Raw genomic sequence first — 127699 nt, forward strand, 5'->3', positions numbered from 1 at the left:
TAAATGACTAATGATGATAAATAGAATCCACCTGTGTGCAATCAAGTCTCTGTATAAATGCACCTGCACTGTGATAGTCTCAGAGGTCCGTTTAAAGAATCATGAAGAACAAGGAACACACCAGGCAGATCCTAGATACTGTTGTGGAGAAGTTTAAAGCTGGAAGTCCTTGCAGCAAACAGTATGTGGGCAGAACTATTCCCCCATTTACTGTAAGGATTAATGAACACATAGCTAATATTAAAAAATATTCGACCAATCACAGTGTACCCAAACATTACCGTAAATATCATAACCGTGATCTGAGTGGTACAGAATTTATCATTATTGACAAATATGTTCCTCCTTAGGCTGCATTCACATGTCAGCGTATTGATCGCGGGCAGAATCGCCGCGATTCCGCCCGCGATCCGGAAATCATTGCAAATCGCAGGACGCCTGTGCGTTGCCCGTGATTTGCAATAGCACCCCAAACGCTGTGTGATGTTGCCGTGATTTCCGCCTGCCGAATCGCGGTAACATCGCGCAAAAAAAATCGCGGGACGCATTACGCTCCAAAGAAGCTCTTTTTTGGGCGTAATGCGTCCCGCGATTTTTTTTGCGCGATGTTACCGCGATTCGGCAGGTGGAAATCGCGGCAACATCACACAGCGTTTGGGGTGCTATTGCAAATCACGGGCAACGCACAGGCGTCCCGCGATTTGCAGTGATTTCCAGATCGCGGGCGGATGAATACGCTGACATGTGAATGCAGCCTTAGAGGGGTGGAGCGAACATTAGGGATGTCTCACCCCTTGAGACATTTTGGATTTATGAGATACTTTCTTACTCTCCTTTCAGTATGAACGTTGAGTGGGATAATAGTGCTTTTAATAGTAATAAAGCTTAGTTCTCCTTATATAAAATAAGTTTTAATATTATTTATATATATATATATATATATATATATATATATATATATATATAAATAATATTAAAACTTATTTTATATATATTTTTTTCCTTTTTTTGTCTTAGAATATTTTTTTCTATTATGGATTCACCAGTATGTGACCTCAGCCGGACAGATCACCTGAGGCATAACCGCTTGCCATGGATGACCCTCCTTTCTGTTTGGTTTTATTTTTTATTCATTTATTTTTAATTCTACTCAGTTAACATACAAGTTTGTTTAAATCTATTTCTCTGTCATTTTTCATTTTAGTCTATTTGGCGCTTGGGCAATCAATAATTTCCCTTGTAACCATAAGGAGGCTTGAAAGAGGAAGCAAGGAAGTATGCAAGCGCCTCATAGTCTGTAGAGAGGCTTGACACACTGTTCCTTCTGCTCCAGATAGAGGCTTAAGTAGTTGGAGTTCTGTTCTTAGACACCGGAAGTTCAGTGGTAATGTTGGTATTTGCCAATGCGCGTTTCACATCGAAAGCGAGGCTTGGCACACACGCACTAACATCATTTTGTTGATGTTTGCCATGCGCATTTCCCATAGAAAGTGAGGCTTGGCACTCACGCATTGACGCCATTTTGTTTGTTTGACACACGGGAGACATGGTTTACACTTATGTCTGCAGTGCTACAGGTAATCTGTCCTAATTGGGGTCACATTTTTTATATAAATGCAATGACAAGTATGGTCTTACACCCCAGATGATATCTTGTTAGATGAAATGCATCGGGTCCAGCTCCGTTTGTGCCATTGCATTCCATGCTGTCTACAGAATACTAAATTGAAAGCACTTTGTTTTATCTACCTAATTGTAAGTGTTCTTAACCTTTAATAAACCCCTTTATTGTATGGTTTTACACTATATGGAGGTTTTTTGTCTTTTTCTCTGGATAATTCATTAGTTGAGCTTAAATGGAGAAAATTCTATCCATGCCTAACTGTGATTCGGTGGCTCCCTTACTGAACTGTTTCAATTGAGGGTGGATGTGGAGCATTCTGGTGTGCAGAGAGCAGAGTGGAAAGTAGTAGGAGAGATTTCAACTATCTTCTCTTCTTCCCTACCAGGTGTATATACACCACTGCTTGACCCATAATGCGTAAGTTAAACTGGGTCCGCTTGTTCTGGTAAGCCTCCTTGATATTGTTGGTGGTTGATCTATTCACAGTGTTATTCAGCTATCACTTTTATCACTATGACTTGTATCACATATTCACGTTTATACACGGGTTTAGATGTTTTGATTCATGGACTTTCTATCACGTATTTTAAAATAGTGTCATGGTACACTCCATATGTCCTATTGTACTATTATGTAGATCATATGCACTATGTTTTATTACTTACAGTATCTCACAAAAGTGAGTACACCCCTCATATTTGTGTAAATATTTTATTGCATCTTTTCATGTGACAACACTGAAGAAATTACACCTTGCTATAATGTAAAGTAGTGAGTGTACAGCTTGTATAACAGTGTAAATTTGCTGTCCCCTCAAAATAACTCAACACACAGCAATTAATGTCTAAACCGCTGGCAACAAAAGTGGTTACACCCCTAATTGAAAATGTCTAAATTGGGCCCAAAGTGTCAAAATTTTGTGTGGCCACCATTATTTTCCAGCACTGCCTTAACCCTCAGATATGAAGTTCAACAGAGCTTCACAGGTTGCCACTGGGGTCCTCTTCCACTCAGTGGTGTATGTAGGTTTTGTGCTGCCCTAGGCCTTACTAAACGTGTGCACCCCTGAATTTCAATATGACCCACCCCTTCCTTTAAAGGTCACACCGCTTCCTGTTTATGACCCGCCCTGTCATCTGTAAACCACAGACCACAACCACCGTCTATCAGTGCCCTTTAGCGTAGCCTCATCTGTTCCCATAAGTTCCGCCTCATCAGTGCAGCCTCATCAGTACAGCCCCATCAATGGCCACCAGTGCAGCCTATCAGTGCATCACATCAGTGCAGCTCAGCGCAGCCTCATCAGTGGCCATCAGCGCAGCCTCATCAGTGGCCACCAGTGCAGAATATCAGTGCTGCCGTATTTTTTTCATGCGGGAGCCGAGAGAAGGCTGTTTTTTTTTCATGCGGGAGCAGCTTTTTTGCTGCTCCCCCTTGCAAAGTGCCACCCTAGGCCTGGGCCTTGTCGGCCTAGGCCAAGATAAAGCACTGCTTCCACTCCTCCATGATGACATCACAGAGCTGGTGTATGTTAGAGACCTTGCACTCCTCCATCTTCCGTTTGAGGGTGCCTCACAGATGCTCAATAGGGTTTAGGTCTAGAGACGTGCTGGGCTAGTCCATCACCTTTACCCTCAGCTTCATTAGCAAGGAAATGGTCATCTTGGAGGTGTGTTTGGGTCATTATCATGTTGGAATAGGGCCCTGCGGCCCAATCTTCGAAGGGAGGGATTGTGCTCTCCTTCAGTATGTCACAGTACATGTTGGCATTCATGGTTCCCTCAATGAAATGTAGCTCCCCTGTGGCGGCAGCACTAATGCAGCCCCCGACCATGACACTCTCACCACCATGCTTGGCTGTAGGCAAAACACACTTGTGTTTGTACTCCTCACCTGGTTGGGGGCCACACATTCTTGACACCAACTGAACCAAATACGTTTATCTTGGTCTCCTCAGACCACAGAACATGGTTCCAGTAATCCATGTCCTTAGTCTGCTTGTCTTCAGCAAACTGTTTGCGGGCTTTCTTGTACATCGTCTTTAAAAGAGACTTCCTTCTGGGACGACAGTCACACAGACCAATTTGATGCAGTGTGAGCTGTATGGTCTGAGCACTGACAGGCTGACCCCCGCCCCTTCAACCACTGCAGCAATGCTGGCAGCACTCATACATCTATTTCCCAAAGACAACCTCTAGATATGACGCTAAGCACGTGCACTCAACTTATTTGGCCGACCATGGAGAGGCCTGTTCTGAGTAGAACCTGTCCTGTTAAACTACTTTATGGTCTTGGCCACCATGCTGGAGCTCAGTTTCAGGGTCTTGGCAATCTTCTTATTGCCTAAGCCATCTTTATGTAGAGAAACAATTCTTATTTTAAGAGTTCTTTAGGTGCCATGAGGTGCCATGTTGAACTTCCAGTGACGGTATAAGAGAGTGAGAGCGATAACACCAAATTTAACACAGCTGCTCCCCATTCACACCTGAAGCCTTGTAACACTAACGAGTCACATGACACCAGGGAGGGGAAATGGCTAATTGAGCCCAATTTGGACATTTTTACCAGTATAGATTTCTTTAGCATAGATTTCAATGTCAATTAACATAGGTACTACTATGTAGACATAAAAAAATTATTCATTTAAAATTTTGTAGCATCAACAATAACTTTTTGATTTATGCCAAATTGGGTTCTTGCTTAAAGTGATTGTAAAGTCTCACTTTTATTTTTTTGGTTAAAAATAACAAGCATGTTATACTTACGTGCTCTGTGCAATTGGTTTAGCTCAAAGCAGCCAAGATCCTCCTCTTCTCAGGTCCTCTTCGGCCCTCCTGGCCCCTCCCTTGCGTTGAGTGCCCCCACAGCAAGCAGCTTGCTATGGAGTCACCCAAGCCGAGCTGCAGCTCCCTGTGTCCATTCAGGCGTGGAGTCATGACTCGTCTCAGCCCCCTCTCTCTCCTCATTGGCTCACTTAATTTGATTGACAGTAGTGGGAGCCAATGGCACCATGCTGCCGTCTCAGCCAAAGAGGAGGAAGAGTCTCAGGCAGCGGAGACACTCCTGCAATATCGCTGGATAGAGATGGGGCTCAGGTAAGTATTATGGGGGCTGCTGCACACAGAAGGCTTTTTATCTTTATGCATAGAATGGGGCTCTTGCTGTAGACTCACCATTGCAACTTTGCTCTTGCTAGGGACTTGCCATACAAATTTGCTACAAATTGGAAAAGTGTCAACTAGAACTTGAGCTTCAAGTGCTCTGCAAGTGTACAACTTGCCAGTAAAAATGTGCAGCTAAATACCAGACTTACAATTCAACACTGCCACAAATTTGTGGCAAATTATCCTTGCTGCCTGGACAATAATGATGAAGATATCTGAGCAGTAAGAAGAAGGAAGAGCAGAAGAAGAGATAGATTAATTGTAGTAGGTCTAAGGGTCCTAGAGATCACTAGACAAAGAATAAAATGTATAGCATGGAATAAGCTAGACAAGCAGAGAAGTCAGGGCTGTAGTGCACAGGAGTTACAAAAGGGAGAGAGTGCATGTGAAAGAGAGAAAAGAGAGAGAGGGTAGGAAGATTGGTGGTAGGTTTATTGTCTTTTTGTACAAGGACAATACGCTTTGTATTAGGTTTTTAAACAAGACCAGTACTGTTCAGATTATAAGAAAAAGGACACATTATGCACCTGCTTACCAATGGACCTGCATGTCAGCAGCAAATATTAAAGAACTGGTTCAAAATGTTCAAGTGTACCTGTTTATTAACACCTATGGCCTGAGCTCCAAGCTATTCATTGCTCCTTTTTGTAGTTCTTGCATTGTATAACTGACTTTGATTGACAGCCGCAGTAGCCAATGGCAGCATGACTCTGTTTCAGCTAATCAGGAGGGAGAGTTCTGGATAGCCGAGGGACTCAGGAACATTGCTGGGCAGAGATGGGGATCAGGTAAGTATTGGGGGGTGCTGGGGCAGCTGCTACACATCGAAGGTTTTTTATCCTAATGCATAGAATGCATTAAGATAAAAAAACCTTCTAACATTACAACTCCTTTATTTCACTTGTACTTAAAGTTTTGGATTTTCTTTTGGAAATAGTAGAGAACGATTAGAATCCCTGTCAGTTTTTCATATTGCTGTAGGATAGATTCTACTGCTTTATTTGTCTAAGAGGGGAATTCCCTCACTTTGAAGAGGTTTTTCTATGACTTCCATCTCCTCAATGGGACACAAAAATAAAAACATAAAAACACGCACACAAAAAAACAACTGACAGGAGTTTTAACCATTCTTTGTTAGCTTCTGTACTGAAGGCCTTATTCAGTTTAGTTTTAGTAGACGTTAGAAATAAACAATGCATAGAAAAAAATATTTAAAAGTGTTAAAATAAGTCACACATCTTTATAATTATTTATAATCCTGCAAATCCCTCCAGCTCATATGCCTGGGAATTTAAGCGTAATGTCATACAGGTTTTGGGAGTATCCTTTTCCACAAACCATAGTGACTGTCTTGTCATCAGGCCATATAAAAGCTTGAGGATTCCAGCAGACGGGACATCAAAGCTTTCAGAAATCCTCCTGACATTAACAGCTTTAGCTGTACGGTTATTCCATTAAAGATGGCATCTGAACGTCTCTTGTGCAAAGTCGGTCTCTGGGCGCTTGCAGCCTGCATGGTTCTGAGTCTACAGGGTGCAGGTGAGTGACAAATTTATACATATAATTTATTTTTTGATGAATAGAATATTTCATAACACAAAAAATAGAGTACATATAAAGCTAATAATTGGACATTTTATGCATAACATCCAGTATGCATTTTTATGAATTACTTTGCAAAAAAATGCAATGTGGAAAAGATATATAGAAAACTATGAATATAAAATCTAAGAAATATAATACTGTCATATACTTATATATATATATATATATATATATATATATATATATATATATATATATATATATATCTCCAATTTTCAATTTTCAATGCTGTTTACCTCAAAGTAGAATCTTCATACAAAGTTACAACCAACACAGCGATTGCAGTTTCAAGCATCACTGCTCTTCATCAAGCTGCATGTATATTTATATATATTCATATAGAATAAAATAGGTTTCTCAGTTTTAGTTTTCACAGGCTTTACAAATATCCTTACAAAACAATAGTGATTCAACCTCTTCCCACTCTATACAAAACAAAAATGTAAACTTTAGCTTCACATACTTTATATACTTACATTTATATGTGAAAGTAGTGGTTAAATAATACTTGTAATACTAAAACACTACCCTTACAGGCAGCTAAAAAGACCATATCATGCTTGTTCTGTCAAATGGCATTGGAGTTAGGATTATGAAGATGGAAGGTTAATTAGCCACAGCTCAAGGAACCCCATAGAAACCTCTGGAGTAACCCTGGTTAGGAATGGCTGACTTGAGCTATTTGAAAAACTATTGTATTTAACTATAAACATTGGTCTTCCAAGAATTTATATATTTAAATTTTAATGACAGTAACCCAACATTTTTATGTAGACCTGAACTAAAAGAAAACATTAAGGGGTTGATCTACTAAAACTGGAGATTGAAAAATCTGGTGCAGCTGTGCATGGTAGCTAATCAATTTCTAATTTCAGCTTGTTCAATTAAGCTTTCACAAAAAAAAAAAAAAAAAAAAAAAAAAGGAAGCTGGTTTCTATGCAGAACTGCCCAAGATTTTGCACTCTCCAGTTTAAGTAAATCAATACCTAAGGAATTTTTGCCATTCTAAGTTATGAATATTTGTTGTCATTTGAGTAAAGATTAGTATGGGTGTCATCTGCCCACTCTAACTTAAGATACCTACACTCATTTCTTGCACATCTAAATATGTGACTCTCAACCAAATCCATAAATGGTTTAATAGGTAAAGAAACTTTCAAATAACATTTCTTTACCTTTTTGCCCCACTCCTCTATGCTGACATAGCCCATTTCTTACTACCAAGGCCCACTGTAATGTTTACAGGTTTCTTCACCCAATATTCCATGCATGGGCAGTAGAACCCAAAGCTTTCTATAATGCTGGGATGGTTTTGAGCCATTTGGAAGAGCCAACCTAAAACTAGCTAATAAAACAAATTACAGAAGTTACAGGAAGTGTTTAAAGCTTACAGAGCCTTATGGGCAAGTAAGAGATATGGTACAGCTAAATTTTGGCTGATAATCAGCTTGTAGGAATCAGGAGATTTTTGGTGACTGGTTGTTTGGTGTTGCTTGATTTTTGAATACTAAGTCCTGTTTTTGGCAAAAGGAAGTGTGCAGGGTGCAGTAAACCATATGAACCAATCAGAATTTAGTTAACATCGTTCTTATTGCTGTAGAGGAATAAAACATGGAATCTAATAGGGCATTATGAGTTCCTGACCAGCCTATCTGCCACCCTTCTGTAAATGTATGCCTTCATTCTGCTCTTACTTTAATTCAAATCTTGTTTTTTTTCCTATTCCCACAGAGGCTCAGACAAACTCTACTAACACTGGTAAGTATGTGAATCAATGAATAGTGTGTTCTAAGGTGCAGCAACTTTTATGTACTGATGCAGTTTTTATTAGGTTACTGCATGTTAAGCTTGTATTTTGGTGACCAAACATTGGCCATGGCTGCAGTTTGGACTCTTCAACTAAGGATTGGCTATGCTAACTCTGTTCCGGACAATCATTTCCTAAAAATATTACATTTACAAACATGAATATTGCTTAGGTTTGTTTTAGGATTACAATTCTTAGCTTTTTCCTTGAGATGAACAACTGATAAAAGCTTAGACAGCTTAGCTTAGAATGTTTTCCAGGAAACTCCATGAGACTTTTTTGGTACCAGTTTTCTTGACTTCAACCACACCACTTAAACTCAGGAGCTTATATTACCATGTATATGTAAAGCGCTGCGTAAATTGACAGCGCTATATAAGTACCTGAAATAATAATAATAATAATATTGCTATTGTATTACTTCTGTATTGTGGTAATACGGCATTACACATTCCTAATTCCTATGCTCTATATGAGTTTGGGATGTAGTTTGAGATAGAGATTAGCATAGAGATTTGTAGATTAGTTACTAGAGGCAATTGAATTACTACAGTCAGGGCCTGTGTCAGCAGCCTATGGTCTTGAGTTGATGGCATCAGTTTGAGACATTTCTGAGATCATTCAGAATTATCTGATGGATGCATTTGACCTGCTATTGACCCTCTTCTGACCTGCATTTGACTTGCTTCATGCTCATTTTGCATTCCTATATCAGTTTAAAGCATACAAATGCCTGTGGGAAAAGGTCCTTTCTCTGCTTAATAGTTAAATAACTGAAGATAAGGCATCAGCCACACAGGGAATGCATTGCTTTCAATTGGAATTTCAACTGCATAAGAAGGAGCAGTAAAGAAGTAGTGGAATCCTGAAAAACCAACCAAAGGTTGCATATATAATGAGAACATATATGGTCCCTATGCACATAAGGAACTTCATACATACAAAGAAAATAAGCTTTTAAACACATAAATACACATTGATAAGACTATTTATATCAAACCCATCTGCTTTAAGTGTTTTAAGAAAAGACATTCCCTTTAATAAGATTTATGAATCTGCCAATCAATGTGCTCTTTATCAATACATATAAAGTGGAAGCACCTTAACTATTGGTTTTACTTTAACTGCTTGTTATTTCAAAAAAAAGTCTACTTTTTAACCTCTTTCTCTCGTATGTGAGCTGATGTGATTTATTTCTTTCCACAGGAGTGCCTGGATGGGGTGTAGCTTTGCTGGTGTTAACATCTCTGATCCTGGCCTCAATGCTGTGCAGTCTGTGCTGTCTGGTGAGTCTATAATCATGAAAAACTACTTACTGGTCTAATTGTAAAAAAACAATTATTATCAAGTTATTATCTTATCAAATACATCCATGGTGGATGCATGTTTTAAATTCAAATTTTAACTATTTTTTTAATGTAAGTTTATAATAAAGTTACAATTTTACATGCAAATCCAACACAATTTAAAGTATTTAAATAAGTGGCTTAATAAACGAAAACATAATTTTAGGTAGACAGCTAAATACACAGTGGAAATGCATATCTGTGAACTGTGTTACCTGCCAAAAGTCTTTTATTTGAAACAGATGCCCTTGGCAGATGTTACAGCCAGGTCCTGGCCCTCTCTGCAGACTACAAAGCCATTTTGCAATACAGTTTGTAATATTCCAAAATATTAGTAAATAAGTATTAGTACAGTATTAGTAAATACGGTAAGTCCAAAACAAGTTTAGCCCAATAATAGATTGTTTGCAAAGCCAGCGTTTTTTTGGGGGTCATTTCTCTATCTTTTACAAAGAGAATTTTACCATATAAAATTGAAACGATGATACAGTAGATATGGATTCACTGACCACTATGTAGTTGGATGTGGTTGGAGTGTTATTAGTTAGCAGAGCATCTGTTAGCAGATGGTTTAAGTAGCATCATGGCAGCTTGGCTTTGCAAACAATCTTTCATTAGAATTAACTTGTATTTGGACTTGGATATTATGGTGTGGAGCTTCATTTTTAAATTCACTCTTTCCTATCACAACCCAAAGTGATCGTGGAAGCCCTTCCGTGAGCAGAAGCTGCTAGTCCAATATTTATATTGTCTACATTTACACCATTTATGTCTTATTGGATGACATCAATAAAGTATAAATAACATATAAAGAAATTATAGGGTTCCAGCGCCTCCTATACATTTTCTCAGTCAATGGGGGTGATATACCAAGGGATATACCAAGGGAGTAGACACAGATAATCAATCCAATAAAATGAACTTAGTCATAGGGTGATATTGTGTTCAATTAACCAATCCTATAGTAGTGCATTGTGATATTTCTCACACATGACTAGGAATTTAAAGCGAGTACAGGTTCACCTTATCTACTAACATTCACTTTGCAAATTTACAATAATTTTGATAAGGGATCAGCCTCTACTTCTAATCTCTGTACAATCTCCTTCAGATCTACAAATAAACTACATGAATTTGCTTTATAGCCAATACACAGTCCTTGGCAAATCTTGAGAAGATATTACAAATAACAAGTATTTAACAAGTATCATGACTGAACACCTTTATACTTAGGACACTATGCAAAGTAGCAGAGCTCTGATTGGCTCCTAGTGCTCTTCTTACCTGGCAAAATCAGAGTGCTGCTGAACAGGGAATGCAGGAAGCTGATATCAAGATAGATGTTGGTACTAATATTAATTCTATGCACAAAAAGTTATAATTCCTTTATGAGCAAATAACTAGATATGTTGCTGCCTTATATTTTCTTTGAGGACAGCTTTTTTCTAAAAAACATTAAAATGTTAACAATTGAATATTAATAATAATATTAAATAACAATAATAATAATAATAATAATAAAAAAAATCGATAAAAATAATAACAATGTCAGTTACCTAATTATATGTGTATAATTACGTATTTTTCTTTTCCAGTATAGTGATATGCTTTTCACAATTTTTTCCCTTCCTTGCAGCCTTTGCTATGTAAGAGCGGTGGGGACAGTCATTGTGGATTTTCTCTGAGTAAATAGTAGTAGAAAGGACGGCAAGGACAACATTCTGCTCTGTTTCATTCTGGTTCTGTTACACACAAATTTTCATGTTTACATGTGTCCTATGTTTTTGCCTGTCTCGTCCTGGATACTCCCTCTGTGAATTCAGAAGGTCTTTACCACACACAGTCTGTGAAGAATTCCATTTCCTTTTTAATCTACCTCCAAACATGGAATACATCCTCCTTTCTCTATATTTAATTTCTACTCTAAAAGTTTTTTTTAACCTAATTAAAATATAATTCCTGGCATATGTACCATTGAGTTGAAGGTGAATGCTATGGATTTTGTATTTTATTATCTTCTAGAATGTGTTAATATAAATAATCTTCAAATAAAAAAATGTTTCAGATCTGATCCATTAGCCTGTGTTGCTACTGAGTTTCTTTCTTAAATGCTACATTTCAATTATAATGGTGTTTTCACTTTTGCCTTATAAATTCCGACTTTTGCGTAACTTGGAGCCCCTCCCTTTTATTCAATGGTTCAAAATTTGAGTTTCAGTGGCCTGCATGCTTTGCTCTCTTTTTGGCAATTTTGAAAAATCTGTCATGTCCACTATTAACCTATAAAGGAGGTAATTACCCTTGTTCCGACTTTATCCCAAATATGGCTTATAGAGAGTAAACTGACAGTTTGCACTTTTACTACAGAGCTCTATAACTCACAGGTGGGTCATGCATGAATAGTAGTAGAGGGCACTACATGTCAATACATGATGAGAAATAATTCTGTTGTCGTATACTAAAGCTAGTTAGTTTTACTATACATGGGACTATAGTCCTCTCACTGCAGTGCATGCTTATGTTAAAGTTGACCGTCCCACCACTGCCACACAGGTACAACAGAGGACAGTCCAATGTGCTGCTTAGCACGCCTATCTTTGGTGATTGACAGCTTTTCTCTGCCCTAGTGCTGTTAAGGATGGCCTGGAAGTACAGAGAAGAATCTGGTAGTTTGCAGCTCAGTATTACTGCCAATTGCCAACTTTTAGACTCAGCTGTACTGGAAGTTCAACCTAAAGTGAAATCCTTCTAAAATAATAAACAGGTGCACTGAGTCTGATATTCTGATTGAGCCCTTGGCTCTCTCTATCTCTGGTTACTGCCCAAGCAGGTGATCAAAATAAACTGGGCATCCCTGATTGCTCAATCCAAAGGTAGGTGTATTCTACAATGAACCGCAAAACCATACATGTTGCTATACCATAAGATAAGCTCCCAATACAGTCTGTGCTCATGATTTAAGGACTTTAGAGGATTAAAAATTATACTTGCATGCACCACAAGGTCTGCTCTCTGGCCATATTACTAACCTGGATGAATAAATGTATCTGAAATGTTCACTGGGTTATAAAGTTAAATACTCTGTTTGTAATTTTAACAATCATGAGCTCTCTCAAATGAAGGACATGTGAGAGATTTAGTTTCCTATCATATCCGCTGATCACCCCGCACTACTGGCATGCAGTAGTCAGGTTGTTCCTAATCTACTATCTAGGTAACAAGGTCCTCAATTGCAGTCAGTATGGTCACCTTAAAAAGGTAAGCTGTGCCATCAACGTTCCCCTGTGACCACCTGGTTTTCCAGATAGTTGGGTCAGTTTTTCCTGCTTGCTATTCTATCAGTGTAGAGGCAGTTAGCAAAGGGAGTGGTAAGTATGCAACAGAAAAGGGCGAGTGCTAGGGGTTGTATTGGTGTGTTATGGGCCATACACACTATAAGATTTTCTGAAGACTTTTTCCTTTAGACTTACCAAAACCATGTAATATGAGGTTAAACCTAAACACTTTCAATTTGTATGCAATCTGGCAGGTCCTTGCACTACATAGAAAAGGTAAATCTGAAGTAAATCTAACCACAAAAGTTGGATAGTGTGTATCCAGCTTTAGTCTCACTTAAGGGTTAGGTTAAGCATTACAATTAGGGGTAACTGTTAAGGCTGTTAAGGCCACGCTTTAATGTTAAGTGTTGGGGGGAGGTTAGAATTAAAGTTACAATTTAGGGATAGGTTAAGTGCTCAAGTAGGAAAAGGTTTATCGTCAGGAGGAAGCTTACTGTAGGAGACACTTTTAATGTTTTATACTATGCATACTAGCTGACCCCACACCAAACATTACCTGTGTCAGACCAGACTCCTGGAACAAATACTGCATATTGACTTGACTGTGCACATGAAAGACTAAGAAAATCCTGAGCAGGCGTCAAATTGTATTCCAATCCTGGTCTAGCAGAGAACAAAGTGCCTTGGTTGCAGGACACTGCTTGAGGGCAGATGATATTGCAAGCCTAGTTGATGTAATCTGTATCAAAATATGACCAATGTAAGCTTAACCACTTAAGCCCCGGAAGATTTTACCCCCTTCCTGACCAGACCCCTTTTTTCAACTTGCCACTTCGTGACTTTAACTGACAATTGTGCAGTCATGCAATGCTGTACCCAAACAAAATTTATGTCCTTTTTTTCCCCACAAACAGAGCTTTCTTTTGGTGGTATTTGATCACCTCTTCGCTTTTTATTTTTTGCGATATTAATAAAAAAAGTGCAAAAATTTTGAGAAAAAATGACATTTTCAACTTTGTCTTTTAAAAAATATCCAATATACTCAATTTATATAATATTTTTTGGCCAAAATGTATTAAGCTACATGTCTTTGACAAAAAAAATTAAATGAGCGTATTTTTATTGGTTTGCACAAAAGTTATAGCGTCTACAAACTATGGTGTAAATACTGAAATTTACGCAGCTTTAATTTCTGACTGCCTATCTAATTTCATGAAGTGCTAAAATGGCAGGGCGGGCAGTACAAAACCCCCCAAACTACCACTTTTTGGAAAGTAGACATCCTAAGGAATGTCCTGAGAGGCATGTTGAGCTCATTGAATATTTCATTTTTTTTGTCACAGGTGTTTGAAAAAAAAAAAAAATGTTTTTTTTTTACACAAAGTTGTCATTGAAATGATATATTGCTCACACATGCCATGGGTATATGTGTCATTAAAACCCAAAATATATTCTTCTGCTTCTCCTGAGTACAGGGATACCACATATGTGAGACTTTTTTGGAGCCTAGCAGTATACCGGAGCCCGAAAACAAATCACCACCATCAGAATTTCAAAGGGAGTACATTTTTCATTGCATTTTCTCACCACCTATAACGGTTTAGGAGGCCCTGAAATGTCAAGATACCACAAAACTCCCCCAAATGACCCCATTTTGGAAAGTAGACACCCCAAGCTGTTTGCTGAGAGGCATGGTGAGTCCATGGAATATTTTATATTTTGCCACAAGTTTTGGGAAAATTACAATTTTTTAAACATTTTTTTTAACACAACATTGTCACTAAATGATACCCCATGTGTGAGACTTTTTGGGAGCCTAGCTGTGTACTGGACCCCGAAAATCAATCACCATCTTCAGGTTTTCTAATGGCGTAAATTTTTGATTTTACTCCTGATTACCCATCACAGTTTCGGAGGCCCTGAAATTTCAAGACAGCACAAAACCCCCCCAAATGACCCCATTTTGCAAAGTAGACACTCTAAGCTATTTGCTGAGAGGCATGGTGAGTCCATGGAATATTTTATATTTTGCCACAAGTTTCGGGAAAATTTAATTTTTGTATTTTATTTTATTTTTTTAACACAAAGTTGTCACTAAATGATAAATTGCTCACACATGCCATGGGTATATGTGGAATGACACCCCAAAATACATTCTACTGCTTCCCCTGAGTACAGGGATACCCCATGTTTGAGACATTTTGGGAGCCTAGCTGTGTACAGGACCGCGAAAACCAATCAACACTCTCAGGTTTTCTAATGGCGTAAATTGTGCATGTTACCTCTGCACTACCTGTCACAGTTTCGGAGGCCCTAAAATTCCAAGATAGCACAACCCCCCACCCCCCCAATGACCCCATTTTGGAAAGTAGACACCCCAAGCTATTTTCTGAGAGGCATGGTGAGTCCATGGAATATTTTATATTTTGCCACAAGTTCCGGGAAATATATATATATATATATTTTTTTTTACACAAAGTTGTCAGTAAATGATATATTGCTCACACATGCCATGGGTATATGTGAAATGACACCCCAAAATACATTCTGCTGCTTCTCCTGAGTACAGGGATACCCCATGTGTGAGACTTTTTTGCAGTCTAGCCGAGTACAGGACCCTGAAATCCAATCCCCACTTTCAGGCTTTCCAAGGGCATAAATTGTTGAGTTTAGTGGCTGCGGGCCACTACTCGTGCTAGCCACCGTACCAGCTTCAACTGCACTTATGGGACTCGCCACGTCACCAAGTGTTACTGCAGTGCTGGTTGTACTAGGTCCAGGGTTTACTAGGCCGCTGGTGCTTGCCAGGTCACCAGGATGAGCGGCCGTGGTACCGACACTCTGCTCCATACGAGCACCCTGCAATTCCTGCATCTCAACAACTCCAGAATGGGGTCGGGTACACCTGGGTCTAACAGTGACCCATCTGTCGTTGGAGCTATCTGTCAGGGAGCCGCTGCCGTCATCAGGTTCGTATACTGACCCTGATTCTGCCAGTGAGGCTTCCCCATCGCTCTCATCTGACATGGCCAGTATACTATAAGCCTCTTCACCACTGTACAAACGTTTGGTCATTTTGGTAACTAAATTTACTGGTACAGTAGTGTTGACTCACAGGTAATAAAAGCACCTGGTTGTCAAGGACTATTTCAAGCGCTACCAAAAAAAACTGCTAATGCTAGCAGGGATCAGGCCTGACTCTGTTAACACAGCGGTTTTGTGTGTTGTGTTTTTTTGTAAGTGACAGTAATCTATTGATTACTACACTTACCTGGGTGGGGTGGGCTGGGCAGAGGGGTTAAACGCAGGTGCTGGCCGGAATCAGTGCTGATCGTGCAAACACAGCGTTTTGGGAACCCTAAACTATGGGAACGCTAGTATAGTTCTGATCAGATCAGATATTGATCTGTTCAAACACTATACTAGTAATGGAAGTGTATGTGCGTGTGTGTGTGTGGTAATCAAGGGGTTATTTCTAACTATGCGCCGGGGATCTGCGCTATTTTAGACTGACACTAACACTAGCTAATGTCACCTGTGTCACTAATAATAGTGATCAGAAATAAAACTGTACACTATAAAAGTGACACTGTGACAGGGCACGGAAGGGGTTAACTGGGGGTGATCAGGGGGGATCAGGGGGTTAAATCTTTATTGGGGGGGGGTGGCGGGGACCCTAAACCTCCTTTGGGATAGAAACGAACTCGCAAACTCAAGTCACAATCGCACTAATACAAAATACAGTAAAACACTATATTACGTGTGTATTAGTGTGCAATGTGACAGGGGGGAAGGGGCTAACTGGATGTGATCAGGGGGGATCAGGGGGTTAAATATTTATTGGGAGGGGGTGGCGGGTATCCTAAGGATAAAAGGAACGACCGCAAGAGCTAAACCTGGTCACAAGTCACACTTATACGGATATATAGAAAATGCTATATACTGTATAGAGTGTGTGTTGTGACAGGGGGTGTAGGGGTGATCAGCGGGGATCAGGGGTGAAATCTTTATGGGGGGGGGGTGGCAGGGACCCTAAACCTCCTTGGGACAGAAACTAACTTGCTAGAGCTAATTCAGGATACAAACACACTAATACAAAATACAGAAAAACAGTATATTACGTTTGTATTAGTGTGCAATGTGACAGGGGGGGAGGGATTAACTGGGGGTGATCAGGGGGGGATCAGAGGGAATCAGGGGGTTAAATCTTTATTGGGGGGGTGGCGGGTATTTTAAGTGAAAAAGGGGGGGTCGCAAGGGCTACACCTGGTCACAAATCACACTTATACAGGTATATAGGAAAATGCTATATGCTGTATACAGTGTGTATTGTGACAGGGGGTGTAGGGGTTAACTGGGGGGGGGGCGATCGGGGGTTAAATGTGCCTATCTAAGTGTAAAGGTATGTGCTTGATGCAGTACTTACAGTTACATGTGCTCTCCTCTCACGCTGGATCCAAAAAGGATCATGGGAGAGGAGGGCACATCTTTTCTGAGCCTGTGTTTACATTACACAGGCTCAGCACAGAATCTGATTGGGCAGAACCGATCAACGGGTCCAGGCCAAAAATCATTGGCCTGGACCTGATGACTGATCGGTTCTGAACCTAATCAAGCCATCGGCGGCGGCGGGGGGGGGCGCGGTAGCGCACACCGGACCGGCAGGAAGTGCAGACGTAGATCTACGTCACTTTGCCTGGCCGGGGCTGACTGCCGACGTAGATAGTCGTGCGGCGGTCGGCAAGTGGTTAAAGAAAAAAAGGCTATATGGCAGTGTGCAGGTTGGGAATAACTGAGTCCTAGAGGACAGATTTGAGTAGTTTGTGGATTATGCAGCGATAAGTTGTTTATTAGTAGTTCCTTTAAACATTGGCTAAGGAAAAGGATTGTTTCGGTTGGTAATAAACTATTGCACAGGTTGCCACTGTGCTATAGAAAGATTTTCACTACATAGTATACACAATTCTATTTCACTCTTTCCTGCACTAAATGCTATGCTACAAGACCAGACAATGGATGATTCGCCCTGAGTAATAAAGCCTGTGGCAGATTTGCAGCTTACCCGTTGCAAACCGCAAAAATCGCCAGTAAAAAACTTCCTACACGTGAACATTTTAGAAGACTATCTGTGAAGGTTTTTAGTGAACTGTATCATAGGATAAAAAAAACGTTTTTATTTTTTAGTAAATGCTGGTAAGTTAAACCATTATTTTGGTTTGTAATTGGCTTGCAATTATATCAATCAATCAAAAAAAGTTATTGTGAGGCGATGAGTGCCCTATTAGGTTTCCCAGTCTGGATTGAATAGGTCAGCAAGGAGGCAAGCACCTCTCATTGGTATGTGGGTGGGGGATTTGTAGAGCTGCAGGTCTGTGATTATGGGGTCTTGAAGGAAGTTGGATCCTAGAGGTGGCTCAGCTGCATTTTATGTTTACTAATGTCACCTTTAGATGGATTAAACTTCAAGCCAGAATCAGAGGATATTGTTGATTATTCTTGAAAACATTCCTGTGCTTTTGTGAGTGGCTCTTTCAGTTCTATCAGTGATAGAAAATGTTAAGAAATTCTCTACCATTGATTGAACTAAAGAAGTCACTCAAATGAGTGATAAAATGTTTTCAAGAATAACAAACAAACCCAGCCGATGTGGTATTACTGTCAAACAATATCACAGAAGAGTTTTATGATTTATTGGTTCTCAAACAATGAATATTGAGCAAACTACAAAAGTCATTAGCTGTCATTGTAATCTGTTGGAAATACTTTTTGGAAATTCTGAAACAAAATAATACTTCGGAAAGCCTCTGGTTTGTAGCAGAAATGTATTTTTGGAAATGCTGAAACAAAATAATGTCTCCTAGTCTTCTGACCGGTGAGATACACTTTATCCAAAACTTTTATTTTCAGTTAGATCCAGTAAGGAAGGGTTAAATTTTCAGCCATAGTTTTACGTCTGTCCGTGTCCCTTTCTTGGCTTTATAGGCTTAATAGTTTCAAGCAATGCTCTAAATCTAAAGCACTACTTTTAATTACAAGGCAGTCTGTGGTCAACCTTGCATTGTGTGTACACAGCATAAACAAACAGTAAAGGCCCGTACACACGTACCGATCGTCGGCATACAAACGTCGGCGGACGAAAGATCTGCCAATTGTACGCGTGTTAGTATGGTGCCTCCGACAGATGTCTGCGCACAATCCGCGGACAAAAGTCTTTCGTGCAAACATGAAAATTTTTGTATGCCGACACCAGAACGGACGATTGTTCGCCTGTCAGTACAGAATTCGGCCGACAGACCGCAGATTTGCAAGACTGGGCATGCTCAGAAAATTAAAAACACAGGGAAAGTTAACCATTACATGACATCACTTCTGCAGTCAGCTGAAGTCTGCAGACAAAATTCTTGTGCTGTCCTTGTGCTGTCTTTGCACTTTTCAACAGACACCGACATCCCGGGGAGAAAAGAGGAACATTTGTATGCCGACCATCGGTACGTGTGTACGGGCCTTTATGGTTAAAGCTGGCAATACACCAGTAGAATTTGGATCAAAGATTTTCCTTTTAAGAACGTTTGTTCGATTTTCTATTCTTTAGTGGGGTCAAATCAATGTTTGTTTTTGATCACAGTGACAAGCGGCTTCTTGGCCTTTTGGCTAAGATCAAGTGTAGTATCTGTTCTCATCAGTTGGTATGGAACCTGATGGTTAGTATCGGTGGGGGCCGAAATGAACCGGGGCGCTCTGGAACTATCGGAGGACCGGGAAGTAAGCCACACCAGAGAAAGCCGGATGGTTCCATTGCCTTCCTGATTTGAATGGGTCCGCCCCTACCAGTTTGAAGGGAGCGAGAAAACTGGATTGGTTCCGTGGCCAGTTAGTACTGCTCCAGGATGTGATTGGTAAGGAACGGCGGATGGCGGTGGGAGAGCCTTTCCTCCTGGGTTGAATCTGGCCTTGCAAAAGGCTTGTCCCCAGTTGAAGGTAGGTTCACCCTAAGCTGTCTAAAGTTCTGATGCCTCCTGGTGGGATAGGGCTACACTGGGTCTGGCCTTTGGGCCGAGATAGAAAAAGCCCGTAGTGTATGTGCCCCTGGGGTGGCAGCCCAGGGGTGCCTTAATTCTCACTGGTGAGGGGCAGCTTGCCTTGAGTTTTTCGGCACCATGGTCGCTGCACCTACACACTTTTTCAGCACCTGCCTCTTGGGCAAGGCCTTTTGGCTTCGACCAGAGGAATTTCTTATTCTGGCCGGAAGGCCTGCCTTTGTATTCTACACAAGGGCACTAATTCACCTCTCCACTTCCCCTTCCCCACCATTTTTGTTTGTGTGTGCTTTTTCTTTGTAGTGTTTGTCACTTCACTATCACCTTTTTTTCCTGCACGATGAGTACGGTGTGGGTCTCTGGGCCTACCTTGAAAGTCTTGGGAGGGGGTGGACATGGCCTTCTGGCTTAGTTCGCCCTCTCTCATGGGGTCTCCCTTCGGGGGAGCCTCACCCAGTACTTGGGGTGGGCTGTTTCAGCAGTCCCCCTGGAGAACGGGGTTTGCCAGGTCTCGGCCAGGCAAACCATAGGAAGTACCTCAGTCCCTGTCAGGAGTCTTGCGCCCCGGGGGATCAAGGTATAGGTCCAACCTCTTCGGAGGCCAGACCATTTTCGCACACCCTGTGCAGTTTTTGTGTTTCTCACGTTTGTGTGTGTGTGCACTTTTTTGCACCGGGTGAAGTCTTTTGAGTGTGTTTCACACGCTACGGGCTTTAAAAAAAAAAAAAAACTATGAATTAGTGATTGGCCAAACACCCCCTGTACGGTTTGCACCAGAACATCTTGAACAGGAAAAACGTTCTAGCGAACATGCAAATTCTATTATAGTTTATGGGACACGAACATGAAAAATCTAAAGTTCTAATTTTAAAGGCTTAGATGCAAGTTATTGCCATAAAGTGTATGGGGACCCGGGTACTGCCCTGGGGGACATGTATCAATGCAAAAAAATGTAAAACAATTGTTTTTACAGGAGCAATAATATTAATGATGCTTAAAGTGAAACAATAAAAATGAAAAATTCCTTTAAATATCGTGTCTGGGGGGTCTTCTTAACCACTTTACCACCGGAGGATTTTGCTGTCTTACGTCCAGGCCACTTTTTGCGATTCGGCGCTGTGCGACTTTAACTGACAATTGCACGGTCGTGCGACGCCGTACCCAAACGAAATTTACGTACTTTTTCCCACAAACAGAGCTTTCTTTTGGTGGTATTTGATCACCTGTGCGATTTTTACTTTTTGCGCTATAAACAAAAAAAGAGCGTTTATTTCGAAAAAATAACAATATTTTTAAAATTTTTTTATATGAAATTCCCCCCCAAAAAAATGTAAAAATCAAATTTTTTTTAAATTTTTAGCCAATTTGTTTTCTGCTACCTATGTTTGGTAAAAAAAATCACAATAAGCGTATTTTGATTGGTTTGCGCAAAAGTTATTGCGTTTACTAACTAAGGGAAAGATTTCTGTCATTTTTGGTGTTTTTTTTTTTAACGAGTAATGGCGGCGATCTGAGATTTTTTTTGCGGGACTGCGACATTTCGCGGCAGACAGATCGGACCCTTGACTGACATTTTTGACACTTTTGGGGGTACCAGTGACATTACTGCAGTAATCAGTGCTATATATATGCACTGTTACTGTAAAAATGACACTGGCAGGGAAGGGGTTAATTTTATTGGAGAGGGAGGGGTTATTGTATGCCTGGTGCTTACTAACGTGTGTGGGGGGAGGTGACTGAGTGAGTCAGGGACAGATCGCATGTTCAGCTATGCTGAACCATGCTATCTGTCCCTGCCTGTCACTTAGGAGATCCGCCCGCTCTGTTTACACAAGCGGGTGGATCTCCACACTCGATTCCCTGACGATCGGGGAAGAGCAGCACCGCCGCTCCTCTCCTGGCCTGACTCCCGCTGTGACTGAAAAGCAGCAATGTGAGCAGAGGTCAAGTGGTTAATGTGCCTGTAAAGTAGCGCATCTGTACGATTTATGTAGCCAGCTGCAGAAATACTGACATTTCTAAAGGAAAAAATGTCATTTAAACTTCCTCACGGCTGTAATGTATTGTCGGCTCCTGGCAATACAGATAAAAATACATGAAAAAAACGGCGTTGTGTCCTCCCCCCAGTCCATACCAGGCCCATCGGGGCTGTTATGGATTTTTAATGCCAACATTTAAAAAAAAAAAACGGTGTTGTGCCCCCCCCCAAAGCACCTTGACCATGTTGATGGGGACAAGGGCCTCTGCCCGAAAACCCTGGGCTGTGGTTGTGGGGGTCTGCGGGTGGGGGGTTATCAGGATCTGGAAGCCCCCCTTTAACAAGCAGGCCCCCAGATCCCGCCCCCCTATGTGAGCAGGTATCGGGTACATTATACCCCTATCCATTCACCAAAAAAGTGTAAAAAAGGAAAAAACACAGAACACAGTTTTTGACAAGTCCTTTATTAAAAAGAAAAAAAAAAGTAGTGTCCCTCGATGTAAATCTATTATCAATCACGACGACCGCCATTCTTCAGCTCTGACAGCTGTTTTATAGGCAAGGGGCAGGGCCACCGGGTTACGTCACCTGGTGGCAACGCCCCCCTCTGACATCACGCGAAGAACGGCATACGGCGGGATGCCTCAAAAGATGCGAAGCGTTTTTTACATTTTTTTCTGTTTTTCAGGTCGGCGGGCATCTTTACATCGAGGGACACTATTTTTTTTTTCTTTTTAATAAAGGACTTGTCAAAAGCTGTGTTCTGTGGTTTTTCCTATTTTTACACTTTTTTGGTGAATGGGTAGGAGTATGATGTACCTGATACCCATTCACATAATTTAATACCAAAGGGCCTGGTATGGATTTTGGGGGAGACCCCATGCCATTTAAAAAAAAAAAATTCCCTTAAAATCTATACCAGACCAAAAGGGCCTGGTAAAGATTTTGGGGGGGGGGGGGGCATGTCGTTTTTTTTTTCTTTTTTAATTCTGTCATAGGGTTTCCCTTAACCACTTAAATACAGGGCACTTTAACCCCCTTCCTGCCCAGACCAATTTTCATCTTTCAGTGCTCATTGGGATCTGTGGGAAATATTGGTTAGCTTGGCATGGCACTGCTCCCTGTCAATGACGTCTATGGGAAATATTGGACAGCTTGACATGGCATTGCTCCCTGTCTTTAACATTGGCGTCTATGGGAAATCTTGGTCAGCTTGGCATGGCACTGCTCACGAACTATAAGTGACAGGGACACAAACCTTGGAGAGCACCGAGAGGGGACCCAGGCCTACAACATATCTATACATTTTAAAAGTGGGGTATGCCTGTACACTACACTGACTTCACTAAACTAACTCAACACACTATCCACTAACTACCTGCCTAATCTCTATTATAACACACTATACATGGCTGGGGTGTAAGCAGCAGCCTTATATAGTGTGGGGAGTGGACTTAGCCCCTGAGCCATGATTGGCTAAAGGCACCCTGCCTTTTTCCAATCATGGCTCTGGCAGGACATTGTGCTGTGATTGGCCAAAGGATACAGTTCAGGTGCAAGCTTTGGCCAATCATCAGCAATCAATGCACTACAACAGCGCAGTGCATTATGGGGCGCTCATTGGCAGGCGAACTAACTGCTGAGTGCCCCATTTGTTCATGTGTTCAGAAAACACACGAACAGCTGATGTTCGAGCCAAACTTATGTTTGACTCGAATATAAAGCTCATCCCTAGCATGAATTATTGCATATAGATATTTCACATTTTTCAGCTTGCAGCCAGTAGGTGGTAAACTCTGTGCAAAGTCTATGCTCAGTGAATTTTCTTCCTCATAGGAAACCATTTGTATTTAAAATAGAGCCAAATGACTTTGGGGAAGGAAGTACACCCATTCTACCTTCTAAGGCAGTAATAGGTAAGATAGGCATCTTACCTATTAGATTAACAAAATCCATAAACTGTATCATCTAGTGCCTTATGCTGTTATACTGAATTCTTGTTTAAGTGCCTGTGCTCAGTGTCTTTTGTTTGTGTCAAAAAACTGCTTCTCTTTGCATATAAATATTGGGAATACAAAAGCAGCATTATACTGGTTGATGCAATTTTAAAAGAGTACATATGCATGTCAGAGGTACTCTAAACGGTCTAAAAAGCATCTCAAACTGATTCCAACTGCAAGCTGAGTCCCCCTTGAAACACACTACAATTGTTCAAACTAAGCGTCCCTGATTGCTCAATCCGAAGGCAGGTATATTCTACTATGAATCTGGAAAGCCATGCATGTTGCCATATCGTAAGAAGGGGCCCCAACACAGCCTGTGCTCAAGATTTAAAGACTTCCTGAGCACACATAATTTATTTAGAATACCACCAATGATACTTGCAGGCACCACAAGGTCTGCTCTCTGGCAATATTACTAACCTGGACAAACAAATTTACTGAGAAGGTTCACTATGTTATAAAAAGGAATACTTACGGTACTTGCGTATTTTTGTAATTTAACCAATCAATTAAGCATGTCCTTGGTTAGTAAGACAGAACTCTCTTAAATGAATGACATGTAAGGGGTTTACTTTCCTATCATGTCAGCTTATCACCCCACACTATTGGCATTCAGTAGTCAAGTTGTTCTTAAGTTCCTTTCAAGGTAACACCTTCTTCTCAATTGGAGTGAGCATGGTCACCTTAAAAATGCAAGCTGTGCCATCACCTTCCCTCTTTGACCGCCTGGTGTTCCAGATAGGTGGGTCAGGTTTTGCTGCTTGCTATCAGTGTAGAGGCAGTTAGCATAGGGTGAGGTGAGTATGCAGCAGAAAAGGGCGAGTGCTAGGGGTTGTATTAGTGTGCTAGTCTTACTTAAGGGTTAGGTTAAGTATTCAAATTAGGGTTTAACTGTTAAGGCCTCACTTTAGGTGTTAGGTGTTGGGGAGAGGGTTAGAGTTAAAGTTACACTTTAGTGGTCAGTTAAGTGCTTAAGTAGGAAAGGTTTTAAGATTAGGAGGAAGCTTAATGACACTTTTTACATTTTATACTATGCACACAAGTTCTCCATGCTAGCTGCCACCAGCCCAAACATTACTAGTGTCAGACCAGACTTCTGGAACAAATATATCGACTTGAAAGCATACGTGCACATAAAAGGCTAAGCAGATCCTGAGTAGAGTTTATATTAACTGAATATGCAGCGGTAAGTTGTTAATTAGCGGTTCCATTAAGCAAGGAAGTGGTTTCTTTTGGCTGGTAATAAACTATTGCACACATTGTCATTGTGCTATTCAAAGATGTTCACTGTATGATATGCACAATTCTATTTCACTCTTCCCTACATCGAATGGTATGTGTGTTTACAAGACCAGACAATGTATGATTCACCCTGATCAGAAGTGGCTGAGTCATGATGCCTGTGGCAGATTTACAGATTTACAGCTTACCTGTTGCCAACAATCCCAATAAAACACTTCCTACATGTGAACATTTTAGAAGATTATCTGTGAAGGTTTTCAGTGATCTCTGTCAAAGAATAAACAGATGATTTCGTTTTTGCTAGATGCTTGTGAGTTAAACCACTATCCATAGTAAAGAATTGGGGGGGGGGGGGGTAGGGTACCCACACGCTATCACACTTTACAGAGTAATCTCAGGGGAACAGCTGCAAACACCAAAAATGACAAATCCCTAATGCCACATGGGGCAGACAAATAAAGAAAAAGTGGTGTTGCGCTATTCAAAAAAATTAAAAGATAATATTCAGCATGTATAGTGGATGAAGTAATAAAATGCAGTGCACTAGTGATAAATACTACGTGTATGAAGGTGAAAGAAATAGGGTTAAATATATATAAAGTGCCAGAAGTACACAGTTAACAGGATACAGGAGAATAAATAATTATGTCCAAAATCTCATGAACACAGCTGAGCAACTAGAGCAACTAAAGCACAATAAATGCGATAAAGGAGGTGGTAAATGAAAAAATCTTCAATCTCGTGAGTGCAAATGAAAAGAATATTAAAGTGCTAGATTGCAAGCATAAAAACTAAATAAAAATATTTTTAAAATCCATCTTGTGAGCCATCTCTCACTCATGAGTCTGTGGCCAACCTTTCACTGTACATGTAGGCAGATTGGAAATGTATGTGTAGTTAGTTTTCCAGCAGCCGGCCCAGGCTGGGATAAGGGTTAAACATGTTTGGCTCAGTTCCCAGGCTTTTGGTTTTGGCAGGCAAATCTGTTATATAAGTAAGGGGGGCAGCCAAAATCGCAGGGCGGCTAGATCAGAGAACTTAACGTGGGGATAGGTGGACTGCAGAGCATAAAACAGGGGATCATGGACAGCACCCAAGCCATGGACATTATGAATTCTCACCTCACGGAGGTATGCCTAGGCCACTATGTTGTCTTAGTTAGGAATAGGGAAAGGACATTATTTGTTATGTACTGTCATGCTGCATTTTAACAGTAAAGTTGCAATAACCGCCTAAACTTGATCTAAAGTTATTCAGAGGGGTGTGTGTATTCCAAAGAACTTGGGTCTGTATTTGCATTATAGGGTATGGAGTAACACTCCTAAAGAGGGTTAACTTGGCAAGGACAAGAGGAGGAGTTTAGTTACAATGGATAACCAAGTGAAGGAACATGTTACAAGCATGGCGTGGTACCTGATAAAATGAACCCGCGTTACGGAGATCTATAGCATGGTCATGCGGTACGGGAAGGAAAAATTTAAGTGAGTGCATGCATGAGGTCCGCGCTAGGTGCTCAGCGGGATCCCATTTCTGTTACTAGGAGTGAGGTAACAGAAGTACTCTGGACTGGTGGAGTAAGCGCAGGCTCAGCATGTCCCTCCTAATGCAAACACATACAGTAAGGGTGCAGTGACATGGGACAAGTTGCTTTTCAGAGGAACGCTGCACTTTCTTACTGCACACAGTGGAAGTTCTAAGTCAGGGAACTGCCTTAAGTCTCATGGCTCTCAGCTAACAAGTCACAGTTGCATCTTCTGCACCTCTCGTAATTACAAACTCTCATCAAGTTGGATTAACAACCAGCAGAGTACCCTAAAAGGAAATCTCTATTACTTTTTTTTATCTATTGTGTACAGAATAAATGTTTTAAAATGTATTTTTATCAGGTAAATATGAAATGTTGCATATAGATATTTACCATTTTCAGCTTGCAGCCAGTAGGTGGTGAGCTCTATGCAAAGTCTATGCTTTGCAAAGTCTATGCTCAGTGAATTTTGTTCCTCGTAGAAAACGTTTGTCTTTAGGATAGAACCAAATGACTTTGGGGAAGGAAATGCATGCATCCTACCTTCTACTAGCAAAGGCAGCAGCAACTTACCTATTAGATAAAAATCCATCAATGGTATCATTTAGTGACCTATACTGTTAGACTTTGCATTGTTTCTATTATTACATTGTAATATAAAATGAAATAGTTCTACTCACCATAATGCAGAATCAGTGGGAGCCCTGAGTGTGTCACTTGCCACCATCGCTTGCCACCAGATGCAGCTTGTCACTTGCCACTTCCCCTGTCACCAGATGCAGCTTGTCACCCACCACGTTGCCTTCCACCAGATGAAGCTTGTCACTTGCCAAAGTCGCCTGTCACCAGATGCAGCTTGTCACTTGCCACGTTGCCTTCCATCAGATGCAGCTTTTCACTTGCCACGTCACCTGTCACCAAATGCGGCTTGTCACTTACCACCGTCACCTGTCACCAGATGCAGCTTGTCCCCTGCCACCAGATGCAGCTTGTCACTTGCCGTGTCACCTGCCACCAGATGCAGCTTGCCACATACCACTAGATGCAGCTTGTAGCTTGCCACGTCACCTGTGACCAGATGCAGCTTGTCACTTACCACCGTCACCTGTCACCAGATGCAGCTTGTCACCTGCCACCAGATGCAGCTTCTCACTTGCCGTGTCACCTGCCACCAGATGCAGCTTGCCACATACCACTAGATGCAGCTTGTCGCTTGCCATGTCACCTGTGACCAGATGCAGCTTGTCATTTGGCATGTCACCTGCCACCAGATGCAGCCTGCCACCTTCCACCAGGTGTAGCTTTTCACTTGCCATGTCGCCTGCCACCAGATGCAACTTGTCACTTGCTACCAGATGCAGCTCGTCACTTGCCATGTCGCCTGCCACTGGATGCAACTTGTCACTTGCCAGGTCACCTGCCACCAAATGCAGCGTGTCACTTGCCACCAGATGCAACATGTCACTTGCCACTAGATGCAGCTTGTCATTTGCCTCCAGATGCAGCTGTCCCTTGCCACCAAATGCAACTTGCCACTTGCCTGAAAGACTCTTCTCTCAGCCTCATTCCAGTGCTATGGTACCCTGAGGGCGGAACAGGGACAGGAAGGAGCGATGATGTAATCTCTCTGCTCGTTTGCCACACCCCTGATAGAGCAGCCTTTTTGGCCCGGCTGTGAAGGCGAATCAGCGGTGATGCACGGCGGGTGAGAAAAGATGATGTCATCTCTCTGCTCGCCCTCTGCACCTCTTACAGTGCAGCCTTGCAAAGAGGCCATGGACCAGCACTGGTCTGCGTCCTGGGCGTTGGGGACCCCAGGTCTAAAAAGCACCTCAAACTGATTCCAAATGCATGCTGAGTCCTCCTTGAAGCGCACTACAATTGCTCCAAATAAACTAAGCATCCCTGATTGCCCAATCCAAAGGCAGGTATGTTCTACTATGAAAACGAAAAGCCATGCATGTTGCCATATCATAAGATAAGACCCCAACACAGCCTGTGTTAAAGATTCAAAGACTTCCAAACACACGTCATTTATTTAGAGAACCATCAATGATACTTTCAGGCACCACAAGGTCTGCTCTCTGGCAATGTTACTAACTAAGACCTGGAATTAATGTACTTAGAAGGTTCACTGTGTTATAAAGATGAATACCTACTTGCATCTGTAATTTTACCAATCAGTTAAGCATGTCCTTGGTTAGTAAGACAGAGCTCTCTTAAATGAAGGACATGTGAGGGGTTTACTTTCCTATCATGTCGGCTTGTCATCCTACACTATTAGCATTCAATACTCAAGTTGTTTCTAAGTTCCTTTCTAGGTAACAGCCTCTCCCAAATTGGGGTCAGCTTGGTCATCTTAAAAAAGGTAAGCTGTGCCATCACCGTCTGTCTGTGACCACCTGGTGTTCAAAATCGGTGGGTCAGTTCTCCCTGCTTGCTATCAGTTTAGAGACAGTTAGCATAAGGTGAGATGAGGTGACTTTACAGCAGATGAAGGCTAGTGCTCCATTTATGAATTATATTAGTGTGTTAGTCTAACTTAAAAGTTAGGTTAAGCATTAGAATTAGGGGTTACCGGTTAAGGCCTCTCTTCAGGTGTTAAGTGATGGGGAAAGGTTTAGAGTTAAAATTACAATTTAGGGGTCGGTTAAGGGTTTAAGTAGGAAAGGGTTTAAGGTTATGAGGTAATTTAATGTAGGAGACACTTTTACGTATTATACTATGCACACAAATTCTCAGCACTAGTTGCCCGCACAACAAACATTACCAGTGTCAGATCAGACTTCTGGAATAAATATATTGACTGGACTGCAGATGCACATGAAAGACCAAGCTGGGCAGGTGACAAATTGTGAAGGGTTTTAGTCCTGGTCTAGCAGGGAACCAAGTGCCTAGGGCTCTCTGAGGTATCCCAGAGGTACTCAAAATAGTGTAAGAAGCATCTCAAACTGATTCCAAATGCAGGCTCCTCTGTGAAGCACACTACAATTGCCCATTAACCTAAGCCCAAAGCCTACCAACACAAGCCCTTAGTTTGAGGTGGGTATGGACTGTTGAGCTGCCCTTGAAAAGTTGTTTCAATATATTCATTATAACACAGTTTATTGAAATTTAGAGCCGGTTCACATTAGCGCGGATGCGCTGATCGCATGTCATTCGGAGCGCACTGCTCCTTCAGTACATGCGATCTCATGTGCGGACGCGAGTTCAGCCATACACTTTGTATGGCTGAATTTGCAGCGCATCCGCACCAAACACGCACATGAGGCATTTTTTGAGCCGCCTCAGAATCGGATCGCACAGTGGTTCACACTTGTGCGATCCGATTCTGTGCGTACTGTCAGATCGCACTGCGATATGCGATCAAACTGGGGGTGTCGTTAACATTTAATTGACACCCCCTGCGTATCGCATATGGCAGTGTGAACTGCCAGAGGTGCGGATGCGATGCGGGAACAGGCTGCATATTCGCAGCGTTCCCGCATCGCACAAGTGTGAACCGGCACTTAGAATACTAGTGAAGGGCTTTTCCATTAGAAAGCCCTCATGCATTTCAAACAAATTACCCAGTAATATTTTTGTAAAATAAATAAATAAATAAACAACTATTTCCTGCAAATAAAACATGATGCCAAGAATAAATTCTTTAACTTCTACACTTTAAAAAAAATATATGTAAAATAAAACGAATTAAAAACCATTATAGTGTCCCTTTAGGGTATTATTTCCATGGACCCTATGTCCTATGTCATCCTACAAATAACAGGTAGAAAACATAGCTCAGCCTTACCAACATTTTCACTCTACCTACCTCAAAACATGCTTTGACAAGAATTCAGGATTATCAATCAACATAGTTACATAGTCAGGTTGAAAAAAGACACAAGTCCATCTGGTTCAACCAATAAAAAAACAAAAAACAGTAAAGAAAACCCAACCATACAATCCCATATATACACAATCCTATACCCGCAGTCGATCCAGAGGAAGGTGAAAGACTCCAGCAAAGCATGATCCAGTTTGCTACAGCAGGGGAAATAAATTCCTTCCTGATCCCCCGAAAGGAAATCAGATATTCCCTGAATCAACGTTACCTATAAATATTAGTACCCATTTATATTATGTCCACATAGGAAGGAATCCAGGCCTTTTTTAACCACTTTAGCCCCGCTTACATTGCTGCTACTGCGGCAATGTGGCTCGTTCCCGTCCAGCGACGTAGACCTGTTTTCAGACACAGCGGGAGTCGGGCCAGGGGAGGTCGTCGGGGAATCGAGTCTGGAGATCCGCCCGCTTGTGTAAACAAAGCGGGCGGATCTCATAAGTGACAGACAGGGTCAGATTGCAGGGTTCAGCATAGCTGAACCTGCGATCTGTCCCTGTGTCACACAGTCCCCTCCCCCCACACATGTCAGTAAGTACCAGGCATACATTAACCCCTCCCTCTCCAATAAAATTAACCCCTTCCCTGCCAATGTCATTTTTACAGTAACAGTGCATATTTATAGCACTGATTACTGTAGTAATGTTACTGGTACCCCCAAAAGTGTCAAAAATGTCATTCAAGGGTTCAATCTGTCCACCGCAATGTCGCAGTCCCGCAAAAAAAATCGCAGATCACCGCCATTACCAAAAAACACCAAAAATGACAGAAATCTTTCCCTTAGTTAGTAAACGCAATAACTTTTGCGCAAACCAATCAAAATACGCTTATTGCGATTTTTTTACCAAAAATATGTAGCAGAAAACAAATTGGCGAAAAATTATAAAAATTTTGATTTTTACATTTTTTGGGGGGGAATTTCATATAAAAAAATGTGAAAAATATTGTTATTTTTTCAAAATTTTCCTATTTTTTTGTTTATAGCGCAAAAAGTAAAAATCGCGATCAAATACCACCAAAAGAAAGCTCTGTTTGTGGGGAAAAAAGGACATACATTTTGTTTGGGTACAGTGTCGCATGACCGCGCAATTGTCAGTTAAAGTCGCACAGTGCTGAATCGCAAAAAGTGGCCTGGATGTAAGACAGCAAAATCCTCCGGTGGTAAAGTGGTTAAAGCAAACTAGTGAGCTAGCCAGAACCACCTCTGGAGGGAGTCTATTCTAAATTTTCACAGCTCTTACGGTGAAGAAACCTTTCCGTATTTCGAGATGAAATCTGTTTTCCTCTAGATGTAAAGAGTGCCCCCTTGTCCTCTGTGTTGACCTTAAAGTGAATAACTCAACACCAAGTTCACTATATGGACCCCTTATGTATTTATACATGTTGTTCATATCCCCCCTTAATCTCCTCTTCTCAAGAGAGAAAACATTCAGTTCCTATTATCAGTTTGGTTGCCCTTCTCTGCACTTTCTCTAGTTCCCCAATATCCTTTTTGAGAACTGGTGCCCAAAACTGAACTGCATATTCCAGATGAGGTCTTACCAATGATTTGTACAGGGGCAAAATTATATCTCTCTCTCTGGAGTCCATGCCTCTGTTAATACAAGAAAGGACTTTGCTTGCTTTGGAAACCGCAGCTTGGTATTGCATGCTATTATTAAGCTTAGGATCTACCAGAGCACCCAGATCCTTCTCCGCTATGGATTTCCCCAGTTCTACTCCCCCTAGTATGTATAATGTATGCATATTCTTAGCCATCAAGTGCATAACTTTACATTTATCAACATTAAACCTCATTTGCTACATAGTTGCCCAATGAAACATTGTGCATTGAGATCGGCTTGTAAGATGGAGACTCATTGGAGAATTATTAACCTCTACTCTCTGAATTCTATCTTTTAGCCAATTTTATTTCCATTTACAAACTGATCTTTCCAAGCCTGTAGACTTTACCTTACACATTTGCCATGAGTGGGGAACTTTGTCAAACGCTTTTGCAAAATCCAAGTATTCTACATATACAGCCACCCCTTTGTCCATCAGGTTTGTTTGACAACTTCTGCCTTTCATGAATCCATGCTGTCTGTTTCTTAAAATATTTCTTTCCAGTAAGGACTCATCTATGTGGTCTTTTATTAAACTCACCAGTAACTTCCCAACTATAGAAGTTAAAGAGGAAGTAAACCCTCCATGTACCGTTTAGGAGATATTTACCTTAGATGCAGCCAGTGACATCACTGGCGCATGCGCTCTGAAGGAACGGTCGCTGGTGCAGTTCCTTCAGAGCCCCGTGCCGTGACCGTCGGCTCCCGCGCGCCTGCACGGGAGTGACGTAATCGCGGGTCCGGCCAATCAGATGGCCGGATGCCGCGATCCCGGAAGACGGGCTACTGAACATGTCGCCCGTCATACAGGTAAGCGGGCGGCACGGCGGGGGCTCGTTCTAAGGTAAGTATTTCATAATGAGCTAGTATGCGATGCATACTAGCTCATTATGTGTTTCTCTTTCAGGTTGGAAAAAAAAAAAAAAGTTTAATGAGTTTACAACCTCTTTAAACGAACAGGTCTATAGTTACTTGGCAAAGACTTTGATTCCTTTTTAAATATAGGCACCACATTGGCCCTACGCCAATCCAGTGGTACTATTCCAGTCCTTAACGAGTTCCTAAAAATTAGAAACAAAGACTTTGAAATTACAGCACTCAATTCTTTTAGGATGTGTGGGTGGATGCCATCTGGTCCAGGTGCTTTATCCACCTTTATTCTGTCTAAATATTTCTGGACCATATCACCTTTGAGCCATTGTGGATCATTTGGGGCTGTGTCAATACCACCCCCATTATGGTCATGAGCTCCCCCATGCTCCTTTGTATACACAGAGCTGAAGAAAGTATTTAATAAATTTAGAAGGGGGTTGTACTGCGCTTCAGGGATTGCTTAACCAGAAACTCAAATGATCAATCGGCTTTATATTCACTCTTATCTGGTCACAAATATTGATCTTGTTTGTGAAAATTCTTCCTCCGTTACTAACCAATAAAAAAGCATAGATACACTTCAAAGCACGGTAATAGCCCTCTTCACGGTTTATGTGTGTAAATGGTCACATCAGCACCTTAAGATATATAAAGATTACTTGATTGATTCTACTACTTACTGTGTTTAAATTATAAAAGGACTGTTTTATTGGTTAGTAACGGAGGAAGTATTTTCACACACAAGATCAATATTTGTGACCAGATAAGAGTGAATATATAGCAAATTGATCATTTGAGGTTCTGGTTAAGCAATCCCTGAAGCGCAGTACAACCCCCTTCTAGATTAGATTACATTGAAACTGTTTTATTTGGTATCAGTTAATGTATATGCAGCATTAGGGTGATAAGCTGACCCTTCCAGGATAGTGCAGGAACCACACTCTAGAAATATTTAATAAATTTGCCTTCTACTTGTCCCCAGTCACCGACTCCAGATTATTTTTTAAAGGGCCTACATGCTCAGACCTGACCTTTTTACTTTTAATATATTTGAAGAATTGTTTGGGGTTTGTCCTGCTGTCTTTTGCAATCTGTCGTTCGTTTTGAATTTTTCTGTCCTTGATCTCCTTTTTACATATTCAGTTTTATTCTTTATAACAATTAAAAAAAAGATAGTGTTCCTTCATTTTTATATTTTTCCAAAGTTCTTTTCTTATCTTATCTTTTCTTATATTATTTATAGCTTTTTTAACTTTTTCCGTGAGCCACATAGGTTTATTTTTTAGCCTTTTAAACGTATTGCCCATGGGAATATACTTTGCAGTGAGTTTGAATACAGTCTTTTTGAAAAATTCCAATTTCTGTTCTGTGTTCATCGATGCCAATATTCCTTTCCAGTCTAAGTCCTGGAGAGCAGCCCTCATCCTTGGAAAATTTGCTCTCTTAAAGTTAAGTGTTTTTATATTTCCTGTATGCGTTGTTACTTACAGCTAACATTAAATTAAATCATATTATGGTCACTGCTACCCAGATGTTCTTTTATATAAACATTATTAATAAGCTCTGCAGGGTTTGAGATTATCAGGTCCAACAGAGCATCGTTTCTAGTCGGGGCCTCATAAACTGTACCATAAAATTGTATTGTAATAGGTTTTTTATAAATTGTTGCCCTTTAACTGTTCCAGCAGTGCCATTACTCCAGTCAATGTCTAGGTACTGTATATGCCGGCGTATAAGACGACTTTTCAACCTTAAAAACATCCCCCAAAAATAGGGGGGTCATCTTATATGCGGAGTACAAAATGTGAGGACTACTTTACATGGCCTAAAATGAACGTCCCTATTAATCTCTCAACCCGCTGGATGTGAGGTAATAATGTATGTACCGTAGCGGAGTAAAAAATGTGAGGACTACAGAACTTTACATGGCCTAAAAGGAACGTCCCTATTATTCTCTCAACATGCTGGGTGTGCGGTAATACTGTATGTACCATAGCTTCGGCTAAATACAGTATACCGCACTGAGCTAATCACGGTGAGTGATGTATTCTATTATTAAATACAAAGCCAGCTCGGATTGGCTGAGTCAGAGAGAGTAACATCATCAGCCCGCCTCTCTGACTCTGCTAGTCTAAGCAGGCTTTGTATTCAATAATAGAATACATTGCTCACCATGATTGGCTCAGTGCGGTATACTGTATGTAGCCGAAGCTACAGTACATACAGTATTACCTCACATCCAGCCCGTTGAGAGATTAATAGGGACGTTCTTTTTGGGGCATGTAAAGTACAGTAGTCCTCACATATTTTACTCCGCTACGGTACATACATTATTGCTGCACATCCAGCAGGTTGAAAGAGTAGTAGGGACATAAATTTTGAGCCATATAAAGTAGTCCTCACATTTTATACTCCGCTACGGTAAATACATTATTACTGCACATCCAGCGGGTTGAGAGATCATTAGGGATGTTAGTTTTGGGCCATGTAAAGTAGTCCAAGCATTTTATATTCCGCTACGGTATATACATTATTACCGCACATCCAGCGGGTTGAGAGATTATTAGGGATGTTAGTTTTGGACCACGATAAGTAGTCCTCACATTTTATACTCTGTTACGGTACATACTTTTTATTTGGGCTGCCTCAGAAGGGGGGTAGTCTTATAGCCCAAAACCTATGTCTTCTTAGGGGGTCGCCTTATACACCCTGTCGTATTATACGCTGGCAAATACAGTAGTTAAAATCCCCCATTATTACCACTGTCCCAGCCCCTGCAGCCCTTTCTATCTGTGCAAAGAGCTGAGTCTCCACCTCCTCATTAATACTGGGAGGTCTATACAAAACTCCAGTGATAATCTTTGTATTACACACACCCATGTACATTTCCATCCATACTGCTTCAGACTCATCACACTCTCCATCAACTAGGTCCTCTTTCACACTCACTTTGAGACCACTTCTCACATAGAGACAGACACCACCACCCCTCTGTTTAATTATGTCTTTCCAAAAGAGATTTTAGCCAGGAATATTAATAGCCCAGTCATGTGAAGAATAAAGCCAAGATGCAGCAATACCAATTTAATCATAAGGCCTTTGACACCGTTCCCCACAAACGCTTACTGTACAAACTAAGGAAGGTAGGTATGGACCATAGGGTGAGTACCTGGATAGAGAACTGGCTCCAGGGGAGAGTCCAGAGGGTGGTGATTATTGGGGAGTACTTGGATTGGGCGGGTGTGGAAAGTGGGGTCCCCCAAGGTTCTGTCCTGGGGCCAATCCTGTTTAATTTATTCATAAATGATCTAGAGGAGGGGATATCGAGTACAATCTCAGTATTTGCGGATGATACTAAACTAAGCATGCCAATATCTTCTAAACCTTACAAGCGGATCTGAACAAAATAATGGGGTGGGCAACTACAGGGCAGATGAGGTTTAATGTTGAAAAATGTAAAGTAATGCACTTGGGCGTCAGAAACACGAAAGCAAGCTACTCACTGGGGGGGGGGGGGGGGGAACCTCTGGGTGAGTCTAGTATGGAAAAGGACCTGGGGGTACTGGTAGACAACAGGCTTGGCAGTGGCATGCAATGCCAAGCCGCTGCAAGCAAAGCCAACAGAATACTAGCATGTATAAAAAAGGGGATTCATTCCAGAAATAAAGAGATTATTCCCCCACTCTACAAGACTCTGGTCCGGCCACATCTGGAGTATGCTGTCCAGTTCTGGGCACCGGTCCTCAGGAAGGATGTGCTGGAACTGGAGAGAGTCCAGAGAGGGGCAACAAAAATAATTAGGGGAATGAAGGGCATCTGCTATGAGGAAAGACTACAAGCACTGAACCTATTCTCTCTGGAGAAGAGACGATTGAAGGGGGATATGATATCAATGTACAAATACTGTACTGGCGACCCTAGCATAAGGAACAAACTTTTCAGAGAAAGGGAATACAATAAGACACGTGGCCACTCATTAAAACTAGAGGAAAAACGGTTTAAACTTAAAATACATAAGGGGTTATTCACTGTCAGAGCACTAAGGATGTGGAATTCTCTTCCACAAGCAGTCGTATTAGCAGGGAGCATCAATAGTTTAAAAAAACGATTAGATGGGCACCTTAAAGACCACAACATACAGGGGTATACAATGTGCGGTTAACAGCAAACACAAACACATCATAGGTTGAACTGGATGGACTGATGTCTTTTTTCAGCCTCACAAACTATGTAACTATAGTTCTCCTTGTGCACCAGAGCTTCTAACTCACCTATTTTGCTTGGCAGACTTTTGGCATTGGTGAACAAACACTTTAATAAATTTGTCACATTTTGCACACTTATTTTGCATATTTTTTATTTTGGTACAATAGTAACAACCTTCTTCTGCGCACGGTGAAGATTTTGAAAATGTTTTTAAAAGAAAAGATTTACACAGTAAAATTACAATATAGAACGTAGAGAAATGTACATGTATAGAGATCCGTTAGACATGGAGGGTGAACCAAGGATTTGACCTCTAAATCAAAACCGGAGGCTTTTAAGCTCCAATCCTGGACAGTTACCATGTAGAACCCTCCCAAACATAATAAATTAAATCCTTACCTAAGAATTTACACATTCAAATCCTTAATTACAAAATACATTTGTTTTTTCTAGCTTGGAACACCTTAACAGCTTGACTGACCTTCACACTCCCAATTATCTCACTGTAGTTACCTGTTCTCTTGTTGTACAACAAGGCAGTCAAAGAATCCCAAGAGCAGCCATCTGCTTTAACAACATTTTCATGTAGTCATTCTAGCAAGAGAACCTGTTATTATATAAAGCACATAAGCACTTAATATTGATATTTAATAATTACTAAAACGTATAATAATTATGCTTGTTTATCGGTTCCTTCCAGTTTTTTTTTTTTAATGCTTTTACATCTCAAAAACCAGACCCTGCACTTCTATGACCCCAGAATCTGCATTCAAGGGACAGAGAAACTAAAGCTGGCTCTACTGATGAAGTATTCATTTGCTTAGTGGGTGGTCCTGTTGGCCACCTTCCTCCCAATATCCTTTATATTTCTATATGAAGGAAGCAGGGCGAAAATTGAAATTGATCTGATCCAATCAGATGCATCTGTCATTTGGGTAATTAGATAGCTGGTAGGGACAGCTGTCAAAATACTTAAGCCATGGTGATAGATTCATCCATTCGTGCTGTATAGTGTGGATGGAGGAATTGGTTAAGTTTTTTTGGTTCACTCCAAAGACTGTAGAACCATAAATGTCCATACAAACAATATAAAAAAATTGTGCTACTATTAGCTACAACTGTTCAAAGGCTAGTTTTTAACTGACTAGACACCTCCAATATGTACAGAACGTACAGACGTATCATTGGGACAAAAAACCAATGTGATCATGTAATCATGTGTAGATTTTGTACTGAGTAAGTCAGATTGAGGACCTATGGTCAACCTAAAGAAGAATAATTGCAAATCAATGGTAAATTATTGAGTATATATGTATACCAGAACATATGTGTCAATCATATCATGAGAAGGGATGAGCTCCTGGTTTAGTCCAAGTTAGGGTGAAATTATGCTTGGTTGGGTGTTAGTTTGAATGCCAGGCGGCTTTTAGCTCATTTGGTAGGAGCCAAACTTCTTTTATAGAAGAGTTTGTTCCTGGTACTATATATGACAGCTTCCCTTTTCCACTCTCAGTGGTTTTTAAGAAATCTGCAGTTGCTTTCCTTAGCAACCAGTGACATCTTCCAATTCATGTGCTTGCTGGTTATCCCAATCATGTAAAAAAATGTTCAAGGTTTTCCTACAATTCATACCAGGCCCTTCAGGGTCCTCCTGTGTACAGAATGCAGCAGGGCAGCCCCTCAGCAAAGAACCTGGAAGCAGGGAGAGATCACTGGAGTAGTGGTGTCTACTTCACTGATTTCTAGCTTCCAGGGGCATTGGTCAGGTATGGTATATCCATAGCTACATTGGTCCAAGCTGGACCTATGTTACTATGTCAAATTGTACCATACCTGATGTGACGGTAATCACCCTCCCTGGGAATAAAAGACAGCCACAATATGTGGGTCCCCAGGTTCCTTTTGTATTTTGGTCACCTTGTGCCCATTATTGGTGCAGGGTATGTTGAATGTTTTGCTTATCTGTGCCTCTCCCTCTCCCCCTTTTTCCTGTCCTATTGTTTCCACAGCAGTGCGTTGTCCCCGGACACTGCCAGACCAGTTTAAACTAGCTGCTTTGTCTCTCCTCAGTCTCCCATCAGCCCTTGCTATTTTCTGACCCCACCCTTTGTTATACTATAGTACTCTATGCACCATTGTATGTAGATGGGGCTTAAAATGTGTGTGCTATGTCTAGTAAAGGGAGTTGATGTGTTAACCTTCACCATGTGTCATCTGGTGTTTGGGGAAAGGGATATAATCTGCTGATGGAAAGGGTGTCCAGGGCTGTAAGCACATTAGCCTGGTCCAGGGTGGAAAAGGCCCTCAGTGATCCCGGGCAAGTCTCAGTGACTGGATATGAAGTGTTCCACGGTCCCTGATAACTAAGAGGTAGCAGACTTGGTGGAGGTACTTGGTTGGAGTACTGGAGCTCTGTTACATTTGGTGGCAAGTGACGGGATCTAATGTTGCAATGGACCTCCCAAATTAGGAAAGGTGTTGAATGGCCCAGCTATATGAAAGGCTTAAGCGAACAACACTGTAGGATCTGCTGGAAGCTTGGGGTCGGTCAGCAAGTAACAAAAACTGAACTTATGAAGGGCAACCAAGCCAGCGATGCAGTGGTATTAAGCAGGGAAGAAGCAGAGTTCCAGGGAAACGTGAGATGGCGGCTCAGTATGTTGGAACCAAACCCCTCACAGGAGCTGATTGTCCAGATCATGGAACAAGTCACAGCAACACAGACGGCACAGCAGTCCAGAATGGACATGTATCTAGGAGATACAGCATCGCTACAGGGATCCAGTAATGAAGGGCAGCGAAAGAAGGTAAACTATGCTGCATTTCAAGACTTTATAGATGGGGAGATGTACAGTGGGTACGGAAAGTATTCAGACCCCCTTAAATTTTTCACTCTTTGTTATACTGCAGCCATTTGCTAAAATCATTTAAGTTCATTCTTCTTTCTCATGAATGTACACATAGCACCCCATACTGACAGAAAAACACAGAATTGTTGACATTGTTGCAGATTTATTAAAAAAGAAAAACTGAAATATCACATGGTCCTAAGTATTCAGACCCTTTGCTCAGTATTTAGTAGAAGCCCCCTTTTGATCTAATACAGCCAGGAGTCTTTTTGGGAAAGATGCAAAAAGTCTTTCACACCTGGATTTGGGGATCCTCTGCCATTCCTCCTTGCAGATCCTCTCCAGTTCTGTCAGGTTGGATGGTAAACGTTGGTGGACAGCCATTTTTAGGTCTCTCCAGAGATGCTCAATTGGGTTTAAGTCAGGGCTCTGGCTGGGCCATTCAAGAACAGTCGCGGAGTTGTTGTGAAGCCACTCCTTCGTTATTTTAGCTGTGTGCTTAGGGTCATTGTCTTGTTGGAAGGTAAACCTTTGGCCCAGTCTGAGGTCCAGAGCACTCTGGAGAAGGTTTTTGTCCAGGATATCCCTGTACTTGGCCACATTCATCTTTCCCTCAATTGCAACCAGTCGTCCTGTCCCTGCAGCTGAAAAACACCCCCACAGCACGATGCTGCCACCACCATGCTTCACTGTTGGGACTGTATTGGACAGGTGATGAGCAGTGCCTGGTTTTCTCCACACATACCGCTTAGAATTAAGGCCAAAAAGTTCTATTTTGGTCTCATCAGACCAGAGAATCTTATTTCTCACCATCTTGGAGTCCTTCAGGTGTTTTTTAGCAAACTCCATGCAGGCTTTAATGTGTCTTACACTGAGGAGAGGCTTCCGTCGGGCCACTCTGCCATAAAGCCCCGACTGGTGGAGGGCTGCAGTGATGGTTGACTTTCTACAACTTTCTCCCATCTTCTGACTGCATCTCTGGAGCTCAGCCACAGTGATCTTTGGGTTCTTCTTTACCTCTCTCACCAAGGCTCTTCTCCCCCGATAGCTCAGTTTGGCCGGACGGCCAGCTCTAGGAAGGGTTCTGGTCGTCCCAAACGTCTTCCATTTGAGGATTATGGAGGCCACTGTGCTCTTAGGAACCTTAAGTGCAGCAGAAATCTTTTTGTAACCTTGGCTAGATCTGTGCCTTGCCACAATTCTGTCTCTGAGCTCTTCAGGCAGTTCCTTTGACCTCATGATTCTCATTTGCTCTGACATGCATTGTGATCTGGAAGGTCTTATATAGACAGGTGTGTGGCTTTCCTAATCAAGTCCAATCAGTATAATCAAACACAGCTGGACTCAAATGAAGGTGTAGAACCATCTCAAGGATAATCAGAAGAAATGGAAAGCACCTGAGTTAAATATATGAGTGTCACAGCAAAGGGTCTGAATACTTAGGGCCATGTGATATTTCAGTTTTTCTTTTTTAATAAATCTGTGAACAATTCTGTGTTTTTCTGTCAGTATGGGGTGCTATGTGTACATTCATGAGGAAGAAGAATGAACTTAAATGATTTTAGCAAATGGCTGCAATATAACAAAGAGTGAAAAATTTAAGGGGGTCTGAATACTTTCCGTACCCACTGTATATAGATGCCTACCTAGAGGACTTTGAAAGGCAATGTGCTCTGGAAGAACTGGGCACAGACAAGTGGGCAGCCATTCTGAGCAGCAAATTGTCAGGCAGAGCAGCTGAGGCTTACAGGGCAGTACCCGACTCAGATATACATCACCATGAGCGGGTAAAGGATATTTTATTGGCAAGGTATGCTGTGGCACCAGAGGCCTACCGGAGGAAGTTGTGGGGGCTCAGGAAGAACCATAAAGACTCTTTTTCTGAGTGGGCTTTCCAAATGCAGCAGGCCATCAAGAATTGGATGCAGGGCTGCCAGGCAACCTCTCTGGATGATGCTCTGCAACTGCTACTGCTAGAGCAGTTCTTTGATTATACACTAACAGAGATCAGGGACTGGGTGAGAGACCGTAAGCCTGGAAACGGGGAGGAAGCAGCCAGATTGGCTGATGAGTACCAGGATGGTAAGAGAATGGAGTCCAGCGGACGGCGACCCATCTTCAGGCCATCCTTATCCGGCGCAAAGTGCATTACCCCCTCCAGGACCAGAAGCACCAACTCGAAGCCCAGATACCTGCAATGCCCCACCACCATGCTTCCAAGAGCAAAGCCAGGGTACAGTGCCAGATATCCCATCCCGCAGTGGAGTACAGTGCCACAGTTGCAAGCAGTTTGGGCACTATCAATGAGACTGTACCAAGAGCAGGAACCAAGCTGATCCAACTAGGGTCACCCCCTCCAGCACAGACAATAGTCCCCTACTATCAGGCAGAGGTTCCCCCAGTCATACTCAAGTTCAAACTAACAGAGGAGCAATTGGGTACCCTTCATGAAGCTGACCCGTTGCAAGCCGCTACGGAGAAATGTCGGCACCATCGCCAATCCATCCAGTTAAATGGAAAGTCAGCTCCGAGACATGGGAGCCGCTCTCACCTTGGTCAAACAACATCTGGTCCCAGATGCCGCCTGAACCGGAGGTTCAGTAGTTGTACAGGTAGCAGGGGGAACAGTACTCCGGCTACCCACTTTGAGGGTCCAATTGAATTGGGGTGCCGGGTCAGGTATGATCGATGTGGGGTTGATACAGGAGCTCTCCGCCGACATCTTACTGGTGAAGGACCTAGTCCATTTGACCTCAGCATTCTTGCCATTCCAGATCACAGAGACCTACTTGCATTCTGAGTTCCAGCCGCTTGAATGTTTGAATGGAGTTCTGTCATATGGGGAGAAGTTTGAGTTTGGTAGGGGGCCATAGCAGATTTACTGGGGACTCCCTTTCTCCACTTCCAAGTCCCCTTTTATGGCTAAGTCACCCTGTGCTTATTAGGGGCACAGGGTGACCGAGAAACCCAGTCTGGCCTGCCCAAACCAGACTTCCACAGACTGATCGGCTATGAGAGCTCCATGCGCCCTACCTGGACAAACTATGTGGAACTTTGTCGAGGAGGCTGCCAGAATGGATTGACTCTTTGGGACTTTTTACCCAACTAATTCAGACACAGACTGATTGGAGGTCTCGTACCTGGTTAGTCTACCTTTGGGGGTGAAGATATGTGATGGTAGTCACCGTCACTGGGAATGAAAGATAGACACTATATGTGGGTCCCCAGATTCCTTTTGTATTTTGGTCACCCTGTGCCCATTATTGGTGCAGGGTATGTTGAATGTATTACTTGTCTGTGCCTCTCCCCCTCCCCCTCCCTCTTTTTCCTGTCCTATTGTTTCCTTAGCAGGGCATGGTCCCAGGAACACTGGCAGACCAGTTTAAACTAGCAGCTTTGTCCCTCCTCAATCTCCCATCAGCCCTTGCTGAGAGTCTGACCCCACCCTTCCTTATACTATAGAACTCTATGCACCATTGTATGTAAATTAGGCTGTTGGGGGTCTAAAATGTGTGCTATGTCTAGTAAAGGGAGTTGCTGTTTTAACCTTCCCCATGTGTTGTGTTTGGAGAAAGGGATATAATCTGCTGATGGAAAGGATTTCCAGGGCTGTAAACACATTAGCCTGGTCCAGGGTGGAAAAGGCCCTCAGTGATCCCAGGCAAGTTTCGGTGACTGCATATGAAGTGCCCCAAGGTCCCTGATAACTAAGAAGTAGCGGACTTGGCAGAGGTACTTGGTTGGAGTACTGGATCTCCATTACACCTGATATTTGTCTTTAGGCACAGCTACCCATGGAAATAAAAGGGAGCTATTTTAAGGTGCTCCAACCACGCAAGGAGTATATGTTATCCAGAAGAACGAGGGATCTGTTGGACCAACAGGAACTAAGGGTTTTGAAAGTTACTTTGAGATACCATGAAATCTATCAGCCTTTGTCATTCTAACAAGCAAACCTGTTATTATTTAGAAAACCTAGCATTAGCATATGAGCACATAATATTGTAATTTAATAAATAATCAAATATATAAGAATTAATTGCATCACATGTGAAAATAACGTTGCTGAAAAGAAAGACATATCCCTTGAATGCTGTCTCATCATGGCTTTACGCAGACTAATGACAGTACACATTTTGGCTATATTGTTTCTTTGTGACTTTTTTTAGTTATTTTTGCATGACATGGTGCTAACAAAATATTTAGGGAGTTATTTATGAATTTTTAAAATGGTACAACTAAGGTTCTCTGGCTCAGCAAAAGAAGAAACCTGAAGAAGCCACGTGACGCGGAAGTGGCGTAACGCGTAGGGACGTTCGGACCGGAAGTGACGCACATTGCGGAAGTGAGGACTGCGATCCCACTCTGATGCTAACCTTTGCGCTTTCTTTACTCAACAGATGTGAGTGGTTTTAACTTTATTTTAATAAAGCACCCGTTATCCATACATACTTGCACTATCTTGAGTATTTTGCTTTGAGATCCACTGTGACCGCTGGGAATCTGGAGAGGGAGCCAAGTCACCCACAGCAGCCCAGATATCTGACCCCAGTGGAGCACGTTATAGGATTGGAGAGGAACCCCCTGGATTATTGATAAGGCTTTTACCCTTAGTCTTTAAGGTGAGCGGCTAGAACACTTAGAGGGGATAAGGAGAAGCACCCCACTACGTTTAGCACGGTGTTTGGTGAAGGAGTAGCATCTGTGGATAATTTCACCCACCTGAACACTTACCTCAATTATTTGGACTTTATCTCACCCAGACCGTTGTATTTTTGTGAAGCACAGAGGACACTTTGATTTATTTATTTGTATGCACTTGAGCACTTTATTTGTCACTAAAGCATTATCAGCACATTAAGTGGATTTTATATATTTTTAGAGAGTCGCATCAATATTTTAGAATTGTGATTTTTTACTATGAGCATGGATTTATTTTATATATTTCACCCGCACATGGTTTAGTTCCCTTCTTTTATTGTGACAGGCACATACACTAAGCACAGTTTATTTATTATCAACCCAGAAGCGCAGTACCCCCCACCTGTTTATGAAAAAGAAGAAAATTGTAGTAAATCATGCTAATTTTAAACATTTTAAGATATTATTATTATTTACCTGCATTTATAACAAATTAGAGCCAAATGTCACATAAAAATATCTATCTATCTATCTATCTATCTATCTATCTATCTATCTATCTATCTATCTATCTATCTATCTATCTATCTATCTATCTATCTATCTATCTATCTATCTATCTATCTATCTATCTATCTATCTATCTATCTATCTATCTATCTATCTATCTATCTATCTATCTATCTATCTATCTATCTATCTATCTATCTATCTATCTATCTATCTATCTATCTATCTATCTTTAAAGCTGAAGTTTAGGTATGGCAGCTTTTACAAACAAGTTAGTTACATTGGACAAAGTGTGTATGTGGCATACCTGGCCGATCCCCGTGGTAGCTGGAAATCACTGTAGTAGGCTCCACTACTCTAGTGATTGCTGCAAGCTTCCAAGTCACTTGCCTATCATAGAGAAAATTGGCGTTAATCGCCAATAATACCTGTGCAAATGGAAAGAAGTGTAATTGATACTCAAAGTGTGTTAAATAAATCCATAAAGTGCAATATAAAGGTGCATATGTGGCACAATTTATATGTTGGTAAAATAGCAAAAGAAGGGGGCTGCAACAAAATCGTGAAAACGTATAAGTGATATAAACTACACCTAAAGTGTACAAAGCTGCGCTCACCTAAAGGGCACTATATAAAAGGTTAATATAATATGAATCCAAAATAAAGTAAAAATACAAAGTGCATCAACGGATAATATAAAGTGCATCAACAGATATTATAGAAGTGGATGATAAGTAAATAAAGTCCCATACACCAACAAAAACTAAAATGGTGCAGTCTCTAAACTTGCGGGGATCCTCAAAGCACGGCCCTCCAGCTGTTGTGGAACTACACATCCCATGAGGCATTTTAAAACTCTGAGATTCCCAGACATGACTAGGCATGATGGGAATTGTAGTTCCTGAACAACTGGAGGGCCATAGTTTGAAGACCCCAGCTCTAAAGGATGATTTTTCTACATAAGAAATCTTCACTCCCTTCACCAAATTGACACCCAGTGTGTGGGAATGCTTACCAGAAGGCACCGACCCCTTGATTATTGGGGGTCAATGCAAGCAGAATGGTAACACAATGTTCAGAATCCAGAGTGTGTTTGAGCCCTCCTGAAGGATCCACCTTACAATCGCCTGTTTAGCAAGTATGCTCCGCAATCCTCTACCAGCCCCACGCTCCTCAGAGGTGAAATGAATAAAGGAAGGCCAAAATAGTGAAGTACGTTCAGGCAGTTTAATAAGATAAGGTAAATGCACTTACATTCAATGCAATATAAAAGGCATTCAATCAGACAAGGTCCGGAGATAACACAAACAAGTGCCACTTCCGCGTTGCTCTATGCGTGTCATCTGATCCCGGAAATGGCGTAACAGCGTGATTGCGTTCCAGAAGTCCCGACCGGTTTTGTCACCACACAGGCCGTCGTTGTCAAGGGTCATATGATCGCAATCACTCTATTGGCAGTTTATATATATTTCAACCCCCTCCTTCAGCCAATCAGCCCAAGCCAGGTCTATTACATACGCCCACTGTGAGGCATCTAAAAACAAGCAACACGACCACACTCTCACGGAAGAAGGGCAACCACCTATGACAGAGAAACATATTCCGCCCTTACTACAAACTTCCGAGTGACCGCCAGCTGACAATGTATGTCAGCAAAATCGAGCTATTAACTCTTACTTTCCGGAAAAATGGGCAAAAGTAACCAATGATCACAATATGCCCAGAAATGTCTATTTGACCATCGACTAATAATAAAAACGTATTTATTTATTAATTGTTTATTAAAAATTTATTTTGTAAAAGGCTACTGGCAAAAATATGGGCGATTGGTAGCAAAGGGACTTACACAACCAAAAAAATTTTCATAAATACATAAATATCTAAAATCAATCAATATTTAATTAAAGCCTGTTGGCCCAGATAGCAATTATTCATTATTAAAACAACAACATTCATACTAAAATTCATACTAAAATATCTGGACCTATAAACTCAATGGTCTAATTGAGAATTCAAATTATAGTTAAATAAGATTTAATAGAATTAAAATGAAAAAAAATATATTATGACATATTATTAAAGATGTTATTTTAGATGAGCGGGATATAAAATATAATTACCGTATATACTCGAGTATAAGTCGAGTTTTTCAGCATGTTTTTTCATGCTGAAAAAGCCCCCCTTGGCTTATACTCGAGTCACTGTCTTTTTAAAAATGGCGCCGCCCGGCGCCGACATGTCACCACGCATGCGCCACATGCCCGGGAATAGCCGAACATGTACGGGCTTTCCCGAGCATCGGCGGCGCATTCGCAGTGACGTATTGGCGCCAGGCGGCACAATTTTTAAATCGAAGGCGCCTTGCCGACAGGTAAGTGAGACTCCTCCGCAACCCCTGCATTTCCTCAGGCAGTGCTGAGGGCATGGTACAGGACATTCTCCTGTACCATGCCCTCAGCACTGCATCTCCTGTGCCATGCCTGTACATACTGTGCCATGCCTATACCTACTGTGCCATGCCTATACCTACTGTGCCATGCCTGTACATACTGTGTCATGCCTATACCTACTGTGCCATGCCTGTACATACTGTGCCATGCCTATACCTACTGTGCCATGCCTGTACATACTATGCCATGCCTGTACCATCACCTGTTCTATGCCTATACCATCACCTGTGCCATGCCTATTCAATCTCCTGTGCCATGCTTGTATAATGACCTGTGCCATGCCTATACCATCACCTGTGCCATGCCTGTACCATGCCTGTACCATGACCTGTGCCATGCCTGTACCATGACCTCTGCCATGCCCTTACCATGACCTGTGCCATGCCTATACCATGACCTGCGCCATCTCCTGTACCATGCCCGCAGCCCCTGTTTTGTGTCTCGTGGTGGTCCAGATGGGTCTTATATTCGGGTCGACTTATACTCAAGTTTATACAGTATTTAGATATAATTAAATATTATTTTTAAATATTATTTTAGATAGGCGGGATGTGCAATAAGATGATATTTATAAAAAACGGAGTGACTATAGGAAATATGTGTTAATATATATTACCGAAAAACCGGATATAGATCTATAAATATTAAAATTTATAAAATTTGTAAAAATTTATAAAAATTTATAAAATAGTCTGTACAAATATTCCTCCTCCCCCATGCTTATAAAATCAGTAATTAGAGATTTAGCAATTTAGGTCAATGTCTATGTTGTGGCCTAGAGGTTGTAAGGTATTTAACCGATATATCCATTCGGTTTCGTTCATAGAAAAACGTTGGGTCAGATTACCCCCCTCCAATGGGGCTCTATTCTATCAATGGCACAAATAGATAAACATCTCGGGTCACGATTGTGGTGAGTTCGAATAAGCCCTATTATAAGTGGGATTGGTTCCATTTTCTCCAGAATTTGGGAATATGTGGACCATTTCCTGCAGCCTTTGGTGCCCACCTATCCCTGACATTTAAAAGATACCAAACATTTGATTAATATTTTAGAAAACCTCCCAGTAAATAGTGACACACTGATGGTCACCATAGACATAGAGTCCCTTTATACAAGCCTGAAGCGACAAGATGTGCTTTCTACTACCATGGTTGCCCTTAATCGGAAAACCAATATGATAAATGACCAGAAGAAATTTATTTACGATTCACTGAATTTAGCGATGAGTAATCATTTCTTCTGGCATCAGGGTTCTTGTTACAACCAGATTAAAGGGGTAGCCATGGGTGCTAAGTACGCACCAAGTGTGGCCAACATTTTGTTGGGAGAGTGGGAGGATAAGACCATTTTTTCTAGACCAGAGCCCTCCCTGAGGTTATACAGGAGATATATTGATGATCTCCTGGTTCTCTGGGATGGTTCTGAGGACTCCTTGCGGAAATTCATTGAGGCACTCAATGGTAATGAATACGGTTTGATTTTCACTGCCACCTGGAGCAAGGAGGAGGTACACTTTTTAGACCTGACTCTAGAAAAATATGGCAACACTATTAACACCAAAACCTATTTTAAGGACACAGACAAAAACAATTACATCCCTGTTACAATCTGTCACCATCCGCAGTGGTTGGGAGCAATCCCGAAGGGGCAGTTTATGCGGATTAGATGCAACTGCAAAAGGGTGATGACTATGTAACTCAGTCTGATTTACTTATTAACAGGTTCATAGAAAAAGGTTATAACTGAAACGAAATACAGAAAGTGAGAGATAAAGTTAAAAAAATCCCAAGAAAAGATTTATTAGGGGATAAACCCAAAAAGGCCAACAATAAAGGAGAATTAGCCATACTCACCAGTTTTAACCTTAATTATAAACAAGTGGAGGCCATTATATGCAAACACTGGCCCATCCTCCAGAAGGATAGAACTTTGAAAGGTTTACTTCCAGACAAACCCCAGTTTTTATACCAAAAGGTTCCAAATTTGAGACATAACCTAGCACCCAATGTTGCTGACCCCTCAAAAAAACTGGTTACCTTTTTAGATCAGAAAGGTTTTTGCCCTTGCAAGAGATGTAAAGTGTGTACAACCACTAAGAATTTTAAGAAGATCACACAATTCAAATCCCATACCACTGGGCATACATACAACATTAAACAATTCATATCCTGTTACTGCACACATGTAACATACCTGTTAACTTGTCCGTGTGGTCTCCAGTACATTGGGAGAACCACCCGCCAATTAAAAACTAGAGTCAATGAACATCTCAACAACATTTTAAAGGGATTTCCCAAGCACAGCCTGTCTAGGCACTTTTGAACTCACCACAATCGTGACCCGAGATGTTTATCTGTTTGTGCCATTGATAGAATAGAGCCCCATTGGAGGGGGGGGGTAATCCGACCCAACGTATTTCCATGAACAAAACGGAATGGATATATCGGTTAAATACCTTACAACTTCTAGGCCACAACAAAGACATTGACCTAAATTGCTACATCTCTAATTACTGATTTTATAAGCATGGGGGAGGAGGAATATTTGTACAGACTATTTTATAAATTTTTACAAATTTTATAAATTTTAATATTTATAGATCTCTATCCGGTTTTTCGGTAATATATATTAACACATATTTCCTATAGTCACTCCGTTTTTTATAAATATCATCTTATTGCACATCCCGCCTATCTAAAATAATATTTAAAAATAATATTTAATTATATCTAAATAATTATATTTTATATCCCGCTCATCTAAAATAACATCTTTAATAATATGTCATAATATATTGTTTTTAATTTTAATTCTATTAAATCTTATTTAACTATAATTTGAATTCTCAATTAGACCATTGATATGTATATATATGATATGATATATGTCCAGATATTTTAGTATGAATTTTAGTATGAATGTTGTTGTTTTAATAATTAATAATTGATATCTGGGCCAACAGGCTTTCATTAAATATTGATTGATTTTAGATATTTATGTATTTATGAAAATTTTTTTGGTTGTGTAAGTCCCTTTGCTACCAATCGCCCATATTTTTGCCAGTAGCCTTTTACAAAATAAATTTTTAATAAACAATTAATAAATAAATGTGTTTTTATTATTAGCCGATGGTCAAATAGACATTTCTGGGCATATTGTGATCATTGGTTACTTTTATAAATACATTGTCAGCTGGCGGTCACCCGGAAGTTTGTAGTAAGGGCGGAATATGTTTCTCTGTCATAGGTGATTGCCCTTCTTCCGGGAGAGTGTGATCGTGTTGCTTGTTTTTAGATGCCTCACTTCCGGTGGGCGTATGTAATAGACCTGGCTCGGGCTGATTGGCTGAAGGAGGGGGTTGAAATATATATAAACTGCCAATAGAGCGATTGCGACCATATGATCCTTGACAAAGACGGCCTGCGTGCTGACGAAACTGGTCGGGACTTCTGGAATGCAATCACGCTGTTACGCCATTTCCGGGATCAGATGACACGCATAGAGCAACGCGGAAGCGCCACTTGTTTGTGTTATCTCCGGACCTTGTCTGATTGAATGCCCGTTATATTGCATTGAATGTAAGTGCATTTACCTTATGTTATTAAACTGCCTGAACGTACTTCACTATTTTGGCCTTCCTTTATTCATTTCACCTCTGAGGAGCGTGGGGCTGGTAGAGGAGTGTGGAGCATACTTACTAAACAGGCGATTGTAAGGTGGATCCTTCAGGAGGGCTCAAACACACTCTGGATTCTGAACATTGTGTTACCATTCTGCTTGCATTGACCCCCCTATAATCAAGGGGTCGGTGCTTTCTGGTATGCATTCCCACACACTGGGTGTCCATATGGTGAAGGGAGTGAAGATTTCTTATGTGGAAGAATCATCCTTTAGAGACTGCACCATTTTAGTTTTTGTTGGTGTATGGGACTTTATTTACTTATCATCCACTTCTATAATATCTGTTGATGCACTTTATATTATCTGTTGATGCACTTTGTATTTTTACTTTATTTTGGATTTATATTATATTAACCTTTTATATAGTGCACTTTAGGTGAGCGCAGCTTTGTACACTTTAGGTGTAGTTTATATCACTTGCCTATCATAGGCTGCCCTGCTACTTATTGAGCATGAGAGGTTGCCTGCTCAGCATAGGTGCCATCCAGAGAACACTTTGCATCTGCTTAATGAATGCAAAGTGTTCTCTGATTGGATGAGCTGGATATTGTGACATCACTGCCTCACTTCTCCAACTTGTCCAATCAAAGGAGTCTTTGCATTCACTGAAAATTTTAAAATGTTCGTTGAATGGCCCCTTTGCCAAGTGAATGACCTCCTGTGTTCACAATGCAGCAGGGCAGCTACTCAGCACAGGACCTGTAAGCCAATGGAGATTACAAGAGTATAGTACTTACTTTGGTCCAAGCTGTAAAAATTGTCACACACAAACTTCAGTTTTAAAGATGGGTCTAAAAAACAGGAAAAACTGATACTATATAAATTGAAAAAAAAAGCAGGAAAGGAGGATTGCTAGAAGAAAAAGAGGGTGCACAAGAAGAAGGAGGGAAGGGGCAGGAGGTTGCTAGAAGAAGGATGGGGGTTGCAGCTAGCAGAAGAATAAGGGGGGTGATAAAAGAAGGAGGGGGCTGCTAGACAAAAAAAATAAATAAAAAAAAGGAACTGCTAATAGAAGAAGAGAGGGGATAAAAGAAAGGGGACTACTAGATGAAGGTGAGGGACATTGGTAGAAGAAGGAAAAAAAGTTACAAGAAGAAGTAGAGGGGAACTTCTACAAGAGTGAGAAGGGGACTACTTGAGGAATGAGTGGTACTACTACAAAAATGAGAGGGCTACTGAAAGAAGTAGAGGAGGAAAGCTAGAAGAAAGGAAGGGGGGGCTGCTAGAAGAAGGAAATGGTAGACACTAGATGTGGAGGGAGACAAATGGAAGAATAAGGGGTGGGTGGGCTATCTGAAGAAGGAGAGGGGCCCACTATTTGACAGAGACAGGGGCTCCTAGCAGAAGAGTAGGAGCTAAAAGAACGAGTAGGGAACTTTTAAGAGGAAAGGGGAGCTACTAAAAAGGAGTAGAGGGGGTTGCTAGAAAGAGAAGAGGGGTTTGCTGGGAGAGGAAAATATTCTGCAAAGCAGTTGGAAAGGGACAGGAGCCTTAATTTTATTGAGTAATAGCTATAACACTAGAAGCAGTTGAACAGAGCACTACACTTACTATTTCGCAAAAAAAAAAAAATCTCTATCGGTTTTGGCTTTTCCCTTGAAAGCACATTGACATGTTCAGTTACTAAAAGTTTCAAATGTTTTTCCATATTTTGTGCCAAGTTTCCCCTCTAGCAAATCCTCCTTATGTTAAAAAAAAAACATAAAAACAATGTTACACTAGCCAGTTTTTCCATATGCAATCTCCAGCTACCAATGTAAACAATTTAAATTGTATGTCATTATGGATTACCATAAAAAAGAAATATGCAGGTGCCACTATATCACTGCACTATGCACGTGTTTGGTTATTATATCAAAGTATTGAAAATGCTCACAAGCTAGAAGAAAGAAAATTGCTGACCTAATTTTCATTGCATCTTCCAGGAGAATGACATGTTTTATGCAATAAAAAATTAAAAAGTACCAATTGGGTGAGCTCTATAATTATTCAGTATTCATCCAACTACTCATACCTTTGGGAATGTCTTCAATGTACTGATGATTATGTTGAGTTATGGTTCAGTACCAGAACACTATATAAAGTGGAGGTTTTAGGACAAGGGACATCACAAGCTTGGGAATTGTCATCCAAGTAAAGAGAAGTTCCAGAGGGATTGTAAAACAACATGGCAGCTACACGGTTCTTGAACAAAGCCACACTTCTGGCTCTCTCTGTTATCGCTATTCTTAGCTTGCATGGAGCAGGTGAGTTGAGGTTTGGTGATACAAACAGCTGTGGATAGAAAGGGCTGTTTCTTTTTCTTTCTTTCAAGCACTTACTTGTTGAAGAGAGCAAAATTATTTTAATTTAAATTTTTTTTATTGAGCCACATGCATTAAATAGGTAAACATAAACAGTTTATTTCTGATCTATGGTTTACTTAATGTGCTGTGAAGACAATGCAGGCAAATTTTATTTGAAATTAGAATGGAAAATTGAACATTTTAGAAGAAGTCAAAAATGCATATTAGCCTATTATTAGTAGAATTAATATTATTATTCGTAGGTTGTATTCTTATTTGTATATTATACCTTATATCTTTTTTATATTTATAAATAGCTAAAAATGTGACCATCAAATATAACTTTTTATATAGAGCGCTACATTAAAAAACCCCTGTTGGTCTGGAAAAAAAAAATTGTAGCCCCTCAAAAAAAAAAAAAAAAAAAATGAATGCATTTCCAAAAGCTTACCGTTTTTATGATAAAAATATCCTAGCTAAAACGTACTTTTTGATTAATGAACAGACCTAGATCTTAACATGCAGAACTTACTGTTGCATCCTAGTGGACATGTCTACTTTGGATATGCTAGCCCTCCAATTTACAGGGAAAACGTAAAACAAAGTTTCCCTTTATTGTGACCACAACAATTAGATGTAGCAGCATAGGGTGGGAGAGAAATTTTTAAATGCGCTCATTTGCCTGTGCCAAAATGCATGGAACTGACAGCTGTCTCAGCCTCTCAGTGAGGCGCTGAGAGCCTGAGCCAGCCGCTCCCGCCCCCTCCACAGCCCAGCTCTCCAGTAAGTGCTGGAGGGGCAGAACAGAGAGACGATGACTGACAGTCACCAGCTCTCTGCAAGCTGAGAACCTAGAGCTGAGCGTTCAGCGGTGTTTGTTCGCTCAGTCCTTGGTCTTAGAGGCAGCGGGGGGAAAGCTGCAGCTGGGATTGGTGCTGCAGCCTTCTAGGTGAGTATGATTTTCATTTTTTTTTTTTTACAAAGCGATACTTCTCTTTTAAATATTATGTCCTGTGTCTTTCATCTCCATGTTTCATTTGGGATTCCTGACCTTAATGAATTGGCACCATTCCTCAGTATTATTGCAGACAGAAATGTTTACTAGTCAAGCTTACATCTATGACATAATTACAGAAGAGGAGTCATCATTTACATTCAGAACATTCTTACAATGGACTAATCAACACTAGTCTGCTCATTTTGCTTACTATTTATGATCTGAGGTTTATACCTAATTATTTCTATTTTTATTTCATTGCAGAGGCTCAAAATTGTACCTGCGACAGCCATTGTAAGTACATCATTCTACATCACATAACAACATCACATTTCACTATGCAAATAGCTGTGTAATATTTCATGGGGGCAGTCTATGGGTAATCCATTTAGCGTTTATTTTCAGAAAAGATCACATTATTTCCTGGAAAATAAAACTATATACTGTACTAGCAGGAAGGATATAGCATAGCTCCTACCTATTGCACAACTCTAGCTCTGACCACTGCAGAGAGACCGATGCTTACGCACAAATGACATTAATCCCCTCCAGCAGAATGCTGGGAGGGGACAGATTGCCCTTTGAGTGATGTTTATTCTTTTTTTTTTCTCTTTTTTTTCTACAGACGTACCTGGCTGGGGAATTGCAATTGTTGTGCTAGTGAGCATACTTCTGCTTTTAGCCTTGCTCAGCTCCTGCTTGTTGGTAAGATTTCTTAACACATTGGCTGTTGCAAACCTGAATCAGCATGAATAATGGAAGGTCCCAAATGTCTTCTCACTTTAGCATATTGTTTAGATTCATGAAATCAATGAAAGAGTTGTTACTTTTATCTATAATGTTGGTGTCAAGCAGTTGAAAGATAACTCTACTTTCATAGGGGAAAAACAGCAATATATATATATATATATATATATATATATATAATTGCCCCACAAGCCGTAATGTAATTCAATTTTATTAAAAATCACGGTTCCATTTCAATCTGCAGCCATGCAATTTTCTGTAAAATTCAATGCAATATGCAAACTGGAGGAAGTCAGATCACTCATGCGCTACCCAACATTCAACAAATGTTATAATACCATTGTAACTGATATTGTTGCCAACACCTGTAGTGTCTCTACATACACAATGCAATGCTAAAACAAATGATATAGTGTGGCGTTAAATCCCAATATCATATAAATAAAATGTCAAATTGATAATCATTAGGTATATAAACTAATCAAAACATTTGTGACATAACAATTGAAATTAAAATTATCAATAAAACTGATAATGTACTAGATTATTCATTAAAAAAGTCATCCCTCTAAATAATATATGCATTTAACACATTATTTAGTGGTATCACATTTTATTGATTATTCTAGCATTTCATTTCAATTGTTAGCACCACACTATATCATTTGTTTTAGTAATGTAACCTGGAGGCCTTATGTACGCAGTTGGTGTAGGGAACGCCCCTCAGAAATGTCATTTTCTGCTTGTGTTATTGGCACACTGATTTTCCCAGAAGTCTGCACTAAGATAGAAGTCAGAGATTTGGTATCCTCTGCAAGAAAAATTCAATTTTTGGCGAGCTACTCCCAAAGGGTTAATTACTTCTAAAAGGATGCAGACCCTGACACGTTTTATTAGAATACTGCAAGTGCATCAGTTATTTAATAATGAAAAAGTCACTTCCATTTAGATTCACTGTGCACATTGACATAGACAAACAAGCAGCTTTTTCTTCAGAGCAGAAACAAGAAGGAATCTACAGCAAAGTTTATTAAAATCCTTGCAATGTACATTGATCACTGATGGTACTGTTTTTTTTCTCAACAAACGTGGACTTACTCTTTAAGTTAAGTAAATAAGTGTTTGCTTGTATATAAAGTAAAATCAAAGAAGCAATGGGTCATGCTTTTGTAATCATTGGAGAACACTCATAGCAGACAAAAAGTTAAAGTATATGTATAGAAAAAACTATTTTTATTAGTTTTGAATAGAGTACAGAGGGGTTAAAACCAGTACCAGTTTAGTTTTTTCTGCTTTTGTACCATTGGGGATCTTCCCATTGAACATGATTGATTAATTGATGAGAACACAGCTAAACTGAGTGGATGTTCACTTTCCCCACTGCTTTAGTAAATTGAGCTCAAGGGTTTCATTGTTGCTGCTGTGTTATGAATAACTCAATTTTTGCAGGTAGCCATAAATATTCTTTATCTTTCGCACAATCTTTCAGTTGAATTTTTAGATCGTCTTATTTTCTAACACAAACTACATTTTTTGTCAATTTGTTTTAGCCTCTTCTATGCAAAGGGAGAGATTGCTCATATTCAAAGTGATGCCAATGAAGTTACCATTCTGCGTTTCCAAAAAGGAATTGCCTCTTCAAAAAACTGCAATGCATTCAAGTCCTAGCACTGAGATATTTTGCACAAGTGCCCCTCTTGTTTAGGTTAAAGCTGAAAATATAAGTATGTACATAGAACAATTACCTATTTGAAGATGCACATTATCTAATTTTAACTTTGTTATATTGATTATGGCTATATTATATTTGTTTGAGTTGAACATGTCTGTTTGGAGAATGTGTATCATATAATAAAATGGAATGTGCATATGAAGAATAAATTATGCTTTGAAAACAACTGTGCTTTGTAATAACTTTTCTTAAAAATAATATGTCATTGAAATTATTATGTTTGTTTTGCCTATATTGTATTAATGTGTTTAGAAGAGTTCATTTTATTATTACTTTTTACAGGTTTTAACCGAGGGTTAAAAAAAACATTTATAATGGACCAACCAAAACACGGGGCACATCCAAATATTTCCCAGAATAAAACTAAAAAGCATGATATGCTTCTATATAACAACCCCAAAAGGAGACAATTTGCTCAAGTTTTTTCTTCACTGAACCCAGGAAACCTTTTTTCTTAAAACTTAGATTTATATAATTTTTTTTTTTTTTGTTCCCTTGCATATGTTTGGGTATTTGGGATTTTTAAAACACTTAGATTTTTTTTAGCAGACTAAACGAAAAAAAAAAAAAAACTAATTTAGTAAATCCATAACTAGCTATACTGTATATATTTCGACCAGAGTGATAATGTTATTATTATAAAGTAGTAAATGAATAGCATTACTGCTGAGCAAATGTACAGTTCTGTAAAAAAAAAGTATACACCTCCTTCCTGATTTTTGCATATTTGTCACACTTAAATGATTCAGATCATCAAACACATTTTAATATTATACAAAGATAACCCAAGTAAATACAAAATGCAGTTTCTAAATCATAATTTAATTTATCAAGGGGAAAAAGCTGTCCAAACCTACCTGGCCCTATGGTAAATATAAATTGTCCCTTAAACCTAATAACTAGTTGTACCACCCTTGGCAGCAACAACTACAATCAAGCATTTGAGATAACTGGCAACGAGTCTATCACATTGATGTGGAGATATGTTGGCCCGCTCTTCTTTGCAGAATTCTTTTAATTCAGCCACTCTGGAGGGTTTTCGAACATGAACGGCATTGAACATGAACGGAGTTAACACATATATGCAGCCTCACGGAAGTGGGCTTTTTTCCTGAGGGGCCGCATATACACGTATCTCCCTTTGTGATGGGAGCACACTGCACAGCGTGCTCCCAGCACAGAGACCGAGGTCTCCCTGAAAGCCCCAGGCCCCGTTCTAATGACCGGGACCCAGAACTCCTGATTTGGGTTCACATGATCGCTGTGATAGCCTCTGATTGGCTAACATAATGATCAGTCACTGTAAAGCCCGCTCTTGTATTTCTCTCTCTGTGAATGGTGGAGAGAGGTACATTGAGAGGGGAAAAAAATGTGTAAAAATAAATAAATAAATAAATAACACAAAAAAAAACAACAACAACAAAAAAAACCCTAGATCAAGATTTGATCTTAATCAGTGCCAGGGTTAGTGGTTGAGTCAAAAAAAGGGTCAAAAGTCAAGCTCATGGTCAAAGGTTAGTGTCAGTATATTTTGGGCAGGATTTTTTATTTTTTTAAATTAGTATCGGTTTCAGTTACTGTCAGTGTCAGTGTTATTTAGGTAGGAAAAAGCAAAAAAGCAAAATGCGCACTATTGTTTCTGGGCTGTACTACGGGTACAAACAACAAATAATATACACATATGTCATATCACTGCGATCTTAAGGAGCAGGAGACTTGATTTTGGGTTGTTCTTTGGTGGTAGGCTATGGTAGTAACAAGAAAAATAAAGATAAATTTAAAAATTATGTTTTCCTTGGATAATGAAAAAAAATAAATCAGGAGATATCCAGAATACCTTTTACACCATATGAAAGCCCAATTTGTCCTTGAAAAAACCAAGGCATAATCCACCTAGATGCACAAAGTAGTTGTGATAATATGTACGGTATTAGTAACACGTGAAAATTGCTAAATAGTGCTTAGGCATTACGATTTGTTTTACCCTTAGGCACGAAGGGGTTAAAGTCATGCCACAGCATCTCAATTGTATTTAAGTAATTCAGAGGTGGACTTGCTGATGTGTTTTGGATCATTGTTCTGCTGCATAACTCAAGTGTGCTTAAGCTTGAGATCACAAATTGAAGCTGCAAAGCAACCCTAGACTATCACACTACCATTACTATGCATGACTGTTGGTATGATGTTCTTTTTATGAAATTTTAGTTTTATGCCAGATGTAACACTTAGTTAAACTTCTGTCTCATCAGTCCACAGAATATTTGCCCAAAGTCGGGGTAATCAAGATTTTTTTTGGCAAATGCGAGACAAGCCTTTGTGTTCTTTTTGGTCAGATGTGGCTTGGAACTCTCCCATGGATGCCTTTTTTGTCCAGTCTCTTTCTTATTGTTGAATTATGAACACTGACCTTAAAGAGGTTGTAAACCCATTTAAATTTTTTTTGACAGGCGGATCTGATCGAACCGCCCGTGTGAAAGAGCCCTAACCCTTTCCAGACTGATACATGTTAAATTACCTTGTTTCTCATTTGTTCTTGAATTTCTTTAAGAGAAATTTGCAGCATGATGTTTTGTTTTTTTAGACCTTTTAGTGTGCTTCACTTTTTCAGACAGCTTCTATTTAAGTGATTTCTTGATTCAACAGGTCTGGCAGTAATCAGGCCTGGGTGTGGAAAGTGAAATGAGTGTGGTTAATCACAATTTATTCATGATTCAGCAAAGTGGGGGGGGGGGGCAATTACTTTTTCTAATAGGGACAGGTAGACTTGGACTGCATCTTTGTGTAATATTAAAATTTGTTTATAGATCTGAATCATGTGAGTGTGACAAATATGCCAAAAAATCAGGAAGGGGGCAAATACTTCTTCACAGCACTGTAGAGATGCTAGGTATATCTAGGAACCAGGGTTTGATTTTATGATATTGATATATAATATGATTCACTTATATTTGTGTATTCGCAAACACTATTTATAAAGGACACTAGGGAAGAAGGTTTCAGACTTTATTTGCACTTGCGCTTGGTAATATTATGGACTCACTTGTGAATTGCATATACATTTGCACTTTTAGGGACTTTTTCAATTTATGCAATTATATTGGGATATTGGGATTTTGCGATCATGCCATTTAGTTGTGATGTTTTTTTTCATAGTACATATTGTGTTTCACATTTATAATCACTCGATTAGAGTCTATCTAGGAACCAGTGTTTGATTTTATGATATTGATATTTATATATGATCCACTATTTGTGTTACCAATACTATTTACCAAGGACACTAAGGAGGAAGGTTTTAGACTTTGTTTGAACTTTATAACTAAACACGATTCTTTTACTGACACTGCTAGGGGCACTAGGAGCAACAACATACACTGTCATGGTCTGGGCTTGCCGACATACCACCCCAGAGTATGGACATGCGCTTCCATGGTTTGAGGTCACAGGCCACATCAGAGGGCTGTGCGGGATACGTGGCCAGTGAACCACGGGTTGATTTCTACATTAAGTTTGTGATGATAAAACTTTTATTGCCCTCAATGTCATCCATCAATACTCGTTTCCTTCTATGAGAAAGATAATAACATAAATTGGGAGAGTATAACTGGTTATTGCCAGTGGAGTTGATTTGTAAAATTTTGCTCCTTTCAACTCATGATTTCTTGTCGCTGCTTCCAGATATTTGCTACATAAAGGTTTTCAGTTAGAATGATTAATTGCTGAAACTACTGTGACTTTAAAACATAATAATATTATTGGCTGAATGATGTGTACTATGGTGACTACATTATCATTCTAAACTCCTTTTTTTGTGTTGACAAACTGCATACATGTTAAGATGCAGTTATTTGGCAGAAGAATTGAGCACCAAATTTCAAAGGTAATTTCATGACTCTGGGGTTGATTTACTAAAACTGGAGAGCTCTATGCAGAGCTGTACCAGATTGTGCACTCTCTAGTTTTAGTAGATCAACCCCTTTGGACCTATTTTTGCTTTCTCTGTCAAGCATAAATATGCGAACATTTAGGCTCATGAGTTGCAAATATCTAAATATAGTTTTTCTTTAAATGAATCAATAAATTTTATGGAAAGCACTCTGAATAACGGGCCTAGGATGAATGGAGCACTAATTCCCACCCCTAATACAGTCCAATTTCACAGCCTCATTGGCCATAATAAAACTGATCATTATAGTTAACCTTTAAAGCTGAACTGCCGCCTTAGCTTTAATTATCACCATTTGTACACTCTTCTTTGCTGAGAAAAATCCTACAATTCCCAATTCACTGCACACTGTGAATCTCTCATAGTGTGCATTAAAAGTTGCTTTATCCCCAATAGCTCTTATCTGACTTCCTGCATCATCCAGCCCCTTACAACCCAGCCTGTGGCCTAATTCTTGCAATTGATTTGACTGCAGTAGTCTTAAGCCCCGTAAATTCGGCCGGGAATTTTCGTCCGACCTGCCGATTTTCGGCTTGTTAGTATGATGCTTCCGACAACCGACTCCGACTTTTCGGCCGAAAAAAGTCTGGTGTGCAGGCACATTCCAACCAACAAAACACAACTCTGGACAAAAGACGGAATTCGTTGCATGTGTACGGGGCTTAAGTCATGGCAATCTCCATACAAATGCAGTACACATTTGAATATCCACCACTTTTGACTAGCACCTCTAGCCTGTAACTCTTTTTAGGAGCCAGCTCACTCTGTGTATCAGGGCTGAGGGTTCTTGAGAGATGTTCTGGGTGCTGGAAGTTATGTGCCTCTACCACCAGCATCCACTGGTTCCAGTGATGATGTCACTGGGTCTTAAAAAAGATATTTATAAAACATGGAAGGTTGTAGGCTCAAAATTATTTTGGTAGGTTACTTGGGCCTGTACAGAGATTCTCCATTATTGGTATATGAACCCCAAAGGTACTTCTGGCTGGTTCAGGATTTCTACTTCATATGCCATTTCTTGTAATACTCTACTTTTTGTAGTATTATTTACAAGCTTGTTTGGGCAAGCCTTTCTTATCCCAGTCATGGGACTAAATAAAATCAGTATAGAAAAAAATCCATGCCCTCTGAGGAAGTCAATGAGTAAAACATGTTAGGGAGGTCTTGTGAGGCAATCAGCGTGCCTGTTACTTCTCCAGTGCACAAGGGACCTTACCAACTATTGTGGTTGCTTGATTTTTATAGGCACTCTGACCATTTGATGCCTGATGTGTGGTATATGGGTCAGATGAATCTGACTTGATAAAATCAGTTTGTACTGACAAATACATTTTATATCAACATGCTTCCAGATCAGCATACACTACTGCCCTTTGCTACTGCTTATGTTGGTATGAATGGAACATTCAGCTTTGCACTGTGGATCTCTAATTCCTGTGTAGCACCCTTCCTAGGTAGGTGCTAGAGAGAGAGTATAGTTTTGGATCTTTTCTTCTTACCAGAAGGAATGCCAGGTAAATCTATATTGCTCTCTGCCTACCAGAAAGCAGTATCTGTTAGTGAGATCTGCCCAATGTGCTCAGCTGCAGCTCAGTTGGTCTGAAGTGTTTCACACTGGTCCAATAGGGAGGCATATTAGACAGTGGGAGGAAACCTGACAAATAAGTGAACAGGCATTTAGTACAGCCATGGTTATTGGCAAAGGAAAGTGCCTCAGTGCATGCTGGGATACTGTATAAATGCCAAGAGCACATATACTTGGGGTCTTTCAGCTTGAGAGCGGAGTCCCAGAGGGAGGCTGCCTCTTCCGCTGTAGAATTTGTCATGCGGCCTCAGGTGGTCGACCTAATGGACTAAAAGCTAGAGAGGTACTGAACCCGGAGGTCCTGAAAAGCTGACTGGAAGGGAGGCACTGGAAGGATCTGATTCTTTATACAGCGAGTACAGATCTGTGTCAAGGGGCTTGTCCTGAGGGGGGCCATCCCTTCAGCTAGAAGAGTCAGTGGATGGGTGTCAGTAAAGGTGATGCTAGAGAGTGTCTCCTGAAGATAATGTAGTTCACCAAGTCTGTTGCTGGAGAGAGAGCATGAAGAATTAACCCTTTCCATATATACGTGGCAGTATGGTTAAAGCAGTGTGGCTGCTTCCATAAGTAACCTAGTGAGGTCAAGTGAGAGTTGTCCTTATCAACTGCAAATAGTTCAAGTTGGAGTAACCCACTATTCCCTTCTCCCATCCAAGTTCCACAAAAAATACAAAAACCAAAACTGTTTATTGACTAACAAGCCATTGGGAGTAAGGGATGAATGTGTGAACTGTCCCTAAGTGACAGTCTGCATGTAATCAGAGGAGGCCCAACAAGTCATCACACAGCAAGCCCTGCGGAGACAGTGCTACATTTGGGGGCTCGTCGAGTTACAGCAGTGATTGCTACCGGCAACGGCCGAGTACTTGCCCAAATAACACTATGTCATCTTAAGCAAAGTACTGGAGTGTCAGTGGAGAAAGTAATGTCTGCTTTACAGTGATCAGTGCAAGTGTGCTTCCAAGTCCTGGTCACAGCAGTGTTTGCTATCGGCAACGACTGGAGATTCACCCAAGAAACATTATGTCTTCTCAAGTAAAGTGCTAGAGTGTCGGTGGAGAAAGGATGGACTGTATTGTAGGAGAAATCGTTTCCGCTTTACAGTAATCAGTGCACATGTGCTTTCAAGATATGGTTAAGAAAGCAGTGACCAGGGAATCGGCGCGTCAAGGGTTGTGTCAGAACATGTGCTGTGGAAGGAAATGTCTGCTGTGCAGCCGGTAACAGCCAGACAATTTCTAATAGCAGTAAGGAAGTTTGGTTGGCTTGTGAATGGAGAAGTGCAACTTGAGGTCAAGTACAGACAGAAGAGGCAGATGTATGTGTATCTGTGGCAGGGAACGCAATCTGCAATGCAGTACCATTCTTGCAGGCTGGGCAGCGTTATGGCAGCAGTGAAGGGGTTACTGCACCACGCGGGAGAGGGTGTGCCAAAGAGATCTGCCTTGCAGGAGGAGCCACCGTTGGAGAGTCAGCTAGGCTGAGGCCGTGGACAGAGTCACCGTCCACGGGCAGCCAATCCGAATGGTGGAAGGAAGCTCAGACCTCACTTCTGCCATCGGGTGTAGCTGAGGACCAGACACGTGTGTGGAGGAGCAAGATGGGGGATGCCAGAGCGAGCCGGAGAGCAGGGGCTATCCCATGTGTTGGCGGAGAACTTGCAGAGCGGACTGAATTACAGAATTCGATCCTGTTAGACACAGGGGTCCGATTGATGCCCAAGGGAAGTTTGCAGCGGAGGGGCCATGGAGCATCTTGGACTGGTATGTAGCAGATGCCTGAATGTGTCCATGCGGCTGCGAGCCTGGGGCTTGTGTGGGTACTTATTAGTTGTTGTAATATGATGAAAAGAGATTAATGTTATTTACACTGGAATTCTGTTATATTGCTAATTGTTTTTACTTCAGCAATATTTTTATATTGTGGTTTTTGGCATGTTTTTATGTTACCTAGGGTGTTATTGTAAGTGCATCACTAAGTTTTATTAGTTTGATTCACACTAGGGCTTTGTTATAAGATGTAGCACCTAAGTGTGATGAGTTTTAGATGTTAATTTAATTTACAGATGGTAGTAATTGTGTGGAGTAGGAAGAGAAATACTTTAAATAATTTATTTATACGTATCTAATTTTTTTGAAGATTTAGTAAATGTCTCATATATTTGTACAACACAGTGTGTGGCTTTAGACATTTCAAACCTATTTAATGAGAATAGTTCAAAATTAGATTTTTTTCTAACCTGATTATTCCTTGCTTGCTTTACTTTTTTGTACTGGGTCACTATCTCTTTTTCTATACTGATTTTTAGTACATCAAATAGCCTCAAGATAGGTGACATTCTATTTATCACACTATTTTACAGTCATGGCAGTACATGTACTATGCATATAATTAAATAAAGAATATGTAAATCCAACATTTTATGTTCCTGATATGTGCCTGTTGTTCCATGTACTTGAATGAAAAAGTATTCGGTTGTCTTTTTTTTTGTACCTTTGCGTGAAATCCCTAGTGTTCCTGCCAGTCCCTCTGCTTTCCTAATGAAAACTGACCACACTAAGAAGGAGGTGTTGATTTACTAAAACGGGAGAGTGCAAAATTTGGTGCAGCTGTGCATGGTAGCCAATCAGCTTCTATCTTCAGCTTGTTCAATTAAGCTTTGACCAAAAAAATCTGGAAGCTGAATGGTTTCTATGCAGAGCTGCACCATATATTGCAGTTTTTAGTTTTAGTAAATCAGCCTCACTATGGTCAGTTCCCTAGCTATGCTGGGAAATCAGCCTGCTCTGTCTTGTCCTGACACCCCCCCTGCACAACCCTTCATGAGGAAGCTCAGTTTGGTGCTGTTTCTCCTCCCCCAGCTCTTATGCAGCTGAGAACAGAGGTATTTAGATATTTTGTAATATCTATACAAAAATGTTTGCCTTTCATTTCATTTTTAAAAATGTACCCTTACATTGCTGGACTTCAAGTGGTTATACCAGGATGATATCTGCAGCCACAGGCATCACACTTTTTAGAGGCGGCGGTAGGGTCTCTGGTTAAAGCAATCCTAGCTGCTAACTAGAGGTTGGATTGCTTTTACAAGCAGTGGGAGGAGATGTTCCCCCTCCCGCTGCCTCCCGCAGCTTTCTTGGGCTCTCCTGTTCCACTGGAAGGCCCAAGCAACCAGCCTGTGCTTCCACCAGCTGATCAGAGAGCCCCACAAAGCTCAGATTGGCTTTGATTGACTCTCGGCTATGGTAACCCAGAAGCGATGACCTGCCATCACTTCCAGTTTACCTGCAAGTCAAGGACGCCATTTTATAGACCCCCAGGACTCACCGTAAAGAGTACCTGTCACATGCCTATTGCTGTCACAATGATGTTTACATTCCCTCTAACAGCAATAAAAGTGCTAAAAAAAAATGAAAGCAACTGGTTAAAAAAAAAAGTAAAGTACCTCCACCCCCTGTACTCGTGCGCAAAGGTAAGTGCGAGCGTCGGTCCCACACAAACGCAAACAGCGATCGGCCCACACATGTGAGGTGTCACCCCGAAAGTCAGATTGTCGAACGTCAGTAATTCTAGCGCTAGACCTCCTCTGTAAAGTGCTAACCTGTAAAGGCTTTTAAAGCGTCACCTATGGATAGTAAAATTTATATTGTCTGTTGCCATTGCACAGGTATGCGCAATTTTAAAGCATGACATGTTTGGTATCTATATACTCGGCGTAACATTCTCTTTTATATTTTACAAAAAAATTGGGGTACTGTATGTATTGTCTTTTTTTTTTTTGCATTAAATTTCAAAAAACTGTAACATAAAAAAAATTGCAGAACCCACCAATTTATTCTCTAAGGCCTCTGCTTTAAAAAAATATATAATGATTGAGAGTTCTAAGTCATTTTCTAGAAAAAAAAACACTGATTGTTACATGTAAACAAAAAGTGCCAGAAAATAGGTTGTTTTACAAGGTGAGGATTTGCAATCAATTTAGGCTTAAAGGAGAAGCATGGGAAAAGTAAAAAAGAAATTCATATCCCCCTCCCTGCTGCAATATTGATCGCGGCCTCTAAGCCTGAGAACTGAGCGATCACATGATCATTGATTCTGGGTCACCAGAGAGCACAAGTAAGTGCACTTCTGTGATCCAGAAGAGAAGTAAGGTCAACAAGCTTTGGCCCTACTTCTTTTTCAAAAGGTCGCTATTACAGCCCTTTTACAAATCAATGGTTCCACGTCCCTTATAAGAATATTTTTCTTCAATGGCCTGTGTAAGAACCTACCTTGTGAAATAGCAGTCTAGTTTTTGCAGGGGCCCTGAGAGCCACACAATGTGTCACTAAATGTTTTTTGTTTTTATAAATCGCTACATAGTATCAATGTTGAAAAATGTTTGTGAAGAGTATCAGGCAGATCCTGGTGATAGAAATATGGTATTTATTGGCTTATTTTATAGGGTTGTAATTATTACTGGAACAAATTTAAAATAACTCTGCTGAGTTATAGACCTGAGCTAGGATCCAAGAATCTTCATGCCGCTTAAGGAATGTGACAGTAAAATGAATCATAGATCATTGCTGAAATGACATCTTGTTCCATGCCTGTAGCCCAGATCTCTTACCACACCAAAATACAGATTTTGCTATCATTTTTCAAAAGTATAGATTAATTTTGCTCACTGTACAGTGACTTACACTTGGCTTAAAACATCTACTCTTCTGGTTTTCTTTATTTAGAGGTTTTTTTTTTTTTTTGGTTAATGTATTTGTATTTTTTCGGGAGTTTTGTTTTTTTCAGTTCTTTGTATTTGGTTTCTTTTTTTAAATCCTTTTTTGTGTGCGCTTATCATTATTATTTTTGCACTGTCAATGTAATCTATTTTAATTTAAAAATTGCCCACTTTTTTTGTGAAATAAATTATAAAAATGTTAAAGATGAATAAGGGCTGTTTTTTGGCACAAGAACAAGTCCAGGATAGGAGCCAGTCTATTGTACCTGTAAAGAGAAACTCCACCCTTACTATCACAAATAAAATGTTTAAATCTTAAAAAATGTTCGTTGAAGATCCATTTCAACATATACTGGAGCTTTAGTGAGGAGACATTTGTAATAAAGTTTTTGTAAATAGCAGAGATAAGGCCCTTCCCTATAGGATTGTTCAAACAGATATGTTCGAAAAGGCTCAAGGAATTGAGACAAGGGAAGGGGTAATGAGTGTCAAAGTGTGTTTTGATTTTCTCGTAATTAGATAACTCCGAGTCAGGAATGTTGTGGGTTTCTTTTAGTTTATTGAAGGAGAGGAATGTTCCGCCATCGTAAAGGTCTTTCAATCTGTGCAAACAATTAGTGTTCCACCAGAGAAACTGATCTGGATTCAGAAATGCCTCGCCAAATCTGGGATCGCCTAGGAAGGAGGTTGCCAAAGGTGGATTAGAGGATAAGTTTTTGAAGCCCCCTACCTTAGTTAGCCCAGACCTTTAGGGTATCGGATACAATTTTATTACGTGTTAAGATCTGTCTAATAGGGATTGTACTGTGCCAGAGAATACTAGACAACCGGTAGGGTTTAATGGCATTTGTTTCAAACTTAACCCAAGGAGGAGAATCTTTTATTATATGCCATTGTGTTATCTGAGAGAGTCTACAGCTAACATAATAGGACCAAATATTGGGGGCACCCATCCCTCCTGAGGATCGAGGATAGTATAAAATGTTTTGAGCGAATCTGGGTCTTTTGTTATTCCATATAAACTTGTTTATTGAAGATTGTATTTTGGAGATATATGTTTTAGTGATGGAGATAGGGAGAGCTCTAAACAAGTACATTCATTTGGGGAGAATGTTCATTTTAATTGCCGTTATTTTCCCGAGGAATGATAGAGGATAGGAAGACCAAGTTTTGAGGGTATTACGAATACTAGCAAATAATGGGGGTATGTTACATTCAAATAAGTTATTATATTCTTTAGTTAGTTTTATACCAAGATATGGGAGTTTTTCTGTGGACCAAGAAAAAGGATAATTTATTTTAAGTTGTAGGAGTTCTGGTTCTGTAAAATTGATAGGGAGCGCTACTGTTTTGGAAACGTTTATACCTAGACCTGAGAGGGATGCAAAATTTTCTAAGGTTTGTAGGAGAATTGGTAATGAGGAGTGGGGGTCCGTTAAAAATAAGAGAGCATCGTCTGCATATAGACTTAATTTATAGTTATCGTCTCCTTTCTTGAATCCAATTATTTCAGGGTGATTTTGTATAGCCAAGGAAAGGGGTTCAAGAGCAAGTGCAAATAAGAGGGGGGACAGAGGGCAACCCTGTCTTGTGCCCCTGCCCAGGGGGAAGAATGGGGAATTACATCCTGGTATTTTTATTCTGGTTTTGGGGCGGTCATATAACGCTGAAAAGCCATTAAGGAATTCTTTTTCAAATCCAAATGAGGGCAAAAGTTTTTGTAAGTATGTCCAAGACACACTGTCGAATGCTTTATGGATGTCCAATACGAGCAGCAGTAATTTTTTGTTGTATAAACCCGCATCCTGTATTATGTTACATGCCATTCTGATGTTGTCTGTAATTTGGCGGTTCGATATGAATCCAGTTTGAGCAGGAGAGATCAATTTATGGATGATTAAGGATAATCTGGATGCTAATATCTTACTGAAGATTTTTAAGTCGTTGTTAATGATCGAAATAGGTCTATAATTTCGGGGATGGGAGAGGTCTTTGTTAGGCTTAGGCAAGAGTATCATGTTAGCCAGTAACATTTCCTCAGGAAATTTTTTACCCTGAAAGATGTCATTAAACAGGGAAGAAAGCCTGGGGGCCAGTATTGTGGAGAATTTTTTGTAATATATGGCCGTGTAGCCATCTGGGCCAGGAGCAGAAGAGTTTCTTAGGTCACGGATGGTTTGAGATATTTCTAGCTCTGTGATAGGGGAATTTAAAGTAGCCACATCTGAGGGAGAGATTTTCGGTAGAGGGATAATATTAAACCAGTTTATGGTGTCTTGTGTGGTATCAATCACCTGGGGGGATAGTAGTTTGGAATAGAAATACGTAAATCCACTAAGTCCTTAAATATCAGAGAAACAGCACTGAAAGTTTTCACCCGCTAGTATTACACCCCAGAACAACTTAATAAATACTTTCCAGATACTCCATCAGTCTGTTTCAGGGGATGTGGTGAAATAGGTACCCTCAAACATATTTTCTGGGATTGTAATAAACTTGCTAATTGCTGGTCCCAGATTTTCTCATTAATAGAGAAATTAACAGACAAGAAAATCACTTTTCTACCACATCAATGTTTGCTGTTTCACAACATTCCAGAGATATTCCCACATCTCACAAAGCTAATCCACACCATATGTGTTGCAATGTTGTGGTCAATAGCATATCATTGGAAAGACACCGAGGTCCCATACTCCCAAGTGTTGAATAGAGTGGAAGAGATCAGGTCCATGGAGAATCTTCATCATACAATAACCAACTCTAAAAAACATTCGACCTGAAATGGAACCCATGGTTTCTTTATAAAAGCTCCTTAGTCTCATAAATCGTACTTAAATCACCATTCGTGTATACTCCATATACTAACCTTTTAACATATTTCAACCATCTACACAAAGATATACTTGATAGACCTCTAACATCGACTCCCCCCATCATTGGGAGACAGAAACCCGAATTTTTCTAATATGTACATACTTAGGTCTATTTACGGCTTTGAAGTTCTATGCATTGGTACCATCTGTAATACCCTTTTAAAAATTTTATATTTTTCTGATACCTTTATTTTTTCTATTTAAAAAAAAAAAAAAACATTTTCCAGATATATTGCCTATATTGTTAAAAAATTGTTCTACGGTCATGTAAATGCACTTGTTCACTATACTGTGAAATTCTAATGCTAACTATTGTGTCACTAATGTTGTATTTAAAAACCTTTCAATAAACGTTTTTAAACAAAAAAAAAAAATCTTAAAAAATGTTCCTGTGTAAAAGTTAAAAAAAACCATAACTTACTAGTCAATGAAGTCCAGTGTTGTTTTGCTTGTATGGAACGTTTTCCCTACACTGCTCCTCTCTGGCACCACCATGTTGAATTCATTTCCGATGCATGTGCAGACATGCCACAGGTCTACCAGACCCAGAAGATCCTTGCAGTGTGTCTGCACATGCACCGGATCCCTAGTACATGCAAAGACACACAACGGATCCCTTATTGTAATTTGACAGACATCCATGCTATTTCTGTGGATATGCACTGGCTCTTATTGAGCTCCTAATGTTCGGTTGGTATCGGGATCCATTTCTATAGCTATGATCACATAGCAGAGTGGTACCCATGCCACACCGGACCGGAAAAAAAAGGACGCAAAGCAGGGATGGCCTGTAATGTTTCTTGTTGGCACTGAACCCTGCACAGTTGTGTGATCATGGTGTTTCTGGTAGGGTGCTATACAGGTCCAGGGCAATGAACCCCAGTTGGGGGATTGAGTCCCTAAAGGCCCTTTGAGTCACAACCTGCCATAATGGGCAAATACTTGATCCCTGTTGAAAGGAGTGCATCCTGTGGTGAGAATGGTAAATATCCCTGGAAGCCTGCTGGTACCTTGGGAAGGCAATGTCCCCTCCCCCTCTCCCCCCTTGGGGCAAAAGTCAAGTGCTGCTTGACATTCCCCTGATCTGTCTACTTCAAATTACAATAAGAAAATCTGCAGAACTGTGTAACTGCTATGATGGTATACTGCTATGCTCTGTCCCTCTGATCTGCTACTCCAGCAATCTGGGCTGTGTGCCCTCTGTTAAGATGCTGCTATGCTCTGGGATGGCGCTTGCTGTACTGTATGAATGAGTAGGTGGGAGCTGAAAGTAGCTATTGATTGCTTAGGGAATACAGGGCAGGCTCACCAGCTTCTGGGATCATTGCTTGGTCACATAACCACACCTCTTGGGAGGGGGGGGGGGGTTATGGCAACTAAAAATTCATTTCCGGGAATAACTAGCACACTGTTGCTATTGCACAGTGTCCTCTCAAGCTGAATGGAATAGCTTAGCAAGTCCCATTGTTGTAGGGTCAACAGGCCATATGTCTGTTAGATGGTGGGGAGGTGGGAACATGGGGTGAAGGTTAACAAATACCCCTGTCAGGTCAAAAAGATGCTAGAAACAGGAGCAGTTTCCCTTGGAGATTTGGGGGTTTGGCAACAAAGAGTATGAACAGACCTCAAAGCCCATACCTCTAATAAGTAAAAAACAAAAACTATCATACACTTTTGGACCCCAAAGCAGAAACCTACTACTAAAAACTACTTCTACTAACTCTACTGTCTACTCTACTGTCTACCTTATAGGGCTACCACGGGAGTTCAAATATATGAAAAAGAGACAAAACAACACAGATTAAAGTCAAGGTAATCCTACAATTAAAAACAAAATATCCCCAAATTGATCCTTTAAATCAGGGGTGGGGAACCTTTTTTCTGCCAGGGGCCATTTGGGTTTTTATAAAATAATTCGGGGGGCCGTACAAAATTATCAACTTAAAAATGTGCCTATTATATTTGGTCAAGCATTTAATTAACTCACCCCTAATGTGATGGCTGCAACTGCTTCTCTTTGGTGAGGTGTGTGATGTTAGCTGGTATTGATGATGTTGCTACTCGCAACTGGTTTTCCAGGTTTGTGTCGGTCAGTCTGGAGCTTAGTCGACTCTTTGTGGTGGTAAGTTTTGAAAAGAACTGCTGGCGGGTAATGCTGGTGGGTATAGCTGGCTGGTACTGCTGGTGGGTACAGCTGGCTGGTACTGCGGGCTCAGGCTGGTACTGCTGGCTTGTACTGTGCTGTGGGTACTGCTGGCTCCGGCTGGTACTGCTGTGGGTACTGCTGATTCAGGCTGGTATTGTGCTGTAGGTACTGCTGGCTGGTACTGCCTTGAGTACTGCTGGCTCAGGCTGGTACTGTGCTGTGGGTACTGCTGGCTGTTACTGCTGGCTCAGGCTGGTACTACCAGCTAGTACTGCTGGCTGGCACTGCTGTGGGTACTGCTGGCTGGTATTGCTGTGGGTACTGCTGGCTCAGGCTGGTACTGCTGGCTGGTACTGTGCTGTAGGTACTGCTGGCTGGTACTGTTGTGGGTACTGCTGACTCTGGCTGGTACTGCTGTAGGTACTACTGGCTCTGGCTGGTACTGTTGTGGGTACTGCTGGTTCTGTTGTGGGTACTACTGGCTCTGGCTGGTACTGTTGTGGGTACTGCTGGTTCTGGCTGGTACTGCTGTGGGTGCTGCTGGCTCTGGCTGTTAATGCTGTGAGTACTGCTGGCTCTGGCTGTTACTGCTGTGCGTGCTGCTGGCTCTGGCTGGTACTGCTGTGTGTGCTGCCGGTGGGAAATACTGGCTAGCAGCGGCGCCGCGCTGGAGGAAGAGGCGATGTTTCCTGTATTGGTCACAGGCGGAGTGCATTTGATATCACTCTCCGCCTGTGACTCACTCAGACTGTCAGAACGGAGCTGGAACAACACAGGAAGCATTGGCTCCATTCTGACAGATCAGCTGAGAGACATAGACTCAGCTGCATGGGGGGCTGGACCAAATGACTTTGAGGGCCGCATACGGCCCCCGGGCCTTAGGTTCCCCACCCCTGCTTTAAATGGAGAAATGTATGAATACATCCTAAAGTATGAATATGTATGTAAACTTTCTTAAGAGAAGCATATTAAACACGTTAAAAAGAAACAATAAGGATGTAATAGCAATATAGGAATAGTGGTGGTTAAAAAAAAAAAAAAAAAAACGTAATTTACAAAAGTGAAATGTGTATTCTTGAGAGAGTAAAACAACTGCAGAACATTCAATCAAGGGTATACTGGATCATTTGCTTCATCCACAAGGACAATATATAAAACCTCCAAACCAAGTTATGGAGTACCAAGATCACACAAGGGTTCTTTACTATCATAATATTTCAAGCATGACAATTGCATTCATGAGCTGAAATCAGCAAGTTGGGATGATATAGTAAATCTGTAGTTGCTGTATGGATGTTATCCAATACATTTACACATTCCAGGTGTAAAGAAAATCTCAAGGAGAATTTAGCCTGTAATCTGTGAAGAAAGGAAATGTTCACACATATGCTTCCACAGAGACCACTGAGACTGCATATATGTGACAGAGAGCAATTGATTTACTAAAACTGGAGCACTCAGAATCTGGTACAGCTGTGCATAGAAACTAATCAGATTCTAACTTTAGCTTGTTCAATTAAGCTTTGACAATAAAACCTGGAAGGTGATTGTTTTCTGTGAAGATTTTGCACTCCCCAGCTTTATTAATAACCCCCAGTGTGTCCTTAGGTCTCCAGGTGGATTTAGCCTGTGAAAGAGGATTAGAGGATGTTGAGATAGCCATATAGTGGTTTTTACAGGGACCACCGAGACAGCACATATATAGATGTCATCAGCGTCTCACGATGCCCCCAAAGTAATGGGAAACTGGGAGCCCGTTTGATAGCTGTGTCATGACATGCTTCGGAATGATTGCAACCATACTTGTAACAGACTTAAAAGCAGATAATTACAGTGCGCATGCGTGCAGCGCCAGGGACAGTCATGTACTGACTGAGCTCCGCACGCCTTCGGCCCAATAAGCCTTAAAAAAAGGCTGTAGGGGTGCCCAGACTGGCATTCAAGCAACCATCCCAGACTTGGGAATGGATGATGCAGCGGAGGACCCCCCCCCCAGCCGCCACAGAAGTCTCAATCGGCACGGCCTTATTAGCCTCAGCTGCAGTCTTCTCCAGCCAAGATGACACCAGGACAGGGAGAATCCGTCCCAGAAGCCAACCTCACCTCATCTGGCTGGGGCTTCACAGGACAGCGCTGGGAGAGATCCCTTCTCTTCCCAATCCAAGGAGGAGCAGCCAACCATCCCGCGAGGTGAGCACCCACAGCCTTCTCCCTCATCCATCTCCCCAGAGAGGGTGTTAGACTATGCAGAATCTCCTGCCTCAGACAGGCATATGGCTGAACTTGCTGAGCCGGCCCTGAGCCAAAATAGCTCTATACAGTCCCAGCCACTTATTCAAACAACCACATATTCTGGAGACACAGTGCTTCTGGCTAGATTTTCTGTCCTTCTGCAACAAGAAGTGTCTAAGGCCTGCACTATCATTACTACTGACCTGAAGGATGATTTTCAAAGTATTGGTGAATGGCTGGACAACAATAAGTCTAAAATGGACGGAATGTTGAAGAGGGTAAATTAGAATTTAAAAAATGATATCATACCTGCAAGAGCAACTGGATCACGCCAAGATAGAAGATCTGGAAAACAGATCTAGGAGGTATAACTTTCATGTTAGGGGCCCTCAGAATCTGTGGTGGACCTAGTGGACACTATATAATCCCTGATGAAAAATCTGATAACAGATATCTTCCCTCATCAGCTAGAAATTTACAGAGTACACCACGCCCTGATGGCCCCAATACCAGATGGCTTACCAAGGAATGTGATAGTTAAACCCTGATTCTACAAGATCAAGGAGAAGATCATGATGGAGGCCAGAACCGAAGGTGACTTAACCCTCCTAGGACACACGGTCCAGATCTATGTAGATATCTCCCAAGTAACAATCCAGAAGAGGAGATCGTTGAAACCTTTACTAACTCACCTGGTCAACTGCCAAATAAAATACTGTTTGTAATTTTCCTTCTGTTTATCTTTTTCATATAAGGGCAAGTTATATCCCTTTACTAATTTTCAATAATTTCATTTTTATACTTCATAAAATACTTTATACTTTATAAAATATTTTTTTAAATACTTTAAGCTGAAATAAGTTTTTTCTATTGCCTGTCAAATGCTCTCTGAAGAGCGATCTGAATGCAGATTACTCTTCAGAAAGCACCACTAGCGTAAATGAGCCCTATAATGCTGATCTATCATGCTGCAGGTGTGTTCATTGCATGTGGCAGTGGCGTGGCCTCATTGAACTCAATTGGCCAGTTTGACAAGTGGTGCAATTATTACGTTTTTTTTTTTCTAGTAGGAATAACACTCATCTTCTCTAGAAGTTAACATGCAAATCTAATTAGAATAAAAGATGAACACTAGAAAATATGAAGTGTGAAGTTTTTCTGTTTACCTTTCACTGCCTAGCTTACTCCTGCAGAGGGCGCAATTACCCACTCGTGAAGGTATACCGAACAGGCTGCGACTGTCAGAGGACGTAAGAGAAATATGTATTTTCAATCGAAGTGTCTGAGATAAACATATTAGTCAAAACTCATGGAAATCAATTTAGGACTGCTAGTTGTAAGGGCTGTCAATAAATATTCTGACCACACAATGGAAGAGCAATTATTGGATGGAACTCTAATGCATGGACATTAATAAAGAATAATTTTGAACCTTGATTCCTAAGGAGCCGAAGTCCACAAGGCCATGAAGAGTTGACTAAAACTGGTGATTGTGAAATCATTAAACTCAACAAAATAACGAGTATACCATAATTAACATAGCATCATGAATCCAGCAACGAACAGTAACCTTCACAGTCAAATTAGCATTCATCATGATATTTAAACTATACTATGTAATTGCTACTTTAACTCACGTGTGCTCAATAAAAGCTTATAATTGAGAATTGCACTGACCTGTGTTTTAAAATTATATCTTTTTAAAGAACGATGGCATCTCAGCAATAAAATACAAAATAAATTGCCAGCCTTTTGAAATATGTAATTATTCAATGGTGTTTCTAACACTAAGCCACTGAGGAATGTATTGGGTACATACATAGCAGAGGTAGGTCATTACTCAGCATGGAGTATAAAACAGTAGATGGTCAGAGACATAGGGCATCTGAACTTTGTGGACTACACTGAGAGCAACTATAGTCACTGAAGGAAACTTGGTTTTCACAGTCAACATGGCAGCTGTACGTACCTTGGGAAGAGCTGGATTACTGGCTCTTGTTATAATTGCAACTCTGAGTCTTCAAGAAGCAGGTGAGATATTCAGGTTTATATATTATGTCAGCACAAAGAGCAAAGAGGCAACATGCATCAACTAATCAGATATGACAGCCAACATTTTAAAATCATTTTAGGAGACATCCTCCACCTGAGTTGGTAAAATAATAATATGGTTGTAGAGTATTATGCAGCAAAAATAAATCCAATGGGTCAGAGATAGAGCAGAGACACATCTAGGGACAATTCATTTATTATAAGATTGATATATTTGGTGCACACAAGCATGTTTTTATTCAGTTACTGTTGGCTGACTCACTACCTCAGCTGGATGTCTGTTTCAAATGTCAACTATTCTTTTGAAAAAAATATTGTCTAAGGTTAGTTTTAAACTTTCCTTTTGCTAGTTTGAGGTCATGCTCCCATGTTCTAGATTTTAGGTTGCTATTAAATATCAAAGAACACATTGGTGCAAAAAAGCTGGCAATATGAGGGAGATTTACTAAAACTGGTGCACACAAAATCTAGAGCAGTGGTGCATAGTAACCAATCAGTTTCTAGGTTTTATTGTCAAAGCCTAATTTAATAAGCTAAAGTTAAAAGCTGATTGGTTACTATGCACGGCTGCACCAAGTTCTATATGCACCAGTTTTAGTAAACCTCCCCTTAGGTAACATATATTTGATTTGATGCAACATTTTTGGGAAGAAAGACAATGCTATTGATGTTAGGGTGGCCATGACTATTATAAGGCTATTGCAAAAGTATGTTTAGGCATTAAAGGATAGAGTTAGGGGTTGGGGTTAGGTGGTTTAGGTTAAAGGTTGAGGTATGGGATAAGGGGTAAGGTTTGTGGTTACAAATTAGGGGTAGAGTAAGAGTTTGTGTTGGCGCTGCCTGGGGTTTGTGTGAGAAATAGGGTTAGGGTTAGAAGTTAGGTATTGTTTTGAGGTATGGCACTAGGGGTAAATGGAAAACAATGCGTTGAAGTTCAAGGTAGGAGTCAATTTCTTAATTTGAAGTTTCTTGAATGTAGAGGAACAGTTCACAGCTATTGCCAGATGACACCTTTTACATTTTAGAACACTGTACTAAGTAACATTGTTTCTGTATAGTTACTTTGTTACTTATGTACATATCATAAATTTTGTTCACACTGTAGCTTGTTATATATAATACTCTACGAAAAATAGGAAAATGTCACTTTGACATGTAATGGATTATGTAAGGCATACATTTGTTTGGTAAATTACAGCATAATTCCAGCATAAATAAACAGCGGGATTAAGAATATTTTATTTATGAATCTTTCAGCTATCAACACCTCTTAAAAATGTTTGTAGAACGTGGATGTGTTTTTCTAGTTTGCATTAGTAAGTCCAATGTTCATATTATTATATAAATGTTACACAGCTTAGTAATAAAATAAAAAAATATCAACTACTTAACAATAGTGCTGAGGCAGATTCAATAATCACCACCCACTGTATATGCTATTAATATATGAGCTGGGTGTACCAATGCAAGCACGAAAACAGCCTAATCATGCATGCTATGACAAAATGAACTTGTCCTTAATTGGATCAGCAAATTAGATAACATTAGGTAAAGTAGCTTAACCATGAATGTTATGACTGATGTTTCTTAGTAGTTATAGAACTAGATGAACTAGTTATGTATAATGTATACACATAATTTGTGTCAAAAATTTGTTACAACAAAATTAACGTGACTCCTTAATTGGATTAGCATATCAGATAACAATAGACCAAGTAGCAGAGGGCCTCAGGAGCCTCCAAAACCGGACGTATGTTCTGAAGTTCTGATTTTCTCTAAGGCAGAGATAAAGTAAGAAATACCACAATTCACAAATCATTGGCCAGGTTTCCTCCTCAGTTTTACAAATCAACAATGCCTGCAAATGAGAGAAAAGATGGCAAGGTTGCCTCTATTTAGTCTTAGATACAGCTGACATTTGTGTACCTTAATCAAACCAGGTTCAGGTGTTTAATGAGTACATAACAAAGAAAGCATATAAAAGTTGCTTATAGTCTTTGATATCTCATATTAGTGCTGGTCCACCTAAGGTTTGCTAAACATATTTGCTTTAAATAAAATTATATAGATACAATTTGAACCAAATTTCCTGCCTCCCTAGTCCCACTGCCCCTCCTATCCTAATCCACTGGCTAATCACACTAACAAGATCTGATTATATAAATCCACAAAGAATAGGTCAACTGAAAGAGAACACTCAGCATCAGTATTTGCTCAACTAATGACTAAAAGGCTAGTGCTACTTTTTTACCTATTTTAGTTGGTGTATGAACTTTTCCACCAATAAAATGCACCAGCTGTGCAGTGACTGTAAGAAGGAGGAATACACCAATTGGTTCTTTTAAGAAAGCTGTCATTCAGGAACCTTTTGTTATTATATACATAATGGGTATAAGTCTGTGTGCTGCCTCTGACAGTTTTACCCCTCCAGCCCTAGACCTTGGTTGGCTATGCAGAAATCTGGCATGGCATGGACTATTCAGACAAAACTAACACATTTAAATAGATTTTGTTTATCGTTGTGGTACCCAGACTGTATGATAAAACTATTTTAACAGTTTTCCTGTATACTGTAAAGAATATATAAAAAGTCATTTCTATGGATCGGTCCCTAGAGAAGAAGAAATGTTTCCTTAGGGAAGATACTGTTCCAGGCTCCTTTCAGTGCGGGCAATGCATCTGAAGGTCTGAGCAAATAGCCACAAAGTCTCTTCTAAAATGGAAGATCTGCTAATCTGAACTCTGATCCCATTAACCGGTTGCTGCCTGGCCTATGGCAGAATGACGCTGGGGCCAGCCTCTCATCCTTTGGGGTGGACGTCATTTGGGGCCATGCTGCGGCGCTGCAGCCGATGACTGATCACTGTAATGGATCAATAAGACCAATCACAGCAGGTCATATGACAGTTGTGAACAGTGGATGGATTTCTTTCCAGCCATTCAGTACAATTGTGTTTCTAGTTGTGATTGGTCACAGTGATTACATGGTAATGACTGGGCCAATCACAGCCCATCTGTAAACTGAATGAATCAATTTCATCAAGTAAAATGCTTGCATATAGCAATGAAATTCATTGCTATAGGCAAACATAATATATAAAAAATAAAAACAAAACAAAAAATACTAATCATTTCTCCAGAGTAGCACAATGTTTCTATGGTAACATTATATTGCTCTGGTCAAAGTGTGTTAAAAAAAAAAAAAAAAAGTAAAAAACAAAATTGCAAAAAAAAAAAAAAAATATTAATATTATTATTTTTTTTGCACTGACAGTATGTTAAAAAAAAAGGTCTTTTTATGTTTATTTAGCAAAAAAAATAGAAAACCTAGTGGTGATTAAATATCACCAAAAGAAAGCTCTGTTTGTTTGAACAAAATGGTAAAATTTTCATTTTGGTACAGTATTGCATGACCATGAAATTTTCATTCAAAGTGTGACAGTATCGAAAGCTGAAAATTGTCAGGAAGGGGGTTAAAGTGCACGGTATTGAAGTGGTTTATGGAGATCACACGACTAAACGCCTAGGCCTGAAAGTACATTTTTTGTGGCCAGCACTGAAAGGCTTAGTTATTATTTATAAAGAGACACTGTCACCTTGCCTATTTTTATTAGTATTAATAATAATAATTAAAAGCACGCGATTGACCAAGTATGAAAAAATATGATATAAACTATTTTGACTATTTTTGTTTTTTTTTTATTGTTTCCAGTGTGAGGAATATATGATGATATGTATTACTGTGTACAATTGTTTCCTAAGAGTTTATTTATTATATTAATTTATCAATACTCTGTTCATTTACTTTGTATTTTGCAATTCATTTTTCTTACAGAGGCCCAGAATAATGGTACTTATACAGGTATGTATTCATATTTTCTTTACAAATGTGATTTACACTAAATTTTGCTAGGTGCAGAGCACATTGATGTGGCTTCTCCCTTTGCATGTGCTTCACTTTATGCCACACACTAAACATAATTAAAGTGGAAGTAAACTCTCCTATCGTTTTCAGCCATGGAAACTGCCATCTTGGCCTCTGTTTAATCTTCAACTGCCACAATGCCGCACAAGTGATCAGTTATGACTCCAGCCATTGGATGGTTTGACAGTTTGTTTGAGAGCACAACCAATGTCACAGTTACCTTTCCGGCACGTACCAGGAATGTAGCTGTTTTTTAAACTGTTAACTCGATGGGTTTACTTCCTCTTTAAGAAAGAGAGATAAAATGTCCTTGTTTTGGTTTTGCATACAACTGTCCTTGCTGGAGATTTTTAAGTGAAACCAAACCCATTAAATGAATTGCTTTCCAAAATAGTTACATTCAAGGTATGCAGGTGCCTTTAGCCAATCATGGCTCAGGGGCGGCTGCCGTGCACTGTGTGTAGGATGAGATAGAATTTAGTTAGTTCGGCAGGGAGAGTGTGGTCAGCTTAAGCAGGTGGCGTAGGTGGTAGAATACCAGGCTTGCAATTGAGAGGTTGGTGGGTTCAAATCCCTTGGCCAGCGGGTGATTTATAAGTGGAATTCCTTCAGGAAGAGTGTAGTGAGTTCAACCACTTGCCGACTGCCGCACGAATATATACTGCAGCAGTCAGCCCCTCACAGGCAAAGTGACGTATGGGTACACGTCACTAGCCTGTGAGGCTCTAGGGAGCGAGCGCACGCCGCCGGAGGTGCGCTCCCGCTTGCTCACGGACCCCCCGTGCGAGTGAGCGGCGGACCCGATGTCCGCCGCTCATTCGTGATCGTCGGTTACTAGTGTAAACAAAGCCGCCTGTCATTCTCCCCTGTGTAACAGCAGAGATCATACGGTCCTGCTATGTAGGACCGTAGATCTCTGCTGTTACATGTAAAGCCACATCCAATCACAGTTAGAAGCACGCCCCTAGGGACACTTAACCCCTCCCTCTCAAATAAAGTTAACCCCTTCCCTGCCAGTGTCATTTTTACAGTAACAGTGCATATGTATAGCACTGATTACTGTAGTAATGTCACTGGTACCCCCAAAAGTGTCAAAAATGTCAGTCAAGGGTCTGATCTGTCCGCCGCAATGTTGCAGTCCTGCAAAAAAAAAAACGCAGATCGCCGCCATTACTCGTTAAAAAAAAAAAAACAATAAAAATGACAAAAATCTTTCCCTTAGTTAATAAACGCAATAACTTTTGTGCAAACCAATCAAAATACGCTTTTTGCGATTTTTTTTTACCAAACATATGTAGCAGAAAACAAATTGGCCTAAAATATTAAAAAAGTTTGATTTTTACATTTTTTTGGGGGGAATTTCATATAAAAAAATGTGAAAAATATTATTATTTTTGCAAAATTGTCGCTCTTTTTTTGTTTATAGCGCATGATCAAAAAATCGCACAGGTGATCAAATACCACCAAAAGAAAGCTCTGTTTGTGGGAAAAAAGGACGTCAATTTCATTTGGGTACAGCGTCGCACGGCTGAGCAATTGTCCGTTAAAATCACGCAGTGCCGAATCGCAAAATAGGCCCTGGTCAGGAAGGGGGTAAAATCTTCCGGGGCTTAAGTGGTTAACAGAGCAGTGTAGTATAGTTAAAAATACATTGTGGACAGGGAGAAAGATTTTTTCTTTTTATAGTTTGTCAAGATCAGATGCAGTGCAGTGTATACCACAAAGTTATTTTTATATATATATATATATATATATATATATATATATATATACACTTCAGTTTATGTCAGTATTGCTGAAATAAACAGTGTGGGGTCCCCCCCAGTCCATACCAGGCTCCTCAGGTCTGGTATGGATTTTAAGGGAAACCCTGCGCCAAAATACAAAATAAAATGGCATGGGGTTCCCCCTAAAATCCATACCAGACCCTAATCCAAGAACACATCCTGGCTGGCCAGCATGGGGGTGGGGGCAAGTGAGCGCCCCCCCTCTCCTGAACCATACCAGGCCACATGCCCTCAACATTGGGGGGGGTGGGTGCTTTGGGGCAGTCAGTAATTTATTCACTGCACCTGAGCAGTGCATTATGGGGCGCTCGTGACGTCAGATCCCTATAAAAGAGCTGTTAAACTCAAACAGCTCATTAGTGCGGGAGGCGTCTTGAGAAGCAGGAGCTTCTTTTTTTTTTTTCTATTTTCCAGTTGCGGGCGGGCGGGCGAAGTGATCATTGAAGGACACTATTTTTTAATTTTTTAATAAAGGACTTGAACAAAACCGGCTTTTGTCTTTATTTTTTTGTACATTTTTTTGGTGAATGTATCGATGTACCCGATATCCATTCACATAGGGGGGGGCAGGATCTTAGGGCCCACTTGTTAGAGGGGGCCTCCAGATTCCGATAAGCCTCCCCCCCACAGACACCCACAACCACAGCCCACGGTTGTCTGGAAGAGGCCCCTGTCCCTATTAACATGGGGGCAAGGTGCTTTGGGGTGGTGGGGCCAGCCAGGTTGTGTGCTCGGATAAGGATCTGAAATGGATTTTATGGCTGTGTGCTGAGTTATTTTAAGGGGACAGCAAATTTACACTGTTATACAAGCTGTACAACTGTTATACAAGCTGTAGCAAAGTGTCACTTCTTCAGTGTTGTCACATGAAAAGATAAAATAAAATATTTACAAAAATGTGAGGGGTGTACTCACTTTTGTCAGATACTGTATATATAGATAGCGTACTCAAAGCTATAGTATTGCCATATCGAGAGGGAGAGGAAAGAACACTCTCATGGTGCAGTATTTCAAATTATTTATTTGGTGTTTGAGATACGTCATTTCCGGTCAGCTGGAACGCAGATGGAGTGCAAACCAGTGATTCCTATACAATACATGCTGATCCCTGTCTTCTTTGATGTAAGTGCAATACAACCTTCTTTTTTGAATACGCTATCTATATATATATATTGAATGGATGACAGCAGTGGTTTGAATTCATTCCTGTGCCCTCACGTATGACATCTTGGATTTTCCCATATGGAAAAATATGACGCCTGTAATAGGGGTCAAATAAGTGCATTTTGTGTCTGCATGCTGGTGGAGAGGAATCTTTCCTACACTCACTAAGGACGTTATTTACATTTGGGATTTATACATGGACTTCACAACTTTTATTTACTTTGTTTAATTTAAATGAAGATGTATTTTCTTGTTTTATTCACTATGGTGATGTGTAATTTATGATATATGAGCGCCGTTCCTTTGTTTCTTTTAACAAGTTTTAATGTAGATGGGGTAATGGTAATCAACTGCTTTCTTTTGTTCAGCCCCATGAAAAATCTAAAGTTAGTCATAGATGGTTGAGCAGGGACCAGCTAAATTTTGATCAGTGTGATCAGCTATTCCTGCTCGAAAGAAGTCGACCGGTTGATCAACTTCTGTCAAAGGCACAAGGCGGATTACTGTTGTTGTTTAGTGGCTGCTGCCAATCAGCCACTAATCAGGGCCATCTTACCAAATGGGCATGCTGGGCAGTTGCCCAGGGGCCTCACTTGCCCGGGGGCCCCCACCTGCCCAGCGACCCAGCCAAGCATTAGTCCCGATTCTGGTGTGCATCCTGCTGCCGAACTTAGCAGGTGGCAAGCGCCTGCTGGCCCTGTGCTGCTGTCAGACCACTTGGGCCATGGAGGGGGAGCCCACAACTGCAGGAATGCCTGTCCACCTCCACGGGAACAGGCACACACAGGACAGTCGAGTCTGACTCCCGCCTGTGTGTGTGTTCACCGGACCCAGCCACCAAACTTGGAAGCTGTCATTAGCCTGGCTCTGCTGTAATATAACCTTATCGATAATCTGCATTTTTATTCTCATAAGTGATTTTGTAGGCAGGGCCCCAATGCACTGCATTGCCCAGGGGCCCTTTAATGCTTAAGATGGCACTGCCACTAATCAATGTATTCTGACAGTGGGGGGTCAGTGTATCTGTAGCTGATCAGACTCCTGAACTTCTAAGGCTTTTCCAGAACTGCATCGGCCTCTTATTTGTACTATATATGTGATATTTGAGTATTATTTTAATATTTATAATAATTTCTACTGTTAAATAAAAAAATATTTATCAATACAGAAAATTCTGTAAATATACTTATTGTTGCACATTTCACCTTTTCTAGGTACACCCAGGTGGGCTGTTGCTGTCATTGTAATGTTAGGCATAATCTTGGGCTTGTATTTGCTCAGCTGCTGCTTAGTGGTAAGTTGTAATACTTATTGTGTATATCAGAACAAAAAAAAAAAAAAAACATGCAGTACATTTCTGCAATACATATACATTTCCCCATGGCTTATCCTTTTAAAGACCCTTCAAGTACTGAATAATGCCTGTTATCTACCAGAAATGCAACTAATTTCCTTTTGTGGGCTTACAACACACAAAGTTTTGTGGGCTGAAATCTCAGCCTTGCCCATTTTTTATTTTTTTTTGCTAAACTACTGAATTCCTCTTCTTGTTTTTTTTTTTTTTTCATTTCCACAACATATAGTTGATGTGATCTGTAGTCCAAGATAAGAAATAGGAGATAACATAGGAAGTATGTCTAAGCCATGAGACAGAAAGGGGGAGGGGTTTAGGGGTAATTTAGTGTGCCCACTCCCTTGCCCTACATTAGCAAAGCACAGGTTCATCCTAAAATACTACTAGCTTAAGGATGGTGACAATAATGTTTTTTATTTTATTTGGTGTGTATTGAGGAGAGCAGAGAATGGGAACTCTTTGATAAAATAACATGTGAACAGAAAATAATGTTTTCAAAAAGTAAAGATAACTTCAGTAAGATATAAATTATTGTAGCTAGTATTCATAAATGCATAAAGTGGTTCTAAAGGCAGAAGTTTTTTTTTTTTTTTGCATTCTATGCATTAGGATAAAAAAAAAAAAAAAAAAACCTTCTGTGTGCAGCAGCCCCCCTCAACCCCCCTAATACCAGTTGTCCATCAAAGTCAGTGAGTCAATAAGGAGAGAGAGGGGTGCACTCAGCAGGAGGGAGGGACCAGGTATGCTGGCGAAGGACCCAATAAGAGGTAGATCTGGGCTGTTCTGTGCAAAACCACTTGACAGAGAAGGTAAGCATAACATGTTTGTTGTTTTAACCAGAAAAAACAAGATTTTAGTATCCCTTAAAAAATATTTCTTAAAACAAACAGTGAATTGAAGTTAGTATAAGGCCCCGTTCACATCGGGGCGACGCTACTTAACATAACATTGAAGTCTATGGCGATCGCCTCCTGGTCGCCCCAAAGAAGCTCCGGACCCTTTTTCTAAGTCGGAGCGACTTGTGTCGCTCCTATTAGAACGGGTCCGCAGCTTCCCTATGGGAGGCGACCTGCGGCGACCTGTGAGGCGACCAGGTCGCCTAACAGGTCGCCTCAGTGTGAACCGGGGCTTAACCTCCTGCAGTATCTATAGAGCAGAGCTCAAAAGGCACAAGCCAATGCTGATAAGGAAAGAGGAGGGTTAAAAAATGAGGTCATAAGTGTGCCATTTCTCCTTTCACTGTCCATTCTAAGGGTGGGGGTTCAGAGAGTCCTGTAAGTGAAAGTGAAACTGCAGGGCAGAAAGATTAGGTCTCTTCCTCTGCTAGGCAGAAGTGTACTGTATGACAAAACTCTGTAAAGCTTACGCCTGGATATACAGAAATACATATAATTTTGGCAGGTAAAACAGCTCTTATATATTTATTTCAACTATGTATTTAGCAATTTGCCATGGAATTTAGCTTTTATGCCCCCTTTGTCCAAAATGATTCCATACAGAAGATAATCATGAGATTAAACAATGAAAAAAAAAACAAAAAAAACTTGTCTAGCTAAATTAATTGGGTCCGTTTAATTATCTCATAATAGGTGTGATCATATGACCATTATTTGTTTTGTTATTTTTCAGCCCGTAATCATGTGTCTATGCAAGAAAGGTGGTGGTGACGGATGCCAGAGTGGATTCTCGTATGGAAAATAAAGTTCAAGAACTTTGACTTGTGATGGCGAAACATCTTATTCCACCCTTGTATGGGAAACGATCTAAAATATCTGCAACTATATCATATAAGTCCTTACTTTGAAAAAAATGCTGAAATATAGACCTAACAGGTTTTGTAGACGAATGAGAAGTTATTTATGTGCATAATTCTGCATGACTCCTGAACAACCGATACATAAATAAACAATGAAATAATATTTCGTTAGTGATTTTTTTTTTTCATTTTTCTCTGTTGTCATTTATTTCTATTTTGGAGGAGAAAGACATTAGACTGGAAACTGTTTTGAACTTTATATAGTAAGGAAAAGCAATATTTTACAGCGATAGGAAAAATGAACTGAGCATTATGGGTTATTGTAGATTCTACTTAGCTTTGCCCTGCCCTAGTGGAAAAACTCAGAACATTTTACAAAAAATCAATGTTTCTAAAGTGTAATTTAGCTATTATTTACTGGTACATCACTGATTGTGTTGTATATTTTCCACTTTACAAATACAAGAGGTACCGGTAATTTATTCCTTACTGCAGTTTAGGTGCTGTGACAGTGCTGTGCCATGCTACTGTGCCAGAAGGGTTGAATGTTACACAGGGTTCGCTTTCTTTCAAGTTAAAGGGCTCCAGATTGTCAGTTCTGAGTGAAGGTTTTGCAGTTTTTATTTAGGAATTGTATTTCTCTCATACACTCAATGTACATCATATTCCTTTTTTTTTTTTTTTTTTTTAATAAACATAATTTATTTATTTAGCAGGGGTTTCCCCCAGACCTGCATATCAAAAAAACGAAAAAATAAATAAAAAATGTATGAGGCTCACAAATAATAATATAAGACCAACTAACTTTTTCCGTGGTGTCAAGGTAACCAACAAGGAATATAGAGAAAAAAAGAGATCCCCCCACTCAAGTTGAGCAGGGTAAATAGCATTACATAAATGACAACCGTTGCTTAATCGCTATAAAAATATAATTTATTTGGTGGAATTAGGGTACTGGATACATCTATATTACATTTTTTGCAATTATATGTATGCCCTTTTTGACTTTTTCTAAACTTTTTTTAAACTATTAAAATAAATGCTATTTTTTTAGTGATCAAGCCACAATTGTCATTTATGTAACCACTATTTACCCTGCTCAATGTAAGCGTGGAACTCTTTTTTTTCTCTATATGTTCTCTGGGACCTGTAATGTTTTTCAAGGGCTCATCCATGGTAAAAAAAATTAACAAATGCTAAACTGAAGTGTATTTCCTTATTCTTACACCTGTAGATCTGATTAGGTTACACCATTGTTTAGGATGAAAAAATGGCAAAAGTCCACCAAGTTCCTTCTCTAAGCGTTGGCCAGAAGAAAAGCAGAAAAATAAAAAAAAAAAACGTGGCCCAAAGGACCCTTTTATAAGTGCATTCCTAGGATATCAATGTATCCATTTACATTTTCATCTACAATATTTATGTGCTAAACTGAAATATTTGTCTGGAGTGCTATCTCAGCTGAAATACTACATATTAAAAACTGCAACAGAAACAAAGAGTGTCATGCAAGTATAAATTCCTCAGTAATCCCTGTAAACCTTACAAGTGTCAAGTGTAAATCCTCCCACAAACAATTATTAGTGACTGCTATGTGAGTATAAACTATAAAACCAAAGTTATTCAATTACCTGTGGTGCAGTCGGAGATCATTGAGTGTAACTGTCCATTGATTGTTAATGATATCAACATGACTGCAAACGTTTCGTTTGGTAAAGCTGGAATTTGGATTTTTTCTCTTATCCTCAGTCTCGGCCTCCATGAAACAGGTCAGATATCAATGTATTTACACATATATATGGTCCACTGTATTTTAGGTGTTTGTGTCATGCTGTCAATATATTGTATCTAGGTTTATATTACCAACTGGATTATCTGAATCTATAGTTGATTATGCCATGCTTGATTTGCTCCAACTGGAGAGGTCTGTTTGGCAGTCTATGCCTGATTCCTGCAAGGTTCCTTTGGGTGTGATAACAGGCACTTCATCAGATTTTCTTACTAGTTGAAAAAAAGTTTTTTGTTCCTATTCTAGCTTTGTTGAGAGAACTGAAGGAAGTGTCTAGCTACTCTTCTTCAGCTATTGGTTGAGATGTAACATACAGAGACAAGGTTCCCAAAGGTTTTAGGCTGGGTTCACACTGCTGCGTGGAGCAGCCTACAGCAGGGGTCCGTTGCGTCCCTATCCTCCATTTCAGGGACGGATATTTTTTGGCTTGATTTGGACCTGAAATGGACCAGAAGATGCACAGAACTATTCTACAAACGGCTCCGCAGCTGTCCTGGAGCTGTGTGAGCCAGCTCCATTGAGAGCGGGACACAGTCTCCTGACATGCAAATTGAATGTGCAGCAACCCAACCTTAAGGATATCCAAAAGTCTCACCACTCAACATTGTTGGTGTGTCCATACATGCTTTGATTTTCTGATTCGATTGATGCGCAACATTATCAAAATTATGTAATCCGCAAACAATCGAATAGCCACAACTTTACTTATGATCGATTTAGACTCAATTTTGATCGGAGGTGATCTATCGTGCAATGAGATAACATGGTGTAAACAGAAATGCAATTGATAATTTACAGTTGTAACTTACAACCATATCTTAACAGTCTATCAAAATCCATGTAGATTATTATTCCTATCAAAGGAGATCAACCAGAAAAGAAAATGATCAATTATCAAAGTGTGTATGGCCACCATTGGGGAGGCATCAACCTGTGGCCATTTTTATCCTCCCCCTTCATCCCTGACCATGTTACCAAGTGGTTAGGTTATCATTAGAAATGTGGCCAGTACTGGAGAGAAAGTGGAGCCAACGTTTATTGTGGAAAGCATTGTGACCCTTATATTACTCCAATCTCATGCTTTTAATTATTATAGAACTGGTATAATAGGGAAAGGTTATGTGTAGAGTACCTGCTGTCGTTTTTTTTTCCCACTAACTGCGATGTACTGAAATGTCATTGACTGTCACATGTTACTTCATTTTGTCACCTTGCCATTGTCCCTTGCATACCCGCTAAATAAAAACAGACCTAAACTCACATGCTGACCATTAACATATAATTAGCAGAGCCAACTCAACAAAATGAACAATATTGTTAAATATGAAGCATGAGTGTGAGGCTAATAGCAATACATGAAAACCTCAGCAATGCCTTATTAACAGCTGATTAAGTAAAACTATTGCATAATAATTATACAGATTTTTTCTTTCTCACAGAGGCTCAATCTAATACAACAGCTACAGGTATGTTTTTAGATCTTGGTATGCTTATCTACATAAAGTATTGTAACTCATAAATGCTAAACTATTATAAAACAAATGCATGTGTTACCCACTAGCCAATAATCTAACTCTCTAACAAATTATTTCAGACATCACCAACTTCTTTACCTTTCCTTTCCTAAAACTTTGATCTAGATTTGATCTGGAGAATATGCAAATTCTGTAAAGAAACCAGTAATAATGGGCCAAACACTCTGGTTAATAGCACACACGCAACCAGAGTTCTGTTTACTGGGATTCGAAACTGGATATACACTTTGCTATTAAAAAGGCTATTTGAAGGGTGCACTCAAACCAAAAGTGACATTTTAATTAACGGATGATCTTGGTGAGCAGAGTGACACCCTAGGTTCTTATACAGTATGTCCATGAATGCTCCTACAGCACATTCTCTGCATAATTCCTGACTGCTTTCCACCTGGGAATTCTGGGTATACCTATGCACCTTTGTATTTTACAGCTTTTCCTGTTCATCCCCATAATATGAAATAACTAAAAAAATCAGCAGGGAGCATGGGAGCCTGGAAACTGAATCCTGTAAATGGTCCTACAGCACAATCTCTGCATAATTCCTGACTGCTCTCCACCTGGGAATTCTGGGTGTACCTACTCACCTTTGTATTTTCCAGATGTTCCTGTCCATCCCCATAATATAGAATAACTAAAAACAATTAGCAGGGAGCATGGGAGCCTTGGAACTGAGTCAATAAAGTCCTAGAGAATAATAAGGACTTATTGGTTAGTTCTAATATCCCCAAATATTCGTTTTTGGTTGGCTGGCCCTTAAAGTTAACCTGTTTCCAAGCTAAAAACTTTCAAATATTTACATATTTGTAGCAAGTAGTAAATGTGTTTTAAATTAAGCCCTCACTGATCTCTTTAGCTGCAAGCACAGTGGAACAATTAATTCTCAAATCTCACAGCAGAAGCACTGAATTTGTTTAGGTTCTCAGTGTCATTCGAAGGTTGCTAAGTCATTGGAGGGGGGAGCAGGGCAAGTGGAGCTGCTGAGTCACTGCTAGAAGGAGGGTACAGGGGGAGCATAGCTGCTGAGGCACTACTGGTAGAGGAGGGAGCAAAGATGGCTGAGCAGCTGCGACAACGACTTGGACTTTAGTGCTTCTGCTGTAAACCTTGAGGATTAATTGTTCCACTATGCCTGCAGCTTCAGAGGTCAGTGAGGGATTATATTAAAACTCATTTAAAGCCCTTTAAGTATATTAAATGCCCAACTTAAACTTATAAACATAGAAATAAAATATTATAATATAAGTGTTTCTAAGATAAAATTAATTACCACATTATATAGTTGTTTTTAGTCTACTCCTATTCATTTGAACAATCTTGAAGTTTGACAACTTACGTTTTTAAGAATCCCACAAGTTTACTTCCTTGAATTTTCATTCGTCATGCCCCGTGTTACAGATTTCAAAGAGCCTGCTTTTGAACTACATGAAGGACAGTCAGCATGGGATACACAACCCAACATATAGGTTCAATAGTCCTTAGAAGCGAAAGTAAACCAAAGAAATAAACAGAGGGGAAGTCGCAAAAATGCAGGAAATCCAGGAAGTTGTTGAGAGAAATGACGGGTAGATAAGCTCACAAGAAATATAACTTTTTAAATAAACCTTTATTGGATTGTCAAAAATAACTAGTTTGTATTTTTATTACAATGATGATTTTTTTTTAAATAAAGATCTATGCTGTTAGTTTAGAACTCCTTTAAAACTTGATGGACCCAAAATGCATTAGGCCAGATTTTCATGTTTGCGCTACAATTGAATGGCATCTTAATGTACATGCCCAATGCACCACAATGGACCTGAGTTTTAACGCACCAAAGTGTAGGATTGTGAACCATCTGCGCATTGTGTTATACTTAAAAAAGCTACTTTGTGTGTTGTCAATGCATGTTAATGCACTGAATAATGCACCAGAAATATGTGAATCTGTCTTTTTAGTTTTCTTTTACTGGGAGAGAAATATGTAGGCTGTCGGTAAAGGCCTACTTTCCTGGTTGGCTTCAATTTTCTGGGTCATTGACTTGAAACAAGAATGTAGCAATTGGCATCAGAGCAAGCAGAACTCCTTTTCCAGGTCAGGGACTCATAATATTGAAAACAGGAGGTCAGCATGTCAACTGGACAACAGTTTACGCTCACAGTAACTGCAAAATATATTGTAACATTCAGTGCCTGATTTAAACCTTGGGGGGCCCAGGGCATTTCAAGTTCAGGGGCCCCTCAACATAGTAATTAAATTATATGACAAATAGTCATATAGTAAGTGAACTGAAATTAATGATAAACTGCATTTATCCAAAAAAAATAAAAAAAAGTTAGATTCAGAAGAAGTCTGAGGTTTTTTTCAATTTTTTTGACTGTAAGAATACGCATTACACAGATAATTGGAACCGGCAGGTCATACATCACAGTTATGCATTACACTGCAATATTTGCAAAAATATTTCTTCCTGCATTTAGCATCAGCAAAATCATTAACTAAAGCCTTGTACACACGTACCGATCATCGGCCAACCGATCGGCCGTCTTTTGTCCCCGGGCTGTCGCGTCCGCTGAAAACTGCTAAAGACACAAAATTTGGCCGCCGACTACAGCCGACTGCAGAAGTGATGTCATGTGATGGTTAACTTTCCCTGTGTTTTTTCTTTTCTGAGCATGCCCAGTCTTGCAAATCTGCTGTCTGTCGGCCGAAATCTGTATTGACTGGCGAACAATCGGCCGCTCTGGTGTCGGCATACAAAAAATACAAAAACACTGTTACTGTAAAAATGACACTGGCAGGGAAGGGGTTAATTTTTATTGGTGATCAAGGTTAATGTATGCCTGGTGCTTACTGACGTGTGTGGGGGGAGGGGACTGTGTGACACAGGCACAGATCGCAGGTTCAGCTATGCTGAATCCTGCAATCTGACCCTGTCTGTCACTTAGGAGATCCGCCCGCTTTGTTTACACAAGCAGGTGGATCTCCACACTCGATCCCCGACGATCGGGGAAGAGCGGCGGTGATCACCGCCGCTCCTCCCCGGCCCGACTCCCGCTGTAACTGAATACAGTGGGAGCGAGCCTCCAGCAGCGCGTGCGTGCCGCCCACAAGGGGAGGAGTACAGCGACGTAGGTCTACGTCGCTGAACAATAACGAGCCACATTGCTGCAGTAGCAGTGGTTAAAGGGGCTTTTATTCAGAGTTAGCTTTGCTTTGTTTTGGAGGTATGAGATATCCCAGGATGCACTGGGGCACCGGAAAGTGAAGCAGAAGATGACATTTGTAGTCACTTCCAGTTCATGTGTATATATTCTGAGAGTGTCTGTGCAGACATCACATCTGGTGTGCAGCATGGAGCAGTGAAAGGTAAACAGGGTCCAAACCGGAGCAAAGTAATCCGATGGCATAGATCTAGGGCCCCCTCTGGAAGGGGGGCCCTGAGCAATTGCTCCTTTAGCCTCCTTATACATCTGGTTCTGGTAACATTGAGTAACAAAAAGTATTTCTCATCTGAAGGTGTCCCCGGATGGGGTATTGCACTGCTGGTGTTAACGTCACTGGTGCTGGCATGTATCCTGTGCAGTCTTGTCTGCTTGGTAAGTTCATACTCTTCATGAAAGCTATTTATCATATTTTCTGTCTTTTTTGTTCAGATTCTAGTATGCAGGGTTCTGAGATGTTGGTCTTCTGTTCTTTATGTTACTTTATTGGGTGACTGCTAAAGTTTTTTTTACAGAAGTAGTCGGCTACACGCTTTATTACAAGCTGTGCTTTGCGCATAGCCAAGTGCACAGTGTGCCACAACACCAGCACTGGTGTCTGTTATAGAGGCTTCTTCGATGTGGCAAGGAGAGCAAGTACAGGACCTACTGTACTTTCCTGGAATAGCTAAATACAGCTTTTTTGGGAAAATTTTAATCAACTAAGTACACAGTTAGAGCCTTATGTGTAGAAGTTGAAAAAACATTTAGCATCCAAAAGTATAAACATGAAGGTGCCCAGAGCTAGGCTTTAACCACTTCTGGACCGGAAGAATTTGCCCCCTTAATGACCAGGCCATATTTTGCAATTACAATTGCGCGGTCGTGCGACGCTGTACCTAAATAAAATCAATGTCCTTTTTTTCCCACAAATAGAGCTTTCTTTTGGTGTTATTTGTTCACCTGTGCGATTTATATTTTTTTGCGCTATAAACAAAAAAAGAGCAACAATTGTGAAAAAAACAATATTTTTCACATTCTGGCTATATAACATTCCAAAAAAAAATCTAAAAATCAAAATTTTTTAATATATTAGGCCAATTTGTTTTCTGCTAGATATTTTTGGTAAAAAAATTGCAATAAGCGTATTTTGATTGATTTGCGCAAAAGTTATTGCGTCTACTAACTACGGGAAAGATTTATGTCATTTTTATTGTTTTTATTTTTACTAGTAATGGTGGTGATCTGCGATTTTTTGTGGGACTGCGACATTGCGGCGGACAGATCGGACCCCTGACTGACATTTTTGATACTTTTGGGGGACCATTGACATTACTACAGTAATCAGTGCTAAAAATATGCGCTGTTACTGTAATAATGACACTGGCAGGGAAGGGGTTAACAGTGTGGGTGATCAAGGGATTAAATGTGAGCCTAGGGGAGTGATTCTAACTGTGGGGGGCGTGGCTTGTGAAATGACCATAGAGACATGTGATCCTATATAGAAGGATCACAGGGGTTCTATGATCAGTCCATGGAGAAGAACGGTCAGCTGTGTTTACAACAGCTGACTGTTCTTCTCTCTCAGCGGGGAACGATCACAGGTGTCAGGCGCCAATCAGAACAGCCTGCCCGCTGCATCGGCTTCCCCACTGATGATCGGGGGCGGGATTGTGCTGCTGGCGCCGTGCGCTCGCCCCCTAGTCCCCTGCACGCGACCGACGGTTTGCCCAGGAGCAGCTGCCTGCCGCAGTATAACTGCGGCGGGCAGTCGTAAAGCAGTTAATAATATTTGTTAATAGCTGATTGCTAAATTGGTAATTGCCAAAGATTTCTAAACACTATTATTGTCTCTTCTAGCCTCTTGTCTGGAAATACATCGGTCAAGATTCCCATCGAAAGTAACATGGAGTATACCAATAGAAATATGTGTATTCTTTCTTCTTTGCAATAGATTATATTTACAAATAAGTAATAAAGAATACCTGTGAAATATTTAACTGAATAGACTGGCATAAATGTGCTGTTTTTTTGGGATTAATACAGGCATTGAGGAGGTAACATATCGTCTCCTTGCTCCCTGTTAACTATCCTCTGAAAAATAAATCCACCACAGATCCTTTTTCAGATGGGCAGCAAGGGTTGCCATTAGTGCAAATGATCCCTAACTGGTATTAAGTTCAAATACTCATAATTTACATTAAACACTTAACGACCACCCTATAACAGATATACAGTACTGCTACAGGGCTTGCGTTATGCACAGGATCAAGTATACATACGTGATTCTGCATGTCCGTCTAGGGGGCATGCATGCATGCACAGCAGAAGCCGATCAGTAATTGCCAGCCAATGGATGTTTGTGGGCACCCACCGATCGTCATGAAGACACATGGGAAAGAGCTCTGCTGCTTCTTTTGGGGAGAAAGATGGCCACCAAGTTGGAGGAGCTTTTAAACTAGGAGACGGGGGGGAGGGCTCAGAAGTGGAGTCAGTTAGGAGGGAACAAAGGACTGAAGACAGTTGTAGGGTCAGCAGCGACAGTAGGTCCACAACCTCAATCGGTAGGTCTGTGCGGGAGAACCGCAGACCAAACAGGAATAAACATAACCACCAATCACGTTTAACTTCCGTAAAACTAAGAGGGGTATATGCTAATGCCAGGAGCCTAGCTAATAAAATGGATGAGTTGGAAATGTTAGTACATGAGGATGACATAGACCTAGTGGGAATAACGGAGACTTGGTTCGACCCCTCACATGACTGGCTGGCAAATATCCAAGGGTATTCAGTGTACCGGAAGGACAGGGTAGGAAAAAGAGGGGGAGGGGTATGTCTCTACGTCAAGAATAATGTAAAGGTGATTGAGAGGAGTGACATTACGGAAGGGATGAGTATGGAGTTAGAATCCGTATGGGTAGAACTCCATAGGGAAGAAGAAAAGGGAAAAGTAATTGTGGGGATTTTCTATAGGCCACCTAAACAAGGGGAGGAGGTAGAGCAGGAATTTTTAGCACTTTTGGGTAAAGTGGCAAAGCTAGGATCAGTCATCATATTGGGGGACTTCAATTATCCCGACATTGACTGGGGAGAGGGGACTACACACTCACATAAGGGCCGTCTATTCACGGAAACCTTACAGGATAATTACATGTCACAGTTGGTGGATTCTCCTACTAGAGAAAACGCAATCCTGGATCTATTGATCACTAATGACCCAGATCTAATCTCGGAGGTAGGTGTCCAGGACAACCTGGGCTCTAGCGATCACAGGATGATCACATTTAGCGTAAATAACAATATAGCAAGGCAAGTGGGGAACATAAGAACCCTTAACTTCAGAAGGGCAGACTTTCCAAAATTGTACTCGTTGATGGAAAGGGTAAAGTGGGACCGAACCCTGGGATCCCTGACCACAGAGGAAAAATGGGAATGCTTTAGGAACATATTAACCTTCCTAGCGGTATTCCCGAGTGTGACTCGGGGTAAGATTTTAGTGCCAAAAGCGGTAACCCCGAGTCACACTCGGGGTAGCGCTAAGAAGATCGCTGGATGCTGGAGGAGGTTTTACTTACTTTTTCTCCGGGATCCAGCGAAGACTGCGAGCGGTGTGTGGCGGCGGAGCTTCCTCCCGATCGTCTGCGAGCCCCGGCTTCCGTCTCCGGCGACGTGACGTCCGCCGGGGGGTGGAACCGGCGGCAAATTCGAATGTAAAATGCACCAAACACACTGATATCGTTCAAAATAAAATAAAATCACATTACATTACCCCCCAGTGCCCTTTCCTGCAGTTTTACTGTACTTTTTATGTAAATATATGTATATATATATATATGTATATATATATACACATATACATATATATATATATACACACACATATTATATATATATATATATATATATATATATATATATATATATACACGTGTATATATATATATATATATATATATACACACGTAATTCTTGTGAATGAGCAGCCCAAACCAACTGTATACATTATATATATATATATATATATATATATATATATATTTACGTATATATATATATATATATATATACGTATATATATATATATATATATATATATATATATATATATATATATATATATATATATATATATATATATATATATATATATATATATAATATGTATACATAATATATGTATACATAAATATATATATATATATATATATAATATGTATAATAAATGTATACAGTTGGTTTGGGCTGCTCATTCACAAGAATTACATGCTTTCAGCACCTAAAATAATGGTACCGCTTTCAGCACCTAAAATCCAAAAGAATCATACCGCCAGGGAGGTTAAGCAAAGGCATCTTGCAGTGCATTCCTATGGGAAATAAATTTAGAAGAGACAAAGCCAAACCTGGCTGGCTAAACCGTAGCATTAAAAAACTTATTAGGGGAAAAAAATTGGCCTTCAGGAAATATAAATAAAGAAGGCACAGTATTGGCTTTCGACCAATACAAGGAGGCAAATAGGAAGTGTAAACACGAAATCAAGATGGCTAAAATAGACTTTGAGAGACAAATAGCGGAGGATAGTAAAAAAAACCCAAAGAAATTCTTTAAGTATATCAACAGCAAAAAAACTAGGGCAGAGCATATTGCACACATAATTAACGATGATGGGAGGATGGTTACAGAGGACACTGAAAAAGCAACCGTGCTGAATGCTTTTTTCTCATCAGTCTTTACACAAGAAACGGAGGGGTACACTGACCATGACTGTATGGTTAGTAGTAATACACAGGACTTGCCACTGTGGCTAACAGAGGATGAAATCAGGGAAAGGCTGGATAAACTTAACACAAACAAATCACCAGGGCCGGATGGCGTACATCCGAGAGTACTCAAGGAACTCAGTAAGGTTATATCCAGACCACTGTTCCTGATCTTTGCGGACAGTATTAGGACAGGAGATGTACCAGGGGAGTGGAGGAAAGCAAACGTGATTCCGATATTCAAAAAGGGTCAGAGGCATATACCGGGAAATTATAGGCCTGTCAGTCTGACATCAGTAGTATGTAAACTTCTGGAGGGGATGATAAGGGACTATATCGTAGAGTTTGCTAAGGACAACAGCATCATCAGTAGTAACCAGCACGGGTTTACAAATGGGCGTTCTTGTCAAACCAATCTCTTAACATTCTACGAGGAGGTGAGCTGTGAGCTAGATAGGGGCAGACCAGTGGATGTGGTGTACCTAGATTTTGCTAAGGCGTTTGATACAGTTCCCCATAAGCGCTTAATTTATAAAATAAGGTATGCAGGTATCGACAGCAGGGTTTGCTCTTGGATACGGAACTGGCTAAAAGGGCGGGTGGTAATAAACAGCGCATACTCAGACTGGTCTGAGGTAGTAAGCGGGGTCCCCCAAGGCTCAGTCCTAGGACCAACCTTGTTCAATTTATTCATAAACAGCATTGAGGACGGGATCAGTAGTTCAATATCAGTTTTTGCAGATGACACAAAATTAGGCAGGGTAATAACAGCACAGCATGAAGCAGATATCCTACAGAATGACCTGGACAAAATAACGGAGTGGGCAACGACTTGGCAAATGAGGTTTAACGTGGAGAAGTGTAAGGTTTTGCACTTGGGGACTAGAAACATAAAAGCACAATATACGTTAGGAGGGGAACCCCTGGGAGAATCAAAAATGGAGAAGGATCTGGGAGTCTTGGTTGATGATAGACTAGGCAACAGCATGCAATGTCAAGCGGCAGCTGCCAAGGCTAGCAGAATATTAGCATGCATAAAGAAAGGGATGTATTCTAGAGATAAGACTATAATCCTTCCACTTTATAAAACTCTGGTCCGACCGCATCTGGAGTATTCTGTCCAGTTCTGGTCACCAATCCTCAGAAGGGATGTGTTGGAGCTGGAGAGGGTCCAGAGAAGGGCAACTAAACTAATTAGGGGATTGGAGGACCTTGATTATGAGGAGCGTCTGCAATCGCTCGATTTATTCTCCCTGGAGAAGAGACGCCTGAGGGGGGACATGATAGCAATTTTTAAATATCTCAATGGGGATCTAGGCTTAGAAAAAAAGCTGTTCAGTCGAAGGGATTGCATGAGGACTCGGGGGCATACAATGCGATTAGAGGAGAAGCGTTTTAACCTCAGGCAACGTGGGGGGTTCTTTACTGTTAGGGCTACAAGATTGTGGAATTCTCTACCACAAGAGGTGGTTTCTGCAGGTAGTATGGTGGCTTTCAAAAGACTACTAGACGTACATCTCAAGGATCAGAACATTCAGGGGTATGCGAGATGATTACAGCCACACACACCTACACAGGTTGAACTGGATGGACTATTGTCTTTATTCAACCTCACCTACTATGTAACTATGTAACTATGTAAACGAGGTAGAGTTCAGTTCTGACAGTGGGATGTAATTGATTTTTTCCCCTGCAAAGCAGAGAAAAAAATCCATCTCTTCCCTTAGTAAAAGCACCTGACAAAGTACACCAAAACACTGGCTAGGCACACATTTAACTCTTTGATCGCCCCTGATGTTTAACCCCTTTCCAGCCAGTGTCATTAGTACAGTGACAGTGTATATGTTTAGCACTGATTAGTGTATTAGTGCCACTGGTTCCCACAAAGTGTCAGGCATGTTACTTATGTGTCTGATTGTCCATCACAATATCGCAGTCCTGCTGAAAGTCGCTGATTACCACCATCACAAGGATAAAAAAAAATTCCAGTATATATCCTATAGTTTGTAGGCGCTATAACTTTTCCGCAAAACGATCAATATACTCTTACTGGGATTTTTTTTTTACCAAAAATACATTGCAAAATACATATTGGCCTAAATTTATGAACACGTTTAATTTTTAAAAATTTTCTTATTGTATATGTTTTATAGGAGAAAGTAAAAAAATATGCAGTGGTGATCAAATACCACCAAAAGAAAACTCTATTTTTGGGAAACAAATTACATAAACTTTATTTGGGTACAATGTTGCATGACCACACAATTGTTAGTTGAGTTAACGCAGTGCGTATCGTAAAAAATGGCCTGGTCATAAAGGGGGGTAAATCTTCTGGAGGTCAAGTGGTTAAAGTATAATGTTAGTTTAACAAAGGAAATTTGGTAGCAGGAAGCCTTTTATTTATTTGTTGTGTGCTTAAAGCAATGTACATGACCTCAACTAATGTGCACTACTCATTTCAAACAAACAGAAGTAAGGGGGGAAAGCAGAGGTCTGGGAACTCATGGAGGACTTTGCAAGGAGGCAGAAAAACACAGTAAGAAACAATTGTATGAAAAGTAGATTACTAATTACTAAATAAATGATGTGTAAGGATTATTTTGGAGAATAAGGATGTCGCTTTAGGTCATTCCTGTGAAAGATATACAATTGCAGAGTTTTGTCCATTGGGACTTTAGATGAAGCGCAACACAACAAGTAATAAAGCCAGTACAAGTTTATTGAGTATATGGGAAAATTGATTGAGTATAACTGTGAAAAGGTGTCATAATGCCAAACAGTTGGCCGAAGTATACACATCCATTACAATGGTAAATACAGTAATCAAATAGTGCATAGTAAATGTGTCATGGCATCTGTAGTGACCGACGCGTTTCATGAGTTCAATCTCACTCTACAGGGGTTGATGCATAGACATAATCTATAAAGTAAAATGTTTAAAAAAAATATAACATAGTAAAGAGCATGGAAATGTATCAAGCAGATTGGAATGTGGGAATCAGACTAAGGGAACCATACTCACAAAAATGCAGGATGCTGCATGCCAAAATTGCACCGGCAGCCACCGGAGACGTCTAGCTGTGGGTAAAGGTTCCAAAATGGGCCGGCAGCGTAAAACAGGACAGATGGAAAAAGGGGCAAACAGAATCATGTAACATAACCTGCCAGGATGGTGGCTAGAAAAAAAAAGTGTGAATGGGTGGTAATGTGCACAATTAAAAATAAATAAAATGAAAAATGATGGAAAGCTAGGTAGAGATATCACTTGTGTGTGAGGTCTGAGTGAAGGGATAGAATGCACATTACAGTACACTTATAATGGACCTCTAAAAAAAAGTATTAGACCACACAAACAGCTGGCTTTACTGGTTAATCAGCAGGTGACCCAGCTAAGCCACCCCTCTCATTGGTGCAGAGTCATACAAAATATCTTTAATTAAATGTTTCACTGCTGCTACAATATAAAGCCAAATATAGACAACTGAGCATTATACCCTTATGTTTATTGGAAATTCTATTTTAAAACTATGGGCATTAATGTGGAATTAGCCCACCTTTGAGACTACAACAACCTCCGAACTTCTGGCTGGGAACTCTTTTCATAAGATGTTGGAATTTGTGGGAAATTTCACATCCATTCAGCCAAAAAGAGCATTGAAAAGCATTTGTGAAGTCAGGTATTCATGTTGAATGGGAAGACCCAGCTCATAATTTCCTTTCCATTCATCCCAAAGGTGTTCAGGATGGTTGAGATCAAGGCTTTTTGCAGACCTCTCGGGTCTCTCCACAAACACTCATAATGGAGCTGGCTTTGTACACAGGAGGGGGGGGGGGGGGTGCAGTCATGCCGGAAAAGAAAAGGTCCTTTTCCCAAACTGTCTCTGCACGATTGGAAGATTACAATTGCATGCTGTAGCAATAAGTGCACCTTAACCTATTTGGACATGCTTTATAATCTAAGCAGGGTATGCTATAATTAAACTGATAATACCTATATAGCTGTATGAAAGTCATTATCCATATCTTATTTTCCTGTCTCCTTTGGTCCATCATTAGGGATGATCGAACGGTTCGGGTCGACCATCGGTTCGACCCGAACATTGGCTGTTCGAGGTTCGGCCGAATTTAGAACTTTTTGCTGAAAAAGTTCAGAATTCGGCAACCAGAACCGACCAAAATGCAATGGGTCAGGAAGTGGGCTTTAAAAGCCCGTGATTGGACCAGAACCATTAGTAAAAGCCAATTGAGGGGGCAGGAGAATGCTAGGAATGTGATTGGAGTGACTAGGGGGTCCCTAGGCCAATCATTAGTGAATACGCCCCCCAGTATATAAGATAGCCCCGGCAAATTCCTAGCATTGTAATACAGGGACATGGAAGAGAGTGGAAGCAGTTCTGTTAATTTTGCTTCAAAAGTGTCATTTAGCATTTATTAGTGTGAGGAAAGGGATATCTAGTGTAGTTAGGGTGCTCTTTTACACTTTAGTTAGATGCAAAAAATTAGTTTCTGTAGGGAAAGTGTTAAGTGCCAGGGTGACCATAATGTATTGTAGGGTGAACTGACTCTGACTGCTATGGCAGGGTGACCAAACCCTTCCATATCAGGGTGACCGCTATAGAGAAAAGATCGTTTCTCTTATGTCACATTCAGAGCACTGATATGGCTTCTCGCCGGTCAGCTTGCTTTTTGGCTGCAGGCGTTTATAGGGATTTTTTGAGGACATGTTTGGAGTCAGGCATGACATCTGAACATGTGTATAGGGGGTATATATACACACCCATGTATGTATATATACACCTGCACATATATAGGTGTGAAAGGAGCAGAACACTATACTTGCGCTAATTAAATAATTAACACCAATATTGCTCCGCTCCTATAAAACCTATATATGTGTAAGTGTAAAATACATATAAGTGTGTGTGTACATATATACCCCTATACAGAAGTTCAGATGTTTTGCCTGCCTCCAAAGAACCCAAAAAAATGGCCAAAAAAAAAAAACCGCCAGCGCCAAAAAACCAGGTGTGTTTTTGCAGCTGGCGTTTTTTTTGGCATTTTTTGGGGTTCTTTGGAGGCAGGCAAAACATCTGAACTTCTGTATAGGGGTATATATGTACACACACACTTATATGTATTTTACACTTACACATATATAGGTGTGATAGGAGCGGAGCCATATTGGTGTTAATTATTTCATTAGCGCAAGTATAGTGTTCTGCTACTTTCACACCTATATATGTGTAGGTGTGTATATATACCCCTATACAGAAGTTCAGATGTCATGCCTGCCTCCAAAGAACCCAAAAAAATGCCCAAAAAAAACCCCCTGCAATAACACACCTGGGCATTTTTTTTTTTTGGCGCAGGTGTTTTTTTGGGGCATTTTTTTGGAGGCAGGCAAAACATCAGAACTTCTGTGTAGGGGTAAATATACACACATACTTATATGTATATATACCCATACACATATATAGGTGTGAAAGGAACAGAACACTATACTTGCGCTAATTAAATAATTAACACCTATATGGCTCCGCTCCTATCACACCTATATATGTGTAAGTGTAAAATACATATAAGTGTGTGTGTATATATATACCCCTATACAGAAGTTCAGATGTTTTGCCTGCCTCCAAAGAACCCAAAAAATGCCCAAAAAAACGCTAGCGCCAAAAAAACCCGCCCAGGTGTGTTGTTGCAGGCATTTTTTTGGGGTTTTTGGAGGCAGGCAAAACATCTGAACTTGTGTATAGTGGTATATATACACACATACTTGTATGTATTTTTACACTTACACATATATAGGTGTTATAGGAGCGGAGCCATATTAGTGTTAATTATTTCATTAGCGCAAGCATATATTTCTGCTACTATCACACCTATATATGTCTAGGTGTATATATACATATAAGTATGTGTGTATATATACCCGTATACACAAGTTCAGATGTTTTGCCTGCTTCCAAAGACGCCCAAAAAAATGCCCAAAAAAACGCTAGCGCCAAAAAAAAAAAACGCCCAGGTGTGTTGTTGCAGGCATTTTTTTGGGGTTTTTGGAGGCAGGCAAAACATCTGAACTTGTGTATAGTGGTATATATACACACACACACTTATATGTATTTTACACTTACACATATATAGGTGTGAAAATAGCGGAGCCATATCCCTGTTCTATAAGTGACATAATACAAACTATCTTTTTTTTTTTATGGTTCTGGACATGCTACAGAGCTGAAACTACACAGGTACACTTTTTAGACCCCCAGATACTAAATCCAAAGAAATGTTTTTTTTTTTTATTATTTTTTTTTTTCAATAATTGGCTCTCTATCAAAAATGACAATTTTTAAGAACTTTTTTTTGTGTGATTAATAGTCCCTGGGGCATGGTCCCGGAACCCTAGGCACTTTTTAGGGGCATTTATTGGGTTTTAGGGCTTTAAAATGGTGTTATTTGATTACCAAAGTTTGGGTCCCATTGATTTCAATGGGGTTCTGAAATCCGGGCCGAACTTTCGGGAAGTTCGGATGTTCTGGCCGAACCGAACTTTTGAAAAGTTCGATCATCCCTATCCATCATGTGATCTTTATCCTCCCTCACTGTAATAAATGAGAAATCTGTGGGGGACAAATATTTTCAACATGTGCCACTCCTAGCCCGTGTCACCAAATGGTGTATACACTTCCCCCCCATACCTGTCAGATCTGATTGATGCTCTGGCAGGCATGTGACACCTTCTTCAGAGCCATCCCATGCGACACTAAAGCTGGTCATAGATGGATTGAAATTTGGCCGATTCAGCAGGGACAGGCCCGAATTTCATTACATGTGTGGGCGTCCTTGTTTGACAAGGTTAATTTGTAAAAACGACTTTTGTTGAACAGGAATGTTGGAAAACTTTTGTCAATCAGCGGCTAAAGTCAATTGTAGAGTCCCACTGTCAGAATGCAATGGGGGTTATTTAGTAATCCAAATCCACTGTGCACTACAAGTGCATTGCAAATGCACTTTGAAGTTCAGTCGCTGTAGATCTAAAGGGGGACATGCAAGGAAAATAACAAAACAGCATTTTTGCTTGCACATGATTGGATGATGGAAATCAGCAGAGCTTCAACTCATTTCAGATCTTCCCCTCAGATCTACAGTGACTGCACTTCCAAGTGCACTTGCAATGCATTTGTAGTGCACAGTGGATTTTCCTTTATTAAATCAACCCCCATGTCTCAGTGTGTGGAGGGGGGGGGGGTGGAGTTCACCGTCCACCTTGCTTGTGTGGATGAAGGAATCAGTTTTGTTCTTTCTATGTTCAGCCCCTGGCTGAACAAAAAGAAAACATGACCTACCTATGGCCAGCTTAACATCAATCATGGCGGCTCAATGCTGCTGATTGACATTGGAAAGAATCCTCTTGTGGGTAGTATACAGAAAGAAGCAAAGAGGAAGTGCTTGTAACAACCTTGATACTCAACATACGGCTGAAGGAGAGTGATGGGGGGAGGAAAGTTGAGAGGGATCACGGCTTCCTGATGTCAATATTGGAGCATGCGCAGACAGACTGGCAATCGAGTACAATGGGGATTACCCGTAATAGCATTGACATGCTGTGGAGCTTGCAGGTGCACCAGGTAATTGCACACCTACAATAGACTTCTAAAAATATTCTAACAATATTGAATAGCAAATATAGTTAAACCTATGTGTTTTGCAGCATATATTGAATTGTCATGTTTGGTTTACCCACTTCAATACTGGGCACCCTTACCCCCCTTCCTGCCCCGGCCAAGTTTCAGCTTTCAGCATTGTCACACTTTTTTTTTTAAATAACTTTTTTATTGATTTTCAAAACAATGCAAACAACAAGTCAACAAAGTAGGCGTACTTACAGAAACCAGAACAGACATACAGCGATTGGTACATCAAGAGTCGTAAATACCACCTTTAGGGCGCTTATCAAACCCAAAGTGAGTTGCAGGAAAGGGAGGGGAGGGGGGGGGATATGGGGGGGGGGAGGGGTGAGATAGTCGTGTGAGTACGCTTAGCGGACCCATGGAAGAAGTAAGGTGGCTATTACTGAACCCCTCTCGGTTGTGGAGAGGGACTAAGGCATGGGGGAGACCCCACAACAAGTATATGAAGATCTGAGGTGGGAGCCCCTGAACAAAGCATCTTGAACTAATAAGGGAGGTGGGGGGGAGGAGAGGGGGGGAGGTACCGAGTGGTCTAGAACATAAAACAGTACTCAGCAGCAAGCATCATATAACAAATAAGATATAACCTGAGGACTACAACAAACATGGCAAGTCAGCAGAGAGCAACAAGGTAGATGACGCTGGGGGATGTGAAGAGTGACCTAGGTCAGGGGGTTGAACAGTAAGGCTGCTCGGGCTGCGAGGAAGGTGGGTCATGACCTGTGTGTCATAATAGGCCGACCATTTGTTCCAGAACCTAATTGGGTCGGTCTTGTGGAGAAGCATGTCCAGGTGTTCCCTGTGAAGTAGAGCAATGAGATCAGCTTTCACTTCCCGTATGGACGGAATGGAAGCGGAGACCCAATGGCGCAGGATGACCCTCCTGGAGATCATATAGCAAGTAGCAATCCAGGGTTTGTATTTCCTAATGGTGCATGTCCGTTGAGCAATACGTGCCCCTGCGGCCGGTGGGGGTGGACCCTCCAGATATCAAAAATAACAACGGGAGCAGATCCAAAGTGGGTTGCAGACCGGTGACTCTGTGGACAAGACTTTCAACCTGGTTCCAGAAGTCCGAGACGTGGGGGCAAGTCCAAAGTCTATGTACCAGGGTAGGGCGGTGGGCCAGGCACCAGGAACATCCTTGACATGGAGTATGCTAGGGTGATGAAGAGAATGGAGCATAAGCATGATGGAGGATTTTGAATTGCTGCTCCCTCCAGAATGCGTTGCAAACAAATGTACAGGTGGTGTTGAAACCCGCTAATAAAAGTGGTTTCGAGGCTCATAGAGATAATGCAGCATCCCAAGAGGAGCGATGGTAGTCCTTGGAGCGAGTGTGGAGGTAAAGCTGTATCGGTCTATACAGTTGGGATATCCTCAGTGGAGAGTGGCATGGAAGAGAGTCCAAAGGGCTAGGAGTAGGGTTGAGCGGACACCTAGATGTCCGTGTTCGACGGGTTCGGCCGAACTTTAAAAAAAAGTCCGGGTCCGTGTCCCGGACTTTTACCGAACTTTTCCAGGACACCGAACCCCATTGAAGTCAATGGGGACCCGAACTTTAAGGCACTAAAATGACTCTAAAACACCAAAGGAAAGGGCTAGAGTGCTGCAAATGGCAGCAAAACGTAATTAAGAGCATGGCACGTGCTCTGCAAACAAATGTGGATAGGGAAATAACTTAAAACAACAAAAAAAAACAGAAAAATAAAACAATGTTCTTCTTCATCTCTGAAGGACGAGGCCCATATGGAGTAGGAGGGAGGTTGAGGTGGTGGTGGATGTGGCGGTGACATAGGGCACACCCTAATCACCTAGGGCACATAGCATTGCCAGTGAGGAGATGGGAAAGATCTCCCTCAGACCTGCTCTGCTCTATTTCTCTTTGCCTACAGGTACATTGCCCCGATACATTACTCGCCCTGCTGGCAAACACATGCATGTGTATTTCAACTTTGGGGTGCACACCTTAATGCAATAGGCTGCGCACACCTATGGGCGGTGTAGGTGGAAGCGGCGGTGGAGGAGGACCAGGGCCGGATTAAGAGCATCATGGGCTTGGTGCTGAGGATTTTGAAGGGCCTTAAGGGCCGTGCCTTGCCATGCACCCAGAGGAGGAAGGGTGCAGCCATGCATGCCTAATTCAACATGGGATGCTGTCTCTGAAGCCCATAAACACATCCATGCATCGGCAACTGTCCCTCCTTGTCCGGCCTTCGCGCTGTGTGGGGAGGTTCTGAGGGTGCTGCCTGGGGAAGCGAGCATAGAAGCCAGACTTCTGTGTTTACAAGTGACAGAAGAGCGGTAACAGTGAATATGGCCAACCCGGGGCCTATATAAAAGGTAGGGGCCTGGAGCTGCAGCTCCAATAGCCCCTACGTTAATCTGGCCCTGAGGAGGAGGACGAGGTAGCCAACACTGCTTCTTTTCACAAATTTTAAATGAGGGTACACCCCAAAAGAGTGAGAAAGAGCAAAAATGGAACAATGGGTGGGTAAGGTCGGTATCCATTGCTATTCTGCATAAGGTACGGAAAAGTCCCGTGGGATCCATGCCTGGTTCATTTTAATGAACGTGAGCTTGTCCACATTGTCTCTGGACAGGCGGCTGCGCTTGTCTGTTATAACGCCCCCAGCCGTGCTAAATACCCGTTCAGATAATACACTGGCTGCAGGGCACGCCAGCACCTCCAAGGCGTAAAGGGCAAGCTCAGGCCATGTGCCCAATTTGGAGACCCAGAAGTTGAAGGGGGCAGACCCCTCATTCACTACATGTAGGCGTGTGCACACATACTGCTCCACCATGTTGGTAAAATGCTGCCTCCTGCTAAGACGTTCCATCTGAGCTGCTGGTGCTGCTGTTTGTTGTGGCGTGCTGACAAAGCTTTTCCACATTTCGGCCCTGCTAACCCTGCCTTCTGAGGTGCTGGCGGTGCCCTGGTTGCGTTGGCGACCTCCTCCTCCTCCTCCTCTGCCTTGTGCTTCCACTGCGGCCCCGCTGTCAGATGGGAATGCCAGCAGCATGGCGTCTACCAGCGTGCGCTTGTACTTGCGCATCTTGCGATCGCGCTCCAGTGAGTGAATTAAGGACGGTACGTTGTCCTTGTAACGGGGATCCAGCAGCGTGGCCACCCAGTAATCAGCACAAGTTAGAATGTGGGCAACTCGGCGGTCGTTGTGGAGACACTGCAGCATGTAATCGCTCATGTGTGCCAGGCTGCCCAGAGGCAACGAAAGGCTGTCCTCTGTGGGAGGTGTATCGTCCGTGTCCTCTGTATCCCCCCAGCCACGCACCAGTGATGGCCATGAGCTGGCCTGGGTGCCACCCTGCTGTGAACATGGTTCCATCTCCTCCTCCAGCTCCTCCTCCTCCTCATCCTCCTCATCCTCCAGAACTGTGCCCCTGCTGGACAATTGTGTCCCTGGCGTTTGTGTGTGCAGGAACCCACCCTCGGAGCCCCTTGCGAATGACTGCCCTGAAAGCCTTGGAAATGTTACCTCTTCATCCTCCTCCTCCTCCTCATCCTGTGCCACATCCTCTTCCATCATCGCCCGAATTGTTTTTTCAAGGAGGCATAGAAGTGGGATAGTTAAGCTGAGAACGGCGTCATTGCCACTGGCCATGTTGGTGGAGTACTCAAAACAGCGCAACAAGGCACACAGGTCTCGCATGGAGGCCCAGTTATTGGTGGTGAAGTGGTGCTGTTCCGCAGAGCGACTCACGCGTGCGTGCTGCAGCTGAAACTCCACTATGGCCTGCTGCTGCTCGCACAGTCTTTCCAGCATGTGCAAGGTGGAGTTCCACCTTGTGGGCACGTCACATATGAGGCGGTGAGCGGGAAGGCCGAAGTTACGCTGCAGCGCTGCCAGGCGAGCAGCAGCAGGGTGAGAACGCCGAAAGTGCGCACAAACGGCCTGCACTTTCTGCAGCAGCTCTGACATATCGGGGTAGTTTTTAAGGAACCTCTGCACCACCAAATTCAGCACATGCGCCAGGCAAGGGATGTGCGTCAAACCGGCTAGGCCCAGAGCTGCTATGAGATTTCGCCCAGGCCGGGCTTGAGGCTCGCTGGCAGCAACCACTCATTTGTCTGCTGTTCCATGCTCCTCCACAACTCCTGCGCGGTGTGTGGTTTGTCCCCCAAACAGGCAAGTTGTAAAACTGCCTGCTGTCGTTTACCCCTGGCCATGCTGAAGTTGGTGGTGAAGGTGTTACGCTGTCCGGATGAGGAGGCGGTAGAGGATGAGGAAGCGGAGTAGGAGGAGTTAGGAACAGGAGGCAAACTGAAGCGCCCTGCAATCCTCGGTGGTGGAAGGACATGCGCCAAATTGCTATCCGCCTCCGGCCCATCCGCCACTGCATTTACCCAGTGTGCCGTTAGGGAGATATAACGCCCCTGACCGTGCTTACTGGTCCACGTATCGGTAGTTAGGTGGACCTTGGCACAGATGGCGTTGCGCAGTGCACACCTGATTTTTTCCACCACTTGGTTGTGCAGGGAAGGGATGGCTTGCCTGGAAAAGTAGTGGCGGCTGGGCACGACGTACTGTGGGACAGCCACCGACATAAGGTTTTTAAAACTGTGCGTCTCCACCAGACGGAATGACAGCATTTCAAAGGCCAATAATTTTGAAATGCTGGCATTCAGGGCCAGGGATCGCGGGTGGGTAGGGGGGTACTTCCTCTTCCTCTCAAGTGTTTGGGAGATGGAAAGCTGAACGCTTCCACGGGACATTGTGGAGATGGTTGTTGGTGACCCAGGTGGTGGTGTTGCTGACAGATCGTCTGTTTGCGGGGTGGCAGGTGCCGGTATCACTACAGATGTGGCTGGAGCGGCCGAGACTGCAGCAGAAGAGGAAGCAGGATGAGCCAGAGACGTTTCTTGGTTTTGAAGGTGTGTACTCCACTGCAGCTCGTGCTTTGCACTTAGATGCCTGATCATGCAGGTTGTGCTCAGGTTGAGAAGGTTTATGCCTCGCTTCAAGCTCTGATTGCACAGGGTGTAAACCACTCGTGTCCTGTCATCAGCACATTTTCTAAAGAACTTCCACGCTAGAGAACTCCTTTGAGCTGACTTTGGTGCGCTCGTTCCCTTGCTGCGTTGGGCAGTAGCGGGCGTAGTGTCTAGGGCACGGCCGCTCCGCTTCTGCACCCTGCTCCCTCTTCTGCTGTGCTGGTGGCTCTGTGCGACCACCGCCTCTTCCTCCAAACTACTCAGGTCACCTGCATGACGTTCATTCCATGTGGGGTCGAGGACCTCATTGTCCTCCACATCATCTTCCACCCAGTCTTCACCCCTGCCCTCCTTGTCGGTCTCCACAATGCTGAACGCCGCAGCAGTTGGCACCTGCGTTTCGTCATCATCGGAGACGTGCTGCGATGATCCTTGCATGTACTCATCTTGAGAAATAAGTGGTTGGGCATCGCTGCACTCAATCTCTTCCACTTCTGGGGCAGGGCTAGGTGGATGGCCCTGGGAAACCCTGCTGACAGAGTCATCAAAAAGAAGAAGAGACTGCTGTATGGCTTGGGGCTCAGACTGCTTGCCTGATTTGCAAGGGGGTGAGGTGAAAGACGGTTGGACATCGGCTGCAAGTGCCAACTGTGACCTTTCTGCAGTAGACTGGGTGGGAGACAATGTGAAGGAACTGGAGGCACTGTCAGCAGCAAACCAATCTACTATCGCCTCCACTTGTTCTGGCCTCATCACTTCTAGGGGCGTATGATGCCCTACCAAATACTGATGCAGGTTCTGTCGCCTACTCACACTTGAGGAAGGTGTTTCACTTGTGCGTGTAGCTGGCACAGATCGACCACGTCCTCTCCTTGCAACAGGAGCTCTACCAGCAGCACCACGACCCAGGCCACGGCCCTTATTTGACGGTCTCCTCATATTTCTGTAATTTAAGATCTTGCCCTAGAAAGGTTTTTATTGAATAGCGGAATAGGAAATATGATCCAAAAAAGTGTATGTATCTCGCACGTACAAAACCACACTAAGCCCCAATTACTATTGTTTCTACCCCTAAAAGGATGGATGAGGAGTAGGAGGAGTATGGAACAGACAGCACCCTCAAATCTTCAGAAGTATGAGATGAACCTCAAAAACTTGGAAAGGTGGATCTCACACGTACCGACACAGACTATCGCGCAATTCAATTGATCCTCAAAGGTTTTTATTGAATAGCGGAATAGGAAATATGATCAAAAAAAGTGTATGTATCTCGCACGTACACAACCACACTAGGCCCCAATTACTATTGTTTGTACCCCTAAAAGGATGGTTGATCAGTAGGAGCAGGAGTATGGAACAGGCAGCACCCTCAAATCTTCAGAAGTATGAGATGAACCCCAAAAACTTGGAAAGGTGGATCTCACACGTACCGACACAGACTATCACGCAATTTAATTGATCCCCAAAGGATTTAATTGAATAGCGGAATAGAAAATATGATCAAAAAGAAAGTGTATGTGTCTCACACGTACACCACCACACTAGGCCCCAATTACTATTGTTTGTACCCCTAAAAGGATGGTTGAGCAGTAGGAGGAGGAGTATGGAACAGGCAGCACCCTCAAATCTTCAGAAGTATGAGATGAACCCCAAAAACTTGGAAAGGTGGATCTCACACGTACCGACACAGACTATCACGCAATTTAATTGATCCCCAAAGGATTTAATTGAATAGCGGAATAGAAAATATGATCAAAAAGAAAGTGTATGTATCTCACACGTACACCACCACACTAGGCCCCAATTACTATTGTTTGTACCCCTAAAAGGATGGTTGAGCAGTAGGAGGAGGAGTATGGAACAGGCAGCACCCTCAAATCTTCAGAAGTTGAGATGAACCCCAAAAACTTGGAAAGGTGGATCTCACACGTACCGACACAGACTATCACGCAATTTAATTGATCCCCAAAGGTTTTAATTGAATAGCAGAATAGAAAATATGATCAAAAAGAAAGTGTATGTATCTCACACGTACACCACCACACTAGGCCCCAATTACTATTGTTTGTACCCCTAAAAGGATGGTTGAGCAGTAGGAGGAGGAGTATGGAACAGGCAGCACCCTCAAATCTTCAGAAGTATGAGATGAACCCCAAAAACTTGGAAAGGTGGATCTCACACGTACCGACACAGACTATCACGCAATTTAATTGATCCCCAAAGGTTTTAATTGAATAGCGGAATAGAAAATATGATCAAAAAGAAAGTGTATGTATCTCACACGTACACCACCACACTAGGCCCCAATTACTATTGTTTGTACCCCTAAAAGGATGGTTGAGCAGTAGGAGGAGGAGTATGGAACAGGCAGCACCCTCAAATCTTCAGAAGTATGAGATGAACCCCAAAAACTTGGAAAGGTGGATCTCACACGTACCGACACAGACTATCACGCAATTTAATTGATCCCCAAAGGTTTTAATTGAATAGCGGAATAGAAAATATGATCAAAAAGAAAGTGTATGTATCTCACACGTACACCACCACACTAGGCCCCAATTACTATTGTTTGTACCCCTAAAAGGATGGTTGAGCAGTAGGAGGAGGAGTATGGAACAGGCAGCACCCTCAAATCTTCAGAAGTATGAGATGAACCCCAAAAACTTGGAAAGGTGGATCTCACACGTACCGACACAGACTATCACGCAATTTAATTGATCCCCAAAGGTTTTAATTGAATAGCGGAATAGAAAATATGATCAAAAAGAAAGTGTATGTATCTCACACTTTACACCACCACACTAGGCCCCAATTACTATTGTTTGTACCCCTAAAAGGATGGTTGAGCAGTAGGAGGAGGAGTATGGAACAGGCAGCACCCTCAAATCTTCAGAAGTATGAGATGAACCCCAAAAACTTGGAAAGGTGGATCTCACACGTACCGACACAGACTATCACGCAATTTAATTGATCCCCAAAGGATTTAATTGAATAGCGGAATAGAAAATATGATCAAAAAGAAAGTGTATGTATCTCACACGTACACCACCACACTAGGCCCCAATTACTATTGTTTGTACCCCTAAAAGGATGGTTGAGCAGTAGGAGGAGGAGTATGGAACAGGCAGCACCCTCAAATCTTCAGAAGTATGAGATGAACCCCAAAAACTTGGAAAGGTGGATCTCACACGTACCGACACAGACTATCACACAATTTAATTGATCCCCAAAGGTTTTAATTGAATAGCAGAATAGAAAATATGATCAAAAAGAAAGTGTATGTATCTCACACGTACACCACCACACTAGGCCCCAATTACTATTGTTTGTACCCCTAAAATGATGGTTGAGCAGTAGGAGGAGGAGTATGGAACAGGCAGCACCCTCAAATCTTCAGAAGTATGAGATTGTGTTCACTGTACCCCACAAAGATTGTGTTCACTGCACCCCACAAAGATTGTGTTCACTGCACCTCAAAAAGGATTTTGTTCACTGCACCCCACAAAGATTGTGTTCACTGCACCCTAAAAGGATTTTGTTCACTGCACCCCAAAAAGATTGTGTTCACTGCACCCCAAAAAGGATGTTGTTCACTGCACCCCACAAAGGATTTTGTTCACTGCACCCCAAAAAGTTTGTGTTCACTGCACCCCACAAAGGATTTTGTTCACTGCACCCCAAAAAGATTGTGTTCACTGTACCCCCCAAAGATTGTGTTCACTGCACCCCACAAAGGATTTTGTTCACTGCACCCTAAAAAGATTGTGTTCACTGTACCCCCCAAAGATTGTGTTCACTGCACCCCACAAAGATTCTGTTCACTGTACCCCACAAAGATTGTGTTCACTGCACCCCACAAAAGATTTTGTTCACTGCACCCCAAAAAGATTGTGTTCACTGCACCCCAAAAAGGATTTTGTTCACTGCACCCCAAAAAGGATGTTGTTCACTGCACCCCAAAAAGGATTTTGTTCACTGCACCCCAAAAAGATTGTGTTCACTGCACCCCACAAAGATTGTGTTCACTGCACCCCACAAAGGATTTTGTTCACTGCACCCCAAAAAGATTGTGTTCACTGCACCCCAAAAAGGATTTTGTTCACTGCACCCCAAAAAGGATTTTGTTCACTCCACCCCAAAAAGATTGTGTTCACTGCACCCCACAAAGATTGTGTTCACTGCACCCCAAAAAGAATTTTGTTCACTGCACCCCAAAAAGATTGTGTTCACTGCACCCCACAAAGATTGTGTTCACTGCACCCCACAAAGGATTTTGTTCACTGCACCCCAAAAAGATTGTGTTCACTGCACCCCACAAAGATTGTGTTCACTGCACCACACAAAGGATTTTGTTCACTGCACCCCAAAAAGATTGTGTTCACTGTACCCCCCAAAGATTGTGTTCACTGCACCCCACAAAGATTCTGTTCACTGTACCCCACAAAGATTGTGTTCACTGCACCCTAAAAGGATTTTGTTCACTGCACCCCAAAAAGGATGTTGTTCACTGCACCCCAAAAAGGATTTTGTTCACTGCACCCCAAAAATGATGTTGTTCACTGCACCCCAAAAAGGATTTTGTTCACTGCACCCCAAAAAGGATTGTGTTCACTGCACCCCACAAAGATTGTGTTCACTGCACCCCACAAAGGATTTTGTTCACTGCACCCCAAAAAGATTGTGTTCACTGCACCCCAAAAACGATTTTGTTCACTGCACCCCAAAAAGGATGTTGTTCACTGCACCCCAAAAAGATTGTGTTCACTGCACCCCACAAAGGATTTTGTTCACTGCACCCCAAAAAGATTGTGTTCACTGCACCCCAAAAAGGATGTTGTTCACTGCACCCCAAAAAGGATTTTGTTCACTGCACCCCAAAAAGATTTTGTTCACTGCACCCCAAAAAGGACGTTGTTCACTACACCCCAAAAAGATTGTGTTCACTGCAGCCCAAAAAGATTGTGTTCACTGCAGCTCACACACAGAAAAATGGATGTGGATCACTGACACCTGCCTATCTCCTATCCCACACCACACAGCAATATCGATTGTAGTTTGTAGAACACAGTTTCCCTAAAATTCAGCAGCAGCAGCCTCTCCCTAACAGGATTGAGAAGAGATCGTAGATCAGGATTGAGTGCAGAGTCACCCCACCCCCCACACAGCAATATCGATTGTACTTTGTAGAAGACACTGACCCTATAATTCAGCAGACTCTATCCCTAAAATGCCTACAACTCGCCCTGCCTAAACACTCCGACCTGTCCCTCAATTCTATCCGGACACAAATGTTTTTTTCCTGCCTGTCTTTCCCTAATCAGCAGCCAGCACGTTGATGTGTGCTCTGTCCCTGATCTAAGCAGCAGAATGAAGACGCTGCGGCTGCCTGGAAATTATAAAGACTTGGTCACATGCTTCAGACGGCCAATCACAGCTACTGAGACATTTGCAGGCATGGCTGGGATGGCTTAAGGCACACTAGTTAAACGATTGTTGATTGGCTGTTGAAAGCCTGCCATGAAAAGAGCGCCAAAGCATGCAAAACCCGGAAATAAAACGACCGAACACAGATTTTTACCCGAACATAGAGTAAAGTGTCCGTGTCCGTGTTCGGGTACAAAAAATCCAATTATTCGGTACGAACACGAATAATACAGTCCGTGTTGCTAGGAGCAAAACGGGTCCGTTGATTAGAACACAGTCTCTTGGTGAAGGCATGGACATGGGCGTGGACATATAGAAAATGAGATTGAGGAAGTCCAAATAACGACTGCAGTGCCGTGATGGAAAGAGGTGATCCAGAGGGGTGGTCATAGAGTTGGGAGATTGTACGTAGGCCTAAGGAGGACCAGTGGGAGTAGACCTGTTCCAAATTCAAGTGGGCCCTGGCGGGATGACCACTAATAGGAAGGTGGGGGGATATAAATTGTGGAAGTCCCAGTTTCTTACGGAGTTCCTTCCAAGCAGCCTGAGTGTCCCTCAGCAAAATGTGTTGACGAAGCGCAGTTGGCATGTCGGACACGGAGCAGTGTAAAATAGCGGCTAGGTTATAGGGTGCAACAATGTGCGATTCGAGCGAGAAGTTGGAAAAGTTGGAAGAACCATGAATCCAATCTAAACCAACTCTCGCTAGGCTACATAGGCTATATAAGCAGATATCAGGTAAGTTCATGCCGCCTCTGAACCTGGGAGGGTGGAGTTTATGGAGAGCAATGAGGGGCATCTTGGACGCCCACAAAAAGGAGGTTAGAGATTTGTGGAATGCTTTGACATCTTTATGTTTAATAAGGAGGGGTAGGGTCTGGAGGACATAGAGTAGTTTAGGGAATGTGACCATTTTATATAGGTGGCAGCGACCTATAAGGGAGAGAGGGAGGTTTGCCCAGCTGGATAATTCCCTGGTGAGTTTGGCAAAGAGAGGGGTGTAGTTCAGTTGATATAGGGAGGACGGGGATCGTCCTATCAGTATTCCCAGATATTTAATATGGGTTTTAGCTATTGGGAAGGGAGAGGAAGGTGCCCAGACAGGGGGTTGGGGGGAGCCCAAGGGGAGTATTTCACTTTTGGAATAGTTGATACGGAGCCCAGAACAGAGTCGAAACCTGTCAAATACGGCTTTAACTATACTAGCATCACGCGCCGGGTCCGCGGTAAACAGAAGTATATCATCAGCAAAGAGCACAGAACGTAGCTCCTCCTGGCCAATACGTAAACCAGTCAGGGGGGGCACAGGTTGCAAGATAACGGGATAGGGGTTCTAGAGCCAAATTGAAAAGGAGGGGGGAGAGGGGGCATCCCTGGCGCGTGCCCTTGTGGAGGGGGATGTCAGACGATACACAGGTGGACGTGACTACCCTGGCTGTAGGGGATTTATACATGGAGGAGATAAGGTGTAAAAACGGACCTGAAAACCCAAATTTCTGCAAGGTGAGAGAACGCCAATGGAAACTTACATTGTCAAATGCTTTTTCAGCATCTAGGGTGAGTATAGCCACATCTGAGGAGGGTGAGGAATGGTGGTGAGAGAGGACTGCTAGAACTTTTCGTATGTTAGCGGTGGCGGAGCGCCCCTTGGTGAAACCGGATTGGGAAGGGTGGAGCAGGTCGGGCATGACGAGGGCCAATCGGTTTGCTACTATTTTAGATAATAACTTGGCGTCTAGATTGATTAGGGATATCGGGCGGTATGATCCCGGTTCAGAAGGGTCCTTGCCCGGTTTGGGGATGAGCTTTATATAAGCCTGAGAGCCGGATGGCAGGTAGGGTCCGCCATCTAGGATGTGTTGGAAAAGAGCCAGCAAGGTAGGGGAGACACTGTCTGCAGCTAATTTGAAGAACTCCGTAGAGAAGCCATCCGGGCCGGGGGCTTTGCCCGGAGATAATGAGGATATGGCAGTCTGAATTTCGTCAAGGGTGATCGGGGCATTGAGGTGGGACAGTTGGGCGTCCGTAATCTGTGGCAAAGGCACTTCACGGAGGAAGGCCTGGGCCTGTTCCACATCAATGGGGTCGGGACCATAAAGAGTTGCGTAAAATTGTTGCATGGTCTGGTTGATGCCCTCTGGGGTGGAATGTAGCTTCCCAGAAGAGTCCCTCAAAGACTGTATGGGGGTAATGGTAAAGGGGCCTCTACTTAAACGAGCTAACAATTTGCCTGACTTATTTCCGAACTTATGGAACTGGAGGTCCTGGACCGACTTATGGAAGGATTCTTGTGTCATAGCCCACTTGTCAAATTCCCTTTTGGCCGTTTTCCAGAGGGCAATGTTGTGGGGGGAGTGCTGCTGCCGGAGCCGGGCGTGCGCAAGTTGGAGCGAAGAGCTAGCCTGGGCGTAGCCAGCTGCCGCTCGCTTTTTGAAAGCTGAGGCAAATGCAATAATGCGGCCTCTCAAGACCGCCTTGCCCGTCTCCACAGCAGCACTGGATCATTTGCATGTTGGGCATTGTCAGCTAGGAAGTTTTTCCAGGTGTCAGCTAGAATAGTCCGTAACTCGTCATTATTAGCTAAGTAGGAAGGGAAGCGCCAGGGTCTGAATTTCGGTTGCTGCGGGGCAAACGCAAATAGGATCGAGATCGGGGAGTGGTCCGATATGGCCATGTCATGAATGTCGGGGGTGTGCAGTTCGCGAAGCGCCAGAGAATTACCAAAGAAGTAGTCTAATCGTGAGAAAGAGTCGTGAGGGGGGGAGTAAAACGTATAGGAAGCCTCCACCGGATTGGCCAGCCGCCAAACATCAGTGAGGTGGATACTGTCCACAAAGGTCGGGAGGGTAAGTAAAGACATTGCCGGGTTCAAGGACACATTAGGGGAATTAGTCGATTTGTCTGCATGGGGATCCATTACTGCGTTAAAGTCACCCCCCAGAAGAAGTGGGAGATGTATGTGAGGGGCGAGAAGGCCGGTTAAACGTTGAAAGAAAGGGGCTGAGGAAGGGGTAGGAGCATAGACATTAGCCAAAATAAAAGAGCTAGTGTTAGAGGATACTTTGACAATTTGGACTCTACCGTCTGCATCAACATGGAGGGGGTAAACATCAAGGTTGACCCTCTTATGGATGAGCAAGAGGACTCCAGCTTTGCCCGTGGAGGGAGCATTCCCTATCACCTGGCCCACCCAGAGTTTTTTCATCCGGTGAATATCTGCCTGGGGGAGGTGAGTTTCCTGAAGCAGTGCAATGTCCGCGCCCAAGCGGCGCAAATGTCGCAGTACAGCCATTCTTTTGTGCGGGGAGCGGAGACCCTGCACATTCCAGGAAATTATTTTAAGATCAAGGGGGGCGTAAATGGGGGAGTAAGGGCTTGCAGATGAGAGATAGTAATGGGAGATAAGAGGTCATCACTCGAATACCACAGTGCAGGGAGGGGAACCAGGATTCAGGGATGACAGGAAGGGGGGGTAGACCAATGGGGGAGATTTCGGGCCGTCTGCATTCCAGGGGTCCCGGAATGAAGAGGGGCGAAATCAGGAGCAGAAACAGGAACAAAAAGAAACATACCAAAACACATGAGGACTTCTCTTTTTTCCGCATGGAATCTGAACTCTGACAGCGTTACCAGTCGTCAGCTGGTTCCACTCGCTGATCGGAAGAAGACCGAGCCCGATCAGGCAAGAGCAAATGGATTGCTCGCCAGGCTGGGTACCCTCAGTGTAGCGGGCGAACAGAGTCAGCAACTACGATAACGCTGTGTGAGGATACATAACAGTTTAGATCAAAGTAACAGTCAAGTAACAGTTAAAAGCATGTAATAAAACTGCCGGACACATGGTAGAAACTTGAGAGGCAACCATTAGCCATGATCCATAGAAAGCAAGTCGGAGATCAGGGATTTGAACTGCCCGTGCATAGGGGGGAGCGCTGGACCCTGAGAGAACAAATGCAGCCGCATTATCCAAGAGAAAGGGCGTAGTCTCAGCGTTGTCTGTCCCTGTACATAGGGTTGGCAGAAAATCGTCCCCTCTTGGGGGAATCCTTGCGGGGGCTGCGCAGGTCCACGTGCGAGGGGGAGGCGGAGGGAGCAGCGGGGGGATGAGTATCCATGGAAATGTGCTTGTGGGATTGGATATAGTCCATGGCTTCTTCAGGATGAGTGAAGGCTTTGGATTCACCAAATTGGTCTGTAAATCGCAAGGTGGCTGGGTATGCAAGGGTGAATTTGAGACCCTTCTGGAATAGAGCATTGCAGGATGCTTGGAAGGCCTTGCGTCTACGTGCCACTTCCTGAGAGTAGTCTGCAAAAAGTAGTAATTTGTTACCGTCCAGTGTCAGCGATTTAGCATTTTTAAAGGATTTCAAAACGGCTAGTCTGTCTGCGTAGTTTAAATAGCGCACTATGACTGGACGGGGGGTCTTTCGGTCATTGGAGGGTGCTCCCAGGCGGTGTGCCCTCTCCACGGTGCAAGAAGAAGTAATGCCCAGGGCTTGAGGTATGCGGGAAGAGCACACGCCGGGGAGCAACCCCGCATTAAAGGATTCTGGGAGGCCAATGATCCTCAAATTATTCCTGCGGGACCGGTTCTCTAAATCATCAAGCTTGTCCAGCAGGTATTGTTGGGTGTGCTGGAATTTGGCTTCATTTGTAAAAGAGGATTGCACCTCATCCTCTAGGTCTGACAGTCTGTGCTCCACTGCATCTAATCTTTTGGCTTAGACACCCAGCTCCTTCTTGAGCTGGGATATGCCAGCCGACACTGCCCTCTCCACCGCCTCAGTTATGGTAGGGGAGAGAATTGAGGCCACCGCTTGGGCCATAAGGTGGTACTGGGGGTCCATAGCTGGAAAGGTTACAGGCAGTAGCGATGGCGGGCTCTCACCGTCCGTGGCGGGAGCGGCGGCCATATTGGAAGCAGTCTGTGAGGAAGCCTGGGGAGAGACATCCGGGTGCTGCTGCGGAGGGACACCACCAGCTCCGTGGACGAGGAAGCGGTCCATGCAAGCGGGGAGGACAGCGGCAACTCACCGGCGGTGTCTGAAGGAGGATCGGGTGTCAGCGAGCAGGTTATGAAGGCTTTATATGTGGTTAGTGGCGGAGCCGCTGTGCTTCACTCCCTCTCCATGCGGCGCCGGAACCGGAAGCCATCACACTTTGAATGACAATTGCGTTGTCATGCAACACTGTACCCATAAGACATTTTTATAATTTTTTTTCAAACAAAAAGTGCTTTCTTTTGGTGGTATTTAATCACCACTGGGTTTTTTATATAAAAAAAAAAAGTGTTTTTCTTAATTTCTGTTATAAAATGTTGCAAATAAATAACCTTTCTTCATACATTTAGGTAAAAAAGTATTCTGATTCATTTTCTTGGTGAAAAAAACCCAAGTCAATGTTTATTATTTATTCTGTAGGAAAGTTATAGAGTCCACAAAGTATGGTACATATATATATCAAAAAATCGATCAATCATGATGGCTTATCTCATTTCTTGAGGCCCGAAAATGACAGGACAGTACAAATATCCCCAAATGACACCCTAGACAGTCCAAGGCATTTAGTAGGAGGCATGGCAAGTTTTTTGAAGTTGTGATTTTTTGTCACAATTTTTTGGAAAATTAAGAAAATAAAATAATTCACAATTTTTTTTTTTTTACATACTGTCACCAGTGCAGTACAGCTATATTATATAACTGGCATGGCAGTTGAAAGGAATATGGACCTTGAGCCATAGCTCAGACATTTTGTGTAAAAATCATTCAATAAGATTACTGTATTCATTTCTGTAGAACTAGATCTTCGCCCATGCAGTTCTTTTATAAATCCTGTGGTTTTCACAGGATTTGTTATTTATGTACAGTATGTTCCAGACAAGTTTCGATCTAAGTGAGACCTAGCAGTCTCATTTATCTGTTAACCGCCAAAAGTCCTATGACATGTCATGTATAATCTAAATATGTAGTCTAAGGGACACTGGGCGTGTTTTGTTTTTCAATGTGTATAAGTTTGTACGAAATAAACTGATGTCAGGTCATTCTGAACGAACCATATGCTGCCTGTGTATTGAGTTTTATCAGAGTGGCCTCCAGGCCTGCAGAGTCCAGAGCCCAACCGGGTCGAGTCGACAAGTCTACCGCTTGGAGTGGTTAACGCCAACAGCAGTGATCAAGGACACTGACTGGTAACAGTATGTGAAAAAAAAAGTTAATAATTTTTTTGCAATTTCTCAAACATTTTTTCATTTTTATTACATGTTTCTTCTTTTTGTAACATTTTTTTGTAACATACTGTGACCAGAGCAATACAGTGTTAGCATAGTAACACTGCAATACTCTGGGAAAGTGATCAGGATTTTTTTTTCTATTTTTACACATTCTGATTGCTTACACCCATGAACTTCATTAGTATAGGCAACTATTTTTACTGAATGAAACTGATTTAGTGTCTTTTGTTGTGATTAGCTGTGATTGGCCAATGCTAATCCCATACAGTACAGATGGGCTGTGATTGGCCCTGCCTGTACTATGTGATCACTGTGACCAATCACAGCTAGAAACACAATTGTATACAATAGATGGCATGAAAGGAAGCCACCCATGGTTTACAATTGTCATGTGCTCTGCTTTGATTGATCACAGCGATCACATGGTATCGGCTAGTATACAGATCAGTCATCTGGTGTACACAGCTGGTGACAGATTGTGCACAAGTGGTGCCTTCTGAGAGGAAGTCATATGACATCCAGTCAGAAGGACGAAAGGTCGGCCTGGCTGTCGCTCTGTTATAGGCCAGGCCGGAAGGTGGTAAACATAATTTAAAGTATAACTAAAGGTATTTTTTTTTTGGATAGTATGGAGAGGGATTAGAACACCTGTCAGTTTTTTTTTTATTGCTGTCTGTGCCCCAGTTAGGAAGATTTACATTCATTATTGTTTTGTTTACCTTTATCACAAAGAGTGAAAGTGAAAGGAAATCCTGCAATTTGGGTTATCACTGAACTGCATTAGAAGGGGAATTTTACAGTGGGGACCACCAGGGATTCCCTCGCTTTGGGGTTTTGCCTTTTGAACAGGAAGTGAAGGGAAATCTTCCCAATGGGACAGAGATGGCAAAAAAGCTGACAGTGATTATATTATCCTGCCCTTACTCTATACTCTATGCGTTTAGTTTTGCCTTTAGTTCTATATTAAACTAGAGACAGCCAGGTAACTAGCATTTTGGAAATAGGTCAGTAATGCCATATCAGGAAAAAATAATGAGATTGATGTTGCTGCTGTTGGTGTCTATGTTGGGAGATTTCCTCTAATTTGCAGACAGGTGGATATCAAGTCACAAAGTGAGAGGTTCTAACCCTTCCCAATTAACTGAAAAGATTCTATGAATACATTGTGTGATTTAACCTCTTGAAATTTCTCTTGAATGGTAACCTTTTTTTTTAACTAGAACTCCAGCCAAAAATAACAAGATAAAAACGAATAGCCTATAAAAAGATGAAATAAAAAAAACTGTGTTTGCTGCAGTATTCAGCTTTAATCCAGAGATTTTCCCTACAATACTTGTTTGTGCTGCTAGATGTCCTCAGTCTGATTTCCAAGACTCACTCAACCCATTTTCTTTAAAGTGGAGTTCCACCCTAATTTTATACTTACCTCCATCTTCTCGTTCCGGGTCTCCTGAAAAAGAAATGGATAATCGCATTTTTTTTTTTTTTTTCTTACCTCGTAGCGAAGAAAATATACTTACCTTACTTCCTTCTTCCTCCTTCCTCGGCCGCGGCCCGTCGTCACTTCCTGGCTCTGCAATGATTCCTGGGAGCTGAACGTCATAGCTCCCAGGAATCATTGCGCCTGCACCGGCCCCGACGTCAGTTCCGGGGCGCGCGCGTCATCCCCTTCTAAACAGCTTCTGGGCATGCCCAGAAGCTGTGGAGGGATGACACGCGCGACCCGGAAGTGACGTCGGGGCCGGCGCAGGGCATCGTGGGACCGAAGAAGGCGGAAGAGGACCCCGAAGAGGATCTCGCTGGCTTCAAGCTGCCCACATCTGAGATGGCAGCGCTGGACAAGACGGTTTCAAGGTAAGTATTTGTCCTAACAGGTAAGTGCAACCCGGGACAGATCAGGGGCTAGCCATTGTGGAATGCACTAGCCCTGACTGTCCCGGGGGTATTTTTAAAAAAAAAAAAAATTCCAGGGTGGAACTCCGCTTTAAGTTTAGGTTATCTTTGACCCGGTCCAACCTGTTACTGGACAATAAAAGGAGAATAAGTGCAGTGATTAGCTCATATCTTTGTCACTCTGCTCTCTCCTCCTATCAGCATTCTTCTTGTCAACATTTCTTGTAAAAGGATTGGCTCCTTGTGCCGCTGCTTCCTTTGGCACTTGGGCCCCGTTATCCAGAACAAAATTGAACAACATTAACCTGATATTGAATTTCACCAGAGAAAAATAATAAAAAAACATATATCAATAATGCTCACAAGCAGTACAAAATATTCATGTACCATCTATTTTTTCCTACACATTATTTAATTTATTGGTAATACATTTTACTCACATTGGTAATTTGCATTGCTTACAAAATTATAATAAATAAATGAATAAATAAGGGTTTATTTTTTTTTGTAATTTCATACAATTTATTGATAGAAAAGCCGACATAAAAATATAGGGATACAGTGTATGCCTACATACATGGCTTCAGTAGGTTTTCAAGGGCTTTCATATTAGGTACACCTGTCAGTCTTTAGGTAAACCTGATTGGAAGCTCCATGCCAGTGTATGCACCCTGTGGATTTTATTGTGTCTGTTACATCCACCTACTTCTCAGTCTGCCCCCCCCCCCCCAATAAAAAGGAAAAGGACAACACCCTCTGCTGTTTTTCCAGACCTAAACTTGATAGATCAAAGGTAGCCTGATATAAGCAGACACAATTCTATTTACGTCTGGCCACATCACTGGTCAGCCACAGTCCACTGTCAAAATGCAGAAAAAAGCTGAACAGGCACAAATGTCACAAAAATTCCATTCTCCTCCAGTTAAACAGGGGATCTGCACATGGATCCCCTGCTGAATGGAGTGGCACAACAATATGTGAAAGGGGACTAATAAACCTGATTAGGAATTTAGAATGATCTCTAAAGCATCTAATGCCCCGTACACACGTGCAGATCGTCGGCCGAACGATCGGCCGTCTTTTGTCCCCGGGCTGTCGTGTCTGTTGAAAAGTGCAAAAGACTGCACAAGAATTTTGTCTGCCGACTACAGCCGACTGCAGAAGTGATGTCATGTGATGGTTAACTTTCCCTGTGTTTTTTCTTTTCTGAGCATGCCCAGTCTTGCAAATCTGCTGTCTGTCGGCCGAATTCTGTATTGACTGGCGAACAATCGGCCGCTCTGGTGTCGGCATACAAAAATTTTAATGCTTGCACGACAGATTCTTTTCGGCCGAAAGTGCGCTGTCGGCTGTCGGAAGCATCATACTAACAAGCCTACAATCGGCCGATCGGTCGTCGGCCGAAGCTTTTAGGCCGACAATCTGCACGTGTGTACGGGCCTTTAAACTGATCTCAAATACAAGCTGCACCCCAAAGTATGTTACACGGTTCATTTTAAAGGCCAAGTCTACCTTGGGAAAAACAATAAATGCACATATTTTTGCAAAAAAATGTGCATTTATTATTTTTTTCTCCAAGCAGACCGCAAAAGCAATGCATCGGCAATCAGTGGATCGCACGTGCTGTGTCAGGCATTTTAAGACCTACCTGTTAGAAAGCTGGAGGACTTGTCAGTGGACTAGGAGGGCGCTTATTGGTCCATTGAGAACTAGAAGCCATCTGTCGCACAGCCATATTGATTTTAGATTCTGACAATGGGTGCTGGAGGATAAGACGGGCGAGGGAGGTGGATTGGAGCATGTTACATGATATACCCTAAATACGGGTGTAACGTGTAACATGCTCCAAAGATGAACCTATGTTTTAAACTATTCATAAGGAAAATACATTTTGTAGGGCAATAATGTAATCACTGCAATCTAAAACAATATTTCCACACTTTGGGTATGAGAATAATAAGTATACATCAAATCCATAAAAAAAAGTCCAATGCTGGAGAAGGGGCAGTGGAGGATATTATAAACAAAATCAACAGTTCAGAAAAGGAAGATCACAACACTGGCTACAGTTCTGTAAAGAAAGATCTTGGGGGATTCGGATGACAGGTAAGTAAACACAAACAGGCACAAACGAGGGTCAATGATATAAACGCTTTAATAGAGATAATAATAAATATACACTAACATAGAATATGAAGAAGAAAGAAGCATCTCAGCAAATGAGTAGCACTGTGTGCAGTCTACACTATCTGGACTGCACACAGCATTGTTGATCCTCTGAGATGCTTTTGTTCTTCCATGCTTTTTGCAACGTGATTGGATATTATTTTTTAACATATTTTATTGGGAAATTTCAGAATATTACAATCAAACAATCAAAAAAGTCAACAAAAGCCATCATCTCAAAGCAAAACACAACTGATTGTCCAAATAAAGTCACAGAAGCCAATACTGGGTCTGTAACAAAGAGAGGGGGAGGGGGAAGGCGATGGGGGGAGGAAGTAACTGGGAGGGAATACCAAATTATGGGTGAGGCATAGCTCTGGTAGAGAGTAAAACAGGTACATTCTTTGGCTTTGAGAGGTTGTCCAAAACATCTACTAAATCAGACATTAGGCTGAGCATATTTGGCTAGGTAGGAGTCCCATTTGGGCGAGTGAAGAGGGGAGGGTCCCGAGAAAAATTTTTGGTCCAAGAGTTCTTTGTCATGTAATTTGGCGAGTTCTTCCTGCACGTCCAAAATTCTGGGGGGGGGGGGGGGGGTTTGAGATTGTCCATTTTCTGAGGATGGCCCTCCTGGCAATCATAAGGTATGTTGAGATCCAAGGCTTGTAGCGGTTAAGAAGTTGAGCCTGGCTGGGCCTTCAGAGGTTGTCCAAAACATCTACTTAATCAGACATTAGGCTGAGGATAATTTTTTATCTTTAATAAAGCCTTTATATCACTTAATGGTTTGTGCCTGTTATTTTTTATTTTACTTACCTGTCAGATTTTAAACTATTCAACTGGTTCTGGAGATCCAAAGAGATTGTTTTAGACCCAAAGAGCCAGTAAGCATGCAACACCTAGCACAAATCTACCAAAGCTTTCCCTCCACCCCATTACAAGTAAGCTCCTAATGGAAACATTGGATTGTCCATGAATTGTAATATTTCAATAAATGGGCATAAAAGGCTTTTAAGACAGAACTTTTTTTTTTTTGTAAGATGTGAGATTTATGACATGACCAGCCACCAATACTGAAGCCAGTGTGAGTGGGGTGAAGGGTATGTGTGCCTGGGGCAAAGCAATATAGCTTGTAGTTTACCATCAAAACAAGTTCTTGCATTTCTAGCTCTGTCACAGAAGAGAACTATTAGGAGAAAGTGTTCTTCCAAGTGTAGTGGGATGAATTTTATCTTGTCTTTATTGATATAAAAAGTCAAGCTGCACCACTGTTAAAATGTATGTCGGCTCAAAACTTGTTTTCTTAGTTTTAAATGGAAAGAGAAGGGTTAGGTCCCCTATCGTTTTTTTTTTTTTTTTTTGCTATCGTGGGCTCCATTAGCTAGATTACCCCTCACATCATGTCCTGCTGGCAACCTTTTACCAGAAGTGAGAAGAAATCTCCAAACAGCAGCACAAACAGGAATAAAAAACAAA

General features: G+C 41.5%; 1 protein-coding gene and 1 long non-coding RNA gene across 2 annotated transcripts; both read left to right on the forward strand.

The window, feature by feature from the left end:
* Positions 1–5977: 5977 nt before the first annotated feature.
* LOC309560651 (uncharacterized protein) lies at positions 5978–11487 on the forward strand. Its single transcript, XM_082264272.1, has 4 exons — positions 5978–6327; positions 8125–8151; positions 9407–9486; positions 11183–11487. Exons 1-4 carry the CDS (start codon positions 6249–6251, stop codon positions 11237–11239), a joined length of 243 nt encoding a protein of 80 aa, XP_082120398.1. The 5' UTR covers positions 5978–6248; the 3' UTR covers positions 11240–11487.
* A 5617-nt stretch (positions 11488–17104) lies between these two features.
* Positions 17105–86597, forward strand: LOC309559416. Its single transcript, XR_014225468.1, has 3 exons — positions 17105–17115; positions 84713–84792; positions 86482–86597. It is a non-coding gene; the product is annotated as an uncharacterized lncRNA (long non-coding RNA).
* The last annotated feature ends 41102 nt before the right edge of the window (positions 86598–127699 follow it).

The sequence above is a fragment of the Pelophylax lessonae genome (assembly GCF_965119305.1).
Source record: "Pelophylax lessonae genome assembly, chromosome: 7".
NCBI lineage: Eukaryota > Metazoa > Chordata > Amphibia > Anura > Ranidae > Pelophylax > Pelophylax lessonae.

Bases quoted from the DNA above. Each gene is read 5' to 3' on its own strand.
- LOC309560651 (XM_082264272.1), top strand. From the start codon at position 6,249: ATGGCATCTGAACGTCTCTTGTGCAAAGTCGGTCTCTGGGCGCTTGCA. The intron at 8,152-9,406 runs GTAAGTATGTGA...TTCTTTCCACAG, and splicing joins GACAAACTCTACTAACACTG to GAGTGCCTGGATGGGGTGTA. The intron at 9,487-11,182 runs GTGAGTCTATAA...CCTTCCTTGCAG, and splicing joins TGTGCAGTCTGTGCTGTCTG to CCTTTGCTATGTAAGAGCGG.